Source organism: Bos taurus, chromosome 15 (assembly GCF_002263795.3).
Source record: "Bos taurus isolate L1 Dominette 01449 registration number 42190680 breed Hereford chromosome 15, ARS-UCD2.0, whole genome shotgun sequence".
In the NCBI taxonomy this organism is placed as follows: domain Eukaryota; kingdom Metazoa; phylum Chordata; class Mammalia; order Artiodactyla; family Bovidae; genus Bos; species Bos taurus.
This window is the reverse complement of record NC_037342.1, coordinates 15,163,916-15,308,094: the sequence shown is the minus strand read 5'-3', so window position 1 is coordinate 15,308,094 and position 144,179 is coordinate 15,163,916. Positions and strand designations below refer to the sequence as shown.

Here is a 144,179-nt window from a genome sequence, read left to right as displayed (position 1 = left end):
ATTGAGAAGAGTAAGACCAAGGAGAACAGGAATAGGGACTGGAAGCTTGGTAGCAGTGGCTTGACACCTCTTCCCAAAAGATTTGAAATCTAGCCTGGGTACCACAGAATAGAGTTGACAGATCCAATGCATTTGAACTAAAGCATTTTGCAAGCTTGTAAGCAAGAAGGTCAGGAAGATGCCTTGGAGAAAGAAATGGCAACCTATTCCAGTATTCTTGCCTCGAAAACCCCATGGACAGAAGGAGCCTGGAAGGCTACTATCCATGAGGTTGCAAAGAGTTGGACATGACTTAGCAACTGAACAACAATAGCAACAAGCAAGAAGGTAGTGGAAGAATTTGGCGGTAAGGGGAGCGTTCAGTTCAGTCACTCAGTTGTGTCCGACTCTTTGTGACTCCATGGACTGCAGCATGCCAGGCCTCCCTGGAGCTTACTTAAACTCATGTCCATTGAGTCAGTGATGCCATCCAACCATCTCATCCTCTGTCCTCCCCTTCTCCTCCTGCCTTCAATCTTTTACAGCATCAGGGTCTTTTCAAATGAGTCAGCTCTTCACATCAGGTGGCCAAAGTATTTGAGTTTCAGCTTCAGCATCAGACCTTCCAATGAATATTCAGGACTGATTTCCTTTAGGACTGACTGGTTGAATCTCCTTACAGTCCAAGGGACTCTCAAGAGTCTTCTCCAACACCACAGTTCAAAAGCATCAATTTTTCGGTGCTCAGCTTTCTTTATAGTCCAACTCTCACATCCATACATGACTACTGGAAAAACCATAGCCTTGACTAGATGGACTTTTGTTGGCAAGGTAAGGTCTCTGCTTTTTAATGTGCTGTCTAGGTTGATCATAGCTTTTCTTCCAAGGAACAAGCATCTTTTAATTTCATGGCTGCAGTCACCATCTGCAGTGGTTTTGAAGCCCCCCAAAATAAATTCTCTCACTATTTCCATTATTTCCCCATCTATTTGCCATGAAGTGATGGGACCGGATGCCATGATCTTAGTTTTCTGAATGTTGAATTTTAAGCCAAATTTTTCACCCTCCTCTTTTACTTTCATCAAGAGGCTCTTTAGTTCTTCACTTTCTGCCATAAGGGTGGTGTGTGTTGAGGATATGTAACTCTTGTGGCAGAAGGTATGGTCATAGGGACGTAGATACCCAGCTGCTACATCTGCCTCAGCTAACAATCAGGGGTCTCTGGAACCAGCAGCAACTTCTTGGGCATCTAGTTCTTCTACAGACTGCTCTAACTAGGGGCACCCTCAGCTTTTCAGGTACTTCAGTATAGAGGAAACACTGATTTTTCAATAGGACATCTAGAATTTGTTATGGTTAGGGATTTTCTCTCCTTTACTTTTCTTAACTAAACAAATGCACATTTATAAGAGAAAATAATCACAAAGGCCCTCAACTTGTGCTTCTGGTATCAGTGAGGAGCTAGACTCAAAACCAGAATTTGGAGCTGTCCTCCTCCTTAGAGAGCAACCAGCAGCACAGAGAATGTATCTGGAAGTTCGCTATAAAGAGCATTGATATTAAACAAGTTCCACATTTTATGAACAATTAACTTGGGCTCATATGAATGCAAACTCGATTGGGCCCTTTATAACAAAAAGGTGAGTTACCTAATATATCAGGAAAAAGCAAACTAAATTGGTATAGAGATTAGCCAAGAGATCTGCAGCTCAGCTAGTGCTGAACAAGGTCAAGGTGATGAAGAAGTTAATGAAAATCAGCACTTTGGGCTATAAAATAACCACACAGAGAAGTTTAATCGTGTTGCAGTCTCCTCTTCCAGATTGACTATCTAGAGCTTGCCAAGGGCACCATACTCGGTCGTTGCTTCATTTTGCTAAGGAACAGAGGATTGAACCCCCAGAAGGGTACCAAAAGCACCCACTGATAAGGTCTCACAAGACCATCACCTTCAAGGTGTTGAGCAGAGAGAGGCGGACTAGGCAAGTTTTGGACACTCTGGCACCATTTTCCTTCCACTCCCCCTTTAAGAGGGAGGGGCCACCATTGGCCCTCCTGGCCTGAAGTGGCCCTGCTTCTGCTGATAAACAGGTTTCCCCCTTGGCCATGGCTGCACCCATGCTCTCCGCCACCGCTGGACTACTCTGTTACTGCTGCAGCTCCCTGGATCTAATCTTGGCATCAGGAATTCACCGCCAACTTCTGGGATCTCTTCCCAGGTCCTGGGTGCATCCTTCATCTGCTAGTGTTCACACCCAGGCCCCCAAATCCATCCACCGATTCCTGCAGTGCACTCCCAGGCCCTAGAGGTCCATCAGCTTTTGGGGTTTATCCTGGGCTTCTGTGGGTCACCCCAGCCTCTTAGAGGGCATCCCACTGACCTCAGACTACAAAATGATTACCAGCTCTCCAACCAGCAGGTCCTCACTACTCTCTGAAGGAGGAAACATTCCTATCCTTCTTCCTAATGAGAAGTTTTGCCCTTCCCTCACCCCAAATTTTCGTTCTCTTCTGATTTCCTGTGTTTTCCTCCACAGGAAAGTTTTGGTGATTTTTGTGGCAGAGACTGCATTATCAACAGAGCTGAGGATACAGATTCTAACACCCCCATAACTCCCACCAGGATATGAATACATTGTAGCAAGAAAAATAGAATAAGTTGCTAAGTAAAAGAGGCCTGTGGTATGTTTTATGTAAAACAGAATTACAGCCATGCAGAGACACAATACAAACAAAGAAGTACCGATGGCTAACAAACACATGAAAAGATGCTCAACATCACTCATTATCAGGGAAATGCAAATCAAAACCACTATGAGGTACCATCTCACGCCGGTCAGAATGGCTGCTATGAAAAAGTCTACAAACAGTAAACATGGAGAGGGTGTGGAGAAAAGGGATCCCTCTTACCCTGTTGGTGGGAATGCAAACTAGTACAGCCACTGTGGAGAACAGTGTGGAGATTCCCTAAAACACTGGAAATAGAACTGCCTTATGACCCAGCAATCCCACTGCTGGGCATACACACCAAGGAAACCAGAATTGAAAGAGACGAGTGTACCCCAATGTTCATCGCAGCACTGTTTACAGTAGCCAGGACATGGAAGCAACCTAGCTGTCATCGGCAGATGAATGGATAAGAAAGCTGTGGTACATACACACAATGGAATATTACTTAGCTATTAAAAAGAATGCATTTCAATCAGTTCTAATTAGGTGGATGAAACTGGAGCCTTACTTTACAGAGTGAAGTCAGAAAGAAAAACGCCAATGCAGTAAATTAACACATATATATGGAATTTAGAAAGATGGTAACGATGACCCTATATGGGAAACAGCAAAAGAGACACAGAGGTAAAGAACAGACTTTTGCACTCTGTGGGAGAAGGCAAGGGTGGGATGATTTGAGAGAATAGCATTGAAACATGTATATTACCATATGTGAAATGGATCGCCAATCCAGGTTTGATGCATGAGACAGGGTGCTCGGGGCTGGTGCACTGGGATGACCCAGAGGGATGGGATGGGGAGGGAGGTGGGAGAGGGGTTCAGGATGGGGAACACATGTACACCTGTGGTGGATTCATGTCAATGTATGGCAAAAAACCTCTACAATATTGTAAAGTAATTAGCTTCCAATTAAAATAAATAGATTAAGTTTAAAAATATGTCAAGAAACAAGTAATAACATTTTCAACTAAGGAGGGAGCTAGTGAGCAGGAGGAGTATGACTTAGGCTGAACGGAAACGATAAAGCCGTGAGACAAACTGCTTCACTGGTCTGCTGGTGTACTCATGCCCAGGGTATGGGTTCCCCATACCTGGGAGGTGTGGGCAGGGCTCTCAGCAGATGAGTTAGGCTGGGAAGAGAAGGCCCAGTCAGGCGGCTGTGCGCTCCGCCCTGGTTAATATAGTGCTCTCTTCCTGTTCCTCAAGAGACAACAACATTCTCCGCTGTGTGTGACACAGAACTTGTATTTTTTTATAATTCAAAACAAATTCTAAGCAACATATTTGTGTAAAGTTCCTGGCTGGTAAAGCATTGTCTAAAGATAATTTTAAGAAGCCATAAAACAGGGCTGTGTGTGGGAAACAATGACAGCTCATAAATTGCAGCAGCTATTAACTACCTTGTTGGAATAAACTCAAAGTGAACTTTTTTGGAGTTTTCAGAAACTGGTTTCACCTGACTGTTAAAGCCCCAGCCTATTAAAAATGTAGACGCAATTGTGAAGCCTGAGAAAGCAGCTTATACTGGTAATTCTCCCTGATGTTCTTGCTTGAAATGAGCTTGAATTAAAGGAATTTTTGGCATGTTTCTCAACCCACACATAACAGGATACATTTTGGGTTGTTTTGGCTTTGTTTTATTTTCTCCCCTTCCTTCTCCTCCCCTTCCCCCCTCCTCTTTCTTCTTCCCTGGTCATTCTAGGAGCTGGGGCCCCAGCGACGAACAAGACCCAGGCACCGCCCTCAAGGAGCCCACACTGGTGTTCAAGTGCCAGGCAAGTCCTTCCTTCCTTGATGAGAGTCAGCGTGCGCAGAGGTGAGTAAATGGGTGTGTAAATAGTCGACCTCAGGATATGAGGCAAGAAGGCAAAGAGTCTGAGAACTGCTGTTCAAACTACAGACTGAGATACAGAAAATACAGCAGCAGAGCCAGCACGCAGGGAGGTGCGATCAACGTGGGGAATGCATCCTGCATCTTTGCAGGTGGTACCCTGTGCACAAGCTGCCCACGTGTTTGCTTCTGGCCCTGCGCTGAGTGTTCCGTATCTCTGTCCGACTTCCCAGCATTACCATCTTCCGCCCTTCCTGGCCAGGACCAGGCGTTAATAAATGCTGGGTTAAGCAAACATTCAAGAAGGAATGTCCCACTCAGTGGGAGGTGGAGCTAGAAGATTCCGTCCTACTCCAAAATTCTCTGCTTATAGAGAGGGCCTGGCATGTGGCAGGTGCCCACTAAATATTGAGTCACATGATGCCTGCCTAGGATTGAGTTCATTTGCACTGTGTTTTACCTCTCCATGTAAATCAGCTTACCCTTTCTGTAAGTGTAGGAATCCTTTAACAAGCATTGAGCTAATCAACTTGCATGCATTACGTCATTTACTTTTCACAACAACCCTAGGAGACAGGGCTTTGTTGACATATAACAAACTGCCCCATAATTTAAACAACAGTTTATTATTATCCATCATGGTTTGTGGGTTGACTGGGCTCAGTGGGGCCATTCTATTTGGGGGTGAGGGGGTCACAGTCAGATGTTGACTGGGACCACATTCATTTGAAGGTCCAGTGGGGGCTGGACGTCCAAGATGGCTCATTAACTTGGCTGGCAGAGATGCTGGCTGTTGCTGGGATATGGTGAGCAGATGCCTACGTCATGACCTCTCCAAGGGCTTGGGCTCCTCACAGTATGCTGGCTGGGTTCCTACCGGGCACATTATAGGGGACCCAGATGTAATGACTTACTCTCATATGCTCTAGCCTTGGAAGTCCTAGAAATTGGTTCTTTTCACATTCTCATGGTCCAGCAAGTCCCTGAGGCCAGCCTGGAGGCAAAGGGATGAGAAGTAGACTTCATCTTTTGATGGCAAGATCATTTCAGAAGAGCAGCAGGGATGGTCAACACTGTTGTAGGAATTTAAGAAAGATACATCTGCCCTTTGGTGTTATTGTTCAGTCACTCAGTTGTGTCCAACTCTTTGTGACCCCATGGACTGCAGCACACATTCCTTGTCCATCACCAATTCCTGGAGTTTGCTCAAATTCATGTCCACTGAGTCAGTGATGCCATCCAACCATCTCATCCTCTGTCATCCCCTTCTCCTTCTGCCTTCCATCTTTCCCAGCATCAGGATCTTTTCTAATGAGTCAGCGTTTCCCATCAGGTGGCCAAAGTGTTGGAGCTTCAGCTTCAGCATCAGTCCTTCTAATGAATATTCAGGATTGATTTCCTTCAGAATTGATTGGTTTGATCTCCTTGCAGTCCAAGGGACTCTCAAGAGTCTTCTCCAACACCACAGTTCAAAAGGATCAATGCTTTGGTGTTCACACTTTTTCATGGTCCAACTCTCACATCCATTGGAAAAATGGACTACTGGAAAAAGCATAGCTTTGACTATACAGACTTTTGTTGGCAAAGTTAATGTCTTTTCAGTTTAATATGTTGTCTATGTTTTGCCATAGCTTTTCTTCCAAGGAGCAAGTGTCTTTTAATTTCACATCTGCAGTCATGATCTGCAGTGATTTTGGAGCCCAATAAAATAGTCTTTCACTGTATTCATTGTTTCCCCATCTATTTTCCATGAAGTGATGGGACTGGATGCCATGATCTTCATTTTTTGAATGTTGAATTTGTAGCCAGCTTTTTCATTCTCTTCTTTCACTTTCATCAAGAGGCTCTTTAGTTCTTCTTTGCCTTCTGCCATAAGGGTGGTATCATCCACATATCTGAGCTTATTGATATTTCTCCCAGCAATCTTGATTCCAGCTTGTGCTTCACCCAGCCTAGCATTTCTCATGATGTACTCTGCATAGAAGTTAAATAAGCAGGATGACAATATACAGCCTTGATGTACTCCTTTCCCAATTTGGAACTGGTCTATTGTTCCATGTCCCATTCTAATTGTTGCTTCTTGACCTGCATACAGATTTCTCAGGAAGCAGGGCAGGTGGTCTGGTATTCCCATCTCTCAGAATTTTCCAATTTGTTGTGATCCATACAGTCAAAGGCTTTAGTGTAGTCAATGAAGCAGATGTTTTTCTGGAATTTTCTTGCTTTTTCAATGATCCAACAGATGTTGGCAATTTGATCTCTGGCTCCTCTGCCTTTTCTAAATCCAGCTGGAACATCTTGAAGTTCTCAGTTCACATATTGTTGAAGCCTCGCTTGGATAATTTTGAGCATTACTTTGCTAGCATGTGAGATGAGTGCAATTGTGCAGTAGTTTGAATATTCTTTGGCATTGCCTTTCTTTGGGATTGGAATGAAAACTGACCTTTTCCAGTCCTGTGGCCACTGCTGAGTTTTCCAAACTTGCTGGCATATTGAGTGTAGCACTTTAACAGCATCATCTTTTAGGATTTGAAATAGCTCACCTGGAATTCCATCCCCTCCACTAGCTTTGTTTATAGTGATGCTTCCTAAGGCCCACTTGCCTTCGCATTCCAGGATGTCTGGCTCTAGGTGACTGATCACACCATTGTGGTTATCTGGGTAATGAAGATCTTTTTTGGTAATGAAGTTCTTCTGTGTATCCTTTCCACCTCTTCTTAATATCTTCTGCTTCTGTTAGGTCCATACCATTTATGTCCTTTATTGTTCCCATCTTTGCATGAAATGTTCCCTTGGTATCTCTAATTTTCTTGAAGAGAACTCTAGTGTTTGCCATGTATTCTGTTCCTCTGTATCTTTGCATTGATCGCTGAGGAAGGCTTTCTTTTCTCTCCTTGCTATTCTTTGGAACCCTGCATTCATATGGGTATATCTTTCCTTTTCTCCTTTGCCTTTAGCTTCTCTTCTTTTCTCAGCTCTTTGTAAGGTCTCCTCAGACAGCTATTTTGCCTTTTTGCATTTCTTTTTCTTGGGGATGGTTTTGATCACCGCCTCCAGTACAATGTCACAAACTTCTGTCCATAGTTCTTCAGGCACTCTGTCTAGCAGATCTAATACCTTGAATCTATTTGTCACTTCAATTGTATAATTGTAAGGGATTTGATTTAGGTCATACGTGAATGGCCATGGGACTTCCCTGATAGCTCAGTTGGTAAAGAATCCACCTAAAATTCATGAGACCCCAGTTTGATTCCTGGGTCAGGAAGATTCACTGGAGAAGGGATAGGTTACCCAATCCAGTATTCTTGGGCTTCCCCTGTGGCTCAGCTGGTAAAGAATGTGCTTGCAAGGTGGGATACCTGGGTTTGATACCTGGGTTGGGAAGATCCCCTGGAGAAGGGAAAGGCTACCCACTCTAGTATTCTGGCCTGGAGAATTCCTGCCCCGAAAATAGGTTCATCTGTATCATTTTTCTAGATTCTACATATATGCATTAATATACAATATTTGCTTTTCTCTTTTCTACTTACTTTACTCTGAATGACAGACTCTACGTTCATACATATCTCTACAAATGACCTAACCCAACTCTATTTTGTTACTTTTTATGCCTGAGTAATATTCCATTGTATATATGTACCACATCTTCTTTATCCTTTCATCTGTCCATGGACCTTTAGGTTGCTTCCATGTCCTGGCTATTGTAAACAGTGCTGCTATGAACATTAGCGTACATGAGTCCTTTTGAATTATGGTTTTCTCAGGCTATATTTGGAGAAGGCAGTGGCACCCCACTCCAGTACTCTTGCTTGGCAAATCTCATGGACGGAGGAGCCTGGTAGGCTCCGGTCCATGGGGTTGCTAAGAGTCGGACACGACTGAGTAACTTCACTTTCACTTTTCACTTTCCTGCATTGGAGAAGGAACTGGCAACCCACTCCAGTGTCCTTGCCCTGAGAATCCCAGGGATGGAGGAGCCTAGTGGGCTGCCATCTATGGGGTCACACAGAGTCAGACACAACTGAAGCAACTTAGCAGCAGCAGCAGCAGCAGGCTATATTAGAGAAGGAAATGGCAACCCACTCCAGCAGTCTTGCCTGGAGAATTCCATGGACAGGGAAAGCTGGTGGGCTGCAATCCATGGGGTCACATAGAGTCGGACATGACTGAGCAACTGACACACACAGGATATATGCCCAGGAGTGGGCTCCACAGTTCCTCTGACTTCTTTACCATGATGCTTTACCTAAGACAGTTTCTAAAACTTCGATAACAAAAGAGTCACCCCTCTCAAATATGCAGTATTATTTTCAAAAATATAAAAACATAAACTCTAGTAAAAATTTATAAACTAGAAATATAGTCAATTAGAAACATAGTTCTAGTGGGCTTTGGGGTGTTATGTTTGAGAAATACTATTGAAAGAAGGACTAACATTTGTTGAGTGTCTTCAGTGATCCAGGTTCTTACACACTCTATATAAACTCAGTTAATTCTCACAATAATTTTTTTCTCTCAGATGAAAAATGAAATTTTGGGAGGTTAAATAACGTGCCTAAAGTCACACGGCCACTCAGTGACAGAGGCAGGGTTTAAACACAGATGTGTCCCAGTCCTCTTTCTATGTGCTTTCCATGTGGCTCCACAGTACAGCAGCCAGCAATCAGGCTCCGAGATGAGATGAGTGAGAAGGAAGTTAACTCAGGAGTGGTCAGGGATCACACCCGTGAGGGAAGGTAAAGACACAGGACCAGGCACGGGAGAAGCGGGCTGTGATGCGGTCAGAGAAGAGAATGCGGCAGGCCCTTCAGAGTCATCCCAGTTAGAGGGAAGGGGTCGGGGCCTTTATTACCCCCCAACCCCGTGGCAGGCATCGCGGCAAATGGCTGCAGAATAAGCAAACGCATCAGTGGTCAAACCAGACGGAACTGTCAAGGGAGGCGCCTGGCAGAGGCGAGGGCCCACAGGGGTAAGGGCAGCCTGCTACATTTTTAATGTTGTTGGGTTTAGGCCCCACATTGAATCAACTTACAGTATTGAGTTTATTCACCGGAGGATGCCAAGTGGTGATACACACCCACTGAGGAGTTCCTAAAAGTAAATAATTCAGGAGATGTTCACTCAGAGAGGCCAGTGCTGGGAGATGGTTGGCTGATAAGAGATTAACAGCCAGTCACAAAGACAGGCATCATCAAAGGCCGCCGCTTACGAGGCTGGGATGGAAGAAAGGAAGCGCATCTTTCCTGTCCTCTGTCTGATCCAGCCTCGCCTTCGATCTCCATGGGAAAGGGGAAGAGGAGAGTGGGGAGGTCAGAGGTCAAGGGGGAAGAGGAGAAATGAGACAACTTGAGGAAAATAGGACTGGTTTATCAAATATATGTTATCTCATTTAATCCTTATTGTTGCTATTTAGTCGCTAAATTGTGTCTGGCTCTTTCGCAACCCAATGACCTATGGCCTGCCAGCTCCTCTGTCCATGGGATTTCCCAGGCAAGAATACTGGAGTGGGTTGCTATTTCCTTCTCCAGGGCATCTTCCTGACCCAGGGATCAAACCCAGGGAACTGCATTGGCAGGTAGCTTCTTTACAACTGAGCCACCAGGGAAGCCCTTAATCCTTATTACAACCATGAGAGCTACTGTTTTTTAAAACATTGTTAGTGGAGTATAGTTGCTTTACAAACTCTGGGAGATAGCGGAGGACAGAGAAGACAGGGTGCTAATGTCCACGGGGTCACAAAGAGTCAGACACGACTTAGCAACTGAACAACAAACAGCTGCTTTATGGTATTTCCACTGAATAACAAAGCGACTCAGTTACACATATACATATATTCACTCTTTCTAAGGTGAGTTTCCCATAGAGGCTGTTACAGAACGTGGCCTGTGCTATACAGTAGGTCTTTATTAGTTGTCTACTGTATATTAACATGTAATAGTGTGAGTATCTGTCAATCACAATTTCCCAGTTTATCCCTCTCCTCACTTTCCCCCTTGGTAACCGTAAGTTTGTTTTCTACATTTGTGACTCTATTTCTGTTCTGTGAATAAGTTCACTTGTATCATTTTTTTAGATTCCACATATAAAGTGATATCATATGGCATTTGCTTTTCTCTGTCTTACTTTGCTTAATATGATAATCTCTAGATCCATCCATGTCACTGTAAATGGCATCATTTCATTCTTTTTTATGGCTGAGTAATTTTCCATTGTATATATCCATTCCTTTGTAGATGGACATTTAGGTTACTTCCATGTCCTGGCTATTGTAAATAATGCTGCAATGAATACTGGGGTGCATGTACCTTTTTGAATTATTATTTTCTCTGGATGTATGCTCAAGAGTGGGATTGCTGGATCGTGTGTGTGTGTGTGTGTGTGTGTGTGTGTGTATGTGTGTTAGTTGCTCAGTCATGTCTGACTCTTTATGACCCCATGAACTGTAGCCCGCCAGGCTCCTCTGTCCATGGGATTCTCCAGGCAAGAAGAGTGGAGTGGGTTGCCATTTCCTTTTCCTGCTGGATCATATGGTAGTTCTATTCTTAGTTTTTAAAGGAACCTCCATACTGTTCTCCACAGTAGCTGCACAATTTTAGGTCCCCACCAACAATGTAGGAAGGTTCCCTTTTCTCCACACCCTCTCTGGCATTTAATAGTTATAGACTTTTTGAAGATGGTCATTCCAACTTGTGTGAGGTGATGCTTCATTGTACTTTTGATTTGCATTTATCTGATAATAAGTAACATTCAGCATCTTTTCATGTGTTTTTGGCCATCTGTCTTCTTTAGAGAAATGTCTACTTAGATCTGCCCGGTTTTGGATTGTGCTGTTTGTTTCATTGACATAGAGCTTCATGAGCTGTTTGTATATTTTTGAGATTAATCGCTTGTTAGTCACTTTGTTTGCAAATATTTCCTCCCATTCTATGGGTTGTCTTCGTTTTGTTTATGATTTCCTTTGCTGTCCAGAAACTTTTAAGTTTAATTAGGTCCTATTTATTTATTTTTGTTTTTATCTTCATTAGTCTAAGGAGGTGGATCAAAAATGATGTTGCTGTGATTTATGTCAGAGTGTTATGCCTATGTTTTCTTCTAAGAGTTTTGTAGTGTCTGGCCTTATATTTAGATCTTTGAACTACTCATTACAAACTTTTCAAAGGAGGAAATTGAGATTCAAAAGGAGTAATTGAGATCTCATACATGTGGGAAGAAACGGAGAGAGGAGAAAGGAGTGAAGGGAGGAGGCAAGGGAAGAGACTAGAGTTGGGCACGTTGATCAGAAAAGGGGGACAATTTAAAAAATGTTGCCAAAACATACTCATGCTGCCAAAACACCACACTTCCTGCCTGTGCACCCAACTGGGAAGCCGAGAGGGAAGTAAGTCCTTGAAGCCCAGACTTCATTCTGCTTTCTTTCTCTGCAAGTAAGCCGATCCTGCTCATGGTGCCCTGAGACCTCTGATGGCCTGTCTTTCCAGAGATTCTAAACATGTCATCACAGAAATCAGTTTTGGCTTCAGTTCTAATAGAATTTTCAACAATGAAATTTATCCATTTTCTGTAGGATAGGAACTTTCAAAAGATTTCATTTCACGTTTATTTCATTTACCCTGAACAATAATGCGTGGGTGCTCAGTCGTGTCCGACTCTTTGTGACCCCGTGGACTGACTGTATCCCACCAGCCAGGCTCCTCTGCCCATGGGGTTTTCCAGGCTAGAGTACTGGAGTGGGTTGCCGTTTCCTCCTCTAGGGGATCTTCCCAATTCAGGAATCAAACCTGCATCTCTTGCATCTCTTGCATTGGCAGGCAGATTCTTCACCACTGCACCATCTGGGAAGCCCAATAACCCTGCCAAAATAAAGAATTATTTCTATTTTTGTAGAAGATGAATCTGAAACTCTGAGAGGTTGAGCAACTGATCCAAGATCACACAGCTTGTGTCAGAACTGGAATTCTAAGCCAGGTTTTTGCCTACACACTCTTTTCACTTACTTATCCTGCTTCAAAGTTACTGAGGTCTGTGAATTCCACATATATCACTCTGGCCTTACTTTTGGTTGACCCAGACATTCAGGGTCCATCAGGGGGGTGCACATTTTGCATGAATCCGTTACCCAATATTGGGCATTTTATTCTTATTTGGCAGATTTAGTTTTTCTTTTTTGGGTGGGAGGGGGTGACTGTGGGTGCCCAGATAGCATACTGCTGCTGCTAAGTCACTTCAGTTGTGTCTGACTCTGTGCGACCCCATAGACGGCAGCCCACCAGGCTCCCCTGTCCCTGGGATTCTCCAGACAAGAACACTGGAGTGGGTTGCCCTTTCCTTCTCCAATGCTTGAAAGTGAAAAGTGAAAGTGAAGTTGCTCAGTCGTGTCCGACCCTCAGCGACCCCATGGACTGCAGCCTTCCAGGCTCCTCCGTCCATGGGATTTTCCAGGCAAGAGTCCTGGAGTGGGGTGCTTCTCTCAAATAAATTAAACTTCCCATCTGTACTGAATCATTTGGCAAGAAGTGGTCCATAGCCAATGCAAATATAAGAAGAGTGCAGTAAAAGGTGGTGGTGGGCGACCTGGGAGAAGAAGGTTTAAATGTATGGAGCTATGAAAGCTTCCCAGGTGGCGCAAGTGGTAAAGAATCTGCCTGTCATTTCAGGAGGCTCAAGAGACTCTGGTTCGATCCCAGGGTGGGGAAGATCCCCTGGAGGAGGAAATGGCAACCCACTCCAGTACTTTTGCCTGGCGAATCCCATAGACAGAGGAGCTTGACAGGCTACAGTCGATAGGGTCGCAGAGAGTCAGACATGACTCAACTTAGCATGCACGCGTGAGTGAAAACATCTCATCTTCACCTCCCACTAAAAACCAGCTCTCCCACATTACCGTTTGCCCAACAGGAACCATTCTTTCTCTACTTTGAGTCTGTAGTTCCTTAGCAGCCCCACAGCCAGCATCCCTGCCCTGTGCCTTTGGCAGTCATCCTGGGCCTGGGAATGACTCTATCCTGTGTGGACACCTGTGGGTGCCTCCCAGAGTTCCTGAAAGGACCATGGATGGTTAACCACGGCCCACAGCTCCTGGGGGGCTCTGCCCTTCCGCAAGCCGGCCGGGAGGAACCGGGGGCTCCTGGGTCCCGGCAGTGCACTGAGGGATGGGAGTAAGCATTGGGAGAGGGCGGACAAGTCAGAGCTGGAGGGGAAAGGACCATTCTGGAAGCACACCTAATAAAAAGGAAGTGTCCTCTCAGAACCCAAGGAGAAGACAGAGGGCCCCCAAACAGTCACACTGTGACCAGTGCTGCCAGACAATCAAGGGGGTGGGCGAAGGAGTGGGTGGAGAGATGTTATTTATGGGGCAGATGGAAGAGCTCTGACAAGCAAATGCCAGGGTCAGTGTCAAAATGGCATTCATCTTCAGTCCTTGGTGGTGAAAAAAAAAAATGTATGTATAGTTTCTCTGAAACAGCACTGAGTTTGAGATCCCCTGTGGTTCAGTGGTAAAGAATCTGCCTGCCAAGCAGGAGATGCGGGAGACGCGGGCCGGATCTGTGGATCGGGAAGATCCCCTGGAGAAGGGAATGGTTACCCACTTCGCTGTTCTTAAGCCCAAAGGGTTAGGAAAGATGCTTGGCTTTCTTCCCAGGTCCAGACCTCGAGGAGGAGCCAGGCTTGCGAAGGTTTTTTGGAATTCTCTAAGGGGAGGGCCCTGGGTGTGGAAGGCAGTTTCTGCTAGCGGCGCGCTACAAAGAGGCTTTGTTCCTGGAGGACGCGCTGGGGCGGGCCTGGGAGGGGGCAGGTTTGGTCCCGCCCAGGAGCAAACACTGTGGCCAGCCTCCAACAATAGTTTTGTTAAAAATCAGGAATGCAGGAACGTGCCAGAGACCGTTTATTTTCCTTTGGGGTGGGACAGAGGGAAAGCCGCTCCCTTTCTTGAGCGGGACCGAGTGCTGTCCCTGCTTGCAGCACAGTGCCAGTTCCCAGGTCTCCAGGGAGGAGGCCGGTGACCATCCGCCCCTTCCCTTAGGAGACAGCGCACCTTTCCCAGCCGCAATCATTTTCTCTGGCGCTAAAAAGAGACGCTCAGATTCCCAGGCCCGAAACCCGGATAAACAGCCCACATGGCTGAGAGGGTGTTCAGGCTTGGCTGACTCTTTGCGACCCCGTGGACTGTAGGTCGCCAGGCTCCTCTGTCCATAGAATGTTCCGGGCAAGAATACTGGAGTGGGTTGCCATTCTCTTTTCCAGGGGATATTCCTAACCCGGGGATGGAACCCGCGTCTCGTGCATTGGCTGGCGGATTCTTTACCACTGGGCCACGTGGGAAGCCACTCTTACCCAGCTCCAGTATCGAAAGATGGAGCGGTGGTTGGTCCCCAGAGCAGGCAATCCTGCAGATGCTCCCAGAGGAGACACAGACGCCCACACAGACATATACACAGACACACAGACACACACACACAGACACACAGACACACACACACAGACACACACAGATACGCACGCACACACACACACACACACACACACTTTGGGAAACCCCGCGCCCCCTTGTGGTGCAAAGAGCTTCTCGGCTGGAAGAAGGACTCCTGGATTCGCCGCTCAGGTCTCCACGTGGGGGTCCTCCGCTGTCTCCAGGCGCCTCTTCCATAGTCGGGGCTCGAAAGAGAAGGGGACCGAGGTTTGAAAGACTTTCTTCTCTGGGATCGCTGTCCCCCGCGCTCGCCTCCAGGTGGCTCTCTCAGCCTGGGCAGGGGACGCAGTCGTAAGGTGATAGCCCCAGTTTGGAATCCCGTCCCAGGCGGCCTCCCTGGTGGCTCAGACCGTAAAGTATCTTCCCGGCAATGAGGGAGAAGCGGGTTTGATGCCTGGGTAGGGAAGATCCTTTGGACAAGGGAATGGTGAGCCCAAGGCAGTATTCTTGTCTGGAGCATCCCAAGGACAGAGGTGGCTGGTGGGCTACAGTCCATGGAATTAAGGAGCGATCAACACTTTCAGCGTTAACACGAGTCAGGAGTACTTTCGGTTTCCCTGCTCCCGCCACCCCCGCCACCCACCCGCTCCCTGCGTTTCTGGTGACATTCGTAGGAGGATGAGCTCAAAGAAGTAGACCGAGTGAAGCCCGGATAGCCAGGTTCCCTCCCGGTGGCCGGATAGTGTCTTTCCTCCCCTCGGGCTGGGAGCCTTTGGGCCTCAGAGGGCAGCTTCAGATTCTCCCGGGAAAGTTGCGCTCGCATCTGTCCATTTCTGCGTGAACCTCGGGGCCTCTCTGGACACGCTGACGACCAGGGTGGGGAGAGAGAGAGAGAGAGAGAGAGAGCAGCCCTGGAGGGCACGCCAGCGGCCAGAGCGCGCCGCTGGACCCCGGCGCCACTGTGGCTCAGGTGGTAAAGTGTCTGCCTACAATGCGGGAGACCTGGGTTCGATCCCTGGGTCGGGAAGATTCCCTGGACGAAGGCATGGCAACCCACCCCAGTAGTCTTGCCTTCTGGAGAATCTCCATGGACGGAGGAGCCTGGCGGGCTATAGTCCATGAGGTCGCAAAGAATCGGACACGACTGAGCGACTTCACATTCACATTCATTCATTCGCCCGCCCTCGTTTGCCCCTACGGGCGCAGCCGCCGCGGCCTCCGCCCGGGACCGGCCTGGAAAGGCCGCGCGGCGCTCCCCGCGCGGAGCATCCTTTATTCCCGGACGCCGGGAAAGGGAGGCAGCGCTCACACCCGTGAGTCCACTTGCAGGTGCGGCTCTTCGGGAAACCCGCGGGAAGGCGGGAGCCGGCGAAATTGGAAGACAGTGAGCCCAGAGCGGTGAAGCCGGATGAATCGCAAGTATGGGGACAGACGGCTCCGACCCTCCGCTAACCCATCTGTCCCCACGTGACCAGATCTCCTGTGAGCCCCGTGAGGCGCGTCCTTACCGAGACCAGTGACCCCTTCCCTCCTCTTCTCTGTGCTGCACCCCCGCTGAAAGACATGAACTCGGGTTACAGTGTAATCCGTCCCTCATGCACGCGATCTGGGCACGCTTTCCCCGTGGGCTGATTTCACAGGGTCACCGGCAGAGGGCAACTCCATTCCAAGTTCTTGAGGACCCCCAGCCCTGTGTCCATTCTCCACCGGCCCACGAGGTGGGGCTTCTGTCTTGCCTGTTTACAGCCGTCCTCATCCGGGTCTCAGAAAATTCTCCCGAGCCGGCCTTCCTCACCTGCAGTAAGGCCGAGAGGAGAAGGTCCCCTGTATCTCTAGCACAGTATGAGCTGCCATCTGTCCAGATAACTGTGCTTTTTTTCTTCCCCTTACCACTTGTTTTTGGGTTTCCTTGGTGACTCAGAGGGTTAAAAAAATCTGCCTGCAATGCAGGAGACCCAGGTTGTATCCCTGAGTGGAGAAGAAACCCTGGAGAGCGGAAATGGCTACCCACTCCAGTATTCTGGAGAATTCCACGGACAGAGGAGCCTGGCAGGCTGCAGTCCATGGAGTCACAAAGAGTCGGACACAACTGAGTGACTGACACTGAGACCTGTTTAAGTTTGAAGGAGCCACAGAATCGCCAGCCAAAGGAAAGCAGGCCTGGGAAGGCGGGGAGTGTGGCGAGGTGTGCTTGGGTGTGGACAGAGAGACGGAGGACGACGGCTGGTTAGCCTGTGGCAGAGGGTGAGCCAAGGCTTTTCCTGCTTTCTGACATCCCCTCAGCTTCCAGTTTTGTTGGTGTGTAGGAGCCCCTGCTCTGCCCCAGGCACTCACTTGCACACTGTCTTCCTTAGTGGAACAAGCTCTGGGCTTGGAGCTGTGAGATCTTAACTGGATTCTGGCTCTTTCTCTCCCTATGAATTTCCTTCTAGAGAAGCACCTCCTATTTATTGCATTTCCCACTATGCAATTAAGCACATCAGTTTATCCATTCAAGGCATATTCCTGTGTGCCAATATATGTCCCCTTGCCAAGCTTGTAGTCAGAAAATAAGCAATAAATACAATAACTATACTGTGTGTGTTAGAAGGGGGCCGGTTGTACAGGGTTTTGCAGACATTTTATGAGCTTTAATGTGAAATGCAGTACTTGGATGCAATCTCAAAAACGACAGAATGATCTCTGTTTGTTTCCAAGGCAAACCATTCAATATCACATTAATCCAAGTCTATGCCCCAACCAGTAACGCTGAAGAAGCTGAAGTTGAACGGTTCTATGAAGACCTACAAGACCTTTTAGAACTAACACCCAAAAAAGATGTCCTTTTCATTATAGGGGACTGGAATGCAAAAGTAGGAAGTCAAGAAACATCTGGAGTAACAGGCAAATTTGGCCTTGGAATACGGAATGAAGCAGGGCAAAGACTAATAGACTTTTGCCAAGAAAATGCACTGGTCATAACAAACACCCTCTTCCAACAACACAAGAGAAGACTCTATACCTGGACATCACCAGATGGTCAACACCGAAATCAGATTGATTATATTCTTTGCAGCCAAAGATGGAGAAGCTCTATACAGTCAGCAAAAACCAGACCAGGAGCTGACTGTGGCTCAGACCATGAACTCCTTATTGCCAAATTCAGACTGAAATTGAAGAAAGTAGGGAAAACCACTAGACCATTCAGGTATGACCTAAATCAAATCCCTTATGATTATACAGTGGAAGTGAGAAATAGATTTAAGGGCCTAGATCTGATAGATAGAGTGCCTGATGAACTATGGAATGAGGTTCGTGACATTGTACAGGAGACAGGGATCAAGACCATCCCCATAGAAAAGAAATGCAAAAAAGCAAAATGGCTGTCTGGGGAGGCCTTACAAATAGCTGTGAAAAGAAGAGAAGCGAAAAGCAAAGGAGAAAAGGAAAGATATAAACATCTGAATGCAGAGTTCCAAAGAATAGCAAGAAGAGATAAGAAAGCCTTCTTCAGGGATAATGCAAAGAAATAGAGGAAAACAACAGAATGGGAAAGACTAGGAATCTCTTCAAGAAAATCAGAGATACCAAAGGAACATTTCATGCAAAGATGAGCTTGATAAAGGACAGAAATGGTATGGACTTAACAGAAGCAGAAGATATTAAGAAGAGATGGCAAGAATACACCGAAGAACTGTACAAAAAAGATCTTTATGACCCAGATAATCACGATGGTGTGATCACTGACCTAGAGCCAGACATCCTGGAATGTGAAGTCAAGTGGGCCTTAGAAACATCACTACGAACAAAGCTAATGGAGGTGATGGCATTCCAGTTGAGCTATTCCAAATCCTGAAAGATGATGCTGTGAAAGTGCTGCACTCAATATGCCAGCAAATTTGGAAAACTCAGCAGTGGCCACAGGACTGGAAAAGGTCAGTTTTCATTCCAATCCCAAAGAAAGGCAATGCCAAAGAATGCTCAAACTACCGCACAATTTCACTCATCTCACACGCTAGTAAAGTAATGCTCAAAATTCTCCAAGCCAGGCTTCAGCAATATGTGAACCGTGAACTTCCTGATGTTCAAGCTGGTTTTAGAAAAGGCAGAGGAACCAGAGATCAAATTGCCAACATCCGCTGGATCATAGAAAAAGCAAGAGTTCCATAAAAACATCTATTTCTGCTTTATTGACTATGCCAAAGCCTTTGACTGTGTGGATCACAATAAACTGTGGAAAATTCTGAAAGAGATGTGAATACCAGACCAGCTGATCTGCCTCTTGAGAAATTTGTATGCAGGTCAGGAAGCAACAGTTAGAACTGGACATGGAACAACAGACTGGTTCCAAATAGGAAAAGGAGTATGTCAGGGCTGTATATTGTCACCCTGCTTACTTAACTTATATGCAGAATACATCATGAGAAATGCGGGACTGGAAGAAACACAAGCTGGAATCAAGATTGCCAGGAGAAATCTCAATAACCTCAGATATGCAGATGACACCGCCCTTATGGCAGAAAGTGAAGAGGAACTCAAAAGCCTCTTGATGAAAGTGAAAGTGGAGAGTGAAAAAGTTGGCTTAAAGCTCAACATTCAGAAAACGAAGCTCATGGCATCCGTCCCACCACTTCATGGGAAATAGATGGGGAAACTGTGGAAACAGTGTCAGACATTATTTTTCTGGGCTCCAAAATCACTGCAGATGGTGACTGCAACCATAAAATTAAAAGACGCTTACTCCTTGGAAGGAAAGTTATGACCAACCTAGATAGCATCTTCAAAAGCAGAAACATTACTTTGCCAACAAACATTCGTCTAGTCAAGGCTATGGTTTGTCCTGCAGTCATGTATGGATGTGAGAGTTGGACTGTGAAGAAGGCTGAGCGCCGAAGAATTGATGCTTTTGAACTGTGGTGTTGGAGAAGACTCTTGAGAGTCCCTTGGACTGCAAGGAGATCCAACCAGTCCATTCTGAAGGAGATCAGCCCTGGGATTTCTTTGGAAGGAATGATGCTAAAGCTGAAACTCCAGTACTTTGGCCACCTCATGTGAAGAGTTGACTCATTGGAAAAGACCCTGATGCTGGGAGGGATTGGGGGCAGGAGGAGAAGGGGACGACAGAGGATGAGATGGCTGGGTGGCATCACTGACTCGATGGACGTGAGTCTGAGTGAACTCCGGGAGTTGGTGATGGACAGGGAGGCCTGGCTTGCTGCGGTTCATGAGGTTGCAAAGAGTCGTACATGACTGAGCGACTGATCTGATCTGATCTGAATGTGAAACAAGTGGGGAGCCATTCGAGCATTTTGCTCAGCAGGTAGGTACTTACTCATCACAAGGATTGCACTTGGCTGTGAATAGGGAGGAACAACAAAATGGGGACCATGGTGGTGATCCGGGGAGCTTCTTTAGGGCCAGGGGTGAAGAGAAGTGCTCAGATTCTGCATGTGGTTTTCAAGGTAGGAGAAAAAAGATTCCTGCCCTCCTGTGTTTGATCCCTGGGTGGAGAAGATCCCCTGGAGGAGGGCATGGCAACTCATTACATTATTCTTGCCTGGAGAATCCCATGGACAGAGGAACCTGGTGGGATACAGTCCCTAAGGTTGCTAAGAGTCAGAAATGACTGAAGAAACTTAGCATGCCCTCCTGTAGGATGTGAGGGAAATTGGAGATGACTCCGTGCAGCTGGAAGGATAGAGCTGCCGCTGGGACTTGAAGACTGTGGAGAAAAGGGGGAGTAGAGCTCAATTTTGGACATATTCATGGTGCGGTGTCAATTAGAAAAGCGAGCGAAAAGGTTGGCTAGGCAGACACTCATGTCTCGGGAGGGCTGGGCTGGGGATAGAAATGAGGGGAGTGTCAGGATGCATGCACGCCGTGCTGAAAGGCCTAAGGCTGGAGAGATGAGTGTGAGGATGAGTGCGGTGCAGGAGTCCATGCCCGGAGCCTGGGCCACCGTTGCACACATCACAGGGGAACCTGTTAATGCTTGGCCCCAACTCCCATGAACCCCCTGGATTGTGGCTCAGGCATAGATCTGCTCAGGAAGCATCTGTTAAATGGACAAGCCTAGCTTGTCTGACTGGAGAAGGAAATGGCACCCCACTCCAGTACTCTTGTCTGGAAAATCCCATGGATGGAGGAGCCTGGTGGGCTGCAGTCCATGGGGTCTCAAAGAGTTGGACACGACTGAGTGACTTTACTTTCACTTTTCACTTTCATGCCTTGGAGAAAGACATGGCAACCCACTCCAGTATTTTTGCCTGGAGAATCCCAGGGACAGTGGAGCCTGGTGGGGTGCCGTCTATGGGATCGCAGAGAGTCAGACACGACTGAAGCGACTTAGCAGCAGCAGCAGCAGCCTCTCTGACTCTTGCCATCAGGCCTCAAATGAACATAAACCTGGGACCCACTTCGTAGGGTTGTCCTTGAAAAGTTAAATGAGGTAATGAAAGGGAAAATGCCTTACAAGTAGTAGGCACTCCGTTGTATTTTAAAGATACAGGTTTGAGGACCTCATCGTCTCTCTTTTTTGTAACTCAGGTTTGTATGAACTTTACGGTTTATATTTCTTGATGGTGTCTTCACAATTATTAATAATTCCTGATGTGTGCATGGTAAACACTGTTACTGTCATTTTATGGGTGAGGAATGTAGGTTTGGAAAGGTAGTGATTTCCTGAAGGCTCACCTCTGATAGTGACCCCAGCGGCTAGTGTATCTGGGCATGTCTGTGCAGGCACTGGGTTGATGATCTCGCTTGCATCTTGCAACAACACCCTGAGGTGGGTATTTTACCCTCTTTTGCAAATAAGAGCACTGAAGCCTGAAGAGGATGGCACGCTTAGTCAAGGCCACGAAGTGAGTGGGTGGCAGAGCCAGGTCATGAAGCAGACCTCCCGGTCCTTGCCTTGAATGATCTGTTCGCATCCTCCCAGGTCCTTTTCATGGTTGGCATCCTAGACTCTGTCCAGAGCAGGGCCTCGCCATGGGCAGCAAGAGTGGCTGTCTCCTGGCTTTGGAGTTGGCCTGATCCTCTCTCCTTACATTCTCTTCTACCAAGCCTGCTGCAGGATGTGAAAGTTCATTCACTTCTTGGGAACTTTCTAGAGCAAGCTAGGGCAAAGCATTTTGGGTCATTGCTCCCTCTCTTTGAAATGTTCTTTCCCTTCTTGATGTGTGGTCTTTGGAATTCTGGGGAGCTCCTGGGTGTTTTTCCAAATCCAGCTCTACTGTGACACCTTCTCTGCTTGTACGGGACAGAGGTAGTCACTGCTTTGTTCCCATGACACTTTGTTCCCACCTGTGTCACAACAGTGAAGAGTCTTCTGTGCATTTGACTGATACCACCCTAAGAATGTGATCTTATTTTTTTTTAGGAGAACTTACTTTTTCATGACTTTGTATCTGATGTGGTCTTTGCTTCTGAAACACATAAATGAATGAGTGACTTTCAATAGTCACCATCAAAATGATTTTCTGGATATCAAATACTATTTCAGAGATGAGGAAATAGACTCACAGAAGTAACTGCCCAAAGCCATTCAGCTAATTAAATATTGGAGCCTGAGCGCCAGAGAGGTGATGAGGTTGTGTCTTGTGAAATCTCTTGACAACTGGTGAAGCCCAAAGGTTCCACACCAGCCTTGCTTTCTCTTTGTGATGCCATCCAGGGTCCTTGAACTCTCCCCCAAATGATCCTGCAGGTGGCAACAGAAGCTAAGGAAAGGTGCAGTGTCCTGGCCCGAGCTGCTCTGGAGGTGTGTGTAAGGAAGGCAGAGTTTTCTACAAGTGGAGCAAGGTGACTTGTAGAAATCCAAGCAAGAAAGAACACCCTATGCCCCATCGCGTTGAACTCAGAAGCTGTTTAAACACTTTCAGGAATAGCACTGGTCCTAACGTGAAGAAACGTGCATATGACGAAATGGAAAAGGCAACAGAAATAAGAGGACATCAGATAACAAAGTGAAACCTTATGTTTAGATGGAAAAGCCTCAGAATCCACCCCAAGTTACAGAACGTGGGACAGTGAGGGTCAGTTTCTGGACCACTATGCCTTGTTATCTGCAGAGCAGGTTTCTGTCTGGTGGCTGAAATCAGAGGAACCAGGGGTAGGTTCGAGGACATTTGACGTGACCCAGAGGCTGTTTGGTCATCAGCTGAAGGCCACCTGGACCATCAGAGCTTCTGGCTTGTGAGTCTGTGTCCCCATCTCTGGCCATGTACATATTTACCCAAGGCTCACTAAACAGCAAAGGAAAGGTCATTAGTTTTGCCAGGACAGGAAACTCTGAGTCCTATAGTACCCAGACGGAAGAGTGGTCAGCGGAAGATGGAACAAGGGGACATTTGCCCTATACTTAAAATAGCTGGGAGCTTCCCAGGTAGCTCAGGGGTAAAGAATCTGCCTGCCAATGCAGGAGCTGCAGGAGACACGGGTTCAATCCCTGGGTCGAGAAGATCCCCTGGAGGATGAAATGGCAACCCACTCCAGTATTCTTGCCTGGAGAATTCCATGGACAGTGGAGCCTAGTGGGCTACAGTTCATGGGGTTGCGAAGAGTCAACCACAACTGAGCAATTGAGCTACTGAGCACGCATGCATGCAAAGTAACTGGAGAAGGGCACTGCACGGAAGTGGCGTGGCTGGAGCAGTGGTGTATGTGGGGAAGAACGGGGCTGAGGCTTTTGTGATCACAACTCCTGTTTGGGCAGCACTTGCAAGGCACTTCCATGATCTCTTTACTTCTCTCCACACACTAGGAGGTGGTAATGGGGAAACTGAAGCTGGGAGCATCTCGTCTACCTGTCCGCTCACCATGGAGCTATAGTATCAGTTGTGTTTCTGTGATGGATTATTCTCTGCTTTGGCTCCACATCTTCAACCAGGCTACATGATCTGCTTCTTCTTTTTCCAGAACATCGCTCATCTCTAATCTCGCCATCTGCCTTCATATAGGAGCTATTATTATCTGACTCTTTCTGGGACTGTTCAGCCTCTGCATTCGGTCTCATCCTTTCTTTCTCCCTGTTGGTTTGATATATGCCATAGGAGTAGGGTTGCCAGATTAAACAAAAAACAAACAAACAAAAAGAGATGCTCAGTTCAGTTTGAAATTAAGAAAATTAATTTTTATTGTAGGGACATATTAAAATGTTTCTATTTATCCGAAGCTCAAATTGAACTGGGTGTCTACATTTTATCTGGCAACTCTACATGCGGGTGACTGTCCTGAACACCATTTCCATCATACTGAAAATGTCCAGTTTCCCAGGAATCCATTGGGCGGGGGTCACAAGTGCCTGTGGTGCCTGGGCAGGGAACGTCAGTGTCTGCATTGGGCGATGAGTAGGAGGAATGGTTATGGAGCTGAGCTGAAAACTGAAGAGTGGATGTTCTCCCACTCCAGACTTTCAAATTCAGAGTTTTATAATATCATTAAATATTTTAAATAAAACATTGAAGGGAAAAGCAAGCCAACACGCACACAGGCGCACACGTGACGGTCGGAGTCTGGCTTCTTCTTGAAGCCCAGGCTGGGCTGAACCACCGGGTTGGCCTTGGTGGCCCCCAATCACATGTTCTGCCCTCCCCTTCCTCCCTCCTCTCCTGTCTCCCCATGTCCCCATCAGCTCCTTCTTGCTCATCACATACCCCTGGCCATCTTCCAACCTGCCAGCCCCACTGGCCACTCAGATCCCCAGTGATCTTTCTCTTTCCAAGTTCCAAGTGTTCTTCTCCTCCCAGGAACCCTCCCTGCGATCGTATCCAGAGCCCAGAGGAGGCCAGGGAGTGACTTTGAGAGGCCCCCTACCATATATCAAGACCTTTACATACAGATCTTTGCTTCTGTTTGGTCTCCTGTCCTTTGTAGGATGGTGAATCACTCGAGAACCGCAACCCCGTGACATCCACCTTTGATTTCCGTATTGCATTTTGATATAAATATGTGCTCAGAATACACTGAGCAGTGGGGTCAGGAAGGTACAAACTCGTGACCTCAGTAACTGCAGGCTGGAGGCAAGGTCCCAGTGCCTCCCCACCCCCGCATTTCCTCACCACATCCCCGTCCCCTCCCAAGCCTAGTTTCAAGCATTTTTCTAATTTGAGGCTTGCCCAAGTTGAAGCCTTGGCTTACACATCCATCTTTTACAGAGCTGATGAGGACCTGAGTTGGAAAGATATTGATTCTCTTTTTGACCTCCATCCAAAAAAGGTTAGTTTTATTAGGGAATTAACCGGAGCATCTTAAAGACCTCCTCTTGTGCAGTGAGTCAGACTTGGGGCTTTGAGAGGAATGTTGTTTCATCTTGACAAAGCCCCATCTTTTTATTTCTAAGAAGAAAAAAGTCCTGAGGAACATGGGTGACTTGGGGCAAAGGGCCAGTTGGCCCCAGGCGTGATCTGTTTCCAATGGGAAAAGGACAAGAATCCTGGAAACACCTGATTTAGGCTTGGAAAAAGAAAAAAGGCACAAGCACTGGCTAGGCAACCTTCCAGTCTTCCTAGCTCCAAAAATTTCTCAAATGTTCCTTCCCTGGGACTCCTGGCCTCCCCCTGACCCCAGGGCTAACTGAGAGGTGCGGAGCTGGGCTGGGGACCCAGGCTGCCGCTTGGGCATGCCTTTGTAGCCAGTGGCACCTTCTTCACAAGCTCCTTCTTAAGACTTGCTCTGGGACCTGCCCTGACAGGGAACTTTCTGGAAGCCTGGTTGCCTTTGAATTCTGTTATTACTCTTTTTTAATATATGCTTTTTAAAATTGGAATATAATTTCTTTACAATGTTGTTGTGTTAGTTTTTTCTGTACAACAATGTGAATTCTCTTCCTTTCAACAGGAAAAGATCTCATGACAAAGACTATGTCTCTGTTTTATCATTAGGCTTCAGACCTCTCCATGGGGGAAAATAGCTGTTTTTTTTTTTTTTTTTTAAGTTCAATAAACTTGGAGAAGCTCATTATTATTCATCAACTTCAAAGAGACTGGCCTGGGCCCCTTGGACAGGACTCAGAGCAGTTTCCTAATCACGGGCAGAAAGAAAAGGAGACCAGGACACATGGGTGAGTTTTCCTGCATTAGTGGTTTTTCCTAAAATAGTCTCTGGTTTGCTGTCTGGGGGTGGGGGGAGGGGGGGAGGGGGCGTTTGCACTTGCCTGCGTGCCAGCTGCTGCTGGGACCCAGGGTCGCCGAAATGCACGAGGCGCAATCCCTGGCTCTCCCTGCCTGCTGGAGGAGATGGGCTTGTGGGCAGAAACGGGATGTGCAGTGGTTACTGATGCCGGCTCTGGGTCGGAAGGCCTGTGCCCTGGCTTGGCTGTTGCTGGGCTGTGTGGCATTGGGCAAGTTACTTAGCTTCTCTGGGCCTTAAGTTTTACATGCTAAAATGGGGTTCATTGCAATACCTACATCCGTTGAATGAGCTCAAATAAAGTGCTTCTACCCAGTGCTTGGTCCTCGTGTTTATTATGATCATTCAGAGGGTGGGGAGGAAGTGTGTGGGAGTGTGGAGGAGCATGCAGCTGATTGCCTGGAGGTGGCAGGGGTGGCTTCAAAGAGCAGGTGACATTTGAACTGCACCCGGAAAGGTGAGGAGGAGTTCGGTAGACCAAGGTGGTGCCGGCTGAACCCAGGGAGAGGGGAGCGTGGTCAGAGGCGTGAACTGGCTGGAAGGAGGGCCGGGGGGCCGGGGTGGCTGTAGCCGAGGACTTGTATCTGGCCTGGGGAGGGAGTGAAAATCACAAAAGGAGTCTGGAAATGCGGGATCAGGCTGGATTGGGAAAGGCCCCCAGTTCCATTCATTTGGTTGTTAAGTCCCTGTAACCACATGTGATGTATTTGAAGTGCTCAATAAATATTAGCATTGTCATTATTACGATGATTTTCAAGTCTTCTACAGATATCGTCTCACTGAATTCTTACAACACCCCTGAAAAGTAGGTTCTTTCACCCCCATTCTGTAAAACCAAGAAGGAAGGCAGAAGAAAGTTTCAGAACCTGCCCAGCATCTCTGAACCTGTAGCGTGGAGCCAGTGGGTGCTGCAGCTGGATTTTGAACTTGAGTTTGTTTGACCCCAGAGTCTAAGCTCTTCCCCGTGACTTTGTGCTTTCTCACAGTGCTTAAGGAGGATGCCTTCAAACAGGGCTTCCCATGTGTGTAGTTAATGGGATTGTATATGAATGACTGGGGCTTCCCGGGTGGTGCAGTGGTAAAGAATCTGCCTGCCAATGCAGGAGGCGCAAGAGACATGGGTTCGATCCCTGGGTCAGAAAGATACCTTGGAGTAGGAAATGGCAACCCTCTCCAGTATTGCCTGGAGAATCCCATGGACAGAGGAACCTGGCAGGCTACAGTCCATAGGGTTGCAAAGAGTCAGACACGACTGAACACACACTGGAGAAGGCAATGGCAACCCACTCCAGTATTCTTGCCTGGAGAATCCCATAGACAGAGGAGCCTGGCGGGCTGCAGTCCATGGGGTTGCAAAGAATAGGACATTAGTGAGCACACACACACACATATGAATAATACCATACTGTTTACTTTGTAAGAAATTTAATTAAAGAGATCCAATAGAGGAGTCTGACAGGGGCCTTGAGAGAATAAATGCACCCTTCGGTTGGGGTGTCTTTCAGACAGCCTTCCCAGGCAGGGAACTCTTGGGCTGTATACTCAAGGCCAGGCCCCAAGGCCCTCCCATCTAACCCCCAATGCCTGCAGCACAAAAATCACCATGGCAACCCTGGTTAGCATTTCTTTGCAGACAGGCTGAGTGGTACCTGACACCCTCTGGGGCACTCAGCTTTGAGCAAGGGCTTGGCTCCCTTAGGGGCCAGTGCAGGCCAGGTCATCAGGTCTCCAGGCTCAGACAAGAGCCCAAACATCTTCTGATTGGCACAGGGCCTGTGACAGCTTCTCTCCCACCCATTCACGGCTGGCCAGGCCTTTGTGTCTGGGGTCACAGTTCTGTAGGTAGTCTCCCGTTCTTTGGGGAGACTCACTGGGTGAGGACACTTAGTCCCTGGGCCCCCAGCAACCTCAGGGAAGATGCTGGGGAGGAAAGAACATTCTGTAGTGGGGAAGCAAGTGACAGGCACCCGGGAATTCCCCTTCCTCTAACACCTCCCTCATCATTGTTCCCCGATGCCATCAATGCCAAGGCTTTAAGAAATCACAGAGGAACCAGTGACCTTGGCCCTGGGACAGCTGCCCCAAATTAACATCCTGTGCAAGTGAGCTAATTTGCATAAATGTAACCTCCTCTGAGAACCCTGCCAGACCACAATTCACTCTTGTTCCCTGTCTTTCCCTTGACAACGTTTATTGCAATTTCTAGGCTATGATACTAAGATTTTCTTGCTTACTATTCCCTGCCCCCTGCTCCTGACTGTAAACATCTTGAGGGCAGGGAGCTCCTGTTTTATCGTCTGTTGACTGCTGGCGGCATTGAGAACAGGCTCTGCACATGGCGTGTGGGTCCAGTCTCTGGAAGCTCCTGCCCCACCTCCTTCCCTGGCCTTCTTCTCATGTTGGCCTTGACTATTGAGTTTCTCAAGATGGGCTCTTCTGCTGCACAGCCTTTCTGGAAAGCAATTCGGCAATGAAGAACATTAAGAGTGGTTTTGCCTTCTGGCCGAGAAGTTCCGTTTCAGGAATTTCCACTTCAGGAGATGTTTGTATCTGGAGTTTATGGTAGGGGGTTCATTTTCACTATGGGGAACCTGTCTCTGACACAGCTTCTTCTGGAGGCCTTTGGACTAGCTGCTTTATTAACATGCAGTCTTCTTTGGTTTCTCTGTCATATACTGAACATCCAGAGTGGGTGAAGACAAAGTGGATTTAACACTGTGTAACTCTGTGTATAAAGTTGTCCGAGGGAGGGGGTGTCCCCAAAGATAGATGGTTCTCAAAAGGAGCCTCTTGTGGTGCAGAGTGCATAAAAGTTGTGTGGGGAGCTTGTAAAAAGGGACGTTGTATTGGCCCCTTACCTCCCATTCTGATTCAGTAAGTTTGGGTGGTTTCCAGGAACGTCTGTTTTTAAGAAGCTTCCCTGTAAATTTCATCGCACAGGGAGGTAATTTGAACACCATTCTTCACACTTGTAACCCCCCAGAGTCCATTTCGTTTTTAAAATTCCCCTAGGCCTTATTTTCATGGAACTATTTTATGTCATACAGGATCTGTGCATTCAATAAATACTGAAATACCAGACAAGCATTCTTACCACAAAGTTAGAGAGAGAAGAGTTAATTATGAAAGACACCACGTAACTGGTATACCACGCTTTCAAGGGTACACACTGCATACAGAGACAGACATCTAGAATGACTTCAGTCTGCAAAACTTGCTCTGCTCACAAGCAAGCGTGGGCACGGCCTTCTTTTCCTGGGGTCACGCGAACTGGTTGTATGTTTCCATGTTCACCACCCATCTCAGCACTTCTAAGACTCTGCCATAAAGAGTGATTTTAGAAGGAGCTTGGAATTCCTTTTTGTCTCTCCCTAATCTGGCTCCCTTCTCTCTATTCTGCCTGGAGGTGGGAAATCAGGCTGCAGTTCTTTCCACTGTTAGGAAGGGGTCTACTTGGTGGGAGGGGTTATTAACTTCGCTCACTGGTTCTCAAAATGTGCTGGACATTGGAATGACCAGGAGAACTTTTCAAAACCAAATGTCTTGCATGCACCTCAGACTAACGCCACTAGAATCTCGGGGTAGGATTGGGGTTCTCAGAGATCAGTGTGGTTGAGAACTACTAATTTGGCCTAAACTTCACTTGAGGCAGAAATCAAAGTAGTGCAGGAAACTTTATTGAAAAGCCTGGAGAAAAGCATTTCTTTTCCTTGTACCTTATTTATGATTATTTTCTGTGTTCACTTGTCTTCCTGTTGACTGGTTTGCTTTTCTTTTCACAGACTTCGATTATTACCCTGTCGTATCACCCTGTGGATTTTCCAGGTGGTGCTAGTGGTAAAGAACCCTCCTGCCAATGCAGGAGACCTAAGGGGCATGGCTTTGATACCTGGGTTGGGAAGATTCCCCCAGAGGAGGGCACTGCAACTCACTCCAGTATTCCTGCCTGGAGAATCCTATGATGGAGGAGCCTGGCGGGCTGTGGTCCATGGGGCCGCACAAAGTTGGACACCACGGAAGTGACTTAGCATGCGTGAATGCATGACTCTGTATTGTAGCTTCATTCCATTCAGACCTGGAAAGCTCATCTTGTAACCCAACCATTTTCCCCTCAGAGTCTGAGCATGTGGCTTCCCAGTTACCATGGATGCTTTTTAAAAAATGGAGATTCCTGGTATCTGCCCCATATTCATTAAATCAGAATTTCTGGGGATGGTTCCACGAACCTGGATTTTTAGCAAGTTCTTCAGTGATTTTTATAGTCTAGAGTTTGGGTATTTTGGCCCTAACCTCACCAGCCCAGTATGACTCATGTACAGTCATGCTTTGGATCCAAAATATTGAGGATGAAGTCTTAAGAACAAGCTTAACAGGAATGCCATACATTTTACCCTGTGAAGATGGACATTCTGAGGACAAGGATGAACAAAGGGCTGATTATTAGGTTACCAATTACATTGACTCTAGAGATTATAGGTGGAAACTCCTATGACTGGTTTCAAGGCTCCCCTTCATCGACTGTGATATAAGAAGAAATTTCCTGATCCAGTTTCTCGGAGGGTGAAGAGCTAACTGCCTCCAGCACTGGCGTTCTATCAGTTATCCATTGCCACAGACCTGCTGTGCGACATACAACTGCAAAACCTCAATGGCTCACAATGCATACTGAGCTCTGCTCATGAGCCTCTGGGTTGTGGGGTGATTTTGCTGACCTTAACTGGGCTGGGTGAGGCGCCACCCCCAAGTCAGGAGTCAGTTGTCAGGCTAGCATCCAGGCTAAAAGACTTAACTGATCATGGGTGAAAAGACCCTGATGCTGGCAAAGATTGAAGGCAGGAGGAGAAGGGGATGACAGAGAATGAGATGGTTGGATAGCATCACCGACTCAGTGGACATGAGTTTGAGTAAATTCCAGGAGTTAGTGATGGACAGGGAAGCCTGGAGTGCTGCAGTCCATGGGGTCTCCAAGAGTTGGACACAACTTAGCGACTGAACTGAACTGACTGAATCTTGGGTGAGCTTTCTCACATCTTAGCTAGAACCACTGGGGCAATTCAGCTTGCTCCAAGTGGCTCATCCTCTGAGAGAGTGGAAATGTGCAAGGCCTCTTAGAACCTGTGTCTGTGACTTGCACACTGCACCTCTGCCACACTGTTGGTCGGCTCAGCCACCGAAGGAGCCCACGTTCGAGGAGGAGAAACAGACCCTCCCTTTTGACAAGTGAAGTTGTCAAGTCATGTTCCAAAGCATGTGGCTATAGGGAGGACATCCGTTGGTGCCATTTATGCAAACACATTGATCACTGAATCTTTTTCTCCTTAGGTACCACATGGTTAGAAAGCACCAAGCTCTGAAGGGTCTTACATTGGTTCTAGACATCAGGAGTGTCTGTGTGCACACAGGTGGGAGGGTACGCCAACCTGCACCCCAACAGTTTGCTTTGTGTGTCTTAGGCTTTACCAGTCATGGCCTGGAGTATATCACTGAGGGGGATGTGCAAAAGCATTCGAGAAATTACTCAAGGCATTCAGAAAACATCCCAAAGAAGGCATCACAGTCACCTGGCAGATGCTGTCTCTATGCGTGCGTGCATGCTCAGTCACTTTAGTCATGTCCGAGTCTGTTCATCCCTGTGCACTGCAGCCTGGCAAGCTCCTCTGTCCCTGGAACTTTCCAGGCAAGAATACTGGGGTGGGTCGCCATGCCCTCCTCCAGGGGATCTTCCCGACCCAGGGATTGAACCTGCATTTCCTGCTCTGCAGGTGGATTCTTCACCGCTAAGCCACCAGGGAGGCCCTTCTGTTTCTACACTGCCCTGAAATTCTAGTCAGGCTCTGGTTGCCAAGGAGATGCTATTGTTTCAAAATAAGGGACAACTCCATGCCAGTGCTGGAAAATGGTTTCCATCTCCTTTTCCAAATGAATAAATACAAGTTCTTTAACCTGACCTTTCAGACCCTGCAGTCTGACCAAATTACAGCTTCCAAATCCATCTTCTAATGTAGATCCTGCACATGCACACTGCAGTGGACGCTTGCCCCTGTCCTCCCTTCTAAAGGCATAGCTCCTCCATCACTGCAAATCCAAATCTTAGCAATTCTACCAGCACCTGTTTCAATACTGGCTGCTTGAAAAATCATCACCATTAACAGCTAACAAAAATGCATGATTCTCCCAAGTAATTGGCAACCCACTCCAGTATTCTTGCCTGGAGAATCCCAGGGACAGGGGAGCCTGGTGGGTCAGTCCATGGGGTCGCAAAAAGTTGGACATGACTTAGTGACTCACTCATTCACACATCTCTTTATTTGGCATCAAGGGAAAAGACGAGTGGTTAAAGCCAGACAAATCTGAGGATAGTTCTATCATCCACTTGTTCAGCCTCAGACAAGTTGCTTCATTTTGCTCTACCTCTATTTTTATCTCTCTAAAATGGGGAAGATACCCGCTTTCAAGGGGATTAGGATAAAATAATGTATTTAAAGTTCTTAATGTTTAGATAGGATACATGATAACTTGATAAATGATGGCTTTTTATACCACGTTACAAGTTATTATCTTCTTCTTTCCTATGTTGTCTCATGTTACCTCTCTTACCCACATTCGCCCTTCCCCCTCCCCCACCTTTTAACGACAAGGGCCATGTCTTCCTTCTTATTCCTGTTATCTGCAAGTATAGATGAGAAAATGGAGGAACCATAAGATGTGGTGATTTGTTCATGGCCAAATAGTTTGCCGTGGTGGAGCTGAGATTTGAATTTATTCTAGGACCTGCCACCTAAACCCCTGCACTGCACTGCCTTATCTTGATGTGGACTTCCAGGAAGCAAAGCCTGAGATTAAAGTTTATTTGAGCTTGAGGGGCAGAAGTGGAGGACAGGGGGAGTAAAGCAGAAAAAGGAGGAAAGAGTGGACTGGTACTCAGTTCTACCAGGTCCTCTGAGTTTCTGAACTGAGACCCAGCAGATGGAAAGAAGCAAACAGTCACCCCTGGTCTCCAGTTAGTCACTGTGCAGGGGTTGACTGCTAATTCCTCACCCTTGCGGTTGTATGCGATCAGCATGGAGGTCCAGAGAAGACTCTTGAGAGTCCCTTGGACACCAAGGAGATCAAACCAGTCACTCCCAAAGGAAATCAACCCTGAATATTCACTGGAAGGACTGATGCTGAAGCTGAAGCTCCAGCACTTTGGCCACCTGATGGTAAGATTCGGCTCCTTGGGAAAGACCCTGATGCTGGGAAAGATTGAGGGCAGGAAGAGAAGGGGATGACAGAGGATGAGATGGTTGGATGGCATCACCAACTCAATGGACATGAGTTTGACAAGCTCTGGGAGATAGTGAAGGACAGGGAAGCCTGAAGTGCTCTAGTCCACGGGGTCACAAAGAGTCGAACACGACTGAGAATCTGAATAACAAAAAGGTCCTTCTGGTACCCTGCCACAAGAACTCAGGGCAGCCCCAGGGCAGGAAGCCAGACCTAAGAGGTGCTTTCCCACTGTCTCTGGGAAAACCTGGCCCCAGCCTGTGTGAAGCTGGTGGCCACAGCACATGGTAAAGTGGTTGGTGTGTGAAGTGGCTGGTGTGTGTGAAGCAGTTGGCACTAATGCCTCAGCAAATAAAGGAAATAGTCAATGGGTGGTAAAAGCGTAACTAGGAGTCTTCCTGAATTTCACGTTGATATGAGGATGAAGGGTTCGTTTGTTTATTTTAGAAGCAGGCTAGTGCAAGATGATTATTAAGCATTCTTGTCTCAGATCCCTTTAAAGAATGCTATGGGTGAATTAAAATAAGAGTTTTATGGAAAGGTGTGGACTCACCTGTGTTTTGAAACATGTCAAGTATGTGAGATTATGGGAGAAGAGACATTTTTCTGAGACAGATTTTCTTTTCAATTCAATTAGAAAATTACCTGAGTTAGAAACTATGCCTTTGTATTGGTAACTTCCACCACATAGAAAGGTCCTAAAAATAAAAAACAACAACAACACAGTTTTAAGTTTTTCTGGGTCTTCTTTAAGAAAAGGGTCAGTCGTTCTTTGCAACCGCATGAACTGTAGCTCACAAGTCTTCTCTGTCCATAGAATTCTCCAGGCAAGAATCCTGGAGCGGTAGCCATTCCCTTCTCCGGGGGATCGTCTTGACCCAGGGATCGCAGCTGGGTCTCCTGCACTGGAGGCAGATTCTTTACCATCTGAGCCCCCAGGGAAGCCCAAGTCTTCTTCAGGATCAGGTTTATTGTTCTCTTGGGAAAAACTTCCAACCTTTAAGCTGACAGGTGAACCTCCCCCCTAAGATATCATCTTTTAAATCAAAAGGCTTATTCAGGACTGGAGGGGGGAAAAAAGACCCTATTTTTTAAAATTTAAAAAAAGTTGCAAGTTAGCCAGAAAAGTAAGTTATCTAAATTTTGTTTGGGAGTCTGAACTATTCTTTAATTTTTCAAGCAAGATGTCATGTTGCAAGCATAGTCATTTATATCATTAACCAAGAAACTTAGGCTGGATTAAGGTAGTGAAGTTCAGTGTAAAAGTGGTGTCAGAAAGATGGAATTCAGATCCCCCACTGTGCTGATTCTAAGGCACCAACTCTTGGGCAAAGCTCTCAAGACTGTTTCCTCTTGTGTAAAATATTATCAGTTCTTTACAAAGTTATTATGAGGATTAAATGAGACCGTATATGTGAAAAGACCAAGTACACACATAAGGGGTTTCATTTTACTTTTAAAAATGGCCAAAGTTATTAATCAGTTCCTAGGGAACTAGGGTCAAAAAGCTGGATCTTGAATTGGGGAAGAAGTGGAAATTTAGCTGTTGGCTGAGTGTGGTCTGACATGCCCTGTCCTTTCTCTCTCCTGCTACTGCTGCTGCTGTTTGCTTGCCAAGTCTTGTCTGACTCTTTGTGACCCCATAGACTGTAGCCCGCCAGTCTCCTCTGTTCACGGGATTAACCAGTCAAGAGTACTGGAGTGGGTTGCAATTTCCTTCTCCATTATCTCCCCTAGAGGTCACATATTATTGAAAATGACAGACTCTAATCAGCAAGAAGCTGGTTTTTGCTGATCTCCCAGTACAGCTGGGGGCTTCCCAGGTGGTACTAGTGGTCAAGAACCCACCTGCCAATGCAGGAGCTGCAGAAGATGCGGGTTCCATCCTGGGTCAGGAAAATCCCCTAGAGGAGGGCACAGCCACCCACCTCAGTCTTCTTGCCTAGAGAATCCTGTGGACGGAGAAGCCTGGTGGGCTACAGCCTATGGGGTCACAAAGAGTTGCACACGGCTTAAACAACTTAGCACACATGTGTGCAGTACAGCTGGACACATGGCACAAAGGAGAGTTCTTGCCTTTGCTCTGAGTTTTTGTGTAATTAGTGAGCTAAGAAAAATAGAAAGTTAGGGCTCTCCTTGGAATACCTTGCACAAAAGACTTTGCACATCCTCTCTAGCTTTCCCAAAGACTACTTTACATTTCTACTTGACAGTCTTACTATCACCTCATTACACGTGTATATACACCCCCGCCTCCGAAACTCTCCTTCCTAACTCTTTATTTCAATTAGCAACAGCACTATTCTCTGGGTTTTCTCAGGCATCCAGTCAGACTCATCACTGTACTGCGTATTTCAAATCCCTTCTTACACATCACCCAATCTCAAGCAACTATCTCAAGAAGGCAATTATCTCCCTCAGATTGTGGTACAGAAATCATGGATCCTAGATATCAAGTTACTTAAGGTCACAAAGCTTAAGTGAAAAAGAATAAGCTTTGAATTCAGGCTCTGCCCCAGGTTAAATGCCCCTTTTCCCATTCTACCTTACTATTTTTGGTTAATAAAAGATAATAGTGAAATTAATTTTCCTATTGCTGAGATCACAATGGACAGTTTCAAAGTAATAATAACTCTATATATTTTGCACAATTTACACTATTCCATTAATGCAATATTAAGTGGTTGTAATAAATGTTACAAGAAAACTGTGGGTCAGAAAGAAACAAGAGGGAAAATGACTCTTACAACAATGCTGATATCTTTCAGAATGCATATCCAATAATTAACAAACAAAACCTACACTAGAATGCTTCTTGAATATTCAATTAAATATATATATATATATATAAAAGCAAATAGTCAGTGTTCAGTTTTGCCAATTTTATTGAACCAATAAAATTCCTACTAATAACAATGAAATAAATTTCTGCAAGTATAAATGTGATACAGTTTAACAAAACCCATTGTTCTGTACCTATAAATAGATTTTCAAAATGTCATAAAAAGTGCAGTTATGAATTGTTAACATGTTAATACACAGTTGCTTTATTTCAAATGTGTTTGCCTTGACTCACCAACAGTTCCTTCTGTAGCTGTTCAAATAATATTACCCATCCCTCCAAAAAAAAAAAAAAGAGGCATTAAAGCACTAGAATATTACACATAAACTGATCCATTGAGGTCAGCTTTAGTCAGAATTGTAAAATCAGCAACATAAGAAAAATAAAACCTAGTTATACATACAAAAAGCTTTCATGGGTTCTATACTCTTCTTAACTGCTGACTCATGTGGAGGGCATAATAGTTGAAAAGGCTTATATGGTTAACTAACTTAGACTACATCTACAGCAGGGTCTGATTTGCCAGAACAAGTTTAAAGTGGCTGTTTATCAAGTTTGTTGTCTTCAGAATTGAAGCTATAAATGTAAGATCGCCATTTGACACTGAAAATCGTGTGAATCCTAAATTGCATCAATGATCTATTTGATAAAAGCTTATTCTAATTGAAACCTTATATAGTAAGAGACTGATAGATATATAGCAGTCTTAAAGATCACGTCATCCGCCTCACGTTAGTCCAAAGTCACGTGCTTCGTAAAAAAGAAAAAAATTACAGTAACAAAGCACAGGACGACAAAGGCAAAACATCACAGCTTCTGATTACATGGAATAAAAAGTACCAAGGAACGCAAAAAGATAATTCTGTATTAATACTGATGAATTAAAGAACTATAACAGACATTTCACAGCATGCTACATATATCACTCACAACTTAAGGATAAAATGATGTCTAAAATTGAAAGATAAGAAGTTGGCAATCTGATTTCGTGTGCAATTCAGCTACAAAGTCTTAATATATACATTCATGATGTAGCTGCCCTGCAAAATCAGGTTCTTTTTAAAAAAGAGAGATTTCAAGTTCAAATCCTATTTCATAAGCTAAAGGATACATCCAGTTGTTCCATGACCAGGAAAGTTATTTTCAGGGTTGAAGGAGCTAATCCAAGTAGCAAGGCCATGCTCCACGCTGACCTGACAGGGTTCTGTGTAACCTTGCTCCAACTGTGCATGTGGCTGTGAGTATTCTATCAGCATGGAGAAGATGCCAAACTGGCTTGTGGTTTGCTTTCTTTGTCTATCTTATCTGATTAAAAAGAGTAGATGTGAAAAGAGAAAAGAGGAAGGGAAAAAAAGGTATTTTCTTTCCAGGGAAGATATATAGATGTAAAGGGAATATCTGCACTAGGTATAGAGTTGGGATGACTTCCCTTGGTGAACAAGGGTAGCATTTAACTCTTTCCCTTTATTTTAGAGAATCAGTAAAATTCAGGAAGGAGAAAACAAGTCTCAACATTACAAAGGAAATTTCTTGGCTACCAACTGATGAATTTCCTTGATCCTACTTTTTGATCCTTCCTTATCAGATTTGGGAATCAGTCGACAACTTGTAAAGACTGATTAACTTAAAAGGAGATGTATAATCAGTTTCATTCAGTAGGTGTCATAATGCATAAACTTAAGCTAATCAGGATTGATAATACTTCAGCATTAAAGACTAGAGAGCCTCTCTCCTTTTGATTTTTTTATGAAGTTAAACTGAGGAATGCAAGAAAATAGACTGCTTTAGCAAATTTATATACCCAAAATTACATTTATCATAGTTAGACTTACTAACATTTGATGTTGTACTATGAGCTGTAAAATAGGGTGTTTGTTCTAATGGCCATTCTATAGTATGAATTTCATTACTTCAAAGATTTCCACAAGCATTGAAAAGAATCAGGTATTCATCCCCCAACCTGTCCCCCCCACCCCCCACCATCCTCATATTCCTTCTTTTTCAACTCTGGACCTCACGGTGGTGCACTCATAATTAATTTAAAGCTAGAAGGAACATTTTATAACATAGGATTTAAGAAAAACTATTCCTTCAGGCTCTACTTATTCAAGTCTCATTTCTTAACTAGGCATATATTCATTCCTGGGCCCTTAAAGGTATTTACTGGACTCTGTTTTTGAGTTGGGGTGTTCACAAATGGGCGTGGAAGGCACCCGGATACCACCACAGATCATAATATTTTAATCTGTACTTTCAAACAGGGTGGGGTTTGTCTTCAGGTCAGACAACTGTCTACAGATGAACACACCCCCCCCGTTAGAAACCTGACAGCATTCGTCTATGGACCGCGCTAAGCAGGCACTGGCCAGACCGGAAGTGCTGTGGCTTCTTCCCCTTCTGTGCGCTTCCTGTTCCTGGATGATACTGCCTGGATATCCTGGAAGTACGCCAGGGGAATAAGGACTACAAAGGAAGTGCATTCCCTTTTCATCTCACAGCTCATTTTCCCCAGCGAGAAACAGGGTAGGAACAGGGGCTCCAAGCTTAGTCCAATGAGGGAAGCTTGATCAAACCCTTAGGTAGCCAATTTTGTGGTATTTTATCTATATTTTAAATCCAGTAGGCTTCTGTGATCCAATGGGACTACCTAAATGCCGTGTATCGTATGTTCTTCTATTTGAAATATGTTTCAAGGCCCAAATGACACCCATAAAACAAATGTCAGAAACACCACCCATGTCTATGCCAGAAATTTCCTGTTCCACTGATTGGTTACAGATTAGTCTGGACTGCTGGAGAATTTTCACTTTACATTCAAATAACGTGGACTAATGCAGGTATTTACTACCTAATACAGATCCAGGTTAGGATGGCATTTCAATCACTTTAAAATCCTGCTAAATGCTAAATTCTGCATGGTAGAAATAGTTCGATTTCTTATCATGTATAAATATAAACATTCCTACTTTGATAGAAGGCAAAACTCTTCTATGATTTATTTAAAATATGGAAGTAGTACTTCTGAACAACAGAGAGTGAATCCATGAAAATGGTTGGATACTCTGAGTTTATAGGCTCTTTGGGGATGAGGTAGAGGAGAGCAAGATATTCTGGCAGCTGGGAAAGGGCAGAACAGTATGGGATGGACGCGATCACACGTGGTGCTACATAATTTCCAGTAGGGGATCGAGGGCAAAGGTGAGCCAAAATATACCTAGATGATTGAGGAATTTCAAGGGAGTTGGGACAAGTTGTATTATTCCTCATGAATGGAGAAAAAGTAACTGGGAAAAGTAAATGCTGGTGATGATCAGCAGGTGGCTGGTGATGTCTGGTTTGTGAAACAGCGTTCACACCAAGATGGGCCGAGGGGAGGGGAGGAGAGTGAGCACGGTTGAGGCCGAGGCACTTGGGAGGAAGAATAAGCAGGCAGGAAAGGGTGGGCTGAATGTAGGCAGGAGCTCCCGCAACAGGAAAGGCTCCTTCAGACCGGGTGTGTGATGCTGAGGGCAGCCACGCCAGTAGAGTTATGGTCCATGTGTTCTTTGAAAAACTCTTCCTTCCTCACAGGGCTCTGCCTCGACAGGTACCTCTACCCCTGCGATCCATTTCACTCCAGCTGTTTTTGTTCTAGGTCTCACCTGAGCAGACACTACTGATGAAGCCAAATTAGCATGGAAGTAAGTTCCACATGGAGGGGGCACTGAAGTTCTGTTGACTGAGATGAATACATTCATGTTACAGTACTGTTTTAAGGAAAGACTAATTTGATTCTCAGTCTTCAGATGGATATAATCGGGAAACAGAGTTTATGATGATGGCCACCTAGAATAGGTTCTGACTATGAAATTAGGTAATTTAAAACTCAGTCTGAATAGAGGAGCCACATATCTTTCAGTTTCCTGTTAAATTATACTATTAGCAAATTTCATATACTATTTATATAACATTATAGTTGCATAATTTTCACTCCATGCAAGACCGTCTATTTGCATAAAAGAAGAAAAAGTCCCCCTAGATAAAGAGTTTAAGGTCTTGCTTTCCAGAGGAATGATTTAGAATTGTCTTTAAAACACAACATAAAACAAAAATGAAAACCTCATTTTACTAGCACAGTGCAAATAATTTTCATAACATGCACTGAAATTTATTTTTTTCCCTGATGAACTGCCCTTAGAGTTTAAAAGAATCTTACCACCATATAGGCATGTACTCTGCACAAAAATGGTGAACTATTTTTAAGTACACATTTTTAACTGCTGGTTGATAATTTCATTTTGCTGTAGCATAAAAATTTAATAGTTTGGATTTAAAAACTCTGTAAGGTGGGGAAAAAAGTTGCTCAGGAATAATGTTAACTAGGTTTTAGAAGCATTTGAAATCTTTAAGGGACTTTATAGCACAATTAAAATAGGGGCTCTGGTTCAAATATGATTTTGATATAGAGCTGACATTGAGAGTTCTATTCTAAGACAGTCTTGTGTTGTTATCATTTGGGTTTAAAGCTATAATTAAAAGCCAAGACCATGCCCCAGGTTCCACATTAGCCATCTTTTAGTTAAAAGGTATCCCAAATGGGACAAAGGTTCTTCCTGAGACTGAGACAATATCCTTAGCTCAAAAAGGTGAAGAAAGTTACAAGTTGTCCCATCTCAAAAGCCTGCTTTCCTCTAATTATCACGAGTCCATCTGAGGAAGCCGAATCCGAAGGATTTAAGGAGGCACCTGTCTGGCCACTCCCATAGTCAAGGGACTGGGTTCACCATTTACTTTCAGAGAGAAGAGTATTTGGATTTTCTTAAGGTGATCCGAGAAAACTGAGCATTCTAACTCGAGCGGGAAAACTCGAAATTCAAAAGTAAACAGAGAACCATTTCAAGCATATACATCAATGGATTATTAGACTAATTTGAAAATAATAAGCAACGGAGTTAGAGACTTCACATTCACATGTGCTTTTTGTTTTTTTCACGTACATGTGTACATCTCAGTTTGGCACAATGTGAGCCCAAGGGGTAGGTTAGCAGATCGTATAGTCACATCATGACACCAATTGAACCAGAGAGCTCTTTTAAAAAATATCACATTTTAATATAAAAAGCTATACTATAAATTACTACATAGTAAATTCAATACTCTGAAAAAATACCACCCTGGAAAACCGCATCAGAATTTCAAGTTTGCAGTAGCTGAAATTCACAGCAAACTCGCTGTACAAATGGTATTCACAACCTAGAAGGCTGTGCAGGCTGCATCTTGGCAGGTGCTTTGGCACCTCCAAAGTCAATTTTTCTAGGCTGATTCAGTGAGGTTCATAAATATCTTGTTTTATTTTTGTTTATAGTTCCAAGTCAACTGATTTTCCTGATTAGCGATAAGATACATCTATGCTAAGCTAAAAAGAAACTTTGCTAGGAAAGAGATCTAGTAAAGGCACTAATAATATTCCCATAACCCAAACTTCAACTACTTACATTTCTGGGGTGGGCAATGCAAAAACAAAAACTAAGTGGCCATTTTAGTTACTTAAACCTTGTTTCCCCTTTTGGTTTAAAGCTCTTATGATGTTCTATGAGAATTTTTCCTCCTTTTCAATATATAAATTATTTTTCAACCTCTAATACAGGTCACCTGCACAAAAACAAAGGGATATTAGCTGAAAGAATTCTAGTTAAAAAAAACAAAATGTCAAGAGTAAAGGGTATCCTCAACTTGAAAGTTCTAAAATTAGGGAAGTCAAATGGACATGCATGTTGTCATTCATATTTTGCCATTCCCCTAAATACTTTCTTTGTAGTTAGTACCTATCTATATAATGTGATATGGAATAACATCAACATATGGTATATGCAATAAACAAAACAGACTCGATCTGGCATGAGTTCTTTGAATAATCTTTTTAAATAAACCACCCTGTCTTGAAAAATATTAGCAGTTTTTTCCCTCACATGGAAGATTTCAAACAAGATCCTGGAATCTAAAAATGCAGAACTACCTTATATTCATAGGTGTACAGTCATCTTGCTATTTTCTTACCTAGAACAAAGCCTAACAGAAAGCAACCTAATGGATTGTACCAGAAAAGAATGATAAATGGAAGGGGAAAATGATTGACGAGAACACTAGCCCACAATTCTTTCATGAGAGGAAAGACAAAGTTAAGTCCTAGATTACAAGTCTAAAATACAATTTTTGTGGGAATGCTAACGGAAAAATTTATCTTCTTTACTGTGAAAAAAATGGATTTTTTAAAAAAAAATTAGTATGTTTGTGTAAAATTCAAGTCACCCTTAGTTAACCAAAAAGTGTTTAAGCAGTGCAGTCGTGTCCTACCGGATAGCTGTGAGCATCTCTTTAGGCACTTCACTGGTTCATTAACATAATACAAATTAAAGCTATAAATGTACAGCATTGTGCTCTGTGAAGATAGTCTAATCAAGCAACATAAACCAATGCAAAAATGTGACTTTGGGGATGCTTTTTCCTCCCATAAGACTTGAGATCTTTTTTAAACCAGTTGTCCAAAGAGATTGTTCTGGGAATGGGGATGCTTTGGCATTGTAAAAGGAACATTGTTCAACCCCAGGAAGGCAAAAGCCTTGTGCGATAAAGAAATCTGAACTAAATTTCTTTATAGCTCTGTGGTAAAAGGACACTTCTGCAGTGACATACATAATAGGGGGAAAGTTTGTTGAGTCTTTTTCTCTCTCTCTCTTTTTTTTTTTTTACATATTGCACTCTTGTGTTGTTGTTGTTCAATCACATTAATGCATAGAAACACAATTTTTACCTTTGAATAATCAACTGTTTAACCTATCATAAGAAAAACCGTGGAAAGTAAGTTCTAGAAGCCTAACAGGAAAAAAATATAGGCATATTAACCTTCCTCTGCTTACTGTAATATAGAAAACACTATGAGAAAAGAAAAATGTGCAAAGAAAATTTTTGGTCAGTCTTGTGTGGGTACATGTTTCTATGTGCCAACTAAATGAACTGTAAGCAGTCCTGTGAGCACTGATTACTCTGATGACTGAGGATTACTGTCAGTGATAGAAAGGAGTGTGCATAATTCCACTTTGAATATATACATCTGATATGGAAAACGGAAGCTTCTGTTTCAGAAGAGAAAGGAACTAGCTGAATTTGGCATTTCAGTAGCATGCTATAGAATTCATCATGATCAATTTCACATTAAATTATGGACAATGGCTGTATCACATTTCATGTTATCGCCAATAGCAGTAAAAAAAAACAAACAAACAAACAAAAAAATAAACAGTGCCTGACAAATAAACTCCTGGAGACACAGATGCGTGTCCTGTGAGCAGCTTAGTCCAACAGCGCATGCTTCTCCTCCACCAGGTGTAGGACACAACCTTAAAGTTCTAGAATGGCCAGAGGAGGTCATTCATTGCTGAATTCCGATATCTGAAAAACAATTGCTCGAGCAGATTGTAAGCGCTTTTCCTTATTAGAAAAAAAAAAGGAAAGAACAAAAATACACATACAAACCCCAAAGCACTGAAGTTAAGCATTAACAAACCAGGTTCATGATTTATGATCAGTATCCAAAAACCCAACTACAAACAATGCCAAGTAGTGCTCCTCAGTATTATTTTTGCAATTGTTAGTCATGTTAAGCATCAAGGAAAAGAAAACACATCATTGCACATTACAGCCGCCCCCAAGAAACGGCTAAAACTTTGACACTAGAGAATTGAATAATGTTTGATGCTACATCACAAACAGCTTCTGATGTATATCCTATGCGAAAAGGTCTTTACACATATATGATATCTTCCCTGGGTGATGCTTCAGGTCAAATGCCGAGTTATGGCACGAAGAGCATAGAGAAGCTCAGCTTGCATCCGTGCTTCCATTAGAAGTAAATTGACATGAACCTAGAAATCAAAGTGTTACCAATTTAGTGACCATTATAAACAACTGAAAAAACTTTAATTTATTTCATATAATCAGACATTCACAAATGTATTCTAACATTAGATATTATAATCTCACCAGTTTTACAGACACACATACAAACACACATGCCTGTGCATGTTTATGTGTGCACATGATGTAAGACTCATAAGAAAACTGTTTATTAAAAAAATGTGAGCAGTAAAAATGACCCCTAGAATCTTAAAAAGTCCAGTAATTTTCTTAGGAGAGCTGTAAAGCCAGATAATCCTTTGGGTTGTAAAACAAAAATACTTTTTGCAAATTACAGTTCTCCTACAAAAAATACTTTCTTCCAGATGTAAAATTTTATATGGCTGAAAATCAGCCTGTATTTATTCCTTGGAAAGTTCTTAAAAACATTTTTTTACTATTTACAGGCATACCTCATTTTATTGAGCTTTTGCTTTAATGCACCACATAGACACTGCTTTTCTTTCTTTTTTCACAAACTGACGAAGGTTTGTGGCAACCCTGCATTGAGCAAGTCTATTGGCGTCATTTTTCCAACAGCATTTGCTCACTTTTTTGTCACATCTGATAATCCTCACAACATTTCAAACCCTCCACCACAAAAAAGATTATGACACTTTAGGCTCAAATGATGGTTAGCATTTTTTTTTATCAGTAAACTATTTTTTAATTAAGGTACACATACTGTTTTGTTTTTAAAGACATGATGCTCTTATACACTTAATAGGCTACACTGTATTATAAACTCAACTTTTACATGCACTGGGAAACCAAAAATTCATGTGTCTTGCTTTATTGTGATATTAACTTTGCTGCAGTGGTCTAGAACCAAACCCAGAATATCTTTGAGGTATGCCTGTACATGGGAGAAACCAAGGTGAAAATCTGAAGCTTAAAGCAATCTGAAATTAGTATCTGGTAGTTTACTGAGTGGTGGCTAAATTTTGGTTATGTGTTTTGTCCAATGTGGAGTATAAAGTAAAAGTTTAGCATTGGGCTTTGAAGTATTGGATCTGACCCTGATGCTGGGAGATTGAGGGCAAGAGGAGAAGGGGGTGCCAGAATATGAGATGGTCAGATGGTATCACTGACTCAAAGGACATGAATGTGAGCAAACTCTGGGAGATAGTGAAGGACAGGGAAGCCTGGAGTGCCGCAGTCCATGGGGTCAAAAGAGTCAGACACGATTAAGGGATTGAACAACTTAGATACGCTTAGCTTGCCTAGAGTCTTTCATATACAGCTGTGAACAAGCACCTGGGGGAATTTTTGAGGGGGATTCATTTCACCTGACAGGTTAAAATAAGCACCCACATACCTTCAAAAGCTTTTACAAAGAAGTATGATATATTTAAATTATTTTGATATCTTTCTACAGGTTAGATATATCATTGGATCTATTCTCTTGATGAGTAAGGAGAATTTCTAGATACCACTGAGCAAAGGGAGAAATTGTGATACAAACTTGTAAGTAGAGCATACAGATCTATCAAGGAGAGATGCTGGAGGTAAATGGGTGTTTATCTGATGTGTGATTGGCTCTAAGACTTCAAGAAAGACTGCTAGGGATCGAGGTCATAACATTCTCTATCAAAGTCATACAGTTAATTAGTGAATATTAGGACTCTAAAAAGGTTTTCTTACTCTCAAGCTTAGGAACTGTGGTATAAATGGAAGATTCTTGGATTTAAACGTCAATAGACTCATGATTGAAGGCCATACTTATACTATACCATTATAATGGTCATTTATTAGGTCTTAAATAATGTTTCCTATATATTGATATTTCAATCCAAAAAATTCCTCATATAATAATATACTTGGCTCAAAGGTCTGCATTATATTGTCAAATAACTAAATTACCAAATTGGAATGAGAACTATTGTTCTAATAGGTTAACTGTAAAATGGCTAGAATGAAAAAGTTCTCTAAATGGATATGTCTTCTGAGCCAAGATCCAATTTTCAGATCCAATCTTTCAAAGGCCAATGCTAAGCTTTTACTTTATACACCACACTGGGCAAAACACATAACCAAAATTTAGTCACCATTCAATAAATTTGAATTTTAAAACATTGTAAAAAAAAAAAAAACTGATGGCCAAATGATGCCACTTCCAACTTCTCTGATGGTGTTGATTTATTACTATTTTCACATTTAATTTTTCATAATCATTACTCCTTATGTGGAATATACGTCTATGTTAAGTCATGAAACACACCTTTTCTGAGTGTTTGAACTGACGCCAGTAACTATCATACATGCGCTTGGTAGTCCTCTCAGGATAGCAGGTCACTGTCTTAATGTAAACCTTCAGGCTTCGTTCAAGTAATTGATTAACTTCTCCATAATCGTAGTCATCATACCTAGAAGCAATAATGATAACAAGCTTTAGAATGGCAGAATCAAAATTTCTGATTTCTAAAGTTATACCAAGACACAATAATTACCTAGTAATTAAATACCAAAAGCTCATTCATTAACTCCTTTAAATAATAAATATTTGAGTGCCTACTATAAGCCATGTAGTTTCCATGTACTCCTTCAGGCACTGATGAAGCACAAATGAACAAAATAGACAAAAAGCCCTAGTCCCATGGAATTTGTATTCTATTGGAGAAAAAAGAAAAATGAAAAAGAGCACCATATAATATATCAGATGGTGACAACTGCTATGGAGATAAAATACAGCTGGGGGCTGGGAGGAGAGTTGTGATTTTAGATAGAGTGGGCAGGAAGGCTTCTCTAAGAGACTGACATCTAAGCTAATACTGGGAGGAGGAGAAGAAGCAAGTGTAAAACCCTAAGGTAGGAGTCTAGTGTCTTAGTGAAAGTGAAAGTCGCTCAGTCATGTCCACCTCTTTGTGACCCCATGAACTGTAGCCTGCCAGGCTCCTCTGTCCCTGGAATTCTCAAGGCAAGAATATTGGAGTGTGTAGCCATTCCCTTTCTCCAGGGGATCTTCCCGACCCAGGGATCAAACCCAGGTCTCCTGCTTGGCAGGCAGATTCTTTACTGTCTGAGACACAGGAAGCCCCTAGTGTCTCAAGGAAGAGGGAATAATCAATGTCTGATGCTACCAAGTAGGCAAAGAAGATACCACAGAGAACGGGTCGAGGCAAGGAGCTATGGAGAGGTGAAGCGCAACCTTAGAAAGAGTAGTTTTGTAGTTCTGCTGCTGTGCAGGAGTAAAAGCCTGACACTGCAGTCAGTTCACAAGAGAACAGGGGATAAGAAAATGGTGACAGTAGATATACAAAATGTTATCAAACGGATCTGCTGTGCATGGGAGCAGAAGTGTGAGGCAACAGTCAGAGGGAAATGAAGGATGAAGAAAGGATTTTTTTTTGAGATGATGAGAGAAATAAAGGCATGTTTACATATTGATGGAAAAGATTCGATTAAGAGAGTAAAGCTAATTATGCAGGAGAGAGAAGGGAGAATTGCCAGAAGAGGGATCTTTAGATGAGAGGAGATGGGATTCTGTGCCCTAGTGCATAGGAGTGTAGATAGTTCATTCATGAGATGAGAGACTAACAGTGTAAACGGGCTCAGAAATAGCTATGAGAGTAAATGTAGTGGTGGGAGCTTGTGGGCTTTCTCTTCTGTATTTTTGGTTTATTTTTAATCCAAACATAATACTTAGTTTAAAAAAAAAAACTCTGGGATTTTACATAAGCTTTATTTAGTAGCACCCAGCAGAGAAATATCACCAATTTATTGCCTTAAATATAATATTATTTTGAATATAATATTAATTTATAACATGTATTGAATTAAAATCTATTTGAATTAAAATCTATTACTGTTTATTTTTCTTAATTAGGTTGGTATATTAAATTTTAAAATGTGATGATTCTTTCTAGAATAGTAAATGGGCAAATAGCGGAGCTACTATTTACCATCATAATAGTATCTTTTATGTAGAATATTTCATATTAGTTGACTTTTCCAGGAAATTTGGGATTTTTTTTAAGTCAAAGTTATAGAAACCACTTTGCTTAACAAATAGAATTCTAATTCCGTTCCATGAGGGCTTTGTGATACTATATCAGAAAGGATACAGTACAGAGTCAATTGAATGTATTCATAACTGGGGATTTTCTCTTTTGGCAGATCTATCTCCATAGAAGTCTTCAAAACCCAGCTCAAAAAGGATGTTCTCCAAGGAGAGCTTTCCTGATTACACCATTCAGTCTTATTCACTCCTTCACTCTCAGTCCTCTCAATTCAAACTTTCTAAATTTAGGTGCCACTAATTTATTCTGACTTACAGTTTCATTTCAGTATTCTTACATGAGCTTATGTAAGTTTTATGAAGGCAGACTCTATCTTAGTTTCATTTATACCCAAATTATACCATACCTTCAAAAACCAACCTACCAACCAGCACTTGCTATAGTTATCTAACAGGATATCATGGGCTTCTCCTGTGGCTCAGCAGTAAAGAATCTGTCTGCAATGCAGGAGATACAGGAGAAATGGGTTTGATCCCTGGGTCAGGAAGATTCCCTGGATGAGGGCATGGTATCCCACTCCGGTATTCTTGCCTGGAGAATCCCAGGGACAGAGGAGCCTGGCAGCCTGTAGTCCATGGGGTCGCACGGAGTCAGACACGACTGGAGCGACTAAGTATGCCTGCACAATGGCATATCATCTATACTTCTGAAAGGTTCAGTTCTTGCAGGAGGGATTCTCAAATGGAGAGTTTTACTACTGTCCCCAATGATTACTGATGTTTTTTCCCTCCTTAGTAAAATTTTACTACTGTATTTATATGTGCATATTAAGCCTTTTAAACAAAGAAAAATGCTCTTCTAGAAAATAGAGTTAATTTTTTATAGTCAGGAGTCCATATGTAATTTTCTCCCCAGAAGTATATACTCTTTAACAGGAAAAAGGTAAGACTCCTGTCAGAATTTTCATTTAGAAACACGTACAACTGTCTCTATAGGGCTTTCCAGGCGGTGCTAGTAGTAAAGAACCTGCCTGCCAATGCAGGAGACATTAGAGACATGGGTTTAATCCCTGGGTTGGGAAAATCCCCAGGAAAAGGGCATGGCAACCCACACCAGTATTCTTGCCAGGAGAATCCCATGGACAGAGGAGCCTGGAGGGCTACAGTCCTTGGGGTCTCAAAGAGGTGGACACGACTAAAACAACTTAGCACACACACACACACCTGTCTCTACGACAACCATACCTGATTCCAAACATACAGTGAACGTAGTTAAATAAAGCTCTGCGCAGCATCGTTGTGTCAACATCCTCATGGGTGGCCATAGTGTTATAGGTGAGATTGTAGACCATGCGGAACTTCTCGTCAAGAAGATGTCCAATATCAGAGTAAAGTCTGTTCACCAAGGAGAACCCGTGATTTTCCCAGGTATAGTCCTAAAAGAATAAAATGTATCAAAAATGGTCACTCTCCATTTAAAGTCTATGTTTTTGTGAAGTATAACCACTGAAGAAAGTGGAGATATTTCAGTCTGTAATCCTTTCACGGATTCTAAGTTTGTCACTTTACCAAGATTGCTTTACCAACACATCAGTTTGTAGACGGGAGGGCCGTGCTATTTCCTCACTGGGTCCAGGATGAGGGACATTGGTGATAAACTCTGGCTACTTCCCGTGGTCATGTACTATGCAAACTACACCGTCATCTGGAAGAACCCCAGAAAGCCCTGGAATAGTCCTACATGACTAAACCTACTCAGTGACACGGATGGCTAGCAGATCATCTGAAACAAGCACAGAGGAGTCTGTCTTTGATCTCGCCTGCACTGTCTTTATGAACCACATCACTACTGTGGCTCTTATCTAGGGATGGGGAACAGGTGGCCCTTCAGCCCATAATTATAGACATATGGCCTTTCTATAAAAATGCCTTCTTATTATAAATGTGAACGTGTCACTCAGTTTCCTCCCTGCTTCTCTCCAAAACATGAACATGATACTACTACCATGCAATAATGCAAGTAACCACATAAAGCAGTTTCCTTTTGCCTTCTTGGGGTTGGAGGTAGAGGGGATGCTGAAATACTAATCCATCAACTGGGATATCAAATTAGACAAGGCTGAAAAGTAGGTTAAATAAAGATATTTATAGATTCTATCAAAATGTTCTATTAGTTTCTATGGGAGTTAACTTATTCAACATTTCACAGTTAAAGTGACAGTATCTCTTCTCCAATTTCTCTGAATTAAAGGCGTCTCATACCTGAGCTCGGAATGTTGGCAAATGTTCCTCCCCTCGTCTGGCAAAGTCTTCATATCCAAAACCAGGGTCTTCAATATATCGGGAGACATCAGATGTTATAATCATGTCATCCTCAAAATCTAAGGACAATAATGAACAATTTGGTATTAAGGAAACTGTACAGAGTTAGAACAATGAATTAATTGCACTTTCTTCCAATTTTTCACTATAGCTTTTTCAAGGATTTCCATAGTGTCAATATTGACTACATGCCTTGTATTCACATAAAATACCTTTTGCTCAAGTTTTGAATGCAATTTCATTACTAAATGCCGGCAACTGTAACATTTAGCTGTAGCTATTCAGGCAAAAAACTGACTAAATTAAAATATCTAAATATTAGTTTAGTCAAAAACTTCACTTGGAATTTTCTGTAAGATGTTACAGAAAAATGTAAATGAACTTTTTGGCCTACCCAATACAAACATTTTTTTCCTAAATTTACCTTAAGAAGTTAAAATTTTTTTTAAAAGGAGTTAAAATTAATATTCTGACAAATCTAAAACTCCAATTTTAATTCTATTTAAACAAATATTTCAAACTCTGGACTGGTACTTTGCATATTATCCACATTCTTCTACTCCTAAGAGATGGATACAAATAAAATACAAAAAATACTATGTTACAGTAATGGAACATCATTCTAATTTGAAAAGCAAAAAACTAATAAATGCTAGTCAACTCTGTTACCAAGCTATAGAATAGTACCCTTGTAGAAAACTTCAAACATTTTCTTCAAAAGACTTGAAAAACTATTCTTAGAATCTCTAAATGGAATCTGAAATGCTTTATCATACTGATCAAACCAAGAAACTTGTTATAGGGAAAAATAAGATTCTATTTCCATTTTAAAACACGGTAAGTCTACAAAAATAACTCAGCCACATACTGAGTCATTTTTCTCTTATCTTCGTGTGACCAGCAAATTTAGTACTGGGAATGGTGAACAGTAAAGAATGAAACAATTTATTTCCTAATTTATAAATGATGTAGCCTCTTGTTAAAATCAGAATATAACTTTCCACCAAGGTCTAAGACTTGCTTAGTAAATTCAAAACTCACTTTAGAAGGCAAAAGTTCTTGCTCAAGCATCTAAGAAGAGAAAGACTGACATTCTAAAATATACTTTCAATAATAAGAAAAGGGCTTCCCCAGTGACTCAGTGGTGAAGAATCTGCCTGCCAACGAAGGAGGTACAGGTTTGATCCCCAGTCTAAGGGGATCCCACACGATACGGAGCAACTGAGCCTGTGCGTCTCAACTACTGAGCCTGTGCTCTAAAGACAGTGCTGCAATTACTAACGCCCGTGTGCCTAGAACCCATGTTCTACAACAAGAAAAGCCACAGAAATGCAAAGTCTGAGCACCGCAACTAGAGAGTACCACTATTACAATAGCCAGGACATGGAAACAACCTAGATGTCCATCAACAGATGCTTAGGCAAAGAAGTTGTAGTACATATATACAATGGAATATTACTCAGCCATAAAGGAACGAATCTGAGACAAGGATAGTAAGATGGATGAATCTTTTAAAAATTTTAAAAAGAGAGTAGCCCCCACTCACCACAACTAGAGAAAAAGCCTGTGTAGCAATGAAGACCCCGTACAGTCAAAAATAAATAAATTAAACAAAAAAAAGAAATAAAACATTTATGCCCTTCAAGCTCTAGTTGTCTTAGAGAAGCTTTAAAAAATCAATGTCTAGGGAATTTCCTGGTGGTCCATTGGTTAGGACTCTGAGCTTCCACTGCAGGGCACCTGAGTTCAATCCCTGGTTAGGGAACTAAGGTCTTACAAGCTGCCCAGCATGGCCAAAAAAAGATAATAAATAAATATTGTCTGTGCCATCTTTCACTGCCATTCAGCTCCAAATATTTTCTAATTTCCACTGCAACTTTTTATTTCCCTATGAACTATTTAGAAGTATACTGTTTCATTTCTAAAGATTTGAGAAACTTCTAGTTATTCCTTACTGATTTCTAGCTTACTTCTGTTATAGTCAAAAGTTACACCCTGTAAAGTTTAAATCTCTTAAAATTTGCTGATATTTGCTTCATTAACAATATATGGTTGATATTGGTAAATTTTCTATGTGCACTTGAAAATAATGGTATAGGTTGCAGTTTGGGATATAGTGTTTTATTTATGTCAGGTAAAGTATGCTAAATAAGTTTACTCTCTTTTTCTGGATTTTGTGTCTACTTATAGTTATAAAGAAATGTATATTAGAATTTTTCATCCCATGTGACCCCATGGACTGTAGCTGCCAGGCTTCTCTGTCCATGGGATTTCCCAGGCAAGAATATTGGAGTGGGTTGCCATTTCCTTCTCCAGGGGATCTTCCTAATCCAGGATAAGAACCTCCATCTCTTGCATTGCAAATGGGTTCTTTACCACTGAGCCACCAGGCAAACCCAAGTTTTTCACACTTACAAAAATTAATATCTAAAAGTAAATGCATACTACTAACTTTAATACAATGTTTGCATTTTAAAATATTGGCTTCCCTAGAAGGTTTACCCTACGCTCATTACTTTCCTTTGTCCCACTTGTTTTCTCTAGATGATTTTTTATAAACAACTCTTTTGATTTTAACTCCCAAATATATATTGATAACTTCCAAAACTTTATTTCGGGCTTAAAACCCTCTCCTGTTCAACCCTGGCTTTCCAAGTGTGCAGACCAGGAGCATGGGCATTACATGAAGCCATGATTGAAACGTAGCTCCTCAGGTCCTGGCACAGAGACTGAACACAAAAATCTGCATTTCAACAAGATTCCTCAGTGATTCACATGCATATTAAAGTCTGAGAGGCACCTGTAGCTGTTTTCAGATTGGAGGTTTTATAGACATCACAAGTCAACATGTCGCAAATATGGCTGGTTACATGATCTTTAAGGCTGGAAAGGTCATCATGATAAGGTCTCTATCTACCTAATCAGCTTCCTGTTCACAATACCTACCTCATGTGTCACATCCTAACAACACAGAACCAATTGCTCCTGCACCCACCATCCTGTTTCCTCACCACTGTGTGCTGGCTCAGGCAGGTGTGCTATTTACCACCAACTGCCCACCCCCCCCCCCACCAGCCACTGCCTGACTCCCCTGCACTCAAGTCTCTAAGGTTTAGCTCAGAGCCAAGCGGCTAGAGGAGGTCTCTCCCTAGGCCCCCTTCTGTGCACATTCCTAACTCTCCATCACTGCTCCATTTATTCCTCACATTCTGCTTCATATTGCATTTCTCTTTCTCCCACTAGCAATGAGAGCCTGCAGAGGGCAGCAATCACGTCTCATTTAGCCTGGAAGCATTAGTGCCTACTACCCTGCTGAGACTACGCGGAGTACAATAAATGTCTGTAGTATGAATAGCAAACCAATAACCGAAACACTTCTTTATATTTGGGATTTCCTGCTGGTCAGAAGTTCTGAGAAATCATTATTAAATATACTCAATTTGGTAGATAAAATCTTTCATAAAAGAAATCGCTGGGGAAATGATAAAAGAGGGATCTTGCTCTTCCTGGTAAAATTTCTGAAAGCTATTGGTCAATGTTATATTTAATATTAATAAACCAGTCATGGCCAAATCAATTACTCTCAGGATTTATGAGACTGACTAACCTTATGACTAGTCATTTTGAAGCCCTCTGTTAAACCTACAGAGCTCTACTTTAAAAATAAATGTTGTGTAGATTGATGAGTTGGAAGGGTTTAAGCTTTTGAAGTCTACTGACTCCATGCTATTTTAATAACATGTACTATGTGGTGTTTAGTATCTTTTTAAGTTGTAATTGAAAAGTTTCCCTCCTATTTAAAAGTCTCTCAGAGTATTAGGAAAAGAAATGTATTTTAAAGACTAAAGCAAAGAAGCCTTTTGATACAGAAAAGCCTAACTTTTAATACAGGATGAATTCCTCCAAATTCAACCTAAGAAAATGACCTAAAATACATTTTTATATAATTCCAAAGGTTTCTGCAAAGAAATGCAAATACAAGTGCAATGTTACTTTGGTGTAACTTTAGAAATAATCTGGAAAAAAGCAGCATTGTGAGAACAATCCTCCCACATACTCCACACCCACGAAAAAGGAAGAGATATTTCTTACAAATTACATCTATTGAAACAGGATTTTACCTATCATTAAAAAAAATCACACAAGTAGGATGGATTAAATACTCTTATCTAACTTTATAAGCAGTTGGTCTGCTCTGAATAACATTTTATCCAGGATAAGAGCATGAACTACATACACAGCTGAAGTACCTCTCAATTGGATTTGAAATATATTCAAAGATGCAGCAACACAAGAGGGGAAGCAATAGCATCAGCATCAGGTAGAAGAGAACTAACTAAAAGGAACATGATACTGGAATCATTCCATTATCCATATGGAAAATACTGAAGGTGGTCTGAGGTGGTCAGTCAGGGTTCTAAGAACAATAGGGACCTTCCCAACCCAGGGTCTGAGCTACCAGGGAAGTCAAAGGCAAAGAGAAAAGGCAAAGATAGTGAAAGAGAAAAAGCACCTGAATGAGGAAATGAATGAAAAGTATCTCCAGAGACCACAAAAAGACTTTCTTTCTTCTCCTTCTCAAAGCGAGTGGTCATTTCTTCCTGAGACGCCTCTTCATCTTCCCTTTCTTCTTGAAGCCTTTTCATTCTTTCCATTAAGGCCTCTAGCTCACTTAGAGAATCGACAATCTGGAGCCAGAGAAGATAATATTGGGTGTTATTAATATTAAAAGTTATTCCGGTAAATGTCTCCATCTCCCAATATCACCTTATGTACAGCGGCACTAACATAGTCATTAATTTCCTAAGTGGGCTTCCCATTAACTCCAAAGAAAACCATATGGCAAAATTAAACATTTTCGGAGGTATAGTGTTTCTGCTTCAGCTACAAACACAGAAAGTTTATATGAATGGATTTATTTAATCTAGAATTCTACTGGATTGGCCAAAAAGTTCATTCAGGTTTTCCCATAACAGCTTTCAGAAAAATGCAAACAAACTTTTTGGCCACTCAATACAACAGAATTTGATATATATTAGATTATACTATTACTTGTTTCTAAAACTGGTGCAGCCTTACAAGCCTTATGATTTGCAATTGCTTTAAAAGCCTCCTTAAGACAATTCAGAACTTCAGCAACAGGTTAAATTTTTAGGGTAATAAAAGATTATACAAAATATTTCACGCATATAATATCCCATTTAATCAGATAATTTCTCTATATGTTTTTAATGTAGCAAGTTTAAAGGCAAAGTAGTAAAGAAAAACAGTTAAGAAAACAAACCCCGAAGTTGCTGCCGGTAAGGGATGCATTCTCTATGTTGTTGTCATTAGCGAGATCACACACACAGAAGTTGTTGACTGGTATTAGCCTGAATCCATTGGAGATTTCTGGATCTCTTTCTGGATTGATGCCACTACCAAAAACAAAGCTTGCCAAAGCGTGATAATGAGCCAGTAGGACCACAGCATGTACCAGTTCAGGCAGAGACCAATTATTTTCTCCAGTTTTGACAAGTTTCTGAAATGAGAAAGCCAGTCAAGAATAAAAGTGAAAATCATAGAATGTTACAAAGCAATTTTAGAAAGTATGGAAAAATGTATAAAATTCCATATGTCCATTTATAGAAATAATACTAAAAATTCCATTTAAACTGTTTCATATAGTAAAGATACAGCTTTGGTCAAACAATATTACATTAAACCTATCAAAACTAACATTAGAATTACACTGTAGCTTCTCTGAAATTCCTTATACATATAATGGAGTTTCTGTTTCCAAAGCACTTTTCTATATTATGCTATTTTAATAAGGTATTTTAGAGAATCCAAGAACACTGATGCTAGAAGGGACTTTAAAGTTTCTCTAGCAAGACCACTTACTTGAAGGTTTTAAAGGTAGAGACTCTACCTTAAAAATAACATAAATATTTAATTCAGTAGGTCAACTTTTAACTGTCTTGGATATCGTCTCTGACAGAGGAAGAACCTACAGCAGATGATAGACACTGTAGAAAACTACCTCACATTTGAAGGGACATTTAAAAAAAGTCTGCTCTATTTAAAATGGATAACCAACAAGGTCCTACTGTACAGCACAGGTAACTCTGCTCAATGTTATGCAGCAGCCTGGATGGGAGGGGAGTTTAAAGGAGAATGCATATGTGTACATGTATGGCTGAGTCCCTTTGCTATCCACCTGAAACTATCACAACAATGTTAACTAGCTATAATCTAATACAAAATAAAAAGTTAAAAAAAAACCAACAAAAAAAAAAAATATCAGAGCACTTTTTTTACACGCTATTTTACTGGATCCTCCAGATGAATGGGCTTCCCTGATAGCTCAGTTGGTAAAGAATCCGTCTGCAATGCAGGAGGCCCCAGCTGGATTCCTGGGTTGGGAAGATCCGCTGGAGAAGGGGAAGGCTACCCACTCCAGTATTCTGGCCTGGAGAATTCCACAGACTGTATAGTCCATGGGGTCACAAAGTTGGCCATGACTGAATGACTTTCACTTTCACTTTTCCCAGATGAATGTTGGAATCATAAGTGAAGCCATTAAACACAGTAATCATCACAATTCCAGCTATTAATCCATTCAAGGTTTTCCCCATCAATCTTTATCTAATTAATCTATCTTTCAGTGTGTGATGGGGATCTGTTCTCAAATCTAAAACTTTCACTTGGCTCACTTCACATCTAAAAACTAAAACCAAAAAACTGCTTTTGCTTTACTCTCCATTATTTAACTACATACAAATTTAATACATTACCAAAAGCTCAGGGGGAAAAAAAGGAAAAATCAATCATATTCTACCACTTTTATGTAACTTTTACATATCTTCTTTTATTTTTCAAAGTATAATTAAATAATCAGAGTATACAACCATTTTTCTCTGCTTTTCTAACTTTTTGAAAAATTTGATTTTCATGAGGCTCCACTGTCTTCAATTAATTATTAAGCATGGGCATATTGTAGCCCAGAACTACAGTTCCATTTCCTTACACATTTAAATTGCTTCTAAATTTCTTATTTGCTATTATAAATAGCACCTTTCTGCTATAGCTTTGTTCATATTTTATAAACAAGCCCTAATAGATAATACAAATCTGAGAGTATACAGACTGACAAAAGCTGAGTTTGGTTTAATTGGGCAAATAACTAACAACATGAGGGGAAAAACTAAACCCAGGACATTTCTAATGCATGAGAAGAAGGGGTTTTAAGTACCTAAGGCTTCTGCTGATAATCATTTAGCTGATGACTCCAACTAACTGAATAGTGCCAAGCATGGCGCTAATTCAACAACCTCATCCTGGAGGCTTTTAACAGATGCTGCTTTTGAAGGGCAAGTGCTCCAGCCAATCACAGTTCTCTTTCTTACCTAAGATCTAGTCTCTAGAGGCATGTAAGTATATACACATCAGTTGGCAAATCACTTTTATTTGAAAAATCATTTCTTCAAAATCTTAAAATTATGAAATGTTAGAACTGCAAAAGAGTTTAGAACTCATTTAATCTAGCCATCTCATTTATAGAAGGGTGAACTACCAAGGCCCACAAAAGTTAACTTTAAAAAGGTCACATACTTTGTAGTTAAGAGTTAAAGACTAGAACCTACGTATGTTATCCTCCTAATGCATTTTCTTTGTTCTGCCTACTGCTTGAAAATAGAAATCAACTTTTCTTATAGCTATTTGCTAATTACTGATTACTTAAAGAGAAGTGGGCTTTCCTGGTAGCTCAACTGGTTAAGAATCCACCTGCAGTGCAGGAGACCCCTGTTCAATTCCTGGGTGGGGAAGATACATTGAAGAAGGGATAGGCTACCCACTCCAGGATTCTGGCCCAGAGAATCCCATGGACTGTATAGTCCATGGGGTCACAAAGAGTTGGACATGACTGAGTGATTTTTCACTTACAGAGAAGTATTCATTTATATTTAACTTAAACCCAATGACTTACATTTTCTACACATTTCAATACACTATTTATTTTTTATTTTTCAAATTCCTAACATGCAAGTATTTCAAAGTAAGTCTTAAGCAAAATACTTAACTGAAAATAACTTTAAGAATCATTAGTAAAATTTCTTTCTCCCCTAAAGAAATACTCAGTACCTGAATGTGCTCTTTTGTGATCAGCCAGGGTCGGTGTGCTAACAGCTTGTTTATTTCATTAAGATTTTTCAGTCTTTGTGGTACATATTGCAAACCATTCAACCATTCAGCAATACCTCCTGTCTTTAAAAATTCATCCACATGCATGTTTATTAAGTAAGAACACTGATGTCTAGCTGCAGCCTACAACACAAAGAAAAGATTTGGTGGATAAAACAGTCATGGTACGGTCTTATTCTACAATTACTAGGACAGTCATTTAAAGTTCATTTTTATAGCTAATATTCTTTTCTTAGAGAATGCTCTTCCTAAAACTTTCATCACAATGTTGTCATAGATTCTTGAATCGATACATAAAGCTGACATATAAGTAAATGTCACATGAAGCCAATTACTTCCTCACCCAGAAGTGGTAGGGGTCAATCTAGAACCCATTTTCTATTTATGTGAAGGAAGCATATGTTCATTTTATTATGGTAAGTAAGATCAACTATATTCTATTTAAAACACAATAAAATCTGATTAACTTGTACCAATTCAGAATATATACTAGTTTGAGTATTTTTCTTATTCCCTTTGAGATAACTGTGAATCAGCCTTATCTGTGCCCATCCTCCTATTGAGATGAAACTGAAGCTCACTGACCCTTTCTTTCCTAGGCAAGCCAGAATCAGCCTTGATAAATTGGTAAATCCATGCAAAACAGACTTTTCACCGCTCGTTTCCTCAGGGCTGCTTCTCAGTTAAATAGTACTGTTTTACTCTGTTTTCCACATCTTATTTCTCTCTTTGTTGGTGACCATTCTAAGTTGGCTTTCAGACTTAGTGTCGTCAAAACCTTAAGCTGAGTAATCTTAGACAAGTTCATCATTTAATAAAACACAGGATGCAGCCCTTTTTTTGTTGTTTAAAACTTCAGTGAGAGCATAAACAAATTCAACTTGATAAAAACTAACTCCTGGCTGGCTTTGATCACTCTGCCAGCCCAGATGTTCCCCTAACTTCTCCAAATATATTGCACTTGCATCTTGTTCTTTTCTCCAGCAACAGCCCAACTGTAGCACTGTTTCTACCTTCTTATTCCTGCTGCCCATCATCCCAATTTATAATTAACTAGTTAACTAGCTTGTACCAAGTACTAAACTTAGTAGTATAACTTATTTAAGAATTCTTCTCTGACAGAGTCGCCTAGTGCTAATACTTTGCTCTTATTTAGCCAAATTAGTGATATTCTTCATGTACAGAATGACTAAATAAAAAAGTCACAACCAACCTGTTTTATATTAATACTGAAAGAAAACTATCAGGAGTAAAAGGAAAATTTGAGGGACACTAGGAACATTACTTCGGAGAAGGCAATGGCACCCCACTCCAGTACTCTTGCCTGGAGAATCCCATGGACGGAGGAGCCTGGTGGGCTGCAGTCCATGGGGTTGCTGGGAGTCGGATACGACTGAGCGACTTCACTTTCACTTTTCACTTTCATGCATTGGAGAAGGAAATGGCAACCCACTCCAGTGTTCTTGCCTGGAGAATCCCAGGGACGGGGGAGCCTGATGGGCTGCCGTCTATGGGGTTGCACAGAGTCGGACACGACTGAAGCGACTTAGCAGCAGTAGCAGCAGCAGGAACATTACTTTCGACCCTATAAACATCTTTAATCATGAGATTAAACATGGAAAACTTTACTAATAATTAAATCAGAAACAATTCAGTATATTATGTGAGTTACAACATTCAAAATGTAACCAGTGGATTTGGAATCCAAAAGGTCATAAGCTTCTTGAGTTGTTGTTTCCGTGTGATTATACTTAGCTCTGCACCACAAGTAATACCAGCAGTGAGAGGGACTAAATGAGGACCAAGTCACGTGAACACAGGAACCGGAAGTGAGCGTACCATGATGGCGATGTAGTGCCGGTGCGGTAGAGGAAGGGGGCCATCCATGCGCAGCATGTAGAACTGGCTCCTCAGGAAGGACTCCAGGTACTGAGTGTGCAGGCTCATGACCTGGGTGATGTTATCCAAGCGACCGGATGTAGAGTATTCTTCCACAAGAAAGTTAGTACGTTCATCCACTGTGTTTGCCTGGACAACCTTTCAACCAAGAAACACAAAACAAAATCAAGGCTGAGAAGTAAACACACCAGTGGTTTACATGCATTATTCCATGACTGAAGACGATGAAGGTCCTTTTGACATTAACAGACACTGAAATAATGCAGTTTTTCATACTAGAAACAGAAATGAAAATGAAAGCACCATTCATTTTTGGCTCTGGGACCACAATTTATTAAACAACAAATGTCAAATTATCAAACATTATACACACAGCTATGAAGTTGGAGAAAAGAAGCTTCCATCTGCTTTGCCAGGCACATAAGGCAAAAATTTTCAGGGCCTGCTTGCCTGGCTATTGTCACACTGATTCATGGGGAGGGAAAGCATTTAGAATTTTCTCTCAATAGCCTATGAACACACTTAATGACTATATCTTAGGACAGACATTTTTCAGTCTGATCCCTTGCTTGTTTTAGTTATTCAACATTAAAAAAGCTTTCTGCAGTCTTTTTTGGTGACAAAGAAAAATAGGATAATTTGTAGGAAAGTGTTAATTGAAAAATTAATAGGATACTAGATTCCCATTCTGAGCCTATCATATTAATTACTAGAAACAAGGTAAGTTATTAAAATGAACGTGCAGCATCTGAGAAAATCAAAAGGACTTTTTCAAAAATAGATTATTCACATACAGGTTTATAAACAATGACAGCTTGGGCATCATACCAATAATTGGCTTCTGAAGGTGTTAAGAGCTTATTAGCACCCCATGGAAGGACTTGTTTCAGTGGGAATCAATGAACATCAGATGTGTGTTTCTCGGCTTGGTTCCTTATTTATTGGCATTTTAGAATTAGAGTTCTAGACTTACGAAGAATTTGTTCCTTATTTTAGATAAGGTAACAGACTCAAGATTAAATTTCAGCTCATACAACTATTTAATAGTAGAGCCTGGTTTAGAATCTGCTGCTGCTAAGTCGCTTCAGTCGTGTCCGACTCTGTGCGACCCCACAGAGGGCAGCCCACCAGGCTCCCCCGTCCCTGGGATTCTCCAGGCAAGGACACTGGAGTGGGTTGCCATTTCCTTCTCCAATGCATGAAAGTGAAAAGTGAAAGTGAAGTCGCTCAGTCGTGTCCGACTCTTTGTGACCCCATGGACTGCAGCCCACCAGGCTCCTCTGTCCATGGGATTTTCCAGGCAAGAGTACTGCAGTGGGGTGCCATTGCCTTCTCTGGGTCTAGAATCTAGGTCTCCTCAAATCTAGACTTGTGGTCTTTCTAAAGATCCACACTGCTCTTAAGAAGCTCTGTTTACTTTTCAGGGCTGGCCTCACAATCTCTTCTGAGATTTTATTATACAAAGGCACTATTGATTGAGGAAAATTTAATCCCAAAGGAAATGTAATGTTTGAAAAGCGTTAATTGTGAGGAAATGTTAATTACAATGGTGTAAAAAAAAGGCAATTCCACTTTGGCTCACTATAAAACCAAATGTATTTACATTTGTTCATGTCCTCCCATTTTGTCAATTACAGGGAAACAAGATGACAGTTAAAAATGGAATGGATCATGATAAACTCTATATAATTAGGGACAGAATATTTGTTGTTTTGTTTTGCTTTCCAGCAGAAGATTCTTCTGCTTAACTGATGCCTAAAAGACATTAATAGATTCGTATGATGCAACAGAGCCTGAAAACAGCCGTTGCTTCTGCAAACCAGATTGTCTCCAAATACATTCTGTGTAAATGGCAGCATTTCAGGAAGCCTTTATATATGTATTAGGCAATCACTCTGCTAAGAGCAGCCATGTGCTCTATGAGGGAAACAGGACAAGCCCAGCAGTTTCTCTAATGCATGATTACCTACAGTCCCTGAGCTCCTGAAACATTACAGGTAACTTGGGAGTTTCATGGAAATGGCAAGGTCACTAAAAAGTCAAAATGAACATGATGGAACTGCTGACTCTAGTGCGACCTGACATGTATTATTATTCAAATTCTACTCATTCTTTAAGGGATACCTGAAACATCATAGGTATTCAAACATATCTTGACTAATTTCTGAACAATATAGGAATAATGCTAGTGCTTTAAGATAAGATACCTTTTTGCAATCAATAGTAAATCAATATATATAACCATGGTTAATATGAGTTAATAACTCCTTGAAGCAGAGAAAAACTCAATTAATGGGCCTGAAATTTTTCTTAGCCCAAGTATAAGTTACAGGCAGCTAGGAATCTCCAGGTCCTAAACATTGCTGTGATCTTTCATAGAGATGTATACCCACTAAACAGGCATGCAAATTTTCTTATAATATCTTTTGTGTCATTTCACAAACATTCTTTCTGCATTTATCATCTTGACTCCCCCAGCTTCATCAAAAGTGCAGCTTGTAGTGGAGATTCTCTGACATTCTGTCTCATCAGAGACTCAGAACCAAATGAAAAGATGAATTACTAGTGATTATTACTTTGCCAACAAAGGTCTGTCTAGTCAAGGCTCTGGTTTTTCCAGTGGTCATGTATGGATGTGAGAGTTGGAATATAAAGAAAGCTGAGTGCTGAAGAATTGATGCTTTTGAACTGTGGTGTTGGAGAAGACTCTTGAGAGACCCTTGGACTGCAAGGAGGTCCAACCAGTCCATCCTAAAGGAGATCAGTCCTAGATGTTCATTGGAAGGACTGATGCTAAAGCTGAAACTCCAATATTTTGGCCACCTCATGTGAAGTTGACTCACTGGAAAAGACCCTGATGCTGGGAGGGACTGGGGGCAGGAGGAGAAGGGGACGACAGAGGATGAGATGGCTGGATGGCATCACCAACTCGATGGACATGAGTTTGAGTAAATTCCCGGAGTTGGTGATGTGTCGACAGGGAGGCCTGGTGTGCTGTGGTTCATGGGGAAGCAAATATTCGGACACGACTGAGCGACCGAACTGAACTGAATATCATGTTTTCTTCAATAGATTTAGTTGGGAAGCTTACTTTTTCACTTAAAAATGTCTTTTCTTAACATTTATGTAACCTATAATCACCATGAAACACTGGCCATTTTAAAACCTTAAACCTACATGATAATATTAAGTTTTATTACTGTTAGCAGCTTTGTTCAGAAATGCTATATTTGAAATCAAATATGGTAAAATTTATATTTTTCTAAACTTGCAGTACTGTCTAACTCCAAATAAGATGATTATTACACATACAATCTTTCAAGTGAAGTTGAAAAGAAAATACTTCTGTGGTTTTCTGACAAATAAGAATAAGAGCAAAATACATGTTTACTTCCATATTAAAAAATGTAGATATTCTTTGACACAATTGAGTTATTTTAAAAATCACTTTATATATATTAAGACAGATTGACTTACTTCCTTCTCTGGAATAAAGGCACTTGGTCCTCTTGTCAAGGGTTGAGATACTCTGATTCTTTTGTCCTGTTTTTAAAAGAAAAGTTTTATGCATTAATGATGACTTTCTATGAAAAGTTAAATTGGTATAAATTGCTAAAGTATAAAATAAATGGAATAAGTAAATAGAATTATGTAAACTCAAAGTATTAGGTCTTGGATTCCGCCCCCTCTGGCCCCATAACAAACAACGACAATAACAACAACAACAGCAAATAAACTATGGGGTCATTGCATGAACAAGATAACGAGACAGACAGGCTCCTACCATGGTGCTGGGCACACAGGCAGGCTCCTCAAATGTTATTTCCCTCAGTCGTACTCGATAGCACCAGAGATTTTTTAGCCCATATTTGACATGACTGGAAACCATCAGCCTCCATAAAAAAATCATATCTAACAGTATACTAGCATACTGTTGAACCTCAATTTGAAAGCTAAAGGAAAAGTTGGATTCTAAGAGTATTACACACAACCTCCTAAAGCAATGGTCTGATTTCTGTTTTTCTTTCTGAATAAAATAGGAATAAGCATATCTAATATAAACCTCTGAAGGTTTGGGTAAGAACAATGTAAAACATGGAGAAGTAGAGGTTAATTTCACTGAGAAATGGAGACTATAATAATGTTTATTGTTCTATCGCTATTCTACTTAGTAGTAAAAACTGCCAGATCACCAATGGCATGTCTGTGTTCATTTTAACTTTTTAAAAATATTGTTTTTGTGTCCCCATTTAAGTACATTCATCTATGAGTCAGAAAAATTCCCATCAGGAACAAACTTCCTCCTCTGTAGGTATAAGGAAGAGCAAGAAGAGTCAGAGGCAGGCTCTCTGGTTTTGAAATCCTTCTTACCAAGGAGAAGAGACAGGAGGAACAGCCACTTGATTTTCTATAATAAAAGTAATAAGTTTATGAAATAGAAGCCCTCCAAAGTCGTAATATAAAAACAGCGGCTCTGCTATGGTTTATGAATATTATAAAGACTGAGTGAGAAACTGAAGAACAGGGGAACAGACGTCTCCTGGAAAGGAGTGTTAACATTGAGCTTGCCCTTCTCTCCGCTCCCTTTTTCCCTATTTCTTTCTCCGCAAGGTAGCCTGAATCTTTTTTGTTCCTTACAATCCAAGAGCCTACCAAACACAAAAAAGTATTTGAATCCCTTACTTCATTAGGAAGCAGTCAAGTATTCAACAATCTTTTGAGAACCGAACCAGATACTGTGGTAGCCTCAAGATACAGGGTGAGCAAGATGGACATGGGCCCTACCCCTCAGAAGTCTGGCACACAATTTCCAACAATTTTCAGGGTGCTACTGAGATAAATATATTAAATAATGATCATCTTAAACTGCTAGTGCTTTAGGAAGAACTAATCATCTAGGTTATATTTGTGAAGGGATGACAAAGAGATCTCAATCTGCTGGTGAAGTACATTAGAAGATTCCATGTCAAAAGAAACAATTTAGAATTTCTAATATTAGTATTTCTTGCCTGCATCAACCATCATCTGGGTTTACCTAGAAAACTAATTTAGAAGAAAATGACAGACTTCTCCTTGCTAGTCTTAGTAAATTATAGGAAATGAAAATTTGAATACTCTCTATATAACACAGCCTAAGGCCCCAATATGTGAAAGGCAATTTCCTTGACAACTGATCACTTCAAATAAACAAAGCAGTTAGAGGAACTGATTGTGAAGACAGATCACAGGTTTGAGGGGAAAAATGTCAATAGGGAGATAAGTGGAGTCTTTTATATATATTTATTTCAAAAAATACATGAAATTCAGAGAAAATATGGGGAGAGAAAAATAAACTAAAAGTGTACAAAGGGACTTTGGAGATAGAGAATGATTTATTACTAATATGATTTATTTTTAAAAATCATTACTTGATATATTTATCAACTGATTTATCTTTAAAGGTCTGAAATAGTTATTTTGCCTACAAAAATATTTTCTGGATTGGCCAAGGTTTAAATGTGAAATACATTTTCATTATAAGTGGAACTGCATACTTCTATACTTAAAAGAATATAACATGTTAATTTTAACCAGTTGATAAGAAGCAACTGATAATGATTTCATTTGTGTCAACGCTCATTTGTTCATTTATCCAGCAGATATTCACTGAGCATTCACAATGTGCTAAGTACAGCCAAAGAACTGATGCTTTTGAACTGTGGCGTTGGAGAAGACTCTTGAGATTCCCTTGGACTGCAAAGAGATACAACCAGTCCATCCTAAAGGAAATCAGTCCTGAATATTCATTGGAAGGACTGATGCTGAAGCTGAAACTCCAATACTTTGGCAACCTGATGAGAAGAACTGACTCACTGGAAAAGATCCTGATGCTGGGAAAGACTGAAGGTGGGAGGAGAAGGGGACGACAGAGGATGAGATGGTTGGATGGCATTACTGACTCGATGGACATGAGTTTGAGTAAGCTCTGGGAGTTGGCGATGGACAGGGAAGCCTGGAGTGCTGCAGTCCATGGGGTCACAAAGAGTTGGACACAACTGAGTGACTGAACTGAAGTACAGTGGGGACATGAAAAAGTAGTAGACTGGCAGAAATGCATTAACTATATCATAGTTTGTATATGCATATACAAAGCGGTATGGGAGCACATCATTTTATGAATTATCATTTACTTAGTCATTTGCTTCCCCAATGGCTCAGCAAATAAAGAATCTGCCTGTGATGCCGGAGACACAGGAAATGTGGGTTCTATACCTGGGTCAGGAAGATCCCCTGGAGAAGGGAATGGCAACCCATTCTAGTATTCTTACCTGGAAAATCCCAGGAACAGAGGACCCTGGTGGGTTCTAGTCCATGGGGTCACAAGAGTTAGACACAACTTAGCCACTAAACCACCATGGTTTATGTTGGTGTATAGTTTATATTGGTGTATGTACAGTTTCATTATTGTAAATAGCGCTATGGTGAATATCTTTGTATAAAGAGACTTGGGGGCATATTTTGTGGTATTTAAGATGGTTTCTTTAGAAAGATTCCCAGATGTGGGTTTACTGGGGTTTGGGTTATAAATCTTTATAAAGTTCTTGTTGCATACTACCAATATGCTATAAAGTTCTTGTTGCATACTACCAATATGTTTTACCAATTTTATTTCCATCAGTTGAGAAAATGTTCACTTAACTCACTAACTTCAAAAGTGAAAAACAGCCTTCAAAAAATGTTTTTGAAACTTTTAATTGTATACACGGTACTGGTGGTGACTTAGTCACTAAGCTATGTCTGACTCTTGCAACCCATGGACTGTGGCCCGCCAGGCCCCTCTCCCTATGGGATTCCCCAGGCAAGAATACTGGCGTGAGTTGCCATGCCCTCCTCTAGGGGATCTTCCCAATCCAGGGATGAACCCTCGTCTCCTGCATTGGCAGGTGGATTCTTTACCACTGAGCCACCAGGGAAGCAAGTGTATACATAGTTCAGATAAAAATTCCCTAAGCAGAGTTGTGGGTCAGATCTCTGTTTTTAATAATACAATTCTTGGTGTGATACAGTCACTCCAGAGGGGGGGAAAACAAACAAACAAACAAAAATACCCCAAAAGAAACAAACAAACAAACCCCCAGCTAGGAAGCTACTGCAATAGCCGAGGGGAGAGATGATGTGGCCTCACCTAAGAGAGCTATTTATACACTGAAAAGTGAGAGTTGCTTAGTTGTGTCTGACTCTTTGCAACCCTATGGACTACAGTTCATGGAATTCTCCAGGCCAGAATACTGGAGTGGGTAGCTGTTCCCTTCTCCAGGGGATGGTCCCAACTCAGGGATTGAACCCAGGTCACCCGCATTGCAGGAAGATCCTTAACTGTCTTGAATCACCAGGGAAGCCCACTGAAGAGAAGGGAAAACTAACATTTTAAAATTATACCAACATGTAGACTTCTTCAGTTATAGTTTTAAAATGGTGTCACAATTGAAAGAATCAGCCTACTTCCTGCTTCTGTAGAAGAAGCATCTTTTCTGGTGAGGATACTACTGTCCTCTCAGTTAACTGCTTTGTATATTTATATGAAGGTGGAAAAGTTCTTTCAATGATCAAGGCAGTTTATAAATTCTCCTTAAAATTCTTTTACTGAACATTTATTCCCCACCTACTTTCTATCTCTATATGTTTTTAAAGTTGATAAAATAAAACACAAAAGAAGTAGGATAGTACTGCTGACTTAAAAAACAGTCACGACCTAAAAGTTGAGTGAGTGAGTGAAGTCTCTCAGTCATGTCTGAGTCTTTGTGACCCCATGGACTGTAGGAGCCTACCATGCTCCTCTGTCCATGGGATTTTCCAGGCAAGAGTACTGGAGTGGGTTGCCATTTCCTTCTCCAGAGGATCTTCCTGACCAAGGTTCAATCCCTGGGTGGGGAAGATCCCTTGGAGGAGGGTATGGCAGTCCACTCCAGTATTGTTGCCTGGAAAATCCCATGGATGGAGGAGCCTGGCAGCCTACAGTCCATGGGGTCCAAAGAGTTGGATGCGACTGAGTGATTTCACTTTGTAGCTCAGTTGGTAAAAAGTTGAGAGTTATGTTTTATTTGATGGAAATTTTTAGGACTTAAGCCCAGGAGGCAGCATCTCAAGTAACCCTGAGAGAACTGCTCCAAGGAGGCAGGGGGAGGAGTCAGGTTATATAGAAGTTTGCAACAAAGGGCAGGTCTGAACATCGAAAGTATTTTTGTGAATTAAAGAAAACCAGATACCTCAAGTCAAGGAATTTAGCGTTTTTATACATATGGGAAGATGCAAGAGCCTGGGCTCACTGACATCATTCCTTTCATATGCATCTCAGCTCTCTGGGCCAGTATGCTGCATTTTTTTACATCTGAGCTTCTGTGCTCACCACAGGGAGTGGCTGCAGCCAGGGCTGCCAGATCACTTCAGATTCCTGGGTGCCCTCAGGGCTCAGAAATTCACATTTGGAGAGATGAAATCACTGATGACCCTGACATCCTTTTTTACTGATATGGCAGGAAATACTCCATTTTCTCAATACCATATCCAAAAGATTCCATTTACAACCATAAGCTGGAGTTCTCATCTCCAGTAATACTTTGTAAAACCTTTCCTCATCTTTCATTTCAAATCCAAAATACCCAAGAACTGGGTTCCTACTTTACTTATGCTCTGATTAACTTTCCTGAAGTCTCTAGACCTGGGTTGCCTTATACAGTAGCCATCAGCCACATGTGACTATATTTAAATTCATTAAAATTAAATATAATTCAAAGTCCAGTTGCTCAATCACACTGGTCACATTTCAAGTGCCCAACAACACCTGTAGCTCTGACTCTGACTGCACAGTCTGTGGAAGTATCGCCATTGGACAAGGCTCCACCATCACAGACATGCTACTCAAGACTACATCTGATTTTTGTGAAATCACATCTTCAGGCATCTTAATGCCTTTTGAAATGTTAAATGACTCCTCTGCAGAGTTATTGGTTTGATGGTCACACCTACTCAATCCCATAACCAAGCATTTTAATCTAATTGCAGAAATGCTCTCAACCATATCGAGAGTGAATTCAAACAGAAGCAATTTGGGAAAAGAAAAAAAAAAAAAAATCAGCCAGTTCTAAGAATCTTTTGTCTCAATGTCTGCACATAGTACAGTCTGCAGAAAAGTATCAAGGACTTTGTCTTTTCCCCTTTTAAAACTTACGGTAAAAAATATATAACATGAGCTCTACCCACCTAACAAATTATAGTAATTACTGTACAGTACATTACTGTTAACTATAAGCACAACATTGTGTAACAGATGTCTAGGACTTTGTCATCTAGCATAACTGAAACTTCACACCCACTGAAGGGCAGCTCTTCACACTCTTCAGATCCCAGCTGAGATGCTACCTCTGTGATCTCCAGCCTTCTTGCCTCTGTGCAAAACTCAGATCTGCCTTTTGCTAGGCAACTCTCCCCTAGTTTGGCTTTCCTGGCTCTGAAGCCAGGAAATCCTCCAATTTCTTTCACCACTTGTACCCTCTCCCTAGACATTCCCTGCATCTCCTTCATCAGCATTCATTCTCTCAAGTGAGTATTCTGATCCATGGCTTCCATTTTCCTGATACAAACAAAACTCTGCTGGACTGTGTGAGCCTCACCATACTGGTGGGAGAAGGGTGGAGTGGGTAAAGGAGAGAGAAGGGTATGTGATATGAAAAGCAAGCAGGCCCTGTAACAGACTCCTGCACCTTTGCTAAAGAGCTCGAGTTAGCACTGCTCTGCCCTTCCATCGGACCTGGGCCATTTTGAGCTGCCTGTGACATGCTGGAACCTTAAAATTAACATGTTTAAAACCAGTCTCCTACCATAAACCAGCTGGTCCTTACTTTCCTCTTTAAGTTATAAAATCACCACACAATACCAGTAACCCTGGCTCTGATTTACAGAGTTATCCTCGACCCTTTATCTTAGGAATCTGCATTTAGTTAGTCGCTAAATCTGATAATTGCCTTTTCCCAACAGTATCTTTCAGCTCTCCTTTCCCCAGCTCCATCTCAACTGTAAGAGTGTCTCTCATGCTAAGAATTATTTCCCCCTCACAACTGAGAGTCATGTCAATTCTAGGCCCTAGCTTTTGAGGAGATAACACTTAAAAAAAACCCCCCAAAACCAAAAACACAAAGTGCAATACAAAAGAAGATTCCACTTTTATTCTATCAATTTTCCCTAAAACAAAATAAAACACACCAAACTAGAACAGCTGTGATATACTTTCTCAACATACACTACTCTAATAGAAGAATTCCAGGGTTGGTCTATATTAGAAGTGAAAATAACTTGCAGTTGCACTAATTTTGAGTAATAATATTGCGAAGTTTTCCTTTCTTAAATATAAAGCTAATATCCTGTCCTAGGGAATAAATGACTTTGATCATAGTAGTGAATCTTACACAATGAACTTTAAGTCATAAATCTTGTTTAATAACTGTGTAAAAATAAAACAAAAAATCAAGTCCGGGTTTGTTTGTTTGTTATCTGTACTGTCTATTACAGTATCCCTTAGCCATATGTGGCTATTTAAATTTAAGTTTGTTGTTGCGTTAATTGCTCAGTTGTGTCCGACTCTTTGTGACCCCATGGAGTATAGCCCACCAGGCTCTTCTGTCCATGGAGTTCTCCAGGCAAGAACATTGGAGTAGGTTGCCATTCTCTTCTCCAGGAGATCTTCCCAACCCATGGACTGAACTCTGGTCTCCTGCATAGCAGGTAGATTGTTTACCATCTGAGCCACCAGAGAAACCCAAATTTAACTTGATTAACATTAAATAGGAGATAAAAACTAAGTGTCTTGATTGCACTAGCCACATGTAAAGTATATAACAGCCACATGTGGGTACCAAGCTGAATTCTTCTATCATTGCCAAAGGTTCTATGGCACAGCATGGCTCCATAGCATTGATTAGTCTTGGTTTCAGCTACTCAGATAATGTAAAGATACAAAATGGTTAAAAATTCAGGAATGAACACAAGCAGAATAAACGAGTATTAAGGTAACTTCATCGGAGAAGGCAATGGCACCCCACTCCAGTACTCTTGCCTGGAAAATCCCATGGACGGAGGAGTCTGGTAGGCTGCAGTCCATAGGGTTGCTAAGAGTCAGACATGACTGAGCGACTTCACTTTCACTTTTCACTTTCATGCATTGGAGAAGGAAATGGCAACCCACTCCAGTGTTCTTGCCTGGAGAATCCCAGGGATGGGGGAGCCTGGTGGGCTGCCATCCATGGGGTCACACAGAGTCGGACATGACTGAAGTGACTTAGCAGTAGCAGCAAGGTAACTTCATAGAAATAAAAATTTGATTTGGATAGTAAGACTGGAAAACCAAAACACCAACAAATTAATCACAATGGCAGAAAAGTTTGCAGATACCATTCAGAGTCTCAATTTGATGACAATTTTCAAATCACTAACTTAAAAAGAAGAAAGGAAATTCTCCAGTATGTTGACTTATTAAAATAAAAGGAGGTATAAAATATATAAGAAACTTTAGACAGTAGTAAATTTAATTGATTTTCCTTCAAATATCTTAAGACAACATTCACAGAATTTGCTTAAAATTTTTTCCATAAAATCCTACAATTTCAATCAAGAGAAAAACTAGTTAAAAAAATAAGAACTCATACTTTTTATATATCAGTGTCATGTGTCCTAAGAGATTATTTTACAAAGGTTATGATCTCAAGAGTGGTACAAAACTTTATCTTTTTTCAGATATGTTATAACTGAAAGAAGTTATGCTTGAAATTCATCAGCTGAAATTATGCCTATTAAGTAATTATCTACTGGAAAACAAAAGACCAATAGCATAAACATGAATTGTATTTTAAAAATTGCTTATTCTGACACTTTTCTGTTAGGTAATTTACTAGATCACTTTATGTAAATTAATCCCACTAGAAAATTAAGATATGTGAAAGTTACAAATTCTTAAAATTATGAGTCTTTAGAGGTAATCAACCAGAGAAGGCAGTGGCACCCCACTCCAGTACTCTTGCCTGGAAAATCCCATGAATGGAGGAGCCTGGTAGGCTGCAGTCCATGGGGTTGCTAAGAGTCGGACATGACTGAGTGACTTCACTTTCATGCATTGGAGAAGGAAATGGCTACCCACTCCAGTGTTCAGGCCTGGCGAATTCCAGGGATGGGGGAGCCTGGTGGCTGCTGTCTATGGGATTGCACAGAGTCAGACACAACTGAAGCGACATAGCAGCAGCAGCAGCAGAGGTAATCAGCAAATAACTTGCCCCTAAGAGGCTAACTGTTAAAGAGAACTAATTGCTGCATTTTAAGCTACTAAGTATCTTTAAAATAAATTATTCAATTTAATTTTTACATTTTTCTTCTTGAGTATATTTCATTAAAAAATGGAAAAGCAAAAAAAAAAAAAAAAGAAAAAGAAAACCAAACCACAAATTCTATCCATTAAAATGTAAAAGAAAAACATACAAATTCTATCTATTCTTGAATTTATATTTATAGGAGAGAATAATACTGAGAATAATGTGTGTAATTAACTTTACATATAGACACTTGAAGAGGTTAAAAAAATGTGTTTAACATATAAACAATTCTGGCAAAGCAGAAATTTTTGATTCCACTGAACATACTAATCCCTCAATTTTTGAAGATTTTTAAGGGCATCCTTAGAAGATAGTTTAATAGCTTCAAAAAAAATTTAACACACTGCAATGACAAAATATCTTAAGTATAAAAAGCATGCTCAAACAAACATTTTAAGTGTGACTGTAAGAAAAGTAACTGAAATTATCAATACAAACAGTAAATTACAGTTGTTGACTCTCCTCTCCTTTTTAGATGTTCCATTTTGGCAGAAACCACTGCAAAAAGGACAGAGATGGGAAGGTGGCTCAACGCTTTGAAATAATACTGATGTCATCTTATTTCCTGGCAGACAATTACAGAAATAAAGACTGGGTTTATAGAAATTGATGACATTACACATTTCAGAAGGAACGGACAAATGGAAAGGAACACAGAGATGTTCTAAAAACTCTCTATCCCTAAATGAGAAAAGCATGGGTTTTAAATTAGTTTGTCATAGATGTGTAATTTTATAGTAAACTCATATTTAAATGTCTGCCATTACCTGAATATACATTATTTCCCATTATTCCAAAATGGCCTAAAAGATTATAAAATTATTACTTCTCTTACTCTAGATTAAAATATGAATTGACCATCAATACAATTAAAATATGTATTGTAATAAGTAACTGAGACCTAAGGTCATTTAGTGATAGAAGATTGGGAAGCAGAAAATTGTAATACCATCAGAGGCAAGAATCTTGCAAATTACACAACATCTCTTCTAGTCCTTGGAGCCTGAGTGTAATAGGGACCCCAGGAGCATCAGGAGCCCAGCTCCGAACACAGGGTGTGGCAAATATTCGCTGAGGATCCAAAGAGCACTGAAAATTCCCCTTCATAAGTGGGGAATCCTGTTGCCTTCTAAAGGTCTGAGACTTCGGTTCCCCTTTTTAACTGAGCTCTTAAAACCAAAGCAACCAAGCCCTTTCTGCAAGAGCTCTACCGCTGGGTACGATCATTTGAGGAACACTGCAAAAAAGATCTTGTAACTAAGAGCATCAATTTCAGCTTTCTTCAACAACACACACTAATTAAGATTTCTAACTTCCAATCTCAAAACATTCCCACTAAAAGGAGTGCACTTGTCAGCTTCTCTACCTCCTTCTTCCCCCTAGTAAACTGTCAGGTGCGAGTGGACTGGGACAGTACCTTGTTCATTTTGGAGTACATCAACTTTAGTATGGAGTATGGTGTCAGGTAAACTTCAGTTCCATTTTTTAAAGATTCACATAAGGCCACATTAGCTACTCCTTTAAACAGTAAACCTAAAGTCAAGTTCAAGTCCAGTGCCATCCAGAGGTAATAAGCAGCAATGAGCGCACCTACTTTCCCACTTTCCATGTAATACACCACAGAGTAGCATAAATCAAGCTAGATTCACTTGTCAACGAAAACTTGGGAGTTCTAACGTGGCAGATCTTTTCTGTGTTGTGCAGAATTTAGACATTTGAACCAGTATTTCCAGGCGCTGTCCTGCCTTTTTGATGTCTATTGAAATACTACCTATTCTTCCTTTAAGACCCAGCTCTAACACCAACTCCTTGGGTCTTCCTCCACTCACACCAACTCCCAAGTTCTTCTAGGAAATTAAAATGATTCTTCTTAAGGTTCACAATTCTATTTAGTTTTTCTCTCTCTTAGAGCTACTGAAGTATATCATTATCTTATCACTTTCTTCAGACCATAAATACCTTAAACAGCAGGATCAATTTCTAGCACAGTATCTGTACCTTTATAGCACAGCAACATGAAAATAGTAGACCTCATGCATATGATGAGTTGAACTGAGGAGACAGAAGTCTGGTACAGGCTCTTCCATCCCTTTTCCTTCCTTCAATGGGGAAGAGTATCCTGTGGACTTGAGGCAGTTCTCTGTACTCTTATTGAGACATACCAATAAATTAAATTAATAACCACAGTCCTAGACATCAATCTATGACCTTCCTTGTATCATCTGGGTTCCCTATGTGACAAATATTCCCTTTTCTCTGTTTATCTTCTAGTGTTATTAAAACAAGCAGTACATGCAATTTCCTGTACTTTGTGCTACCTTCTTAAAAATCAGTAATGATACTTCATGCCTTGACACTGATCTTGAGCAACAAAGGCTCCTATACAACCTTTTAAGTGTTAAACACTTTCTTTAGAGATGCAGAATGACAAAATATACTTGTTGAATATATTAAAATTTTGGGCTAAGTACCCCGAAAATGAGATTTCTCTCAGGTACAGAAAACTCTGCACCTGAGACAAAGTCCATAATAACTACTTAATTCAGTGCTTCCCTAATAACATATAGATAATACACTTTTCTACCACTGATTATAAAATTGCTCCCCATGAAGTATTAAGAACTGCTTTACTTTTATACAGTTTTTAATGTTGTCTATTGTGTAGGTTTTGCTGGTAGCTCAGAAGTTAAAGCGTCTGCCTGTGATGCGGGAGACCAGGGTTCGATCCCTGGGTTGGGAAGATCCCCTGGAGAAGGAAATGGCAACCCACTCCAGTACTCTTGCCTGGAAAATACAGTCCATGGGGCCGCAAAGACTCGGACACGACTGAGCGACTTCACTGAGGTTGATTGTGCAGTAGTAAAAACTTGGCTTTAATTTTAGAAAGTTTTACCTATTAAAATTATGTCCCAATTAGATTAAAAGAAATAAAAAATGGAAACTTTTGAAATCAAGATTCCTATTAGAAACAATTACAGTTACAGAGTCCCTTGGACAGTAAAGAGATCAAACCAGTCCATCCTAAAGGAAATCAACCCTGAATGTTCATTGGAAGGACTGATGCTGAAGCTCCAATACTTTGACTACTTGATGCAAAGAGCCAACTCATTAGAAAAGACCCTGATGCTGGGAAAGATTGAGGGCAAGAGGAGAAGGGGGCAACAGAGAATGAGATGGTTGGATGCCATCACTGACTCAATGGACATGAATTTGAGCAAACTCTGTGAGATGGTGAAGGACAGGGAAGCCTGGCATGCTGCAGTCCCTGGGGCCATGGAAAGAGTCCAATACGACTGAACAACAGTTACAGAACATTCTAATATTACTCAGTATATGGCTGATAGCCTTTTAGAGAAATAAAAAAATATGCTGTGAACGTAGCTACCTGGTGTATGAAAGAAAAGCAGGGCTTTAAGTCAAACCTCTGTACTTAGCATCTACTACCCAAGTTGTAACAAAATCAAAAGGTCTTCTAAGTTATTCTAATGAAACAGAATGACATGATAGTTTCCAGTTTTTTCAAAACACAATGATTAACAAAATAAAGGTCACTTGATCAGCTTAGAGAAATTGTAAAAAAACTTTAAAGCTGTGTTTTAATGTATACAGGTAAACTTAAAACCCATTGTAATCAAAATTAAAACATGACTTATTATGTTCATGTACATAGATGGTTCACAAAATTTTTGATATTAGAAACTCTTTATATTCCAAAAATTATTGATCCCCAAAGCTTTTATTAATGTGATTTTTTTTCTTGTTTTGTTGTAGTTGCTAACTTTTGTCTGACTGTTTTTGCAACCCCATCAATTGTAGCCTGCCAGGCTCCTCTGTCCATGGGATTTCCCAGGCAAGAGTACTGGAGGTGGGTTGCCACTTCTTTCTCCAGGGGATCTTCCTGACCCAGGGATCGAACCTGTGTTTCCAGCATTGGCAGGTATATTCTTTACCACTGAGCCACCAGGGAAGCCCAATGTGAGTGATATCTATCAGTAATTATTATACTAGAAATTAAATCAAAGAAAAATGTAAATACTTAATTCATTTAAGAATAAAAATAGAATAAATCCATTATATATTAACAGAAATGAATTTTTTGAAACTATAATTTCCAAATCAAAACAAAAATTTTACTGAGTAACATAATTAAACATTTGCACAAATATCTGGCTTAATTAAAGACAACTGGATTCTTACATCTAATTCTATATTCAATCTGTTTCTATATGTTTTATAGCATGAAGAAGACTCAGCTTCACAAAAGTATTTTAAAAACCTTTTAAGATAATTTTGGATATTCTATGATACTACATTAAGACTTGACAAATAGTAGCTTTTAAGTTTGTTGGAATGTGGAATCTGAAACCACATCAGTAATCATCTTACTTTGTTACATTAAAATCCATTGGTTTATCTTATACTTTGAAGAGATCGATCCGGGAGTTGGTGAGGGACAGGGAGGCCTGGCGTGCTGCGATTCATGGGGTCGCAAAGAGTCGGACACGACTGAGCGACTGATCTGATCTGATTAGCCATTTAGAAAATATTGGATCAGGGAGGTGGGGGCGGGGGGTTCAGGATGGGGAACACATGTATACCATGGCGGATTCATGTCAATGTATGGCAAAACCACTACAATAAAGTAATTAGCCTCTAATTAAATAAATTTATATTAAAAAAAAAAGAAAATATTGGATCACTGACTTTGGCAGGCTTTCCAAATGTTCATACATTGAATATATTATTTAAAATAAAATACGTTAATGTCACCACTGTTCATATCAGAAAAATCTTTAAGCTTTGAGAAATGGACAAGCTCATGGTAGAGGATACCAGTTTTCCAAAACTGTTTTCTCCTCAAAGTCCAAATTTTATTTTGGCAGTAAATCCTATTGGTTGTTTTCCTGGAAGTGATGGATTCACTTTGCTTATTTTTGTAGAAATGTCTGCCAAATACCCATCTGAATAACCATAACTATCAGTCAGTCATTTTTTCATATAAAATAGTGTTCAATAAAAAGAGACTAGTTTGGCTCACAACTCAGTCACACAGCTGCGTTTTCTCAAGACAACCACCATACTTTGGCATGGAGAAGATCTTTATGTATATACTCCCCATTTTGAAAATGATTAAGCATTTCATGGTCAAGATTTAATAAAATGCCTAATTTTTACTGTTTTAACAAGGATATTCTTCAGTGAAACCAACTTTTTTTTTTTTTTTTTTTACTGTGAATACAGAGCAGTGAGGAAAATAATGATTACTATGTCAGTAGAAGGCCACTGCTTTGTTTTGTGCTAAACATTTAGCCCGAGTTCCACAGCCACACTTTGGGAAGCACTGATTGAAATGAATGTTTCCAATATACTCTGCCTCTCTTCCTTCTAATTATGTATCCTTCTGAAACAGTTTCAGTTGCAAAAAGATTGCTACAATTAACTTTCATATGAAGACAAGGTATGAAGGAATCATTATGAACAATTATTATTTTTTTTACTTTTCTCCATACTGCCATGGCCATAGAACTTCTATGGAAGTGTTCATTTCTTTATTTGTAAAATAAACTTAATTATAAAACAATTAAGCATGAATGATCAAGAAGACCCTGTAAGAGCAACATAGGAGGGGTGCTAGCCTTACCATATAGTAAAACATAATATTTTATTTATGTGCTGTATTAGCACATAAATAGACAACAAATGGAACTTCACTAATTATGACTCAAAATCCAGAAACAACAAACAATTGATAATTCAACTACACATATACATACACACACTTTAAAAAAATTTTCTGTATGATACAAAAATATAAAAATCAGAAGGCAAATGTTGCAATTTAACACACAATGGCTAATATATTAGGAGCTCCTGAAAATTAAAAGGGAATAACCAACAACCAAATCAAAAAACGAACAAGGAATGGGCAATTAACAGAAGAAACAACTCATAAAAAGAAAAGCAAATGTTATATTTCACACACCAGATTGGCAAAAATCCAAGGTAGGCAACATATTTTTTGACAATACTACAGGGAAACAGGTACTCTCAAAAACTGTGGGAATGCAAAATTAAACACCTTCTGGATAGGGATTTGACAATGTCTAGAAAAATTACACACGCATCTGCCCTTTGACCCTTAAGTCTCACTGCTACTGCTGCTGCTAAGTCGCTTCAGTCATGTCTGACTCTCCAATGCATGAAAGTGAAAAGTGAAAGTGAAGTCACTCAGTCGCACTACTAGGGCTCTAATCCATCAATACAACCATAAAATAGGATGAAGAAAATGTCTATATACAAAAATAATTTGAACATGATCAGTTATGTCAGACTCTTTGCAACCCCATGGACTATATAGTCCATGGAAGTGTCCAGGTCAGAATACGGGAGTGGATAGCCTTTCCCTTGTCCAGGGGATCTTCTCAACCCAGGGATCAAACCCAGGTCTCCTGCATTGCAGGTGGATTCTCTACCAGCTGAGCCACAAGGGAAGCCCATTTAATCAAGCATTTAGCCCCAACTTCAAATTGATAGGAAACAGAAGGTTAGAGGAACAAATTAAATGACAACATGAGGACAACAAGCATAGAAAATGATCCAGGTTATGAAATATTCTAGAGGACAGCTGACAACAACCAGTTAAGGGCCTGAAAAACAAAAAGCAATTGGAGGAACAACTCCTAAGAGAGACTTAAAAGACCTAACTACCAAATGGAATGGTGAACCTAATTCAGAAAAAGTTACCTCTAAAAAGACACTAAACAGTTGGGAGGAAATTGAATAAGATGAGGAATTAGATGATTTCAAGCAATAATTGCTAAGTTTGTTAGGTGTGACACTGGCATTGTAGCTATACAAGAATGTGTCTGTATATTTTAGAGATGCATACTGACATATGTAGGGGTAGAAGGAAAAGAATTTTAAATTACTTCAGCAACAATGACAACAACGTGCGTGCTCGGTCACTTCAGCCATATTCGATTCACAAGATTGATAAAGAGTGGCAAGATCTTGTCAATACTGAATTTGATGATGGGTTTTGGAGGCTCATTACACTGTTCTTTTTGATTTTGTGTAGCTGGACATTTTTCACTATAGTTTTTTTTTAAGGTGCATAGCAAAGTCCCTGATATGAAATAGGCATTTAATAAATGGCATCTATTACAATAAAATTTTAGTACTTTATGAGTTTGAAGAAAAAAATGTGTTAAGTATATTTTAAACCTTACTAAGATTAAACATTGCAACTTTTATAAAGAAGAACTATTAATGCATTCAACGGATTTTTTTTTCCTTTTTAAAAAATTTGTTATCTGGAAGTTCTTGGGCTAAAAATTGGAAGTGTAAAGATAAATAAAGCATAGGCACTGACATCAAGAAAACATGAGGTAAATACATTTGGATGCACAGTTAAAAAACCTGTGAGGACCTTTAATGGAGTTGAACAGGATAGGAAAACCTAAGTCTGCAAGGGGATGAAGCAAAATTGCCCTCCAGATAGTATAATTCTTTAGGAAGAAATAAAAATCTGCCAGGTTACTTAGAAAAGAATGGCTAGGTCTGGAAGAGTACAACATCCCAGGCAAAAGGAATAGAAAATACAAAGACATGACACATTTGGGGAACTATATGCTGGTTCTACATAATCCCTGAAACTGTCTTAGGGGCTAAGATTGATACATAGGCAAGAGTCATATCATGAATGTCATACTAAAGAGTTTTGACTTCATAGAAATGATAGACAACATCAAAAGGATATTTATCTTTTGAGAACGCATTTCTGACATCAGTTAGAGAATGGACTGGGATGGGGGAGGCTGAAGGAAATCAAGTCTCTTAGAAGGCTACTATATGTTCTAGGAAAAAGATTCAACGTAGCTAAGCAGTATAAATTTAAAAAAAGGAATTAGGTTGAGAGTTACTTAGGAGATAGAATAAATGGAATTGACTGACCATGAGGGTAGTGAGAGACATCTAAGATGCATCACAGAATTCGGCACTGGATGAATGGATGATGCACAATGGTGACACCAGCTGGTATTAAAGAAATCAAGAGACTGAGGCAGCTTGGATTTAGGTTGATTCTAATAATCCAGGGATATATGCTTATGAGGTAGATGTATGGAAGGATATGGGGTTCAGGGAGATGAAATTGCTGCCAAGAGTCAAGAGTTTCATTCTTTTAATCTGCATCTAAAGTCCCAAATTTCCTATCATGAATAACATCCTAATATCTAACAACAACTTCACATCAGGTTCTTTACTTCCTGTTCACAAAATTTCTCTCCGTGACTCTAATATGCTTTCCATTTCCATCATCACTACTCCATTCTGGGCTATGATTTATCACCAGCTATGATGGGGGATGGGAGGGCATAAGTACAGTAAAAGCAAGAAAGGAAGGTTTTCAACATTTTGGCTCATACCGAGCTTTCCCACGTTTGTTTTCCAAGTATTTCTGACATTAGCACTTCACTTCACCTACACTGATCTGCTGACTCCCCACAACTCCTGGACTTCTGCTCCTACATCCTTGGAACCCCCAAGTGGAATTACCACATCCCTTCTTCATATTTATTACAATGTTACAGCTCATTCGTCTCATAAGACCCAACTGAGTTCCTACATTCACCATACTGAGTCATTCAAATCCTGTAAATTGTCTCTCTTCAGGTTCTCACTTATACAGATACCTCGTCATATCCTTACATATCTTTATCTTCTCTGTCACCGATTTGATTATGAAAGAAGTGTTTCATTTTAATTAACTTGAATAATTAATTCAAATCAGGTGCTCAATAAATGTTGGTTGATCACAATTTTTCTATATTACTGAGTCTATTACATATTTAATTATAGCAAGCAATAATTTTTGGACAACCACCTCCTTAAAAACTGTTTCTTGGCATGCTGGACTCATTCTTGTCCTAAAAAACACACCATACACACAGACATATTATAAACGAATAGGATTATTTTACAACATCCAAGGTTTTGAATTTGTTTTGGCAACAAAATTCTCATAACGTAGTTTCTGATGGAAAAGAAAGTGAAGTCACTCAGTTGTGTCCAGCTCTTTGCAACCCCATGGACTGACTGTAGCCTACCAGGCTCCTCCCTCCATGGGATTTTCCAGACAAGAATACTGGAGTGGGCTGCCATTTCAAAGAGCTATAATTATGCTACAGTTGAGACCTGTGAAAATAATCATTTTCTAATAATCAAAGACTTTCCTTAATTTGTCATTCTCCTGATAGCTCCTCCCATTTTACAAGCTGGCTTATATACTGATGTTATCCATGCAACTTTTTGTCCTTTCTTATTCTATCTGAACTAACTTCACTTATTTTAACTAAGGATGGCCTGTACTTAAGGTGTCAGTATTAGCAGACTGGGTTCAGTCTTCTAGTTACCTTGAAATAAATAACAATCATTCATATAATTTAAGTATTACCAATTTTTAAGCACTGAAATGATATTTAATGGGAACCAGAACACTGCACTAAGCATTCTAAGTTAAAAACACATATTCAAATCAACCACCCACCCAATCAATATGCACTAACTGAACTGTTCATTGTTAAACAGTTTATGCAATAGCTCTTTTAGGAATACACAAAGTATAAAAGCTGCCCCAAAGAAACTTACAAACTAGCTGGTGAAATTAGGCATATAAACTTCTAACAATAATAAACAGATATGTAACGGAATGGTATAGGCTAGGTGATACAATGAAAATAGTACAAAAACCCTGAGTTCTTTTCCCTTCTCAAGCACTGAGAGACCTTGACCAGTTTCTGGGGCATCAATTTTCTCATTTGAAAAACAAAAAATGAGAAAGATGATCTCTAAGGGCCTTTTTGCATTAACATTTTCTGGTTAATCACAATGTGGTGACAGGTTCTAAAAGCTGGTAGAAAGTTTTCAGAAGAAAAACAACCAATTTGCTTTAAAATTGCTTTCTCATTGCTTTCACTAGTTTAAAACAAATACTGTTTTAAAAGTAACCATTTTTCTTATAGTCTATTAATCAACTGAGAAAGAGTTTTTGGTAAAACATTATAAGCCAAGATAACCTATAAATATATACTATATAATGTATACATCTTTATAACAGAATGACTTTAAGTATATCGAAGATTCTTTTCAATGATCCAGTTAAGAAAACATACCATACTCTAAAAAAGCTAAAGAAGAAAAGATCCATTTCTTGTCAGGATCCATGTTGCTTAAAGGTTTTCTTCTTTCTCTCATTTTTTTTTTTTTTTCTGGCCAAATAAATCAAGGGATCATGATAAACTCCTTTGTGTGAATGATGAAAGTAGTCTTGTAAGTAATCCTCATAAGATTTATACTCTTTTATATATCATAAATAATTTTTCAAATTCATCACAAAATAATACATGGATTTGTTGACTTGTTGTTCTCATATAATTCTACTTAACAACGTATTACAGAGTTTTGGCTTTGGCATTAAGAATTACTAGGCCTGTCTATGGGGCATCCCTGGTAGCTGAGCTGGTAAAGAATCCACCTGTAATGCAGGAGACCCTGGTTTGATTCTGGGCATGGGGGATTAAGGGTCCCCTGGAAGAAGGGATAAGGGATAAGCTACCCACTCCAGTATTCTTGGGCTTCCCTGGTGGCTCAGACAGTAAAGAATCAGCCTGCAATGCGGGAGACCTGGGTTTGATCCCTGGGTTGGGAAGATCCTCTGGCAAAGCACATGGCAACCCACTCCAGTCTTCTTGCCTGCAGAATCCCCATGGACAGAGAAACATGGTGGACTACAGTCTATGGGGTCGCAGAGAGTCAGACACGACTGAGCGATTCAGCACAGCACAGCACAGGCCTGTGTATATTCATGAATTTTAATTTTCCCTAATGTATTTTTAGGGAATTTACACAATCTTAAGAGGTCTTCAGCTGTTTCTTCCCTGGAACACAGTCACCAAGAGATACAGGATTTTTCTCTTCTATGCTTTTGCTGCTGTTTATTTGCTAAGACATGTCCAACTCTTTGCAACCCCATGGACTGTAGCCCATCTGTTTCCTCTGTCCATGGGATTTCCCAGGCAAGAATACTAGAGTGGGTTGCCATTTCCTTCTCCAGGGGATCTTCCCAACCCAGGGGTCAAACCCACGTCTCCTGCTTGGCAGGCAGATTCTTTACCACTGAGCCACCTGGAAAGCCCCTTTCTCGTATAAAGGAAGAGTCAAACAACCATTGCTATGCCAAACATGTATACAACTTTCAGCATGTTGGCTGACAGGTCAAGATGTCTCACTCAAATGCTGGTTGTCTAATGGGTGTCTTGCTTCCTCTCCACTTGGGCAGCATTTGCTTCCTCCAAGTATGGCAGCGAGGTTCCAAAAAGAAGCCTATGAATGTAAAGGTTGAAGCTGCAGGTCTTCCTCATGAGTTTTTAGTGTTAGCTCTTTGAAGTGTAATTTTACTTTGTAAAAGCAAAGAATTTTAGTTTTCCTAGTCATGCTCCAAACTATCTTTTGTCTAAGAGGAGTGTACAAGAAGTGGGAACAACACTTAAGTTTCTTCAGGACAATTATATAAGTGATTACAAGATCTAAGGATTAAGTCCATATGACAAAGTATATGTCTAAATCAATAAACTAGTCACAAAGATAGCTTTTAGAGGATTTAAAGAAGAATCAAATGGTGATTTTATGTTATGCTTGAGTGGAAGTGAACTTAACAAAGCTAAGACATTTACCCATGCGAATACAATTATTTTCCATAACATTTGAATAGACAAATATGATTATCTAATCAGTACAATTTAGTTGGCAAGTATTTTTAAACAATTTCAAGGTACCAAAGGACAGCTGCATTTCTGATAGCCAACAATTTCTTTTATATTTTGTTAATGTTATTACTTGATTTCTCAGAGAAAAATATGAAAATATCAAATAAGAATGCTATATGGAACAGAGGCCCCAGTTCAATTTCACAGATAAACACTGAGGCAGTATTTATTCTTATTGTGGCAAAACATGAAATATGGATTCATGAGTCTTGAGTGGCAATGTTTTACAACATTTTAAGGCAATGAGTTTCAAACAAGTGTTTCAAAAATACACTTGTCCTCAGAGGAAAAAGTAATGCATTATAATGGTAATAGTGCAGCACCCAAGGCAGCAGGTAAATAACCTCTTCAAGCCTTGATTTATTCTTTGGTCAAGTGGGGATGGAATCTCAACTTTATATGCTATGAGGATTAAATGAGATAAGGTACAAAGGAAAAAATCTAGTAATGTGTCAAGAATATAGTGGGCACAAAATGAAAAGTAGCCCTATATTTAAGTTTCGGATAGAATTCCTGGCAAGGGTTACTAATTTCCCCCATTATGGACCGTGTCCTCCTTAAGAGCCTCATGAAGAAACACATTACACTATTGTTAGTACAATACCCCCCCATTTTGTGTGCTCTCCCCACCTCTGTAGTTTTTCTTTCTTGGATTTAACTTTTTATTAACACTTTTACTCATGATGGAAAAAAAAATACAGAGAGCAAACAAAAGTTCCTCATAATTTTATCATACTAAAACTACTACTACTGCTAACATAGTGATTTCTATCCTTCCAATATGGTTTTCTAGGCTTATTATATATGCAGATGGATAAAAACAAATGTACTAGAGATCATGATTTTTTATAATTTTTAAATTTCTTTTTACCCCAAACATATATTTTCATAATGTTATAATAATAAATTATGCTTTTAGCCTTTAATTTGGTTGATGGGTTCATGACAGTTCCCTCTGGGCCCCTCACAGGTGACATATTTTAAAGGCATCTGTGATCTCCAATGGTCCAATTATTTTAAAAAGTCTACTGAATTTCTATATGCAATTTATCACATCTATAATTAGTAAATTTACTAAATTAATCACACTATCACAATGAATTAACTAAAAGCCAAGGGTAATTTGGAAAGAAAAAAAAAAGGATAACCTTTTCAATTATAGTCATTCTGCTGCATCACAATATATGTGCCCCTAAAAATTTCACTGAACTGTGCAAAATCATTGGAGAAGGCAATGGCACTCCACTCCAGTACTCTTGCCTGGAAAATCCCATGGATGGAGGAGCCTGGTAGGCTCCAGTTCATGGGGTCGATAAGAGTCGGGCACGACTGAGCGACTTCACTTTCACTTTTCACTTTCATGCATTGGAGAAGGAAATGGCAACCCACTCCAGTATTCTTGCCTGGAGAATCCCAGGGACAGAGGAGCCTAGTGGGCTGCTGTCTATGGGGTCGCACAGAGTCGGACACGACGGAAGCGACTTAGCAGCAGCAGTGCAAAATCATGCAATAAAACTATCAGCTTACAGGGAAAATGAAGTTAAGGGCACAATACTTTAAAAACTGCATCAGTTTTACATTTTAAAAAAGGAACCTAATAAAAATGCTATAAAAAGTTTCATACATGTTAAATTGCTAAAAATGACATAAGGATTAAAATAAATATGGCACATTACCTTGAAAAAGATCTGAAGGTTGTTTGTGGAAGTGGGTTGGGAGTTACAAAGCAGTAAGGAGGAGGATGATCTGAAATTGGATGGAAAGCTGTGACACCAGACCTGGAGGGGGAAGGTTTGAGCAACATGTGTTTAGGGTATTCCTAGGCAGCTCAGGTCAGCTGAGTGTGGTTTTCTGAATTCACTGAACATTTCTGATGGAACTGCCCATAAGCAAATGCAAAATTAACCATCATGCTCAAATTATTCCCTGATACATCAATTGGAACAAATTGATGTGTTACAGTAGAACTAACAGCATGTTGCACTCTGACACTACATCAATGAGGCACAGCTCTCATTAAGACAGAAAGGAAGACTAAAAAAGTTTATTATTCCTGTGGACCAGATGACTCAATACTATTTAATAAGTAGATGTGAAATTGTTTTTATTTTTTCCAAAAGTTAATTTGACAATGTTCACAGACAAGGGGAAGGCAATGAAAAACTGAAACGTGCAATTTCTGTTTTTGATTGTCAGACAGTTCCCGATAAGTAATACTCTATAAATATATACTTATCTTCCTTATCGGAGAAGGCAATGGCACCCCATTCCAGTACTCTTGCCTGGAAAATCCCATGGACGGAGGAGCCTGGTGGGCTGCAGTCCATGGGGCTGCTAAGAGTCAGACACGACTGAGTGACTTCACTTTCACTTTTCACTTTCATGCCTTGGAGAAGGAAATGGCAACCCACTCCAGTGTTCTTGCCTGGAGAATCCCAGGGATGGGGGAGCCTGGTGGGCTGCCGTCTATGGGGTCGCACAGAGTTGGACATGGCTGAAGCAACTTAGCAGCAGCAGCAGCATCTTCCTTATATCAAAGATTTGGTCGTACCAAAAAAAAGTAAAAACAAAACTAGATTTAATTCAGGCAGTTTATAATTTGATTTGCATTACTTGAAGACCAAATCTAGAAAAATATATCCAATTTTATCCAGAAAATTGAAATATTCTGATATTATTAGAGTGATAAAATAGGATATAAATTGCAGATAACCATCAACTACTTCCCGTTGCATAGTTAAAGTATGTTTGTTAAAAAAATAATGACAAATCGAGTTTGGGGGAGAATGGATACATGTATGTGTATGGCTGAGTCCCTCTGCTGTCTACCTGAAACTGTCACAATATTGTTAATTGGCTATGCTGCTGCTGCTGCTGCTAAGTCACTTCAGTCATGTCCGACTCTGTGCCACCCCATAGATGGCAGCCCACCAAGCTCCCCCGTCCCTGGGATTCTCCAGGCAAGAACACTAGAGTGGGTTGCCATTTCCTTCTCCAGTGCATGAAAGTGAAAAGTGAAAGTGAAGTAGCTCAGTCATGTCCCACCCTCAGTGACCCCATGGACTACAGCCTTCCAGGCTCCTCTGTCCATGGGATTTTCCAAGCAAGAGTACTGGAGTGGGGTGGTTAATCAGCTATACTCCAATATAAAATAAAAAGTTAAAAAAAAATAATGACAAATAGGATTTTCAAATTCCAAAGTTGTAACCCAGTAAAATTTCTATTGATCAAAAGTTATTTTTAAGAAGTATAGTTAAGTTACTCATACAAACACTAGATCAGTGACTGTTCCCTCTCATGCTAGACAGAATAAAATCCAAATAATCTCAGTATTTCTTCTGCTTTTAAAGATCCTGCTGCTGCTGCTGCTAAGTCACTTCAGTCCTGTCTGAATCTGTGCGACCCCACAGACGGCAGCCCACCAGGCTCCACCGTCCCTGGGATTCTCCAGGCTAGACCACTGGAGTGGGTTGCCATTTCCTTCTCCAGGGCATGAAAGTGAAAAGTGAAAGTGAAGTCACTCAGTCGTGTCTGACTCTTAGCAGCCCCATGGACTGAAGCCCACCAGGCTCCTCCATCCATGGGATTTTCCAGGCAAGAGTACTGGAGTGGGGTGCCATTGCCTTCTCCTTTAAAGGCCCTAGAAATATAAAATCAAATCTATTACCTCTCTTGATAATGACTGTGTCCAGCAACTCTCAATCAAGAAATGAAAACATATTTACTTAATTTCAGACTTTATACATTTATAAAGAAAAACAAAAATCATGACACAGAGATGAAAACTCCTTTACAACTAGTAAACAAACAAACGTGAAAGCAGTTCATTTCTGTTTATGAGATAGACATGGGGGTGACCCACTGAATTTCTATATGCCTTCCTTTTATTTCTGGATATTGAGAATTTCTATCTACATTGAGGGAAAGCGAATATATAAGGAATAGTTGGGAGTGTGGTCATCATAGTGTTAAGCAGGTTAGCTTGTGTACCTGCTATTCTCATCTAAGAAATGGGGTAAATAATTCTACCTACCTCATAGGGTCATATGGTGTAAAGCCTAAAATTAAGGCTCAATATTATGTGCTCCTTAGGCATACGATGAAATCAGTTCAGTTCTGTCACTCAGTCATGTCCAACTCTTTGCAATCTCATGGACTGCAGCATGCTAGGCTTCCCTGTCCATCACCAACTTCCAGAGCTTACTCAAACTCCTGTCCATCAAGTTGGTGATGCCATCCAACCATCTCATCCTCTGTCATCCCCTTCTCCTCCTGCCATCAATCTTCCCCAGCACTAGGGTCTTTTTCAATGAGTCAGTTCTTTGTATCAGATGGCCAAAGTACTGGAGTTTCAGCTTCAGCATCAGAGCTTCCAATGAATATTCAGGACTGATTTCCTTTAGGATGGACTGGTTGGATCTCCTTGTAGTCCAAGGGACACTCAAGAGTCTTCAGGAAGACCTCAAATGGCCCAATTTGCAAGTTCTTCTCCTCACTTTGCTCATGAAGATAAGGTCTCTTAGCCAAATAACCCTTCTTATCAAATGGATCAGGTGCAATTCCTGCTGATCCCAGAGTAGCAGGTTTCAGTTCCCTACCAGCCCATGGAATTATTCAAGCAAGACATGCACAGATTCCCACAGGAACCAGGAGGTAGCTCACTCTCTTGATACTACAAACTCTCCCTCCCACAGCCCCTGACTGCTCACTCCTGAATACAATCTCCATATGGCCTGTAAGACATTCAATGTTTTCTTTCCCTGGGCTGTGGTATACATAACTAATAAGCTGTTGATCTCATCTGTCTAGTTTTGAGTGTTGTTTCTTTGGTGATCCCCATGACCTAAAGCTAGGAATCCCTTCCTCACTAATGGCATGAATAGGAGGCTATTGAAACAGGTAGTAAAAATACTATATGAGCTAATACCTGTCAAGCTCTGAAAACAGTGTCATATTATCTATTATATATGTGCTTGCTATTATAATTATGCAACACTGAGTTCACAAAGTTCAGTGTAACTAGCCAAAGAGTTTAAATATTAAGTTAAAGAAAAGATTTATAGAATAGACTGGATTTAGAAAGCTATCAATTGACTCACAGTAGTCCCTTAGTTCAGTATTTTGCTCAACAAAAAAACAAATTAAAAATGGAAAATAAAACAAAGCTACTTAAGTGAGAAATACTCATTTACAAAATAATTGATTATACTCTATAATAAGATGATCATTTTCAAGAATTAAAATAATTAAAAATGTAGAAAGTCATCAAGATCACATCACTCCACCTTAAAAGTAAGAACAAGTATTTGATATTTAATACTTGACTAACCTTCTTGGCCATACACTAGCATATTTGGGTAACTGAAGTTTTATTCATGCCTTCATAAATAATAAGATAAATAATAATCTATGAAAATTTATAAAAAAACCAAAAGCATACATATTTTCTATTTTTACCTGCCTTCATAATAATTTAGTAAAGGTCTTCCTTTCCAACCACACAGTAAGTTCTCCAAAATCTAGTTCATATTCTGTATACTTTTGTATTCTTCAAATGCCCTAAAACATAAGTACTAATTAAATACTATTAAATAAATATATAAATACTCATTAAGCTATAAATTAAATTACTTCACAAATTAATTAACTTTTCTTATCTTCAGGTCCTAATTGAAAACACATCTAGATGAATACATAATGTTCAAATTACAGATTTCACACATTTCTGAAAATTATACAAGTCTCATCTACCATACAGTATACAAAAGCAGAATACAGTTGTAGCTATCTTTTGAATTCTAAATTAAAGAGAAAAAGTAGTTTTCTGATTAAATATTAGTAACTACATAAAAAAGAAAATTCTGAAATGACTGCTATAACATAAAGGAATACTGTATAGAAATAGCTACAATACTGTCATTCATTTCCAGATTGTATATATCTGTGTCTACATATCTGAGCACTCGTTAGTGTCAACTTCAAATTGGCCCTTACCAAGAGTGTTGCCAATGACTGAACTGTAAAGGCATTTGCCATCTGCCATGGAGATTGAACCCCATGCTGCTATAGCTGTTGACCTTCAACAACCCCTGAGGGAGATCAGGGTGGAGTGAGGCATTCTGTGTTCCAGGGAATCTGGTGGGACAAGTCTTTAGATAGTTGGATGTTTTTAGGAACACATTTTATGATTTCAATCCTTGCATCTCCTCAAATCTAGAGAAGCACTAAAACTCTTCATGGTGACATCAGATCCTCATGACTAACAAAAAACCTTTTGTAAAATAAGTGCTTCGTGGTATTGAACTCCCCTTTCACCAAAACCTTATATACAGACTTTCCCCACTGCCATTTTGGAGCAGTCTCTCAGAGCTATCTGAGACTCTGCCTCCCAGGCTGCAGTCCTCATTTTGCAGCAAAAAAATTTAACTCACAACTCTCAAATGGTACATCTCTTTTAGTCAACATGAGCCACCTACACACCTTATTTTTCCCTCAGCAATCTATCCATAGCTTCTATTAGTTCAGTAACTCATTTGTGTCTGACTCTGGGATGCCATGGACTGTAGTACACCAGGCTTCCCTGTCCATCAGCAACTCCTAGAGTGTACACAAATTCATGTTCATCAAGTCAGTGATGGCATCCAACCATCTCATCCTCTGTCGTCCACTTCTCCTCCCACCTTCAATATTTTCCAGCATCAGGGTCTTTTCAAATGAGTCAGTTCTTTGCATCAGGTGGCCAAAGTATTGGAGTTTCAACTTCAATGAAGAACCTTCCAATGAACATTCAGGACTGATTTCCTTTACGATTGACTCGTTGGATCTTCCTGCAGTCCAAGGGACTCTCAAGAGTCTCCTCCAACACCACAGTTCAAAAGCATCAATTCTTCGGCGCTCAGCTTTCTTTATAGTCCAACTTGCACATCCATACATGACTACTGGAAAAACCATAGCTTTGGCTGATGGACTTTTGTTGGCAAAGTAATGTCTCTGCTTTTTAATATGCTGTCTAGGTTGGTCACAGCTTTTCTTCCAAGGATCAAGCATCTTTTAATTTCAGTCACCAACTGCAGTGATTTTGGAGCCTAAGAAAATAAAGTCTCTCATGGTTTCCATTGTTTCCCCATCTGTTTGCCATGAAGTGATGGGACTGGATGTCATGATCTTAGTTTTCTGAATGTTGAGTTTTAAGCCAACTTATTCACTCTCCTCTTTCACTTTCATCAAAAGGCTCTTTAGTTCTTCTCCACTTTCTGCCATTAAGGGTGGTGTCATCTGCATATCTGAAGTTATTGATATTTCTCCCAGCAATCTTGATTCCAGCTTGTGCTTCATCCAGTCTGGCATTTCACATGATGTACTCTGCACATAAGTTAAATAAGCAAGATGACAATATACAGCCTTGACGTACTCCTTTCCTGATTTGGAGCCAGTCTGTTATTCCATTTGGAATGATAACTGGTATAACTCTAAATGTTGCTTCTTGACCTACATACAGATTTCTCAGAAGGCACGTCAGGTGGGCTGGTCTTCCCATCTCTTTAAGAATATTTCACAGTTTGTTGGATCCAAACAGTCAAAGTCTGTGGGGTAGTCAATAAAGCAGAAGATGTTTTTCTGGAACTCTCTTGCTTTTCCGACAATCCAACGGATGTTGGCAATTTGATCTCTGGTTCCTCTGCCTTTTCTGAAATCACCTTGAACATCTGGAAGTTCATGGTTCACGTACTGTTGAAGCCTGGCTTGGAGAATTTTGAGCATTACTGTGCTAGTGTGTGAGATGAGTGCAATTGTGCAGTAGTCTGCACATTCTTTGGCATTGCCTTTCTTTGGGATTGAAATGAAAACTGACCTTTTCCAGTCCTGTGGCCACAAATTTTTCCAAATTTCCTAGCATATTGAGTGCAGCACTTTCACAGCATCATCTTATAGGATTTGAAATAGCTCACCTGGAATTCCATCACCTCCACTAGCTTTGTTCATAGTGATGCTTCCTAAAGCGCACTTGAATTTGCATTCCAGGATGTCCGGCTCTAGGTGAGTGATCACACCATCATGGTTATCTGGATCATGGAGATCTTTTTTGTATAGTTCTTCTGTGTATTCTTGCCACCTCTTCTTAGTATCTTCTGCTTCTGTTAGGTCCATACCATTTCTGTCCTTTATTGTGCCCATCTTTGCATGAAAAGTTCCCTTGGTATCTCTAATTTTCTTGAAGAGATCTCTAGTCTTTCCCATTCTATTATATTCCTCTATATCTTTGCACTGATCACTGAGGAAGGCTGTCTTACCTCTTCTTGCTATTCTTTGGAACTCTGCATTCAAATGCGTATATCTTTCCTTTTCCTTGCCTTCAGCTTCTCTTCTTTTTTCAGCTATTTGTAAGGCCTCCTCAGACAACCATTTTGCCTTTTTGCATTTCTTTTTCTTGGGGATGGTCTTGATCACTGCCTCTTGTACAATGTCATTAACCTCCGTCCATAGTTTTTCAGGCACTGTCTATCAGATCTAATCCCTTGACTCTATTTGTCACTTTCACTGTATAATCGTAAGGTATTTGCTGCTGCTGCTGCTGCTGCTAAGTCTTTTCAGTTGTGTCCGACTCTGTGCAGCCCCATAGACGGCAGCCCACCAGGCTGCCCCCTCCCTGGGATTCTCCATGCAAGAACACTGGAGTGGGTTGCCATTTCCTTCTCCAATGCATGAAAGTGAAAAGAGAAAGTGAAGTCACTCAGTTGTGTCCGACTCTTAGCAACCCCATGGACTGCAGCCTACCAGGCTCCTCCATCCATGGGATTTTTCAGGCAAGAGTACTGGAGTGGGTTGCTATTGCCTTCTCCAAGGTATTTGATTTAGGTCATACCTGAATGGTCTAGTGGTTTTCCCTACTTTCTATGATTTAAGTCTGAATTTGGCAATACGGAGTTCATGATATGAGCTACCGTCAGCTCCCAGCCTTGTTTTTGCTGACTATATAGAGCTTCTCCATCTTTGGCTGCAAAGAATATGATCAATCTGATTTCAGTATTGACCATCTGGTGATGTCCATGTGTAGAGTCTTCACTTAGGTTGTTCAAAAAGGGTGTTTGTTATGAAGAGTGTGATCTCTGGGCAAAACTCTGTTAGCCTTCAACCTGCTTAGTTTTGTACTCCAAGGCCTACTTTGCCTGTTACTCCAGGTATCTCTTGACTTCCTACTTTGCATTCCAGTCCCCTATAATGAAAAGGACATCTTTTTTTGGGTGTTAGTTCTAGAAGGTCTTGTAGGTTTTCATAGAACCATTCAATTTCAGCTTCTTCAGCATTACTGGTTGTGGCATAGACTTGGATTACTTTTGATACTGAATGGTTTGCCTTAGAAATGAACAGAGATCATTCTGTCATTTTTGAGATTGCATCCAAGTACTGTATTTTGGACTCTTGTTTACTATGATGGCTACTCCATTTCTTCTAAGGGATTCTTGCCCACAGTAGTAGATGTAATGGTCATCTGAGTTAAATTCACCCATTCCAGTCCATTTTAGTTCATTTTCGTTCACTGATTCCAACTCCATTTTAGTTCACTGATTCCTAAAATGTCGACATTCACTCTTGCCATCTCCTGCTTGATCACTTCCAACTTGCCTTGATTCATGGACCTAACATTTCAGGCTCCTATGCAATATTGCTCTTTATAGCACTGGACTTTACTTCCATCACCAGTCACATCCACAACTGGGTGTTGTTTTTGCTTTGGCTCCATCTCTTCATTCTTTCTGGAGTTATTTCTCCACTGATCTCCAATAGCATATTGGGCACCTACCCACCTGGGGAGTTCATCTTTCAGTGTCCTATCTTTTTGCCTTTTTATACTGTTCACGGAGTTCTCAAGGCAAGAATATTGAAGTGGTTTGCCATTCCCTTCTCCAGCGGACCACATTTTGTCAGAACTCTCCACCATGACTCATCCATCTTGGGTGGCCCTACATGGCATGGCTCATAGTTTCATTGAGTTAGACAAGGTTGTGGTCCATGTGATCAGTTTGCTTAGCTTCTGTGGATATCTATTAAATCCATGAACTTCTGTTTTCACCTCAAAGCATCTTCAATTTTCCATCTCACTTGGACTTGCTCTCTGTACTATCCTTCTCTTAATTTGTTCTAGTCTATTATTTCAAAATGCTAAGAGCTCTTAATATTTTTATGAAATACATATTGTTAAAGGGAACAAAAGGTAATGAAGAGAAAGATACGGTAAAATAAGCTTCAGTAACCTCACTACCCAGAAATAAATACTATTTATTTTGGAGTCAATCATTCTGTATTATCTTTTTACATTTTAAAAAATTTAAAAAAAAACTTAATATCATTTAAAAAGGTCTTTTCCACTCAGTAATCTATTATGGACATCAGTTCATGTCAACACATCCTAAGCGTTGTCCACTATTCCATGGTACTTATGCCACCGATTTTAATCAACTCCCTTCTTAATAATAAAATCAGAGTATTAAGTATTTACTGATGATATCCTACAAAAAAGAAATCTGTATGCGAAAAAAGATCTTATGACCAGATAACCACAATGGTGTGATCACTCCCCTAAAGTCAGACATCCAGGAGTGCAAAGTCAAGTGGGGCTTAGGATGCATCACTACAAACAAGCTAGTAGAGGTGATGGAATTCCAGCTAAGCTATTTCAACTCCAAAATGATGATGCTGTGAAAGTGCTGCACTCAATATGCCAGCAAATTGGGAAAACACAGCTGTGGTCACAGGACTGGAAAAGGTCAGTTTTCATTTCAATCCCAAAGAAAGGCAAAGCCAAAGAATGTTCCAACTACCACACAACTGCACTCATCTCACATGCTAGCAAAGCAATGCTCAAAATTCTCCAAGCCAGGCTTCAACAATATGAGAACAGAGAACTTCCAGATTTCAAGCTGGATTTAGAAAAGGCAGAGGAATCAGAGAGCAATTGCCAACAACCATTGGATCATCGAAAAAGCAAGAGAGTTCCAAAAAAACATCTACTTCTGCTTCATTGAAATGGAAATACAAGACTACCTGACTTGCCTCCTGAGACATCTGTATGCAGGTCAAGTAGCAACAGTTAGAACTGGACATGTAACAACAGACTGATTCCAAGTTGGGAAAGGAGTAGTCAAGGCTGTATATTGTCACCCTGCTTGTTTAACTTATGTGCAGAGTACACCATGTCAAATGCCAGACTGGATGAAGCACAAGCTGGAATCAAGACTGCTGGGAGAAATGTCAACAAGCTCAGATATGCAGATGACACCACCCTTATGGCAGAAAGTGAAGAGGAAATAAAGAACTTCTTGATGAAAGTCAAAGAGGAGAGTGAAAAAGCTGGCCTAAAACTCAACATTCAAAAAACAAACGTCATGGCATCCAGTCCCATCACTTCATAACAAAGAAATGGGGAAACCATGGAAACGTGACAGACTTTATTTTCTTGGGCTCCAAAATCACTGCAGATGGTGACTGAAATTAAAAGATGCTTGCTCCTTGGAAGAAAACCTATAACCAACCTAAACAATGTATTAAAAAGCAGAAACATTACTTTGCCGACAAAGATCCATACAATCAAAGGTATGGTTTTTCCAGCAGTTATGTATGGATGTGAGAGTTGGACCATAAAGAAGAGTGAGTGCCAAAGAATTGATACTTCTGAACTGTGGTGTTGGAGGAGACTCTTGAGAGTCCCTTGGACTGCAAGGAGATCAAACCAGGCAATCCTAAAGAAAATCAGTCCTGAATATTCTTTGGAAGGACTGATGCTGAAGTTCGAATACTTTGGCCACCTGATGCGAAGAGCCAACTCAATGGAAGATACTCTGATGCTTGGAAAGATTGAAGGCAGGAGGAGAAGGGGACAACAGAGGATGAGATGGTTGGATGGCATCAGCGACTCGATGGACATGAGTTTGAGCACATTCTGGGAGTTGGTGATGGATCAGGAAGCCTGGCGTGCTGCGGTCCATGGGGTCACAGAGTGTGACATGACTGAGCCACTGAACTGAACTTTTGAGAGATGATTCAGCTGGAAATTAATCCCATAGTTAGATAAGGCTTAGTCAAGGAGGAAATGAATATAGTAAAGGACAAAAGATTACAAAGGATAATGTGGTCTTTTTCCTTAGCCTCTAATACACGGCACACTGACCGACATTTCCTGAAGGCTAGGTGGCCTAGCGGTGAGAACTATAGGGCTTTTCCTCTTCAGTGGGTGTGGACACAAGAGGTAACAAGGGTGGCAAGTTGCCAAGGGTGTCTTTAACAAGAGAAGTAACCCCAAAATCCCAAATTGTAGGAACTGGTTAGAAAAAAAAATCGCATAATTTGTTAAACTTTTGTTTTTAATCTTGTCATTGCTTCCAGTGTTCCAGAGATAATTCGGTTTAAATATAATCAAGAATGGCTCATAATTTAGTCAGTATTTTTATTCCTTATGAGAATAAAATTACAGCCAGTCCTAGGCAAATTTTTTCTTTCAGGGTCCCAATTCTAATCTTGGACCTCAGCTCCTCAAATTTTCTATTAATCTGAAGATAATGATTATCATTCATTAATTAAGTGAAGGAATCATTCTATAGCATTTGAAATATTCAGACAAAAAGTGCTATGTGAAAAAAAGATATGTTAGCTTAATCAGTCATGCAAGAACTGACAGGAAATATTCTCATACCTTACTTTTGCTGTACTGCTATTTTAGACCATGAAAATGCCTTTTAAAATTTCCTTTTATATAAGTCTCAGAGTCAAAAGCTGACTGGCCATTGCCATGGAGACAGTTCTATTTAAGGTACTATATTAGTCCTTTCCTCACAGAAGGAGGATAAAAAAGTGGTCAATAAAAAAGCATCACTCTCCATGGTTGAGAATTAAGTCAGTAAAAATGCTTCTTGGGCAGGCAGCATAGAGAAATTTGGGAGTGGGGTAGGAAGGGACAATTTAATATGGTCCATTACTCTTCCTGAGTAAGATCAACACAGGTTAAATTTTAGTACTAAAAGCAGAGAAAGTATGAGGAAAACTCCATTTCCTCAAAATTAGATGCAACCAGATAGCAAAATAAAATTTCTTATATTCACTATCCTAGATAGAACTGCAACTAACTGAAATGATCTTTTCTTTTCAAAGGGTAATCTTTTTTATTCTTTTCATCTAGCTAGGGCCCATGTATAATTCCTTAAGTTTGCTTTAATTTTCAGGCTTCCAGACATCCCATTTGTAATTGAAGAGTAAGCTACCAGTTTACAAGTAAAAAAATATATATATTCATAATTCATATACATATTTAATCTTGTCTAAGAGACTCAAAACTATTTTAAAAAATGTGCCTATTTTAAATCTGTCTCGGAGACAAATATAGTCATTTTTCCTTCTATTTAAGAAAAGACGTTCAAGATAATTTTATTTTCCATGAAAATAAAACATCAATCTTCCTTGAAATAAAAGTAACTGAAGATGGTAAAACCCATCAGAGTCTACCAATGTTAGCACTAAAACACTTATTTTTATGTAGAGGAAGGATTCCAAGAGATATTTTCACTTGATTTCAGTCATAAACAAGTTTACAAAATCCATCTTTTTTTTTCTTAGAATTCAGTATCTGGCAACAATATAATGATATATTTTTCTCAAGGTGAGAGAATATTGTACCTAAAAGTCTGAAATCTATATTTTTTAAAAAGGCAAAAGAAATCTTACTGATTCTCGAGCTGGTACTTATCATTATTATCTCTAAAGAGTAGAGATTTAGTATTGACTTAATTGGAAACAATTTCTTCCTTTTATGATATTTCTCAAATAATTGATAACACATACTGAACATAAAATGGATATATAAATTTTAATTTGCAGAAGTATTTAGTTATTAATCCTAGATTAGCAATTTTCAGTCCAAGAGTGCTTCATGATCACCTGAGGGTCTTATTCAAATCCAGATTGATGGGTCCCTCCTCCAGAATTTCTAATTCAGCAGGTCTGGGATGGGGTCCAAGAATCTGTATTTCTAACAAAAGTCCCAGGTGATGCTGATACTGCTGGTTCCAAGATCACCCTTTAAGAACCATTGTCATAGACCTTAAACAAACTTCTCACACTAGAGAAGTTATTCCTTATTAATAAAATACTTCAATCTTTCCCCAAATGAACTATTTTAAATAGAACAACATCTTCAGTCCCTGGGGAAAACCAGTTAATCACAGCAATTTGGAGAGGCTATTCATTCAATCAAGACTATGTTAATTCCTAAAAATTGCTATCTAGTGGCTGGATAACTGCTGTGAGGTTACAGTGACATTCAGGAAAATAAACCCCTGACCAGCAATAAATAGCTTGTGTTCCCTGTGAATCCTTGAAAAACAAGTATCTACTATTAGATCATGCAGAGGAACTTAGTACTTGAATGTAAATTTTTCTTAGAAATAACTGCAAGCCAATTATGCCAATTACATAGGTTCCAGAAAAATGTATGTGTATTGAGTTTCTGTGAGTCCAGTGTAACTTTTCCACTGATTTACATCTTCATTTTAGAAATCTTTGATCTTGGATTGATTGATCCACAACTGACAACACATTATATATATATATATTTTTCTTTGTGTCTCATTTTAATGTAATGAAAGACATCATGGATATAGACAGAGACACTGAGGCAGGCACAATTAATATGAAAACGGACTTGTTCCTTCTGTGACACTGTTACTGTTGGCATTTGGGTTTATCTAGTTGGCAACCCACCCCAGTGTTCTTGCCTGGAGAATCCCAGGGACGGGGGAGCCTGGCGGGCTGCCGTCTGTGGGATCGGACACAGACGACAGACACAGACAGTCTATGTCGGACACAGAGTCGGACACAACTGCAGTGACTTAGTAGCAGCAGCAGCACTTAGGAGATAATCTAGGTTTGGGTTTGTTGCTACTTTGGTTATCCTTCAATGTACCACACGCTTTACCCATCTCTAATAATGCCTTGGACAGCACTTTATATTTTAGTTTTCACGTGCTCTACAGCTCTGTCAGACAGTTAATTACCCATAAACACTAAAATGCATTAAAATGACTATAAAGATAGAATAAAAAGAAAAGACCTTTTTATAGTAACAATGTGCTCCTCTCCTTTTTTATGGTCATGAAAAGCATACCTGTCACTGAACAAAAAAAGTGATGGACAAGTCCGGAGTTCTAGAGGACAAATTACTTCATTTTTATGACATTAGAGTACCTTTCAGGAAAGGTAACACAGTGGTTTGTTAAAAACTAAAGTTACTAAATGCACACTGCCACATAAGATTCAAATTTTACTGGCACTCTAAAAGACGCAACACCCTATAGCACACTGGTGGCAGGATCCTCAGTTTCTCAGTAAGAAACAGCTTCTATAAATATCTGAAGTTAAATGAAGCTATCATCCAGGTAGTCATTAATTTTCAGTTCTTTCCATTCACCATTGTGGCAAATACATTCCCTGCAGAATCTTTAGTACAGACCATTAATAAAGGAAGAAACAGAAAAACATATAGACGTCATGTACTTACCATTAGAAGTTTAAAATCAATTAAAAGTAAAATATTTTCCATTAATGGCTGCTTAGACATTATGGAAATTTGTTTTTTTTTTAATCAAGTGCATAAGATTCAGGATTACTTCATAAGATAAAAGAATCAGAACGATCATTTTATATCAATACATGGGTTATGTAATTTAATTCTCCTGTATATAATCATAACCAAGCAATTGTAACAAGGGCTGGTCAAGAGAACTCTCTATCAGATTTAGTTTGAAGGACACATTACTAAAATGCATAGCTACCAATCATCATTTCAATGAAAACTCTGATTGACTGACCAGGGTTTGAATCTTGCCCACGACACTGGCTGGGTCATTGCCGTGGGTATCAATAGATCTCAACCACGGAAAACATCACATACTGATGCTTCTAAAATGTGTGATTTGGATAAATGGTGTCAATATTATATTCACTGATCATATGCTCAGTGTGAAAATTTTTTTAAGTTCATCTCCATAATAAGTATTCTGAATAGCTAATGATTTTCCATGCTTAAATTATTGACAGTCATCACTTCCACTCACCATAGAAGGGTTCTGTTTTGACAGAATCATCCTCCCCTCACACAGCCTCCAACACCAACATTCAGGTATCACTGCACTCAGATACCACCCTTGTCAGCTATGGACCATGTATTTTTCTCGAGTGTCACTCTGTGCATGTTTGTGGAAGGTAGGTAGGGAATCAGGACTTTAATGGAATAAGACAATGAGGTCAACACTTTAAAATTATTTACTATAAAAACTAGTTTTTATATTTAATTATTTACTATAAAAACTAGTTTTACAGCTAGTTGTACTGCCAGTTTGTAGTCGTAAGGAACGTCTATGGAGTTACCATATACGCTCTTTATGTGAGACCTCAAAGATAGTAAGAGTTAACAGAGCTCTGAGATCCTAACACGGGTTTTCTGACCAGCACAAAAAGAGATTAATTAGTTATGCATTAAGATGTATCAATCCAAACAACTCATATTAGATTTTGGAAAACTCTTGAAATGTACCTAAAATTAAGATTTAAGCCTCTGTAATATATAAGAGCACTTGCACTGAATTCAAACAAGGTGTGACAACTTTAAAACAGGTACACAGCACTGTTGACAGATGCCAACTGACCTGACAAATATGCTTTCAAGTATATTCAATATCTACAGATGTGGATCCATCCAAATTACATGCTATCTTTCTAGGTACTAAATAGTCAGGTCATCCCAGTTACATGATTTTACAAATGGTAGTGCTTATAACATAGTTGGCTTCTGATTAATTTTGTACACCAGTGAAAGTAGACCTATGATAGAATTACATAGAAAAATACTTTAATAGGTCCTATTACTATTGATATTTTAATAGTAAGCAAAGCACAATTCAGAAAGGTCACCTAACTGAAGTGATGCAAAAATTCCGTGTACTAATTCTATACCAAGAGGTCAGCAAACTCCTAACTGCTGCCTAAATCTGGCCTGCCATCTGTTTTGCTACTACGTGTGAAGTGAAAGTCACTTAGTCATGTCCGACTCTTTGTGACCCCATGGATTGTACAGTCCATGGAATTCTCCAGGCCAGAATACTGGAGTAGGTAGCCTTTCCAGGGGTTATTCCCAACCCAGAGATTGAACCCAGGTCTCCTGCATTGCAGGTGGATTCTTTATTCGCTGAGCCAAAAGGGAAGCCCAAGAATACTGGAGTGGGTAGCCTATTCCTTCTCCAGTGGATCTTCTGACCCAGGAATCAAACTGGGGTCTCCTGCATTGCAGGGGGATTCTTTACCAACTGAGCTATCAGAGAAGCCCCCTCTCCCCCTCTACTGCTTGAGTGCTAAGCATGAGATTTATATTTGTAAATAATTGGGAAAAAAGTCAAAAGAAGGTTTACAATGTCAAAATTATATAAAATAAAAATTTCAAGACCCCTAAATAAAGCTGTATTGGAATAAAGTCACATCCATTCATTCTCAGTCATGTCTATGGTTGGTTTCACAGTGCAGAGGCAGATCTGAGTAGCTGTCACAAAGAGAGCTATGTAGGCCTTACTCTAGACCAGCAAGCCTCCAATGCTTACTACCCACCTCTTTGTAGAAAAAGTTGCCAAACCCTGATCTATACTATTTACCAAGTAAGGGGCATAATCTTGAGGATGTCTTTGTGAGATCCAGAGGTTTGACGCAAATGATCACACTGCTTAGGCAAGAACCCTCATGTGCTCCCTTTGTGCTTTTTCTGTGTCTAAGAGGCAAGCAAACTTAATGTCTTTTGAATGAACAAATACATGAAAGATATTCACAAAGTATGTGAATGGTTTCTAAATGTTTACAGCTTTTATATACCTTGCCTGCTTAAGAATATGGAAGCCATTAAACAGTAATATCAGTGAGACCTAGAATAAGTGTAAAATGGCAATCCATACATTTTAACCAAAAAAGGACAATTGTTTCTACATTGTTATTTGCCAAAATAAATATTTTCCCTCATTTTAAGGGCACTGAATACTAAATAGTTCTCTTGCATAGTCAAAAAAATGTTTATAAGTTCATGTTAACTTTGAGTACTCAATATTTGCATAAAGAATATTAGAACCAGGACCTTGTAGTCATTTTAATAGCTATACAATATAAAATAATATATCACAAGATTATTAACTATATTGTCATATTTAAAAAAAAACTATAACACAATCCTATAAATAGGATTCCACACTTCAGCTGAGAATTCATTAATTTCAAGTAATATATTAAACAAAAAAGCTTTGATAAAAGAATTTGAACACTACTTGGAGTTTAGTGCTAAGATACCTATAGCTTACTGATTTTTTAATTCTTTCTGAGTGGAGTAAATTTGCTGGTGTAATTTGTTTTCTTTGTTTACACCAAAAGAATTAAGATACACATATTACATTCCTAATTGCAAATAAAAAGGAAACTTTCTTGGGAGTTAAAATTATTTGTTTCATTTATATTACTTTAAAGACATCAGTAGGTAGTGATAGGAGAATGCAATGGCACCCCACTCCAGTACTCTTGCCTGGAAAATCCCATGGACGGAGGAGCCTGGAAGGCTGCAGTCCATGGGGTCGCTGAGGGTCGGACGACTGAGCGACTTCACTTTCACTTTTCACTTTCACGTATTGGAGAAGGAAATGGCACCCCACTCCAGTGTTCTTGCCTGGAGAATCCCAGGGATGGGGGAGTCCGGTGGGCTGCCATCTATGGGGTCGCACAGGGTCAGAAGTGACTTAGCAGCAGGTAGTGATATGCCATACCATATGCCAGCATATGCCACCCAGCTTGTAATGAACCATTCTGGTCCAGTGTGACTGAGTACAAAGTGAGTAAAGATGGGCAAGCTTGATGGTGGCCCTTGGTTATCTCAACACTCTGATTATCACCCAATTTTTATCCCTCCCATCAACTGTTATTTGAATGTTGGATAAAACTGCATTAACACAGCTTTCTTATGAGACACAACAACCAATAGCCAAAAATATCCTCAGAGTCAACATACTAAATCATTAACCTTCTTGGTGTTAAGCACACAAATTAGGAAAGATAGCTCCTGTGAAGCAGTTACTTAGATTTCACAATGTATTTTTTTCCCTGGAAACGATGTTACCTCTAGTGGTTAGGTTTCTTGCCTCAACAGTAAAAGCCTATTGAATATACTAGTTATATTAATAGTCCTCTGGAACTAAATTAGATATCTTACTGTGTTTCTATGGAAAATTCTCAGAGTTTCAACTAAGAAATAGCAAAACCACATCTTCCCACATACCCCTCTCCCTAACATAAACCCTTTGTAAAACTAAAAAATTCTTCTGGAGACACAGTATTGTAGGGATAATGGTAGGGGAAGGATAAAGTCCTAGGGTTTCTTTGCTTTTTTTATAATCATCATTTTTTCCTTAACACAAAAAGCCAAAATGAATAGCAGGAATAAACGTTCATGCTACTTATCTCTGTAGATTAACTCTTTACTGCAAAAAGTTTACCAAAAAGTGAGACAGTTTCTTAGAGGTCCTCTTTAAGAGATACAATACTTAAGCTCAAAATGCTCCTAGACAGCATCTTTTGTCACAGACATCGTAGCAGTATTGAATGAATCAGTATTAGTGAACTAATGAATGGCTGGTTGGCAAAAGGAGTGGGTCAAAGTTTGGTAGGAAATTAGGAAAAATATATCCTGGGATTAGGAAAGAATGGTCACAAGATTAACAACAGATTTACATAGATAAAATAGCAAACTAGATAGGTCAACACTGTTTGACCTCAATTTAACCTTATAGAGAAAAATTTACATTTTTCATGTAAAATTAAAGTAGAAAATATCCGAACTTGAACTCACTCCTAGTAATCTCTTAGTAACCAAGTTCTATTAAGTTTTGTTAATTTTTACATTTTCTGAGTCTTGTACATAAGGAAAACATGTGGAGGATAAGGGAATACAGGGTTTATAGGTGTATAAAAGCCAGGTTTTGGAGTCAGACTGGTTCAAATCCTGAGCCTGCCACTTATTGGTACTATGATCTTAAGCAAGTAACCAAGGTTCTCTGAGTTCCAGTTTCTTCATCCATAACGTATGAGTAATGATTCTTTATGGGTTTGTTGTGACAATTAACTGTAATACACATGTAGGGCTTAAAGACTTAGCACAGTCCACTGCACATACGAGAGATTCAATAGAAGCTATTATTGTTGTTGATATTATAAAATATATTTCAAAACTAAGAGTTACAGTCTCAGGTAATTATAATCTTCCACAAAATCTGGTTTTAGTTCCTAGTGAGGTAAATTTGACCTTTTAAATTCTGCATATAAAGAAACAGATATTTCATTTAAGTGCCAAGTTCCATTTTCGCAACATAGGAAGATGCAAAAATAAAATATAAATCTAGAAATGAAAACATATACCTCTAGTACAAGTAGTTCAAAGCTATACTTTAAGAAATCCCTGTTACAAGAAATAATATGGCTCTAGTCAGCCAGTTTTATGGCCATACTTGTTATACACAGGATATGTTCAATACATTCTTTGTGAAACATAGGCAAAATGCCTGTCATTCCTTACTAACTTTGAGCAGCAAAATTCAAGGTGTTTCAACCCACTGTTGAATAACCTGTAATATTCATGTGCTCCTTAAGTGGCAGTCAATATTTTGTTCCATAGACCAACAAATGACTTCTGGGAGGATCTAAAAAGCAAAGGCTAGCTAAAGGGTAGTCCAGGCCAAAAACAAGTCTCTGGTTCACAGTTGCCAAGGGACTGCCTGCTGGATGAAGAGATCACAGCCAACTCTGGAATATCCCAAAGTAAAAGACTCCTGGTGGGGAGGGTGGTAGGAGAGGGAAAGGCTTAGCCAGAATTATCCAGTGAAACAAACCCCAGGAGAAGACTTGCTGTGAAGCTTGAGGTTTTAAGATCATACCTCTAAAACAGCCTTCTCTGAGAGAGCTCCAGCTGACTCCAGGAGGTGCGGGATGTGTCCCCATCAAAGCAATCGCCATTTCACATTTCTGAGAAGAACCAGTCCCTAAGGGCTGTGTCCTGATCCTCTTAGTGAATTAACATCCTGACTCCCTCCAAAATGGGGTATGATATTTAATAGAAACATTCTCATGGTCACAAAAATGACCATGGTCACAACTTCTCAAAGTGGAGATGTCACAAGAGTTTTGAAGAAAACTTTTGAGCAACAAATAGAAAATCTCAACTTCTGTTATTAAAATTCTCAAAGTGTTCAGATAAACCTTATTAATAAAGAGGGCAAAGTATGGCTACAAAGAATAGACATATCCTGGAAAATGAGAAAAATAATTGTCATTTTCTTAGATTATACTGTATCCAATATAAATGTACTGCCAATATTTGCTAAAAACAAGCTTTCCAATAACTATATCACAAATAAGAGGCAACCCAGTAGAGGAAATATATATATATATACACACACACACAAAATACAACAAATGCAGTATACTTGAGCAGCATGGCAGTCCAGACCACAGAAGAAAAAAAGAATTTGAAGATTAGGAAAGACTTTTTGGAGATGTCACAAGAGTTTTGAAGAAAACTTTTGAGCAACAAATAGAAATTCTACATGTGAATTGTAGGTTTAGATGGTGTGTGTGTGTGTGCCCGGTTGCTCAGCTGTGTTCAATTCTTTGTAACTTATGGACTATAGCCCTCCAGGCTCCTCTGTCTATGGAATTCTCCAGGCAAGAAGACTGGGGTGGGTTGCCATTTCCTACTCCTGGGCATTTTCCCAACCCAGGGGTTGAACTCACATCTCCTGCACTGGCAGGCAGATTCTTTACCACTGTGCCACCTGGGAAGCCCTTAGATGGGACAGGACAGATATTTTCAAATAGTTTATAATGCAGCTACTTATAGATTTAAGGTAACTGTTATGCAACACAGGACTAAATGTCTTGGTTTGGCAATGTATGTATTATGTATTATGAATTCCACCTCCTCCTTCTATCCCTACTCCCAACACAGTGATGCCTAAAAGGGACAGGTCAGCTACTGGTAATCATTTGTAGGCCTTACCAGATCTAATCAGGTAGATCCTTACGCCCATGCCTTCAAGACCACACTGAATTACAGCTGCCATAGCTTTGTGTACAGTGTAAACCAACCCCCCAACCACACCCCCACACCCACACCCTAAATAGAAAATGCACTATACCTTAGCAGGCTGCAATATTTAGGGACTTCCACACTTAGAGCTGTCCTATCTCCTATTACTGTAGTGGTTTTCTTTTTCTTTATTGAAGCAATCTAGTTATCAGTTGTCTACACTGATACACCTCTTTCTTCTGATTCTTTTCCCTTCTTCTGTATTGCTTCTCCCACACTTCTCGGCTTTCAAGAAAAGTAGGCTAACCTTGCTACTCAGGGCCTTTATTTCCTCTCCAGCCAAAAACCGACCAGTTAGAGCACAATGGCCATTATCTTTGGATCTGACCATTCTTTGCTTGTTGCATAGTAAATACTAAGGAGAACATTTCTTTAGAGCCAAAGAACTTTGTTTTTGTCCATCTTTGGTTTCTACCAGGTAAAAGGATGCTCACAAAACTTAGAGAAAGATCATCTCTAGCTAGTCTAAGCTTTTACTCCACTTATTGGGATACATCCCAATAAACTCACTGCAAGGTGAAAAATATTATAAGTCAAAAATGCATTTAATATACCTAGCCTATCTTCAATGTGCTTAGAACAATCATCTGAGTCTACAGTTGGGCAAAATCAGCTAACACAAAGCCTGTTTTATAATAGTGTTAAATATCTCACGTAATTTATCAGACACTGTACTGCAGGTGAAAAACAGAATGGCTGTATGGGTCTGAAAACGTTGCACAGTGAGTTGGTTAGTTTATGATCGCATGGCAGACCTGGAACTCCACTCAGTGCATCATAAAACATATGGCTATCTCAAGAAAAGATCAAAGCTCAAAATTCAAAGATACAGTTTCTACTGAAAGTCTACCACATTTTGTTGCTGTTCAGTCACTAAGTCCTATCCAACTCTTTGTGACCCCATGGACTGCAGCTCTCCAGACTCCTGTCCTCCACTATCACAAGGAGTTTGCTCAGATTCATGTCCATTGAGTCAGTATGCTATCTAACCTTCTCATCCTCTGCCACCCTCTTCTCCTCCTGCATTCAATCTTTTCCAGTTTTTTTCCAATCACCTTTGCACCACAAAAACTGTACTGAACCGTCCTCAATCAAGGACCATCTGTACTGTGGTATTAGAGAAGCTTCTAGTGTATCACTGACAAGTGCTAGGCAGCATCTGGAAGTGAGTCCCACATAGAACAGAGATGGCTGGGTTGGGTTTATCTATGCTTTCTGCCAGTGGTATTAGCCTTTTATTTCTCCCATAGTCACTCCAGAGAATTACATGCATATGCATCATATGTTGCTGCCAGGAACTGACTCAGCAGTTCTCAAAAGTTTTGGTCTTGGAACTCCTCCACACTTAAAAACACCTTAAAAAACATTTTTGCAAATCTCTTCAATGTCTATTTAAAATAAGACAGCTAGATTTCATATCTCTTCTACATTCAATCTGTTGTGATAGGTTTTGATTGAAGGTATGTAAGGAAAATCTTGTCTCACACAGATATGTAGTTGGATAATGCAAAAGATAATTGTGAATGTTCTGCTTTGATACTACACCAAAACTCGACAAGCAGAACTTCTGAAAGGTTAGCTGCAATGTGGACTCTTAACCCCAACCAGTAAACTTAACTTCCTATCTTAAAATTCATTTGTCTATCTTGTACTTTGAATGGATCTTTTACCCATGCACGATTTTGAAAAACTAAAGTCAGCCTGACAGGTGTTAAGTAAAAATGGGGTTCATTTTAAAAGTGGCTAGTTTGGCCTGCAACTGAAACAACTACACAAATCCTAGACCGCTGTGCAGTAAAAACACCTAGTATACTTCTCATCACTCAAGGATCAGGGTTTAACAAAATTTAACAGTGATTACTGTTGGGTGCCACTACCTTTACTTATTCTAAGGGGCCAGTACAGTTTTACATCCATTGCTTTTACACAGTGAAAAAAAGCTATAAAGTCTTGTATGATCATAAAAGGGCCTCCCAGGGGGTACTAGTAGTAAATAATCCACCTGCCAATGCAAAAGACGCAACAGACATGTTCAATCCCTGAGTTGGGAAGATCTGCTGGAGTAGTAAATGGCAACCTGCTCCAGTATTCTTGCCTGGAAAATCCCATGGACAGAGGAGTCTGATGGGCTACAGTCCATGGGGCCACAGAGTCAGAAATGACTGATCAACTGAGCGTACACATGCATGCACGTGTACATGCACACGCACACACACACACATACACACAAGATCATAAAAAAAGTTTTGACTTCCCAGACCCTCTGAAATGGTTCTGGATACTCCCAAGGTCTGAAGACTGTATTTGAGATTTGCTGCTTTATATCATTCAAGAATTAACCAAACAACAGTTAAAGAGATAATAAAAATAGCCAACTAACTCTTCTCCTTCCCCTCCAGTTGATCTGCAGTCATGCGTCAAAGAGTGGCTAAAAGTCAAATTTCTGACTATTATTACCTGGAGAGTTTCAGGACTTTAAGCATTCCACAGATGCTAAAGCTGGCAGAGCTGGGATGGACGTTCCCTGATAGCATCAATACTGCAGGGGACAATTTGAACGTAGTTTTATTAGAGGCATATTAAAAATTAAATGGACTTTATACTAGTTGCATGACAGAGTCCATTCCTCTTAAATTTTCTCAGTTTGTGAGAACCAACTGATAATGTGAAAGCACTGTAAAAATTGTGAAAAGTGAAAGTCTCTCAGTCGTGTCCATGGCATTATCCAGGGCAGAATACTGGGGTGGGTAGCCTTTCCCTTCTCCAGGGGATCTTTCCAGCCCAGGGATCAAACCCAGGTCTCCTGCATTGCAGGCAGATTCTTTAGCAGCTGAGCCACAAGGGAAGTCCAAGAATACTGGAGCGGGTAGATTATCCCTTCTCCAGGAGATCTTCCCGACCCAGGAATTGAACTGGGGTCTCCTGCATTGCAGGCGGATTCTTTACCAACTGAGCTACTAGGGAAGCCAAGGTCTACACAAACATAAGTTATAATCCAGTCCGTTCAAAGGGGAAAAAGAAGATAAAGACATGGGGAGAAAAAGGTTAATGCATTTTATTTCCCTAGCTCTTCTCCTAAATTAAAAGTTAACCATTCTTTGCTTTATCCTAGATTTGCCCCAAATTCTAGTAAGCACAATCTTCCTTAACTCTTAAGTCTTTTCAAATCAAATACCAATTTCCCTCATCTGCTGAAGTGTCCAAAAGGCAATTTTTAAATTTGAAATACCAGAAACACATTAATCATTTAAGGAAAGGGAGGGGTAGAATACAAATATAAATATGCAAATAAAAATTAGTAGTTGATCACCCTAATTAAAAGCATAATGTCATTACCTCTCATTTGCAGACAATAATTAGATAAGACAGAAAAGTGAAGACTAACCAAATTACTCAGTATGTATTGATACATATTGCCAAAACATACAAAGGTCCTACTCTAGGAATAGGGAAAACACATAGGCTTGTCCTTCTTATATTCGTAGTTGTACCTTATGGTTTACAAAGTACTTTAACACACATTACCTCTCTCTAGCTATGCAGCAAACAGCAAGGCAAGTAGAAAGGATCTACATTTTCCAGAGAAAACTAGACTCCAAGAAGTTAACTAAGTTACCCAATACTCACAGACCTGTCAGAGACCTAAGGATGAGCATATCTTGTGACTTCCAGTGTTACTATATTTGTAGTTATATTTTAGCAATTTATTTGGTGGGGTCTTCCCTGGTGGCTCTGTAGTAAAGAGTCCACCTGCCAAGCAGAAGACCTGGGTTTGATCCCTGGGTCGAGAAGATACCCTGGAGAAGAAAATGTCAATTAACACACTCCAGTATTCTTGCCTGGGAAATCCCATAGACAGAGGAGCCTGGTGGGCTACAAAGGGTTGCAAAGAGCAGGACACGACTTAATGACTAAACAACAACAATTTATCTGGTGGTGGAGAGGCTGTGGAAGCAGTACCATCCCTTTTATAAATGAAATCTTATATTGAACCTGAACTGTGAGACACATAAATACACTAAAGGGCTTTTATAAGTGTTTAATTATAAACTAACAACTACTGATAATAAGTTTGTGTTCTCACAAAAGAAAATTGATCATGAGCAGATATGTAGAGGAAGGTTTTTCTAAAGGCCTGTGCCTTCATAATCAATGAGAGTCTTTCTCATCAATGTCTTATTAGCAAAAGTGTTCAAATACATGTACAAAGTGAACAGAACAAATTTGTCAAGGCCTGCACAAGAATAGTCTTGTAATGAATGATCTTGGGGTAGCTGTAATTTTGTACTTAAAATTTAATCCAACTCAAACATTTTCGAATACCGAAGCATCATGCTGCTGCTGCTGCTAAGTTGCTTCAGTTGTGTCCGACTCTGTGCGACCCCATTGACGGCAGCCCACCAGGCTCCACCGTCCTTGGAATTCTCCAGGCAAGAACACTGGAGTGGGTTGCCATTTCCTTCTCCAATGCATGAAAGTGAAAAGTGAAAGGGAAGTCGCTGAGTCCTGTCTGACTCTTCAAGACCCCATGGACTGCAGCCTACCAGGCTTCTCTGTCCATGGGACTTAGCAGGCAGGAGTACTAGAGTGGGGTGTCATTGCCTTCTCCCACTGAAGCATCATAGGGCTCCATAAAAAGCAGTCTGAAAACCACTGCATAATGACTTGCTGTCATAAATTCACTTGCTTGCTCTCCACTTGGCTCATTTTGAGATAAAACTAAAACCTACTTTGACAATCCAAAAAATGTATATAAGAAACCTGATTAATAAGTATGATTACTATTTCACAGTCAAAGCAATACCACTCTTTTGGTTGAACCATATAAAACTGCCATTAACTGACAATTTTGACTATAAAAATAAGGTTCATATGGCTTAAACTAATATTTCTCATTTTCCCAGTCTCTTCACTCATAAAACTATCAAAAAATTGTCAAAAATAAATGGATATATAAGCAAAGTGGAAAAAGTACAATATCCAACAACAAAAATCACTGGAACTACCTAAACATATTAAGCATTTTAAAATGTTAAACCCTTTTAACATAATGTGCAGAGTTTTATTCACTTCAGTAGCACTAACTGCTCAACACTCAAAATACATTGTCATATATCCCCTTTTATTTACTGGAGGATGTGTGGGTTGACAGTTACCTACCTTTCTTAATGTAGATTGGCACGCCACTTTGAAATGTTATCTAGTTGTCAGTGGAATTTCTTCAAGCAAAACATATACACTTCGGAACTCATCAACTTTTTCAAAGTAAATAGAAGCATTTCCTTTTTTATCAAAAACTTTATTGAATTATTTCATTGATAACAGAGCAAGTCAGAACAATTAGGAGTTATAGATTTGAAGAGAGTTTTGTTTCTTCATTTCTTTACCTATCTGGTTTACATCTCCATTCTTCCCACTGACCTAAGGTTACCAAATTAGGTATATGCAATACTTGAAGAAGTCTCTCTTTTTTTGGAAGATACTGAATCAAAATTATAAAGGTACTTATAAGAATAAATGTGATTCTCATAAAACAAAGAATTCAATTTTCAGATATTGGGTTGAACCAAATCATTTACTTTGATGGAGAATCCAGTTCTTTTTTAAGTTCCCCCTCAAAATCAATACATGGCAACAAATTAAGCCACTTAGACAAAAAGGCCTCATGCTACATAAATAAAAGTGACTCTTTCCCCATCATTAGTGAGGATTATACAGTAAAGAGTAATTCACACTGGGTATGCATGAGTTTCATTCTTCCATCATGAACTACACTGAACTAAAATTCAAAATGCTGTGACTCACATGGTTATTACTGAACACTTAATATTAAGTGGAAAACACAAGATAAATCCAGATAATCCCATTTTGAGAGTTACAGATGAATTTTGCTTAGAGTTATATACTTTCTATCAAAAAAAAAAAGCCCATTTCTTTATTAGAAAAGTCTTACATGCTATTTTTAGAATGATAAAGAATTTAAAATGCTAAACACTTGATATCTTTTAAGAGCACTTAAGGCACTCTTAAAAAGCTACAAATGTTGCCAAGTCGTGTCATAACTGGCTCAAACAATCCCATTTCCATCTAAAGTTATTTCATGCTACTGCATGAATCAATATTAAATACCTTGGAGTTACTAAAAACTGGAAATTGGCATAGATGTGCACAGCAATTATAAGATATGAAAATGGTGAATATTCATTTTCCATATATTCTTTCTTTTAATAATAGAAGGATGTTTTCCTTCTAGGTAAAAAGAAATAATTTCTTAAAAGCTAAAGAATCCCTCTGCAATGCAAGAGACCCCGGTTCGATCCCTGGGTTGGGAAGATCCCTTGGAGAAGGCAAAAGGCTACCCACTTCAATATTCTGGCCTAGAGAATTCAATAGACTGTATAGTTCACAAAGAGTTGCAAAGAGTCAGACGCGACTGAACGATGTTCACAAGAGAAAGATAAAAAGATGTCTTGAAAGGTAGCAAAATGTCATGGATCATAGCCTTGTTTCTCTCAAAAGAAAAACAGATTTTGAAATTTAATACTACCTCCAAACATTTTATTAGTCTACCAAATTGCCAGAATCATTAAAAAAAAAAAAAATTCCAAGTTAATACAGGTCTTCCCTTCCCCCCCCCCACCTTATTCAGTTAAAAAAAAAAAAAGCTGTTTTTTGTGTGTCTCAAAAAACTTTTTTTTTTTTCATATTAAAGACATAACATCACTTTTAAAGCTGGAAAATCATCATCATCATTTTTAAAAAAGCTAAGTTCAGATGACATCTGGCCCAGAAATGAAAGAGTTAACATTCAACTAAGCTGCTCTGCACTTCTGATCCTTTACATTTCTCACAAGCTGCCCTACAATGAGCTGAGCAAGTATCAACTGTAATTTGATCCCGGAGTTTATGGAAAAAAATAACTGCACATACTCAACATGCACATTTAATAAAAATCTGTTTCAAGAAAAACATACCCGATAAACACAATTTAAGGCACATTTAACTGTTTGATTAACTTTAAATATGCAATCCCTTTGCTTTCTTCATGCTCTCAAATAAAACTGGGGAGAAAAAAAGCAGCGGCTCTACTGCAGGGAAAAGAGGCTTGAAAAACAACTTTGATTGGCACTTGGCCTGACCCACAGAGGAAGAAAAACAGTTTTTGGACAAAGAGCGCAAATATTTGAGCTTGCTTACTTACATGTTTCTTTCTTTTTTTTAATATAGAAAGAACAATCTCAATTGAACTGTAGTTAAAGAAATTGACTAAAAACGGTGCCGTATTCATCTTAGCCTTTCAGTCCCGACGCATTTGCACAGCTCAGCAATTTTAATTCATTTGTACTGGACAAACAGAAGCACCTCAACTACTGTTTCCACTTAGTGAAATGTAAAAATAGTCTCGAGAAGAATAAGCTAATTATAATATAACCCAATGGCGGCTGTTAAAGTCTGATTAAAAGCTTTTCTCGGTCTAAAGCGACATCTTTTCATACTGCACCCCCCGCCCCCGCCCCCGCCCCCGCCCCAACCCTTAACGGAGCGATTAAACCAAGTGAGCTAAACAAAACTGGAGTAAACTTTCTCTCAATCACTCTGGGAAGCAATAAACTGCGCGTCTGATTTTTCTGGATCAACACCGGGGTGCGGGGGTTGGGGGAGAACGGGGGATGGGTGGGGGTGGTAAGCGCTAAAAAGGGACAATTCACGTCCACCCTCGTCTCCTCCTCCCCCAGTCCCAGCCTGAGGAACCGTAACGTCGAAGAGCGGTTCCCATGGGCATAAAGTTCAAGCTGCTTTACCAGTTTCTTTCGGGATCGACCCGGAGCCACAAGACGACCATCAAAAAGAAGGTTAAAAAAAGAGAAGAGTATTCGGGTAGAGCGTGCAGAAGTAAAACCGAAATAAATAAAAACAACACCCGCAGGAGTTAGGCGCAGCCGAGAGGAAGCCAGGTTCCTCTGGACCAGACCAGTTCTGATTTCACACCGACTTGCACCCAGAACACCGGGAGGAGGACCGAACAGGTCCGTCACCCCTCCGCCCGAGGAGCGGGAATGGGGGGGGGGGGGGGAGGGGAGGCAAGGTAGCTAGGTGAACGGAGGGACAGACTGTAAGCACCCCCAAACCGCCGTCCCCCAAGCCCCCAGCCCCGGGGGCCAAGCGCTGCCCCGGCAGGACTCAAAAGCCCAGCAGGCTAGAGCCTCCGTTCGCGGCTCAGGCCCCCTTCTGGGGGTCCGGCGGAGAGGCCCCGGGGTCCCTCGGCCGCCGCGGGCAGGAAGCGCCCCTCGGGGATGGCCCCGGGCCGAGCCCGTACCTTCCGCAGCACTTTCCGGCAGTTGGTACAGAGCAGGTAGCTGGCTGCGGCCGACGGACTGCTGCCGCCGCGGTTCATCGCGGCTGCGGGCGCGCGGGCACCGCGGGCGGGCGGCGGGCCGGGGCCGGGCTGTCACTGCGGCCGCCCGCGCCGCTGCGGGGCCCAGACTGTCCCCCACACACGCCCCGCAGGCCGCGCTTCTAGCCTCAGCCTCCTCGGGGCGGGAGGACGGGACGGGGGGGCGACGGCCGGAGAGCGGGCGCCTGCCCGCAGCGACCCCCGCGGCGGCTGCCGGAGCGACGGCGGAGACGGCGGCGGCGGCTCCTCAGCGGCGCGTCGTCCCGCCCGCCCCCATCCCGCAGACCCCCGCCCCCGCCCGGCCAGGACCAGCCGCCGCCGCCGCCGCCGCCGCCACCGCCGCCGCCGCCGCCGCAGCGCCTCAGCGCCTCCGCGCGGCCCCGCCCCCGCCGCCTCAGCGCCTTCACCACCTCCGCGCCCCGGCACCGCCCCCTCCCGCCAATCGGGCCGCCCCGGCCACGCCCCCCGGCGCCAGCCTGCAGCCAATGAGCGGCTGCTGTCGGCTGGGCGTGGCACCGGCCAATCACAGGCGCCGAGGACGCCTCGAATCTCCGGGCAAGTTAAGTTTGTCTCCGAGGTTCTGAACTGCAGGGAGACGGCGGGTTAGTTCGGTAGCCGGGTGGGAGGGAACCGAGTTTGTGCCGCTCCGCCAATAGGGGGAAGAGGGTGTGTCACATGCAAATAACCCCGTGAAACCCAGCCCCTCCCCTAAGGCCAGACACAGCCCCTGCGCTAGGTCCCTGCAGAAATGGGGAGGGGATGAGATAAATAGCTGGGAGCTAGAGTTCGCTAGAGGGTCTAAGACTCAACTAAATGTTTCCCGATTTCTTGAGAAAGACGGTGGGGGTGGGGGGAGCTAAAACGTTCATACCGATCCACCAGGGCAGTGGTTAGGCTTTCTCTTTCTTACCCAGAATCTTAGCTGGAAAGAAGACTGCAGTCCTGTAGCAGTTGACAGCCAAGGATCGCAAAGAACTTTATGCATCGCTTATCCTTGTTTTGCAAAAGACCAGTTACCTAAAGCTTCGGCAGCGGGTGGGGGATAGATGTCTAAGTACATTTACACCATTAGTCGGTTAGAGGGAAACAAAAGACTCAAAACCTGTGGGTTAGCGGTTTCCTCCTCCATCTAAAGCCCCTTCTCGTCGTAGACTCTCAGCAACGAAAATTCTTTTATTTGTCCAGCTCGACAAGGCCAAAGAGACAGGTTTGTCTTCCACCCCAAAGTCCTTCTGGGGCGGCTGGTTAGATAAACGCAGAGCTCGGAGCCCTGCCTGGGAACGAAGCTTCAGAGAACAAATTGCCATTTAAAGCTCTTGGGCTAGACCTGCCTCTTGCAAAGCTACAAATGAATTCAGGATTTTGGTGTTCACGTTCTGGGGAGAGAAAGCAGATGTAACTGGGGGAAACTCAGGCTGGCAGGGTGTGGGGGGGACGGACAAGTGGGAGAGTAAGGTCTCCGGAGGGGCTAGCCGCGCTCATGCTGGTTGAAGGCGGGTTCCGACGTGAGACACCCCGAAACCTGCTCCCCTGTGAGAACAAAGGCAGGTGCCGAGCGAGAGCCTGGTTGGTGCCGGACGCTCCCCGGCGTACTCCGGGCCCCAGAGATTGCTCTGCCCACTGGAGCCGAGTTTCGTGCACACTGGAACCCCAGCTCCCCACCCAGCCCTGGCTGAAACCACATAAGACTGTGCGTTATGACATCACCTGTTTTCGGGCTGGAGAACGCGATCAGTATTCTCGGCTTCTGCTTTTCTTAAAGGTCGCTAGCGTACGAGGATCCGTGAAGGCCTGCAGTTGGCAGAATGAATCTGTGGAGATGATTTACACGAATGATTTCACTGGTTTGCATTTCTTTCTTTTCTTTCCTTTCTTTTTTAATTTAAAAAACTACCCTGGTTGCCTTAGGGATTCAGTGTGGTGTTGTGATGCAAAATCAGAAAGGTACACTTGGAGGAGCTAGCAAGTTTAGCATATCAAAGCTATCAGACCAAATTCTGTGGTTAAAACTGCCAGTCTCCTCATTTTTCGACAGCTGCCCCCTCTCTGTCCCTTTTAGAGACCAACGAGCATAAACCAAGTCTACACAAGGAACAAAGGAAATGGAAATCTGCCAGTGTCAGGTTTAAATAGATTAAAATAGACTGGAAAATCCCCAAAGGGTCTAAATGATGTGGTGGGGTAACTGTGTTGATCCATTTAACTAAAGTTAAATGATAGCTAAAGTTTAGTGATAGCTAAAGTTCTCTTGGTGTTGTGTGGATTTATACAGCCTAGGAGAGCAATGGCGTGGGGAAGGTGTATGACATTCTGTTAGAAGAAACTAAAAAAGAAGATTCCACAGAGGGACAAATGACTTACATACACTTCAATGCAGAGAACCAAGAAATCCAGGGAGAAAGTTAGGAAGGCACAGTTGTCCTAAGAACTGAAACACATATGTGTCCCCATTTAGTGGTACATTTCTTGAGTTATATTCCTGGCTTGGAAAGCAGATTTTATGTGAATACATTTTAAAGGCAAGTTGAAATTAAAGGATGAAATGAATTTTTGTGCAGAGATTGAATTTTCTCAAACAATATTTTAGCTTCAAATTATTTTCTATCATATACTTTTTATATCCTTTCCTTTTATTTAATAGCTAAAATTCTTTCACAGTGAAGTCCCTTAAGTTATTCAATAACCCAGAGAGGCAGGAAAAGAGAGGCCAGCTTCATACAATTATACCTTCTAACAGAGATTGCTAAAAGGAGGTTTTAGAAATATCTCTTCATTGATCCATGGTCATGTACATGTATGTGACCAAATGATGCCCCTCTCCTCCAAAATTTTATAAAATTAATTGTCTACACTGTCATTTATTTGGCAGTCAACCATGTAACATTTCTCTTATTGAATCACCATGTATGTGTAATATTTCTTCTATTGAGCCACAATATATGTGTTTGTGTCCCACCTCTGAACTTTCCAATCCAGTAACTCATTCTCAATACACAATGACCGTCCTTTCCTCCGGTTCTCACACCCTCAATTCTATCATCCTTCTTCTCACCTCTCTGGGTAATGTTCAGCTTCTGGACTCTTCCTTTCTTTTCCATCCCTTACCTGGCCTCTTTTTCTTTCCCAGCCAGCCTGGATACTAGGAGACTGTGACTTAGAAAATAAGTGACTTGCAAATCCTGGACCTCATGTTAGTTACAGAGAAGGAAACAAAAGCCCATTCTTTGAACTTCGTTCAGAGCAAGGAAAAACCCCACCCCTTTTGTTGTCTGGTTGTCTAAAACAAGAAAGAACTTCAGGAAAGTAAGACAGCGGTGAAAATTAACAACCAATATTGAGCATTCCTTTCTTAAGGTTTTATTTACCAATAGAGAATGATACTTCGTTAAACATTTTACACTGTTTAAAAATAATTTTTGCTTGTTTTGAACTATTTTTTCAAGTGTGACCTTTTTTTCCCCTAGTCATACATAAAATCACATGGCTTCGATATACCATACATTATTTAACCATTACTCCATCATGGAACATGTAGATTATTTCCCATTTCTCATGATTATAAATAATAATCTGATAAACTTCCTTACATGTAAGTTTCTGGCAGCATCTTTGATTCCTAGATATGAAATTTCTAACCAGAAGGATGTGAATATGTTTTAAGACTCTTGATATAATGTACTAAAAGGTTTTGTGAAAAGATTTAACCAATTTGCACTCAACTCACCATAAGAGGGCTTCCCAGGTGGCTCAGTGGTAAAGAACCTGCCTGCCAATGGGGGAGACCCAGGTTCAATCTCTGGGTCAGGAAGATCCCCTGGAGCAGCAAATGGCAACCCACTCCAGTATTCTTGCCTGGGAAATCCCATAGATAGAGGAGCCTGATGGTCTACAGTCCATGGGTCCTGAAGAGTTGGACGCAATTTGAGTGCACACGTGCGCACTCACACACTCAACGAATGAGCATAGAGGGGAGAGATTTCTTGGTAGATTAAGCATTTGTCAAAGCATCCTTTCCTATACTTTTTCCTTAGCATCAAACTGAATACTGATATGACTGGTTCAGATTCTATTTTCTCATTAGACTGTGAACGCCTGTAGGGCAGGGAATGGACTGCATTCACTTATTCACTTCCAGCTCCTAGCTCAACCCATTTTAAGAGAAACGTTTTAAAAATCTTGGAGAAAATATGGAGTTTTCACTCTGATTTTCCTCAATATACTGTAAGTCTAGGGCATCTCTTTTTAATCTCTAATAATAGCTACCGGATCTTACAAAAGGATCCCAACACATATCTGTGAATTGAATGGTTCAGAATGACTATTGCTGCAAAGCAGAGATTGGATTCATGTCCTTACCTGTCACCAAGTCTTTCTTGACACTGAACATCATGATCATGACTGAGGCTTGCTATCTCTCTTATAAAATGAAAGCTCTTACCACAAACCAAGGGTATAGGGAGAGAGGGTTGGGCACATTTTTATGTTCAGCACTTTTGAAAGAAGATACTGTGTTAATAACATGCTGTGACTTTTGGACTTGAAATTGTTTACTTCTCTAGATATTCTCATTCTACTGACCTAAGAACTGGGCCCCTTTATAGTTCCTGAATAAGGATTCAATTGAAAAAATAAATTACTGAAGATATTTTAAAAATTCCAGTTCTGGAGACAATAGGTCATTTTCTAATATTTTGCCTTCTCAGACTTCTTCGTCTTTCCCCTGGGGGCACCCAAAGCCTTGGATTGCAGGGCAAGTACTGCATTATTTACAAATTTGCAAATACTGTAATTTGTTTTGTGCACAAAGGAATTTGCACTTCACACAATTGTAAATTAATTGCTCCCTTTGAGCTGTTAATTAGATTCCTGCTAATTTTTCCTAGGGCCTAAGACCAGTCAGTACTACTCCGAAGGAGGAATTAAGAAGATGTGATCCAAAAGGGGCTCTGCTTGAGCGCCGCTTCCCCTTCCACCCTCTCCATCGCCCACCTCCACCAGGAAAATTATTCTTACCGAAGCTCATTTTCCAAGGAACAAATATTCCAGCAAGATCCTGATTTCTGCCAGCTTTCTCTTCTAACTTCCCCTTCCAGAGTTTCCTGCATTAAACCCTGTAGAAAGCAGATTGCAAAGGAGAGGCCTACAGATCTGGGTTTATCATTGTTTGGCCTGCAAATGTTAGCCAGCACAGTTCTTTTTAACATTGAATTACTTAAAAACACTTGATGTAGGAGATTTTTGCCGCCACCCGCACCCCCACCCACCAACAAGTCTAGATTTCTGGTGTCTCTTGAAAATGGTTAGATCTGGTTACACTGGATGTGTACTGGTATATGGCCACCATCTGCTGGAACCCAGCACCTGTTATCTGCATTTGGACATGCATTTTCAGGTTTACCAACGTCTCTGTCACTCTTCTGGGGTTCCATTTTGCCACTTTATACACATTGTCTTCTTGACCTTTGTAAGGATTTGCCATCTCAGAACTTTCTCCGGCACTCAAATTACTGATCTACTGACTGATCCTCTTAATCATAGAACATGAGTTAAAAAGAAACATGTCATCTCTTGGCTATAGCAGAAGTTGAGGAAAAGGATCCAATGTAAAGAATATCATGATATGCAGTTGCCTGGGTGATAGTACATAAGGGATGGATTGCAAAGTGGCCTGAGGAATCTTTTGCTGGTTGTGGAAATGATATGTATCTTGATTGTGCTAATACTTTCATGGGTGTACATAACTGTCAAAATGCAATAAACTGTACAGTTTTATTATGCAGTTAACTGTGTGTAAGTTACGTCTCAAAATAGTGGATTTTAAACAAAAACAGAATAATGGTTGTATAATATTTTAACATTTGTATGTATAACAATCTGTTCAGTCAAAATTCTATAATTGGATATTTGTGGGAATACTTTTAGTGAAAATAAATAATATCAAATATGCAAATTCACAAAAAGGATATCACGATATGTATATCAATTATACATTAATTAAAAATAAATTTAAAAAAGAATACTCTGGTACTCTGACACATACGTGTGTGTGTGTGTATACACATTGGTACTCTGACACATACGTGTGTGTGTGTGTGTGTGTGTATACACACAAGGGGAAGGACAGTTGTCTAAGAAGGGACTATTATGTCCTTTACACTGGTAACCTTACTCCTTATTCTAACTCTGTCTAAATTCCCATTCAAATTGTAGCTTTAGGAGAAAGGGACCACGGGGAACGTGGCAATAGTAGGAGGCCCACGAGAGTGTTTTCTTTGATAAGCATTATCACGTGGGGACTAAGAGCCTGGGCTTTGGAGTCAGATACGGATTTGAGCGCTGACTTGGACCCTTACTAGATATATGTCCTTGGGCAAGTCACTTACTGTCTCTAGGCTTCAGTTTCCTCATCTGTGAGATTGAGTAATAATGGTACTTTCTCAAAGGGTGATTGTGAAGACTGAATGAGACAATGCACCGTAGTGTTCAGGAAGTGACTAGAACCTTGCAAGCCCTCAAAAAGTGTTTGCTGCTAGCTGCCACAATACAAAGGATGTTATGCTCTGACATTGGTCTAGTTACCTAACTTTTCTATGTCTTAATCTTTGTCATCTAAAAAGAAGATATTAATATTGGCTTAGTTATAGACAGCTGTTTTATATGTAAAGCGCTGTAAGACAATGTCTTGCATATAAGAAATGCTATATGAAGATTTACTCTTATTGTATACTGTGGTCAGGAGATCTTTTTTATTTTCCTCTTTGTTTTTCTGTGAAGATCTTTGATTTTCTTTTTATTTTATTTTATTTTTAAACTTTACAATATTGTATTGGTTTTGCCAAATAGCGAAATGATTTTCAAGGTACTTCTCAAAAGTAAGGTAACGTATTGTAGAAGTAGCAATGGACAGAAAGTCAGAAGACCTAAGGTTTAGTTTAGTAGTGCTGTAAACTAAGTGATCTGGGGCCTCAGCTTCCTTTTCTGTTAAATGTGGAAGGGTCATTAAGTGGGGTCAGGGCCAATCCAGATTATAGGAAAATTGAAACTTATGAAATATGGAGACTTTCCTTAAGAAAAAAATATGAAACTATGGATGCAAAATTATTTATGAAAGTGAATACTTATTTAAAATTAATAAATGGAATCAATAAACTTTAAAAAGCTGAAAATACTATAAACATCATAAAATCCAAATAAATAACAAAACTATCAATCAACTACCTGACACAACCCTATATTACTTTTTTCCCCTCCATATTTTTGGCTGTATATTTTCATTTCCTTTTCATATGAGAATGATTTTTGCAATATTATCTTCTATGGAGAAAATAGAAGGATGATTCATTTTTTTCTCTAGTCTAGTGCCCTAGAACACTTATGCATCATAAACATTTTCCAACCTACATCTTTGTGACATGATGCATGTGAACTGGCCTGGTGGCAGTAGAAATATTCCTAGAATCCATTCTTACATTGGGACAACTCAAAACCAACAACCACACCTGAAATGACTATTATCTCTTTCTATATATATATAACCCACTAAACACAAGCTAAAGGTACCTCCATCTCAACTTCCCCTTACCTAGAATAACAAAAATACCCATGGCTTCCCAATTTCTCTGGCATGAGGGAGAGTTTGAAAGAGGTAACTTGAGTACAAAGAGTTTGTGTGGGCCTTACCAATAATGGTTAATAGCTTGTTTTAAAAAATTTAATTAATGACTATGTGGACACATTTCTCTGGCCTCTCCAAAGAGCCTTGGAAGGGGCCAGTGCTAGTGACGGACACTAAGGTTTAAATGTCATTAAATTTGTGGTTAATTCATATCTGAGAATCACAAAGACCTAGTCAAGCTCCAAAATTCTGTGAATTTGTTTTGTCTTACAATTTCCATGAGAATCTAGTGCAAGCAGGATTACTAAGACAGGAGAAGCAGGAGAATATCTGCAAGTAGGCAGGGAGAAAGTAAAAGCAGCTCTAGTCTCAAAAAATCCCCAAAGTTGCCCGGGTTTTCTTTGTTCCCTTATTTCTTCTGTGAGTCTATTCCTTTTTTTTTTTTAATTAATCTATTTGTACTCACCCTAGTTCTTAATATCTTTCTTATAGATGTGAGGAAACTAAGACAGAGAAATAATTTTATGTATTTTAAAGAGAGATCATTGTGGAACATGCTAGTTGTCTGGGTGTTAAAAAGGAAAGTGGGTGAATAAAACAAAAATCCACATTAGAGTAAGGGAGTTTGGAAGGATCCTGTTAATTGGAGTATAGAAGAGTTATAATTTTTAGACTCAAGTGTCTTAGATAACATATAACAGTATTTATTCTATTGTGAAGAATTTGCAGGAAATCAACACATAGTTGAAGGGACCCTAAGAAGGGAACAGCCTACACTTCAATTTTCATCTCTTCTGAAAGTGACAGTTACATACAGATTTTGAGCGTCTTCAAGGATGAGCCTTTATTCATCTGAATATGTCAAATACTTGGAACCTAAGAGGAAGTGCTTGAAAAAGCTTGTTGGATGAAATAATTGGATGTATTAGAGTTTGTTAACTAGAAAGTAGATACATTTTTACCAACAAAAGTTCCCAAGTTGTCTTAAAATTGTAAAATGATTTTCATGCAAAGGTAAAATTTGCCTTGGTAGCAAGAAGCAACTTTCAATAATTATATAAATGGTAACAACAAACAGCAATTTCAAAGATAAAGTGTTGGCATTCCTACATGAGCTGCCAGCTTGGAATCACAACAGCGTCTCATAAGATTTTGGAAAGCTAGAAGCATTTTGGAAGACTATGCTTCGAAATACATGCTGTCCAGATAGTCTTTTATTCACTCATTTATTTATTGGATATTGAGCAAGTAGTAAGTCCTGGTGATTAAAAAAATAACAAAAGATAAGTTTACAATTTAATAGAGAGACTAATGTATAATCTCTGCACTGATGTAGAAGATAAATAGAAAACGGAGAACAGAGGGTAAGAGAATTATTAGCAAAGAATTTAGAAAGCTCCTTTGAGTAACTGTACGCCTCTTAGTGGTAGTGATGGAAATTCACTCCTGTGTTCATGCGTTCATTTGCTCAACGTGCGTCTGTGGAGTACAAGTACCAGGCTCTTGGTTAGTTAGGGAACATGAGAGTCGGGGTCTTACATAACAGATAATCTTCCAGAGAAGAGGGACTTCAAACAAGTAACACCAATATGTAGTAAGTATTTTTATTTTTGGCCACACGGTGTGGCATGTTGGACCTTAATTCCCCAACCAGGGATCAATCAGGTGCCCCCTGAAGTGGAAACTTGGGTTCTTAACCACTAGACCGCCTGGGAAGTCCCTGTAATGATTATTATAGTAGGGGAAACACAGGAAGGAAACATACAGCATGGGAATCTAACATAATCCGGGCTTCCCTGAGGAAGTAAAATGCAAACCCAAGTAGTGGACTGTCCACAGTTTATGACAGTGACTACCATGTATGCCAGCCAGTGGGTCCTTTCCATCTGCAACTCACATCTTGATGTTTCAGTTCCTCTTTTAATGTAGTTCCCGTTACAATTATAAAACTCCTATTAATCCTGAGTTTTTACATTACAGTAAACAAACCTCGGGCTTCCCTGGTGGCTCAGATGGTAAAGAATCTGCCTGCATGCTGAGACCTGGTAGGAGACCCAGGTTTGATCCCTGGGTCAGGAAGATCCCCTGGAGAAGGGAATGGCAACCCACTCCAGTATTCTTGCCTGGAGAATCCCATGGACAGAGGAGCCTAGTGGGCTATAGTCCATGGGGTCGCAAAGAGTTGGACATGACTGAGCGACTAACACTGACTTTCAAATAAACTTTAATACTGAGAGCAAGCCTCCTTTCTCTTTTATGAGGGACTATCCTTATTTAACTTCTTTTTCCTAATTAAAGAATATCATTTAACATCATTTCATGCTTGATATTTCTCACTTAGCCCACCCCCATGCTGAGTTCCATCCCTGTATGTGCAAGTTAAATGTAGGCACCATTTCTAAGAGGTACATCTATTTTATCTCTCTTAAGACTCTGAAGTCTTTGAAAGCAATCCTCCTATCTCTAATCTGTATTTTCTAATTCCCACAACACCCACTGTAATGATACTATAATCATAATTGATATAGTAATAGAAGCAACCACTACCATTTACTGGGTGCTTACTGTGTACCAGTCATTTCACAATATCCTTTATATATTGTCTTACCTAATATTTACAAAATGCCCATGAATGGCTATTGTTATCTTCATTTTTACAAACAATTTATAGGGATTAAAAGTTTGGTCAGAGTTATTACTAGACATTTGAGATTTGAACCCAGATTTGCTTAATGCCAGTATTATAGCCCATATTTATAGATAGTATTATGCAATCCTGTCTTTGCATTGTACAGTCAGAATATTGTAATTATTCTTTGAAATAATTCTCTGTGATAGGTTATCAAACTATGAGGTCTGCTGACTTAGGTCTCCCAATGTCCACCAAACACAGTGCGGGCATTTCTGGTAGCTGGATTACTATTGAAATCAATGCTATGGGAGTAGAAAAAACAATATGCATTATTCTCTCTTCTAATATTGTATTGCCCATTGGCATGTTACTCTAAAATAAAACAATTGGATGATCCTGGGATTCGAAAAATCCTTTTGTTGACACTCTAAATGCTGAAATTCCAAATGTTTTTGATATTTAAGTCTGATGATCCCTAGGCAAGTGGTTAGTCATGGAGGTAAAATGGTGTATATACTGAAGTTGAAGGAGAGGGGAGATGAAAGAAGTTACCCTTGTTCCTCTTACATGCTGTGTCAAGGATGGTCCAACCCCATTGTGACTGGTTGAAACTAGCTCGTCTAACAAAGATGAATGAACTGGTTTCCATGTAATCTGATGGTGAACTAGAGGTTTTTATCTCAGCCTGGCCCATCCAGATCCTCCTCTAAGGAAATCTTCCTTTCTGTGGGCTCATTCTAAACAGTGATGCTCTGTATTATGTGTTTGCTCCCTGTCTCACATGAGTAGACCAAGGAGTAGGCACTTGGTGGAAAATAGCCATTCTGTGACCTGGCCAACCATCTGGATGGACTAGCTTAAAACGATGATCTGGGCCAATCAGTTCCCTTTCTGGGAAATTCGGCAATTGGAAACTAAAACACCAAGCCAGCTGGCAGCAAAGTCAGATTGTGAGAGGATGCCATGAACCAAAAGGAACCGAAAACTATGAAGGGCAGAACAGATAGTAAAGGTTGAGGAAGCAGGTTGGACAAGAAGGATGGAGGCAATGCACAGAAAGAAAGCGAAGACACTTAAGACACTTGGAGGTGCCTTCAATCTTGCCTATTTCCAGTTCTGGTCCCTGCCATGTATCCTTGTGACGACCCACCCCCACTCCACTCCACCCCTTCCCCCATCTAAATCTCTTTCCACCATTAATTTTGTGAAGTACCTTGAGTGTGCCTGTTTCTTTCAATCAAAAGAGATTGATTGAAACCATCTCTTTCTCCCCTTGCATGTCAAGCACTTACAAATATGAAGTATTACTCTTAGTTCTCATTAGCAAATGGATGTGAAAGTCTGACATTCAAAAGAAAGAACTAGAATGCACCGAGCCAGAAAACCCCATTTTACTTTTTTTCACATAGAAAAAATCTTCCAGTGTAACGTTTCATTAAGAAAGTCTGCTTTCAAATTTTTAGGACCTTTTGTGCCTCCAGTTGGAGAATGAAGATCAGTAATCTATTACCTAAACTGCTTCTCTCCAAGTTTAACATCAGTGTGATTCCGAAATGTCTACCTGAGCAACCACCCATGAAGAAAACTTTGAGAGATAAAGGCTTTCTCTCTTTCTACTCTTATCCTTCGTTCAGACCTCATGCCTGCTGGCCCAGTTTAATGATTTTTTTTAGAGTTCTTGAACCAAAAAGGATTTTTTTTTTTTTAAAGTAAAAACAAACAGAAATGGGAGTTAAATGTCTCTGAACATTTCCAAAGAATTAAGTGGTGAAGAAAAAGATAAAGTAAATAAGGGCAGCTTTGGGTCAATTTGCAAAGTTAAAAATCACTATGGTGGTCTTTATGAGATAATGAAGAGGACCAGGTATGTAACTATGAACAGGTATAAATATTTTCACTTGACTCAACTTGCCAGATGAGAAATATGTCTGAACAAGCAATCTGTTTCTGTAGGGCCAATCGCTAGCTTCGGGAGCTCAAGCTTAACTCAGGTAGCCGTGATAAATCTGGAATAGTCTTGATTTTCCATTACTGTTCCTCACACGCTTTGTGTCTGCGGAAGCCACTACTTTTTCTTCCTTTTCTAAGTGTCTCTCTCTCCCTCTTTCCCTCCTCCCTCCACATCCTTCTCCCTCCTCCCTCTTCCCTCTCCCTTCCTCCTCCTCCTTCCCCCTTCTCCCTCCTCTTTTCTTCCCTCCCCTTTTCCACCACTTCTTCCCCTCCTTCCCCCTCCTCCTTTCCCCTCCTCCTTCCTCTCCTCCCCTTTTTCCTCCATTCTCTCTTTCCTCCTCTCCCTCTCTCTTTCTCTCTCACTTATATTGGGTTTGTTCTAAACTCAGCCACCCTTGAACCCATTCTCTCTCCTGCAGGTACAATAGTTCTTAGGATTTGCCAAGATCTTGGAAAATAAAGGAGATGCTTCACCCGACCAGTGAGGATCCTCTTTGCCACACCTTTGGAAATGTTGTGGATGGGGAATTAAAGGAAGTGGTGTTGCCCCACCCGGGGCCATCCCAGAAGGACTGTGGTTGTGCTGGACGTGCTGTTGATGCAACAACTCTACTGTTGTTTCTGTCTATTCGAAACCTGTCACTTTGCATTTTCTTTCTCCAAGAAGATCCAAACATCAAGAGACTCCCATGTCTTGGGGGAACTGGAACGCCTAGGAATGGAAACAAATGGAAATACATTATACCAGTGGAACTTCAGCTATGACCTGAAATGTGTTACCTAAGAGCTCTGTAAGGGAGAAATTGAAAACTTTTTTTCTATCTTAATATTATATAATCTAGTCACTGTTGAAAAACCCTTCAAATTTCATTTTTTTTAGTAATTACTTTGTAGAGTTTTTTGAGGATTAAATGAAAAAATTTATGTAAAGTGCATAGAACAGTGTCCCTCCTGTTATGACCACTCAATAAATATTACCTATTATTATTACTTTTAAAACTTTTCATGCAGCAATAATATATTTGTTCAACTGCAATTGAAATTTATTTGAATTCAACTGCAATTGAAATTTATTTGAATTTTAATGTTTTGGGCTCCTTGGTGTCATTTACCACTGTATTTGATTTAAAAGGGCTCAAGTACTTGGTAATATGCAAGGTGGATCATCAAGCATTTTTACTGAAATTGTGTTTGCAAAGTACATTTTGGTCTTCTATTAGTCTGTTCGGTCCCACTGTAAGATAGAGAATTCTGTGTCAGAGATCCTGTTGAAAAATGAAGAATCTAAGTGTCAGGAGAAATTAAATGACAACATTCTAACCTCTCTCTAGATGAAGAAAGACCATCTTCTCTGGGACTTGGGCTCATACGTGAGGTATATGTAACCACACTGGAGTAGGAAGCGGCACCCCACTCCAGTGTTCTTGCCTGGGAAATCCCATGACAGCGGAGCCTGGCGGGCTGCAGTCCATGGTGGTTGCAAAGAATCAGACGTGACTGAGTGATTAGACAACAATAGCAGTGCATCCACACACATGAATATATGCCTTTATGTGTCCTACTGTCAACAAACTCTCTTTTTTTTCTTTTTTGGCCATGCTGTGCAGCTTGTGGGATCTTATTTCCCCAACCAGGAATTGAACCCAAGCCCTCTGTAGTGGAATTGAGGAGTTCTAACTCCTGGCCCGCCTGGTAATTCCCCCAAAATTCTTAGAGTATGGAAAGGCAAAAAGCTAGAGCTAGTGAGTAATAATCATTCCTTAAGCTTTTGACTGATGAGCTGCAGCTTGTCAGCTAATGAAAAGGAAGTATTATTCCCATTTAAGAGCTGGAATCCTGAGATAGAGTGCCCTGGCTCTTGCCATCAAGACTTTTGCCTGCTAGCCAATAGCTGATGATCTCAGTTTTGCTCTACAAGAGGCAACTAACTACCTTTAGGAATATAGACAATATCACAAAAGATAACATGCCTGATGTATTTTGTATGACTCTAGTAAGAAGCTAACCATACTATAAATAGGTCTGGGTTTTTTTTAAATATAGGTCTGGGCTAAGAGGGTCTTCTGGGAAGTGTAAATGGGGAGGATATATAAAGCATGGACCAAGCCATGGATTCTTTCATCTTTGCCTTTTACAATTGCCCTCTGTTTATAGAAGTCTATTTATGAGTCTGCCTTGGTCATCAGGCAAAATGCCTTATTTATTTCCTGGCTGTTTACAAAACCAAGGACCCAGACTACAGGATATTTATACTGTTGTCTATCAAAGCATTCACTGGGAGAAGAGATAAGCAATTCATCTGCCAAAAATATTGTGGCTTGCAAAATAGGAGCACCTATGAAAGAAGTCACCACAGTACCATGTCATGACAAAATGAGTGTGTTCTCTTGGATGATGTAGCTCATTTAGGTTGATTTCACCTTCCTCGGATATCATAAACATAATTTTTGCTTTTTCACTATAGCTCTTTGTTGCTTGGACAGGGACATCTCAGGTGGAAAGGGCCTGAAGCCGAGTCTGAGTTGGATCCTCCTGAGAACATAAGAAGAGTTTACTTCCCTTTTTTTTTTCAAAGAACGGAGGAGTATATTTAGCCAGGCAAACATAAGGTTCCAGATGTGGAAGATTACGAGGAACAGTAAGATTTTTCTAGATGGAAAAAAAGGGAAGGCAGATGCTTGGGTGTGTGCAGGGGCTTATAGCCCTGGGGCTGCCCTAAAGAGCTTCAGGGTGAAGTCCAGCCATGTGACCCCCAAGGCTGGACAAGGACGTGGGGTGAAGAGTGGCTCCAGCCCCACCTGTGGATTCCTGAGCCAGCTCAGCGCCGTCTCAGCATTGTTCTATTTGGTCTTTGTCTTCAGGGCTTCACTGACATCATTCGACCCTATTTCTGAGTGAGATCAGGTTGATTTCTCAGAGCCCAAGGATCCCAATGACATGTCAGCTTTACCAACCTCGAGTCACCTCTGCTTCTCCAGAAACACATGCAACAAGACAATTATGATTTCTCAGAGCCTTTTAACAACAACGCCTTTGGTGTGTCACTTATCTGACTTACTTCTGACTTTTCCTGTGCCTGTGTCCCATCCCTTTAATTTCATCTGGCTCTTTTCTCCATCATCAGCCCTGCTTCCTGGCCCCTTTTCGCTAGAGCAAACTGCCAACCCCAGGGCTTTTGCCCTCCTTTTCACATTGCCCTCAAAAGTTACCCAAAGTATCCTGGAAGCAAAGTAGAAGAGCTTATAGTATTTTTGTAGTGGGAAGCCTTGCGATGACTTGTCTAAGCATGGCCTGTTTGCCAACTGAAGTGATTCATGCTCTGGCCAGGGGGAAGGTATGGTGGGATTTTGCCCAGGCACATTTTGGCCATCCTGTGTTTTATGCTGCCTGTGCTGAGTCGGCTATTGTTTTTTCTTGAGGAACAGTGTTGGAGGCACGGTTGGAATTCACATAACTGTAACCTTCCAGGTTGTCTTTGGTCCTGTCCAAGAACAGAATCTCAACTCCAGCCAAATACTCCCAAAAGCAAAGGGCATTTGTCATAGACTGTAAGCACCCTGAGAGCACACATTTCTGTCTGGCTTCTCTTCATTCCAGGCACACAGAATGGAGCCTGTCCCTGAGCCTGTCCCGATAAGTCTTTGTTAATTTGAATTCCTGCCTGATGAAATTATTACTGTAGTACTCTAGTACTGCATTGCAGCAAGGCTCTGCTGCATTAAATAGTGCAATATCAAATGAGTATGGCAGGGCAGATTTTAATATGCTAACTAATATACACAAAGGAGAAAAAGATCTTTGTATGTATCATGGGCTTTGAATGAACATGAACTTCTGAGGTCTGTAAATATCTTTCAGAGAACAGGACTGAAAATGGGGGAGAAATATAATAAATTTTAAGGAGAATCTTGAACATGAAAGACAGTTGATAAAAAGAAAGGTAAACTTTTTAATTATAAAAATATGAAATTGATAGATTTCCCCGCTTATTTGAAACACCAAATTTTCCTAGGACCTTAGTATTGCTATTTCCTAAAAAAGGAGTGGGAGCGGTGTTTATACTAGGTAAAATTCCCTCCAGTTCTAAAAAGTTGAGAGACTATAATTATAAATGATCAAAAATCATAAAAAAATAAATAAAACTGATGTCTTTATTCTCTCTCAGGGGAATAAGTCTAGCCCTAGAAGGAAAAAAACCTGAAATAACCTGAAGTCTATGGTTGTAGTCTTCTGTGTATTTGAATTCCTTAAACTGTGTACAAAAATTTTATATATTTCTTCCCTTGAGGAACAAGGATCCATAGTTTTCATCCAATTCCCAAGGCAGTTTGAGACCGCCCCCCCAAAACCTTGTAAGCTACTGGATTCTAACATTTTAGATTGTTTCCTTATGAGGCTTGAAGTAACCCTTTCTGTATGTCAGGCATTATGCTATACATTTTATATGTATTTTCTCATTTAACCCTAACTTCGCAAGCCTGATGCTTTTCTGAGAAGTTAACTTTCTCAAAGACTGATAACTTTCTCTAAGCTGATAACTGGTGAAGCTGGGACACCTACCCAGGCTGAACCAGGGTGCCAGGCTTTTATTCATTATACAGAACTACTTTCTTTTTGGGAGACAGAACATCTTCTGGAAACCAGAGCCTTTTCATTCTTAGCCATTATTTTCCCTGTTATCCATCTTTTATATTTATATAATAACTGCTTTCTGAACACCCTAAAGCCTTTCTACACCCAGGAAGCATTTCTCTGTGGAACCAGCCTTCTAAAGCACTGAAGCAACCCTCTCCAGACCGCTCACCTTGGTTTCCTTCCATTGTACAACCAGGGCAGTAAGCATAATTTTGCCTTAACTATCTATTCTAGACTCAAGTCTGGCCACATAGCACTAATGGACAAGCCATACATTTGGAGAGACTCCAAGAAATCCATCCCAAGCCCTGAATGGTCCTGGCCCCGTTCCAGAATTTTACAAACTTTCCATAAATTGTGATTCCAGACACGTTCATACCTTGGCCCCCAGGATAATGGAAGCCACAAAAGAGACAGAAATTAAAATGTCAGCCCAGCTGGGTCCACATTGTAGGCCAGTAATTACAGTGGAACCCTTTGCCTCTTCGATCACCTGAGTGGAGCACATCTGTGCCTCCTGCAAAAAAGGATAACAGAGTAATTCAGAGCAGTTTTTTTTTTTTAACAGATATCCCTTAACTCAGTTTAAGTAGAGTGCACTACTTAACAACGGCAACTAAGGTTTTAATAAGCCACAGGAAAAGTTTTAAAAGCGAGGTGAGAAGCAGAGATCAGCCTTCTGATGAGCTTTGTAATTCAGTGACCACTGTCATCACTCAAGACCTAAATTACCTGAAATGTGTCATCAAGGCCTCAGCAGCAAGTAAAAGAAAGCGTTGTTATTCTCTGCCTGAGAAAAGAGTTACTGCCCAAACCTTTCAGCCACAGCAGATTCTGAAGGACGATTTGTATGCCACATCACTACGGATAGGGAAAAGGATGTCCACAGCCAAGGTGACATCTGAGAGGTCATATACTTTGTGGGATCATGATAGAAGTTCAAAACATCAGCCTGAGAAAGGTAAGTGAAACTGACAACCAAGTGTGAAGTATGGGTGGCACAAGGGATTAAATGGTGTGGGAATCAGGACATTGGCTATCTCCTTACTCTCTCCTTTAAAAATTTTTTTGTTATAGACCCAGCCACTGATAGGAGTGGCTCATTACACATGAAGTGATCTGTTGTTTTCTGTGCCCTGAAGGTGCTGATTTTCAGTGTCTGTGATGTTACCATCCCTGAGTTTTTCCAGCTTTGAAACTGAGCGCTCCAAGCACTTGGATCCCTTTTCTTCGGCTGCCATGCCAGGGAAACACTGAGATGACTTTGGCCAAAATAAACTTTCTGCCAATTTATATCCTAATCCAGAGAAGCAGCCGGTTGTGTTACCAAAGGAAACTGATGTTTGGTCATGAAGGAGTGTGATGAAACGTTCCCTGTGTCTTTTTCTCTCTCCATATAACAAGATGGAGATGGGTTGTTTTCTTAAAGTGCTTGTTACCTGCTTTTTGATTGTTGTTTTACTTGGCTGCTTTCTCCGCGAGATTATAGGTTTTATGAGGACGGTTTTCCCCCTCAACCTATCTTCAATACAACAACAACTTTTTTTTTTTTTTTGAGAAACGAATAAAGAAAATCTTCTAGTCTATGTTATGTGAATAGTGACATCTTTTCAGGTTAGTAAAATATGGGCTGAAATGCTCAACTGGTGGTTGTCAGCTGAGTTTACATTAGGGGTGAATGTAATAGTGAATGCAGTTACAAGTTCTAGAATGTACAGTAAGCTCAGGCTGTGGTGGCTAAGTGCTATTTTTGTCCTCCGGCTCTTATTTTGCCTTCAGGTAACTTTTAGCCAGTGTTAGCCTTGGAAATCGCCCCTCCTTCATGCTCAGTCCTGTCCTGTTCTCCCCTCAGGCACGCGGGGTCCTACACGGGTAGGTGCTCCTCTGTGTAGCAGAGAGCCGCCTTCCTGGGGCCACTGGGCTTTGTTCACTCACGATCCCAGCTGGTCCTGTCAGCGGAGCGTGTCCTGTCTTTGCTCTGGTGAGAAGTAAGTGGAGTTCTGAGGTCCTCTACACTGAAGCCGACACTGGAGAAACTGGCGGGGTGGGGAGAGAAAGGGAAAGGGAGATCGCAGGGGATAGAGAGTCCTGATGACATTACTGGAGACAATAAACTACCCACAACTTAGCTTCCCTGGTGGCTCAGATGGTAAAGAATCTGCCCACAATGTGGGAGACCTGGGTTCAATCCCTGGGTGGGGAAGATCCCCTGGAAACAGGAATGGCAACCCACTCCAGTGTTCTTGCCTACACAGTCCCATGGACAGAGGAGCCTGGCTGGCCACAGTCCATGGGATCACAGAGTTGGACATGACTGAGTGACTAACACACACATCTACAACTTAACTTTTTTCCTGTCATTTGCCACAAAAGTAACTCTAACTTGGTCCAGAGACTCTGTTGTGTTATTTGTTTTTATCTTTGTAAAAGAAAGATAATCCTTTAGATGGCTCACCAAGGAAGTGCAACTTGCTACATCTTGGTCTTGTTAGGAAATTCATTATTTTCTTGGATGGAAACCTCTGCCTTAGATATAATGCTGGAGCCTCTGGACCTACAGGTGACTCAAGATGCATGTATACTCTCTTCTACCTGAAAGCTCCATATGAAGAGAGCTATTATGACTCATTGTTCACTCATTCAGTAAATAGTTGTTGAGCACCTACTATGTGCGGCCACATCTTTAGGATGTATGTTTAGATTTTCCTTTGAATTGTTTCTCATGTCACAGGGACTCTGGACCAACGCTGGAGTCCCTTCCTTAGAAGGACTCCAGTGTGTCAAAGACTCCCCCTTAAAATATAGCATCTGGAGCAAAGCATGACACCACCCATTCATATATTTTACACATGACTTAAGTGTCAACTGTGTGCCAGGTGTGAGGGTAACAGTGAATGAGGGACAGTAGTGTGCTCAAAGGACTCACCACCTAGAAAGAGGAGTGCATGCATGGGTGCTAAGTCACTTCAATATTGTCTGACTCTTTGCAACCCTAGGGACTGTAGCCCACCAGGTTCCTCTGTCTGTGGGATTCTCTTGACCCAGGGATCAAACCCAAGTATCTTATGTCTCCTTCATTGGCAGGCAGATTCTTTACCACTAACTTCACCTGGGAAGCCCCTAGAAAGAGGAGGTTGCCTTGTAAATAAGATAGGGAGCTAAGTGAAACCCAAATTGTAATAGGGAAGAGTAAATTATTTTAACCTTTGTACTCTATTGCTTTTGCTACAAGTTACTCACTAAAGAAGGGCTTCCCAGGTGGTACTAGTGGTAAAGAACCCGCCTGCCAATACAGGAGACGTAAGAGACATGTGTTCGATCCCTGGGTCAGGAAGATCTCCCAGAGGAGGGCATGGAAACACACTCCAGTATTCTTGACTGGAGAATCCTACAGATAGAGGAAACTGGTGGGCTACAGTGCACAGGGACACACAGAGTCAGACACAACTGAAGCAACTTAGCATGTGTGTACACAATCAGTAAAGGGATGTTGCCTATAGTTTAAAGCATACATAATGACCCACATGTAGGACCCCTGCCTCCTGTGTAATGAGCACTAAGCTAAAATACCTTTGTTTAGCCCACAGGAAGCTTCCTGACCAGGCCCACCTGCAAATGGCCACAGGAAGGAAGAAATGAACACATCCAGACCCAGGACTTTACCCCATCCATTCTAGTATTAAGGAATCCTGAATTTAACTCAGGAAAGATGGTTCTTTGGGACGCTAGTCCACCATCTCCTTGGCCTGCCGACTTTCTGAATGAAGTCCTGATTTCTTGTCCCAACGACTTGTCTCTCGATTTGTTGGCCTGTTGTGCTGTGAGCAGTATGAGCTTGGACTTGGTAACAAAATGAGGGAGCTGCCAGTCCTCCTTGGAGAGGGGAATCCTTGGAAATGCTTCCCACCTGGGGGAAGTAAGTGAGAGTGTGCATGTGGACATGTGATAGGCAGATGGAGTTGGGGGATGGTCTTGTAGGGAGAGTCAGCAGCCTGAGCAAAGGTAGGGAAGAATGAAACAGCCTAGTGAGCTCCAGGAACTGCAAAGGCTTTGATAGAGCAGGAGTGTGGGGTGTGAAAGCACGCTGCAAAAGAGTTAGGGCCAGAAAACTAGGCAGGGTAGAGCCTTGAAAGCCATACTTAGGAGCTTGGATTTTTTTCCCTACAAGGTGACAAGGAATCTGAAGACAGACAACATGGTTGGGTTTATAAATCATCCATAGAAAGATGTTTTGAAGCTGTATGACCCAGGTGTCGGACCTCCAGGAAACTGAGGCAGGAAGAGCAGCTGGGAGATCAGATCATCTGGATAAGAGATGAGAAAGGATTCCAATAAGGCAACAACTGTGAGGATGGAAAGAAGTCGGTGTACTACAAGCAGGGAGGACACACCGGCAAGCAGTGTGGCAGGACTTGGCTACCCAAAGTGGGTCAGAGGACCCATAGCATCAGCATCCCTTGGAAGAAAAGCAGATTCTCAGGCACCACCCTAGACCTACTGGATAATGATTTGCAGCTTAGCAAGATCCCTCAGGACATTCACTCATAGACACACTCAAGCTTGAAACACACTGGTCCGGGTACTGGGAATTCAGTGGTGAAGACACAAAGCAGCTGAGATCCTTGCCCTCGTTAACACTGCATGGTGATGGTAAGTATCAGCAAGGAGACATATCAGGAACTGAGACACACCCTGGGCTCAGGGCTCAGGGGAGGTTTCCCCGTGTATGTTTCAGTGACAAGTTATGGTGAATCAGGAGGAGCAAGTGGAACATGGGTTCGTGTGAGGGGTTGGGGAGAAGTCTCCCAACAGAGGCCAGCATGTGCTCAGGCTGGAAGGGATGCCAGGGTCTTGGAGGAAAGAGCTGGAGCAGCACATGAGGAAGAAGGAGGGTCCTGGGAGGTGAGGCTGGAAGTCAGGGGGGATCAGGTCAGCTGCTCAATCACGCAGATGAGTCTGATTTTCACTGCCAGAAGAAATCTGGAGGAGAAAGCCCAGAGCAGTATCAAGAGGTGATATGTACGAGGAGAGTTGATACTTACCCTAATGGTCTGACCAAAGCCCCTTGGTTAAGGAAGCCTATTGCTTTGGGCTTCTTCAGTTTTGACCCCACTTAAGAAAGCTTTATGGAGCACACACTCTATGTTAGCCCTATGTGAGGCAAGGGAGGGCTATTCAATATTTGAGATATGATTCCTGCCCTCAAGGATACCACAGTTTAGTAATGATATTTTGCTTTATTAAAGAAGCTTAAAGTCAAACTAAGAAGAACTTCTGGTTAATCATTCCCCAGGTCTTTCCACATAGGCTGCTTCTGAGACAGCTTTCCCTCTTTCTGTTCTTATGACTTTTTAGACAAAATTTTACATTTTTCTTGATTTCAGGCCATCTTCCCAAACTGTGATACCGTTTTAAATCCTGCTTCAGTCATCAATTTTTCAGCTCTCTCTCCCAACTTTATGCCACATGCAGATCTGATGAACATATCCTTAAAAAAACAAACAAACTTAAGATCCTATGCTAAAAATTGGTTACAGATGTCAGAGGGCCCTTAAGCTTCTTAACATGGTCATAATAGAGTTTCCTTTCTGAGTGATTATTGATTAGTTGATCAATACATCTTGGGCTCCATATAGTATTTTTTTCTCCCCCTGGGAAGAGTCTCTCTGTCTTGTAGCTAGAGATAAATGCACTCTTTATGGGAACCCACAGCATTGGTGAATACCAGTGTTACAGTATTTGTAACATTGCATTTTAATTTTGTTACCTCTCTGACCATCATTATGGGGCTATTTTACTCATCACTCTATTCCCAACACTGAGCACAGTGTATTATTGCATATGGCGGGCACTCAATATACACTTTATTCAGTGACTTAGCCTGCATAAAATATTTTATGAATTTGCAGAAACAGCTAGGCTATTTGATACATTTCAAGGATTGAAATATAGAGTTTAGCCCTCCAGACCTTTCCCAGGTCTGTGGCCAGCTTAGCTCTACTTGGGTCAGTAACAAGGCCTCACATTGATTCCCCAGAGTTGGCACCACAGTATCATACCCTTTGCTTTCTGGAACATTTCTTGATATTTCATAAAAGTTTTTAGTGTCTTCAGCTTATCCTAGAGATTCTGCAAGTGATGCAGTGAAATCTGGAGAGAAGAGACGTGTAACCACTTCTACACATAATTGATCTCCCAGTTTCATGGCCAGGGTATGTCAGTCCCATACTGAGAGTCATATAGGTAACAAATGAAAATGCAATGTCACACATATCATGATATGAGTATTCACAAGTACTAGGCATTCTTACAAAGAATACACTTACCTCTAGCCACAAGACAGGAAGACTCTAGGAAAAAAATACCGTATGGTGCCCAATATATTGGCTGGATTTTGCCAATAGAACTCTGCTTAATGGATATACCAAATATAATAACAGCCATGGTTTCATTTGGCAAAAGTCATTAATAACAACAATCCAAAAAATCCTTCTTTTTGATGTTAATCATGTCAACATCTTTCTAGTTTTTCATATTATCCCTACATGGCGATGCTGCACAACTTGAGAGACCTTAGTTTCCTAACTACAGATCAAACCCAGGGCCTGGCAGCAAGAACACTGAATCCTAACCACTGGACCACTAGGGAATTTCCATTTGTGTTTTTTAACCATGGGGTACTACAGATAACTCATTTTTGAAATTTGTTTTCATTAATACCTTGATTGTTTTCTTCTTGTGTCTGAATTTCTGTCAGTTTGACAAAAATACCTGGCAAGCTATTGTTGGGAAGGTATATTGGTACAGCCACTATGGAAAAAAGTACGGAGGTGTCTCAGAAAACTAAAAATAGAACTACCATATGATCCAGCAGTTCATCTCCTGGGTATATACTCTCCCCCCAGCCCAAAATAAAATCCAAAAAACTAATTTAAAAAGATACATGCACACCAGTGTTCATAACAGCACTGTTTACAATAGCCAAGATATGGAAGTAACCTAATGTCAATCAACAGATGAATGGATAAAGAATGGAGATATGTGTGTATATATATATACATGTACACACTCAATGGAATATTACTCAGACATAAAAAAGAATGAAATTTTGCCATTTGCAGCAACATGGATGGACTTAGAGGGCATTATGCTAAGTGAGATAAGTCAGACAGAAAAAGACAAAATACTGTATGATATCACTTACACATGGAGCCTGAAAAATAAAACACACTCACAAGAAAGAAGCAGACTCACAGATATAGAGAACAAACTAGTGGTTACCAGTGGGGAGAAGCGGGTACAAACCATTAGGTCTAAGATAAGCTACAAAGATGTATGGAGAATATAGGCAATATTTTGTAATAACTGTAAACAGGGTATAATCTTTAAACTTTAAAAATGGTATAAAAATTAAAAATAAATACTTGGTAACTTTTACTGGGAATTTTCTATATTCTACATCCCACTTCTGCAATATATTTAATCCTTATTTATAAGAGGTATGTATATGACTATCCTTGATTTATTATTTAAAAAAAATGACACAAATGGGGGAGATTAAATTGCCTAACTCTAGTCTTTCCCATTCTATTGTTTTCCTCTATTTCTTTGCATTGATCACTGAGGAACTTTCTTATCTCTCCTTGCTTTTCTTTGGAACTCTGCATTCAAATGGGTTTATCTTTCCTTTTCGCCTTTGTTTTTCGCATCTCTTCTTTTCACAGCTATTTGTAAGGCCTGCTCAGACAGCCATTTTGCTTTTTTGCATTTCTTTTTCTTGGGGACGGTCTTGATTCCTATCTCCTGTATAATGTCACAAACCTCCATCCATAGTTCATCAGGCACTCTGTCTATCAGATCTAGTCCCTTAAATCTATTTCTCACTTCCACTGTATAGTCATAAGGGATTTGATTTAGGTCACACCTGAATGGTCTAGTGGTTTTCCCCACTGTCTTCGATTTCAGTCTGAATTTGGCAATAAAGAGTTCATGGTCTGAGCCACAATCACCTCCTAGTCTTGTTTTTGCTGACTGTATAGAGCTTCTCCATCTTTGGCTGCAAACAATATAATCAATCTGATTTTGGAGCTGACCATCTGGTGATGTCCATGTGTAGAGTCTTCTCTTGTGTTGTTGGAAGAGGGTGTTTGCTATGACCAGTGCGTTCTCTTGGCAAAACTCTATTAGCCTTTGCCCTGCTTCATTCTGTATTCCAAGAAATGGTAGGGACCTAACAGAAGCAGAAGATATTAAGAAGAGGTGGCAAGAATACACAGAAGAACTGTACAACAAAGATCTTCATGACCAAGATAATCACAATGGTGTGATCACTCACCTAGAGCCAGACATCCTGGACTGTGAAGTCAAGGGGGCCTTAGGAGACATCATTACAAACAAAGCTAGGGGACGTGATGGAATTCCAGTTGAGCTATTTCAAATCCTGCAAGATGATGCTGTGAAAGTGCTGCACACAATATGTCAGCAAATTTCGAAAACTCAGCAGTGGCCACAGGGCTGAAAAGGGTCAGTTTTCATTCCAATCCCAAAGAAAGGCAATGCCAAAGAATGCTCAAACTACTGCACAATTGCACTCATCTCACATGCTAGTAAAGTAATGCTCAAAATTCTCCAAGCCAGGCTTCAGCAATATGTGAACCATGAACTTCCAGAAGTTCAAGCTGGTTTTAGACAAGGCAGAGGAACCAGAGATCAAATTGCCAACATGGCTGGATCATCGAAAAAGCAAGAGAGTTCCAGCAGAACATCTACTTCTGCTTTATTGACTATGCCAAAGCCTTTGACTGTGTGGATCACAATAAACTGTGGAAAATTCTGAAAGAGATGGGAATACCAGACCACCTGACCTGCCTCTTGAGAAACCTATATGCAGGTCAGGAAGCAACAGTTAGAACTGGCCATGGAACAACAGACTGGTTCCAAATAGGAAAAGGAGTACATCAAGGCTGTATATTGTCACCCTGCTTATTTAACGTATATTCAAAGTCCATCATGAGAAACACTGGGCTAGAGGAAGCACAAGCTTGCTGAGAGAAATATCAATAACCTCAGATATGCAGCTGTACCACCCTTATGGCAGAAAGTGAAGAAGAACTAAAGAGCCTCTTGATGAAAGTGAAAGCGGAGAGTGAAAAGTTGGCTTAAAGCTCAACATTCAGAAAAGTAAGATCATGGCATCCAGTCCCATCACTTTATGGCAAATAGATGGGGAAACAGTGGAAACAGTGTCAGACATTATTTTTGGGGGCTCCAAAATCACTGCAGATGGTGATTGCAGCCATGAAATTAAAAGACGCTTACTCCTTGGAAGGAAAGTTATGACCAACCTAGACAGCATATTAAAAAGCAGAGACATCACTTTGTCAACAAAGGTCCATCTAGTCAAGGCTATAGTTTTTCCAGTAGTCATGTATGGATGTGCAAGTTGGATTATAAAGAAAGCTGAGTGCCTAAGAATTGATGCTTTTGAACTGTGGTGTTGGAGGAGACTCTTGAGAGTCCCTTGGACTGCAAGGAGATCCAACCAGTCCATCTTAAAGGAGATCAGTCCTGGGGTTCGTTGGAAGGACTGATGTTGAACCTGAAACTCCAATACTTTGGCCACCTGATGTGAAGAGCTGACTCATCTGAAAAAATCCTGATGCTGGGAACGATTGAGGGCAAGAGGAGAAGGGGATCAGAGAGGATGAAATGGTTGGATGGCATCACTGACTCAATGGACATGGGTTTGGGTGGACTCTGGGAGTTGGTGATGGACAGGGAGGCCTGGCATGCTGCAGTTCATGAGGTCGCAAACAGTTGGACACGACTGAGCAACTGAACTGAACTGAAATTGCCTATACTCATTTATATTGGTTTCTGTCCCTCCTCCCAGGCTCCTGGTGTGTGGAGAGCTGAGGTCTGAATGAGGCTTAATTCCAGGGCCCAGAGTCTTAACCCAGCACACACAATTCTGCAAAGGGCCCACAGAGCTTAGAATACTGTGCCAGAAGTGCCCTTTGAGAATGTCTAGCTTGGAGCATTATACTTGTGGACCTGATTCTGTCACTTTCTGTGCAAAACGATTCTCCCAACAGAGACTGAAAGGCTGAGTGGGGATGGGAGGAGTGGGGGAAGGGGGAGGGGATGACTCTAACTCCTAGGATCCCAAGAGAGGACTTTCATGTTCAAAGCTCTGGAACTGAATGGATATAATATAAATCTTTAACTTACATTAATGTATTACACTTCATCAAGAAAATATTCATTGAATAATTAAGTGAATCACATTTTAGCGTTAACCACCATATAACTAGCTATGTGGCCATAGTATTTAGAGGAACTAAGAGCCTCCTGACGAGAGTGAAGGAGGAGAGTGAAAGAGCTGGCTTAAGACTAAATATTAAAAAAGCTAAGATCATGGCATCTGGCCCCATTACTGCACGGCAGATAGAGGGGGAAAAGGCAGAAGTAGTGAGAGATTTCCTCTTCTTGGGCTTCAAAATCACTGTGCACAGTGACTGCAGCCGTGAAATCAGAAGATGATTGCTTCTTGGCAGTAAAGTGACGACAAACCTAGACAGTTTGTTGAAAAGCAGAGACATTACTTTGCCGACAAAGGTCTGTATAGTCAAGACTATGATCTTCCCAGCGGTCAGGTATGGCTGTGAGAGCTGGACTGTAAACAAGGCAGAACGCCAAAGAATTGATGCCTTAAATTGTGGTGCTGGAGAAGACTTCTGAAAGTCCCTTGGAGAGCAAGGAGATCAAAGCAGTCAATCTTGAGGGAGATCAACCCTGAATATTCACTGGAAGGACTGATGCTGAAGCTGAAGCTCCAATATTCTGGTCACCTGATGTGCACAGGAGACTCATTGGAAAAGTCCCTGATGCTGGGAAAGATTGAGCGCAGAAGGAGAAGAGGGTGTCAGAGGATGAGATGGCCAGATGACATCACCAATGCAATGAACACGAACTTGGGAAAACTGCAGGACATGGTGAGGAAACAGGGAACCCTAGTATGCTGCAGTTCATGGTGTTGCAAAGAGTCGGACACGACTGGGCGACTGAACAACAACAACAATGTATTACTTCATCGAGAAAATTTTCGTTGAATAATTAAGTGAGGTTGGAATCACATTTTAGCTTTACCATATAACTAGCTCTGTAGCCATAGCATTCCCCACCCCCGCCGCCCCAACATTTGCTGAGTCTTAACTGTGCATTTTTAAAGACATACATTTGGGGCAAAAGGACAGCAGTAGTGAAGGTGTGATGTGTTCATGGAACAGAGATGGGGGATCTGGATCTAAGAACTGTCTTGGTTCACTCTGGAGAGTCCGTAAGAGTGAAATGCTATTTTTTCAATATGAAAAATTATTCGTTACCTTAAAATAACACACCAAGACAAAAATCAATAGTTTTGTACCTCCACAGTCAGTGAAAGCGTGAACATGTGAGCAGTGTGAAACGAATAGTTTCTGAGAGAGCATTATGCTGAAATCGAGAGTGACGTGTGTGTATCAGTCATACACAGCAAGCGAGAGACAGGAAGATGGAGGACACACAGCCCCACAGTGTCCCCAAAGGGAAAGAAGGCAACTCTTGGGAAAATGATGGAAGCACACAAAGTCCATGAAATCAGCTGTGTCAATTGTGAAACGTAAGTCCTTGTGCCATGTATTTGGACGCTGCAGCCACAAAGATCAAGAGAGAAGATTAAAAACCTACACTTTCACGTCTGAGTCATCTGTGCCCCTCACCCCTACAATTCCCTCCTCCAACATTTTCATCTGTCTTTTGTTGAAGGATTCACTCTCACTGAAAAATAAGGATGGGTGAGGCAGAATTTTCACCTGAGCAAATCAGATGTGGTTTAGCTCCATGGCAGGACTCCATGTTTTACTGGTCTCCTTATGTAAAAGTAAGTGGGGGAAGCTGAACTATTTCAAACGTGTATGAAAAGTTGAAGAAAGAAGGTTTTGGAGCAATGAATGAGATGAAAGAGAAATCTGTGCCAGGCAAACTGAAAGCCAAGCAAAGGGCAATTAATCATCCCAGCTGGAGAGGGA

General features: G+C 40.8%; 1 protein-coding gene and 1 long non-coding RNA gene across 5 annotated transcripts; one reads left to right on the top strand and one right to left on the bottom strand.

The window, feature by feature from the left end:
* Positions 1-36,190: 36,190 nt before the first annotated feature.
* Positions 36,191-117,091, bottom strand: SESN3 (sestrin 3). 3 transcript variants are annotated; one of them, XM_024975718.2, is made up of 11 exons: positions 115,202-115,377; positions 86,357-86,458; positions 63,938-64,003; positions 60,401-60,598; positions 58,502-58,684; positions 55,662-55,898; positions 54,891-55,065; positions 50,318-50,436; positions 49,301-49,491; positions 46,319-46,463; positions 36,191-44,066 (listed from the first exon to the last, which is right to left on the bottom strand). In XM_024975718.2, exons 1-11 carry the CDS (start codon positions 115,277-115,279, stop codon positions 43,980-43,982), a joined length of 1,581 nt encoding a protein of 526 aa, XP_024831486.1. In that variant the 5' UTR covers positions 115,280-115,377; the 3' UTR covers positions 36,191-43,979. The 3 variants fall into 3 exon arrangements, with proteins under 3 accessions (XP_024831486.1, XP_059731049.1, XP_024831487.1); XM_059875066.1 differs by lacking the exons at positions 86,357-86,458; positions 115,202-115,377 and adding an exon at positions 116,987-117,091; XM_024975719.2 differs by lacking the exon at positions 86,357-86,458.
* LOC101906086 (uncharacterized) lies at positions 115,570-137,719 on the top strand. Of its 2 annotated transcripts, XR_009490622.1 has the most exons (5): positions 115,570-116,486; positions 117,042-117,123; positions 132,680-133,072; positions 133,964-134,099; positions 135,692-137,719. It is a non-coding gene; the product is annotated as an uncharacterized lncRNA (long non-coding RNA). The 2 variants fall into 2 exon arrangements; XR_811391.4 differs by lacking the exons at positions 132,680-133,072; positions 133,964-134,099; positions 135,692-137,719 and adding an exon at positions 120,163-127,889 and having other exon boundaries at positions 115,578-116,486.
* The last annotated feature ends 6,460 nt before the right edge of the window (positions 137,720-144,179 follow it).

What these genes read in the sequence shown, in the direction of transcription:
- SESN3 (XM_024975718.2), bottom strand. Translation starts at nt 115,279, where the DNA reads ATGAACCGCGGCGGCAGCAGTCCGTCGGCCGCAGCCAGCTACCTGCTC. An exon ending in GCCGGAAAGTGCTGCGGAAG is followed by an intron (nt 86,459 to 115,201) that starts GTACGGGCTCGG and finishes TTCCCCCTCCAG; the next exon opens with GTCTGGTGTCACAGCTTTCC. An exon ending in TCATTCATTTCCTCATTCAG is followed by an intron (nt 50,437 to 54,890) that starts GTGCTTTTTCTC and finishes TATTGTCCTTAG; the next exon opens with ATTTTGAGGATGACATGATT.